This window comes from Mirounga leonina, unplaced genomic scaffold (genome assembly GCF_011800145.1).
Source record: "Mirounga leonina isolate KUSES-001 unplaced genomic scaffold, KU_Mleo_1.0 Mir_91, whole genome shotgun sequence".
NCBI classification, from domain to species: Eukaryota; Metazoa; Chordata; class Mammalia; order Carnivora; family Phocidae; genus Mirounga; species Mirounga leonina.
This window is the reverse complement of record NW_023270839.1, coordinates 43,133,669-43,277,847: the sequence shown is the minus strand read 5'-3', so window position 1 is coordinate 43,277,847 and position 144,179 is coordinate 43,133,669. Positions and strand designations below refer to the sequence as shown.

General features: G+C 39.9%; 1 protein-coding gene and 1 pseudogene across 3 annotated transcripts; one reads left to right on the top strand and one right to left on the bottom strand.

Annotated features, from left to right (window-relative positions):
* Positions 1-29,296: 29,296 nt before the first annotated feature.
* Positions 29,297-142,740, bottom strand: GLCE (glucuronic acid epimerase). Of its 3 annotated transcripts, none has more exons than XM_034994647.1 (4): positions 142,559-142,740; positions 41,844-42,439; positions 38,365-38,610; positions 29,297-33,308 (listed from the first exon to the last, which is right to left on the bottom strand). In XM_034994647.1, exons 2-4 carry the CDS (start codon positions 42,424-42,426, stop codon positions 32,284-32,286), a joined length of 1,854 nt encoding a protein of 617 aa, XP_034850538.1. In that variant the 5' UTR covers positions 42,427-42,439; positions 142,559-142,740; the 3' UTR covers positions 29,297-32,283. The 3 variants fall into 3 exon arrangements, with proteins under 3 accessions (XP_034850538.1, XP_034850537.1, XP_034850536.1); XM_034994646.1 differs by lacking the exon at positions 142,559-142,740 and adding an exon at positions 89,875-91,307; XM_034994645.1 differs by lacking the exon at positions 142,559-142,740 and adding an exon at positions 42,850-42,857.
* On the top strand, positions 98,924-99,450 carry LOC118003580 (annotated as a pseudogene).
* Positions 142,741-144,179: the final 1,439 nt, after the last annotated feature.

Below are 144,179 nucleotides of genomic sequence, written 5' to 3'. Positions count from 1 at the left end.
GTTCAGGGGTATGGAGTGCCCGGCAGGGCCTCAGAAGTCTCCAGGGCGCTGCCGTGGAAAGTCCTACACCCCTTGCTGTGCTTTCCGCACTTGACCGTGGTCTTGAATGAGCCAGACACTGACCACCTCCACCTCTATGGGCTCTCAGACCCCTCTGGTCCCTCCTCCTGAAGCCTCCCCTATATGGTAGAATGTCCTCTCTCCTTACTTACATGGGGATGGGGAAAAGGATTAAAAACTCCCATTTTCCCCCAATTTTAGGAATTTCTCTTCCTGTAGAAATTGTTTTTGCTCAGGAAGTACTTCCTGGGAAACTACCGAATGCTCAGGATAAGGCCAGCTCTCTGAGGGAGGCTAAGATGCGTGTGTGGTCACTTCCCAGACGGAAGGGACAGCCCACGTGAAGAGCTCAGGCTAACACACGTACACCGAAGCTTACAGAGCCCTTTGGACCACTCACTCATAAAGTCATGCAGACTCACTTGTCCCCATGTTACAGATGAGGAAACTGAGGCCCAGAAAAGCAAGTTCTCTGCCCTCAGTCCATGGTTGCCCCCACGAACAGGTAAGGAGAGGGACGAGGCAAAGAAGAGTCAAGCTTCCAATAAGGTTTCCTGGAGCGCTGGGCTGGATTCCAGTGCAAGTGGGACAGGGCCCCCTCCTCCCAGGGCAGGGCCAAGCTGGGCACATAACCCACCTCCCTCTGCTTCTCCTTGGCCTGACAAGAAGTGGATCCGGGGTAAAGGGAAAGCCTACCTGTCTGGAAAAGCACATGGGATTATGGATGTGCTCAGTGATTTATAAAGCATCAAACTGCCCCAATGGGAAAGGATGTCAAGGACCCTCCGTGGCAGTAGGCACCTTTTTGAGTCCCAACTTTTCAGAGGACCCTCTTTCCCTGCCAAGGGCAGAGATCCATGAGCTGGAAAAGGATCTCTGTCATTTCAGATTCATTCGTTCAGTTCTGCTGAGCACCTCCCGCGGGCCGGGTACTACGTCAAGGACAGTAACCCAACAGGTGCCTGCCCTCCTGCAGTCCTGTAGCTGGGCAAGGAGCTGGCTCTCTCCCAGGAGCTGCCTGACCCGATTTTGTTTCTTCTTGGAGGGGCCCTCTCCTGACCTACCCCTTCCAGGGGAAGAACCTCAAGGGAAGAGGGGAGAAGAAATGAACCCCTGCTGAGTCAGGGGCCCAGCAAAACTGGAGAACCAACCGTCTGGCTCTAGGAAACTGCCCTGAAGTTCAGATCCACCACTTTTTTCCCAGCAAATTATTTAACCTCTTTGAGCCTCTTTTTTTTTTTTTTTCATTTGCCAATGGAATAAGACCCACTGCCTCACTGGTTTATTGGTGGGGGGTGAGTGCGGAGGCGAATGAAATCAGAGATGCGTCCACGTTAGTGATGTTAGCTCTTCTCTCATCCGCGGACCTCCCTCGTCTGTTCTCTCCCGTTCGTCCTGCGTGGGCAGGGGCATCTTTCACCCCCAACCCCACACTGAGTGGGTTGCACGACGCCCTTTCTGCTCACATGGGCAAGGCTTTCGGAGCTCTAGATGGGTCCAGGCCCCTGCCGGGCTGCGGGGCCACGCTCTCTCCTGCGCTGCCCTGGGGCTTGGAGGGAGCCAAGGATGCCCAGCCGGGCGGCGGCCTGCCAGAAGACAGGGCAGAAGCCGGCACCTCCCCGAGGCTGGGCACCCACTTCAGCAGGGCCCGGACGGCCGCCCTGGGCAGAGGCCCCCCCTCCCCGCACCCCTCCTGCCGCGGCGCGCTCGCCCTCCGTGTATCTGGCCCGGGGCGGCGGGAAGCGCGAATGTAAACATCCCTCCAGAAATCGCCAACTCCGCAGTCCCCATCGCAGGACGCTGTGAAGGGACTGGGGGGGGGGGAGTGGGCGGAGAGGGACGCAAACGCTCGAAGGGGTGAGGACGGGACGAGCGAGAAAGCCAGCATCCCCCGTGGCGGCGGAGAGCCCGCGCGCGCCCGCCCCGGCCCCCGCGCGCCAGGACCCCCGGGGCGGGGACGTGCGGGGCCGCGGCTGCCCGTCGCTCCGCCCGGGGCGCGGCCGTCCGGGCGCAAACTTTCCGAGCGCGGCCCTCGGGGCGGCCGGCGGGCGCCAGGCAGCGTGGGGGCGGCGGGGCGCGCGTGGAACCCCCCAGGCGCGGAGGGGGCGCGCGGCGCCGGCCAGGAGTCCCGCCCTCGGTTACCTGGCTTCCGAGGGTCGCCGGCGGCCGGCGCGGGGGCGCGGCACGGGCCGGCCGGACACAGGGACGCTCCTCCGGGGCCGCGGCGGCCCCCAGACGCGCGGGCGGTGCACCTGGCCCGGCCGGTCGGCGCGCCTCCCCGCGGGTCCCGCCCCCGGTGCCCTCCCGCGCTGGGCGGGGCGGGGCGCGCCGGGCCCGGGGGAGGAGCCGAGGGCAGGGGGCACCCCTCCCGGCGCGGCCCGCACCTAACCACGTGCCCCCGACGCCCGACTCGGTGGCCTCGGGAGCGGCGCCCGCCGTTCGCGCGCCCGAGATGCCACGGAGGCCGTGCGCCTGGCGGAGGCGTGAGGGGCGCAGAGGCCCCACGCCCACCCCGTGGACCCCTCCGCGCGCTCCACACCCCACCCCCGCTGCCGGGGTGGGGGCCAAGGGCCGGGAGCCTGCCCTTCAGAAGAATGCACGGGGTGGAGCACAGGGAAGGAAAAAAACAACTGGGTACCCGCAGCCCCACCCCACCACGTCCTCTCCCCACCCCGGGCTGTTCTTGGCCTTGGCGTCAGCTCCACCGGCTCTCTCCGGAATGCCCCTGCCCAGGGGAGCTTTGCCACCCTCCGCCTTTCCCCGGGACTCCATTTCCCAGATCTGCAACTTGCTGGGCCTGGACTTCTGCCACTCAGTGGACGCAGTGACAAGAGTGGAAGGGACACAGGGGACAAATAGAAACAGCCCTCCAGCCTGTGTGGCTACTCCCAGGAGCAGGTTGCGGCTACTTCCTGCCTGCCCCCCCACCCCCCTAGGAATTCTGGAAAATGCACCCTTTGGACAAAACTTCTGAAATGGAGGTCGTCCTTCCTTGCCCGCCCAGGCCTTCTGAGATCTTTCTGCTTCCTGCCTTGCCTCGTTAAATATGCAGACACAGTGGAAGGAGCACAGGACCAGAGTCCAGAGGCCTCCATTTAGCTCTGTGACCTTAGACAAGTTTCTAGCCCTTTCTGAACATCAGTTTCCCCAATTGCTGTGAGGTAATTATCTCTGAGGCCCTTTTTATGGTTACTGAATCATGCTATTGGGCGTCTTGCGTGGGTTTTCTTGTAGTTGCGCATCATAAAGAAGTGTGTGCATGTGCATGTGTCTCAGTCCAGATCAGCCTGTCCTTTCAGATGTAAGTTCTCGAAGGGAAGTGACGAGGCCACACAAACAGGCAGCCAGCCTGTGCAAACTAGAGCTGGACCAGAATGGTCAGCACAGGGAGAGTGGATCCCAGGCCCAGCGTTTGCTGAATTCAGAGTGGCCTCGGGCAAGTCCCTCGTTAATAATCCTGACCTTGCCCTCCCAAGGGTTTGGGGGACGAAATGACATGTGAGATGTGAAGCCCTTTGAAGGGGAAGGCAAGGCAAGGAGCTGTGTGCTTTCTGATGTCATCTTTTGATGCCCGTGACAGTGATGGGCTTCGGAGGCAGACTAGGGTGTCAGGTGTTCAAAGCCTAGTGCTGGCCGCACCTCCCCCCCCCGGAAGCTGTGGCGCACAGCATGCGGGCACACGGCCCACCCCCAGCATCCCCCACCAAGGTGAACAAGGGGCCGCCTCTGCCCCACTGACTCCTAACCACTGCAGGCTTCTCTGTGTGCACCTTGGGAACTGAAGAGGGAAGATTAAGAGGCTCCTGAAACCTGAAGGAGGGTGGTGGGTGGATTACCAGTTAACTGATCAGCCTGTCTTGGCCAAAGGCCTGGTGGGCAGGTGCCGCAGCCCCTCACCTCTGCTGCAGGGAGATTAAAGCCTCGCTGAATGGTGAAACAGGACCCCTGTGGAGAAGGATGTGGAGCAAGGAGGGCTGCTGTGGATACACACAGGGAGGGCAGAGCAGGGTAATGGGGGCAGCAGGGAGCACTCTAGACCACACGGAGAAGAATTCATGGAGTACTGGGTTCAACTTCCCCATTTCACATGGGAGGAAATGGAGACCCAGGGAGGAAGAGTGACGTGGCCAAGGTCACAGCCTCAGCAAGGGTTGCGGAGCTAGAACTTGAACCAGGACTTCAGGACTCTGTACAGGGTCTGGGCCCCCCGTGCAGCCCCAAAGCACAGGAAGCATGGGAAGGACTGGGAATGTTCTAGTGACAGAGAGGAGCATACTAGCCCGGGAGGAGCGGAGCCAAGGTACAAAGGTGGGGAGCAGAGGGGAGGGTGCTGGAGTCCCAGGGAAGGTCTACAAGGCGAGGCTGGGAACTGCAGACCTTGGAGGATTTTGAGCCCACATCAACTGGGCAGAGGATGTTCCTGGGGAGACACAGACCCCAAATTACCCAGGGAGGCAGCAGAAGACATGTCAGGAAGGCAGTGAGGTGACACGGAAAGAGCACCAGGAGTCTGGCAGCCTGTGCTGCGATGGCCTTGAGCAGCTGTTTCTCCTCTCTGACCGTCAGTTTCTTATCTGTAGAGCGGGGATCCAAAGCTAGTTCTTTGCAGGGCTGATCACAGTGACCACAGAATGCTTTTGGAAGTGCCCTGTGAACTTCCGAGTGCTGAGTGAATTTAACACTTAGGTTTTGTTGTTCCTTTTCGAGGGCCTCAGTTAACATTTGTGGACGTGCCCCACGCTGGGCTGGGCACTGCATCTCTTCATGGCAAGGAGAGGATGAACTGTGAAAGGGGTGCGTCTTCAAGTGGTCAGAGGGACCGAGGGAGGGCGGTGGGGGGAGAGGAGGGCGTCACTCAGAAATGTCGGTTCTCCTTGGGACACTTTAACAACACAATGCAAATACCCTTTTGGGGAGGACAGTCCCTCCCCTTCTACATGCCTTGGAGTCTCCCATTTCTCCCTCTTGCCCTCCCTGGCACCTGGGTGTGCACGGCGCCAGGTGTCAGAAGTACTTTTCCCAACCAGAGCCTCCTCCCTGGGGGGCCGGTCAGCTCCTCCCAGAGGGGCCCAGACTGTCTGTGCTCTTTGTCCAAATGGCCTTGTCGGACAGCAGGAACCATGTACCTGCACTTCCCAGCGGGATGCGGGTACATCCAACCCTCACTTCGCCCCCAGGTCCTGTCCCTCCTCTTGGGTCCCTGCGATGGAGTCTTCAGGCGGGGCTTACTGCTCTACTTTGCAAATGAGAAGACTGAGGCCGGAAGAGGGGCCAGCACTGCCCGACAGCGCCTCTGACAAAGCTCTCTCCTTGCCTCGCCAAGGGCTGGAAGTATTAGGCTCATTCCGTGGGAGAAGAAGTGGCTGCTCAGGGGGAGTACATGGTTGACGGTTGATGGGAACTTCTCGAAGAGCTTCCCTTTGGGCCACTGCGTTCAGACACTGGTCTCCTAGGGTGCCCGAAACAAATCACCACAGGCGCAGTGGCGTAAAACTGCAGAAACGCCCTCTCCCACTGTCCTGGAGGCTAGAAGTCTCAAATCCAGGTGTCAGCAGGGCCACGCGCCCTTCGAAATTTCCCTAGGACCCTGAGTCCTTGTCTCTTCTCTAACACCTCTCCCTCCTGGGGTACCTATGGGAAAGACACCTCTCTAGGAGGATGTGCTCACCGCCCCCTGTGCCCCAGACCCTCTGCGGATGCTCAGAGCCTGACAGCCCTTTGCCGAGGAGCTGTGAGGCATGATAGAGCTTTTCATTCCCTATAGAGAGCCCAGCCCCCCAGGCGAGCCCTGCCCAGGTGTGGATGTGGTCCTCAGAGCAGGAGGAGGGAGATGGAGCATGAAGGGCTGGCCCCTGGACGGTGTGTGTGGAGGGCAAGATGCTGAGGGGGGAGGGGGGTGACCCCCCTTCCTTGTCTGGGACTCACCTTGGCCAGGCCAGGCCACAGGGCCATGCTTAGGGCCCGGACCCCTGCCTCCCCAGGGAAAAACCACAGGGCTTCTTATCTGGGGTACCTGGAGGAGGTCCCAGTCTGCCCTGTGTCAGCTGGGTTTCTCAGGGCCAGTATCCACCCAGAACCAGAGAATCTGGGGCCTTGAGGGTCATTTGACCTAAGGAGTAAAGATGCTCAGGGAGAAGAAGCAGAGATGCCAAGGGAGGACCCAGCAGACCACTAGTGTCTACAATGAGAGCTTCCTAGGCCAAGGCACCTCGGCACAGCGGCCGAGGGCCCACAGTCCCCCATACAAGGGGCTTGGGCAGCCCCCGGTTTCCAAGGGGAGAGCTGCAGGACCACATCAGCAGAGAAGGGCACTGGTCTCTTTGGGTGGAGGGTTTCTTTGGGTGGCTTGGGGGGAGGGTACACATGGAGATGACAAAGGGGATGTAGCCTCCCCCTCCTCCCCCCCAGCAAACACCATCATAACCCACAGTAACCTCTGTTTTCTTCTCGTGGCCTCACAGAGCCTCTGTCCTTGCATCCAAAAATGGCCTACCAACAAAATGTAATATCTAATCCAGTGGGTCTCCATCCTGGCTAGACGTCAGCATGAGCCACCCATTCAATCCAAATCTCTGGAGGTGGGGGCCTGGGGCTTCTTGAAAGTTCCCCAGGTGGTTCTGAGGAGCAGACAGCGTGGAGACCCCGAGGTAGTCCAATTCCCTACCTCTTGGTGCGTCTAGAGGGCCAAAGCCACGTCTGTGGCCTTATCATCCTGCCCACAGTGCCCGGGGTTGGGCCCAGCACACGGCAAACAGTCATGCAGATATGGGGAGCCCGATCGGCCGGCTCCAGCGCAGAGCAGAGCGATGGTGGTGTACGTGCCCCAGCAGAGGCTACAACTGCACTTCCTGCCTGGATTCGGGGCCATCCGTGCACATGCACGTGGCTCAGCACTTCCCCGGGCTTCTCCTTCTCCTGTGCCCTTGAGCCCCATGCACCAGATGTGGACACAGCACCTGCTGGAGGTGAGTCAAGCCCTTGGGGAGGAGTGCCGCGGGAGGGGGGGGCAGGGGGAGCAGGGCTCCTCTGTGCAGCCCCGGGTTATCTGTTCTCAGCCTGAGGCTGCAGCTTCTCCTCCAGGACTAACTGCCTTTAAGGACTGCACTCCTCCCAACCCCAGCAAACGTTGACTGCCCCACTGAACCCAGAGACCCCCTCCCCGACCCCCAGCTCTCTCTCAGCCCCCAGGTACCAGCTGTCTGCAAGCTCCAGGTAAAACCTGGACTCCGCAAACTCATCACAAATTTTAACACGGCAGTCCCACACCTGAGTGTATCCTAAGGAAATAATCCTCAGACACTGAAAAAGCTCTTTGAACAAAGTTTCGGCATTACGTCTAAAAGCAGCGAACTTGAGCACGCCCATAGTAAAAGCTAATTGTGAGGACGATTGCAACATGGGGAATCGCTAAAGATATAGTGTTGAGTGCAAAATTGCATTGGGCAGGAGTCCCACGGTGGGAAAGTTGTACATTCGCATGAACAAGGGCTGGAGGGGAGCAGGGCGGCGGGGGGGGAGGGGGGGGAAGAAAACCAAAAGGTTTGCAATTGTGGGTGATCCTTTTTCTGATTTCTGAGATTGTTGTAATATTGTTTGTGCAATAAATATTTGAATGAATATATAATAATAGTAATTATTATTATTCCCTTGTTCAGGGAAGGCTGTTGAATAGACCTATTCAAGCTCAGGTGGAAATGAGCACAGGTCCCAATGTGGGCTGCCTCTGTGGAATATTTGCATTTGAAAGAAGCTAAAGTTTCAGACACAGTGGTGTTCAGGCCGGGTAGCAGAGCTATTTTATAGGCAGGGCAAGGCCTTGATTGAAGTCCCCACCTGTAGACCAGCCCCCTCCTCCACATGCTTCTTCCTGTGTCCACTTTGTGGGGTAACAGAGGAAGGGACAGCTTGCAGGTAACCTGGCCTCTGAGCCTCGCCTGCCCTGCACGTTATTTGGTACAATACTAAGGATATCTGTGGGGCCAGATGGGGACACTCTGACCAGGCAGGAAAGGTGCCGCGGGTCCACAGCTAGGAAAAGGCAGGGCTGAGATCTGAACCCAGGTGGGGTTCAGCTAAGGACAAGGACCTTCTCCCCTCTGGCTTTGGATCTTTCCTCTGGGATGGAGAGGTGATAGGTGCTATCCAGAGCCACCTCAGTGGCAGCCTGGATGGACACTTCTAGCAAAAGGACCGGGACAGGGTGCTGACCCCAGGGAGGAGGGGGCTGGCGCTGGGCCTGAGGCTTTCTTAAAATCTAGGTGTGGACCTTTTGAAGTTGTGTTCTCAGGAAAGGCAGCGGGAAGCTTGCTGTGTTCTCTGTCCCCACCCAGCTGTCGGAGCTGGGAGGCGGAAGTGCTCCCCTGCTGACCTGCTGGGGCCTGGCCTTCGGGGCAGGGCAGCTCTGGACGGCCTCTGAGCCCTGGGATGTACACGCAGTCAGCTTGGGTGTGGAAGGACAGAGTTACACAAAACCTTTAGTGGGAAGGAAAGCTTCACTTTGACAGGAGGATTGAAAGTGACATCACAACCAGTGTTTCCCAAGCTCTCACAATCGGCAGGTGCTGTAAGCGCTATAGACAGCAGATCTCACCTAATGCTCCCTGAGCCCCATGTCACAGTCCCTGTTTCAGAGATTGGAAAGTTGAGGCTGTGACTTGAATAAGGTCACATGGCAGGGACTCAACTCAGGACTGGTGCAAAGTTTGTGCTCTCAACGGCTCTGCCATTTTGCCTGCCTTTCCTTCTTTCCTTCTTTCCTTCCTTCCTTCTTTCCTTTTTAAAGATTTTATTTATTTATTTGAGAGAGAGAATGAGAGAGAGCAGGGGCAGGGGAGAGGGAGAAGCAGGCTCTCCACTGAGCAGGGAGCCCGATGCGGGACTCGATCCCAGGACCCCGAGATCATGACCTGAGCCGAAGGCAGACATTTAACCTCCTGAGCCACCCAGGAGGCCCCCCCCCATCTGCCTTTCTTAATAATCAGAAGATACATTTCGATTTCTGAAACTTAAATACCTATACGATTTCTCTTGGAACATGTCTGCTCTGAAGTTCACCACAATATATATCCTACAGCTAACGTTCAAAATCTGACCCTTATTCGCATTAGCCAGCCGATCTCAAGGCTTTCCCAGGATCAAGCCTTTGAGAAACAGTCCACTTATGGGAAATATGGAGTACTTGCTGGCAGTCTCACCCATTACAATACTGGGACCATAGCGATCTATTAGCCATCCTAGGAACAGGAAGATACTAAAAGGGCAAATGGTCTGCCTAAGTGGCTCCGTGACGTGAAGGCTGAATTTGTATTAGATTGCCATCTGCCATGCTGGGATTTCTTCCTCCTCAAAAATTGTTGTGCAACTCTTTTTGCTATGGTTTCTGACCTGTTTTCTAGAAAGTCCCTTTGGCTCCAATCTGTGTCATACCTAGCCTACATGGTTTATTTTGTTTGCGTTTTAAAGATCCAAGTGCAATGTCTTTCTTCCAATACACAGATCTGGCCTCCAACAAAAGCAGCCGGGGCTGGGAATGTGCTGGAACCTGTGGTCACGTCCTCCTCACTATCAGATAACTCTGAACCATCGCTGGGATTTGAGAATGCTCCTGAAATCCCTGCTAAATATTTTAGCATGCGGAGGGAGCTGGTAAAGAGAGGGAGAAGATCATTGAGGGCTGTGTAAATATTTAATTTAGCTCCAAGCCGGTATCCTCCATTACAGCATGCTAACGTCTTTATCGGAATATTCCTGAATCTAACTGAGGACAAACAGCCCTCGCTCAGGCATGCCTCAAATCCCAGGCAGAAGACACCAGGCAGAGCCTCTTCCTGTCACTCCCCGCACCCGTGTTACCCTTCCCCTCCCTGGCACATCCTGACTCCTGACCACCAAGGGCCAAGGAAGAGCGGGGACGGATTGCATCCTCCCTGCTTATGGATAGGGGAAACTGAGGCTTAAAGGGTCAGGGAGGCTGGTAAGTGAGCTCAGATTTCCTTTCCCCAGATCCTGAGCATTTTCTGCTCCACCTTGGGGTCCACAGGGAGGCCCACAGGCCCACCGGGGCCCCATGACTCCTCTCCTCTCTGAGTTCAGTTCTGCTGCAGTGAATGACTAAGGGGTGTCAGCAAATTGCCCGAGAGAAAGGGCCATGGAAGACCTAAAGCCTAATTCAGCCCAGGGTTGTCAGGGCTGGTGGCCGGGGGACCTGTGGGGGGTGGCTAGTCCCCAGGCCACCCACAGTCAGAGTCTGCGCCCGCCCCGCCCCGCCCCTGCCAGCCTGGTCAGCTCTGGCTCTCCGGGGTGCCCCCTTCCCCAGCAGTGCAACCCCGCCCTCATTCACCAGGCCAGGGCAGGGAACTTCTGCCTTCTCTGCAGTTCTCTCGACAACCTGGTGAAGCTGTTGCTATCATCCTGTATTGCACGTGGAGTAACCCGGGAGGCGTGGAGTTCCTATGCAAGTGGTGCCTGGCTGAGTCAGCGCTTGAGCCCAAAGTGCATGTTCTCTTGGTGACCCCAGACACCAAACCCACCAGCGGGCACCCCGTATTCCCCTCACAGCTGGCCTTTGGCTTGCTGGTCTGCCAGCCCCGATGTTTGCTGAGTGCTGCCCCTAGCTCCATCCTAGCTGGTGGAGTCTCACTTTTGAGCCTTACCTGCCCAACGCACATGCACTTGCAGTGAAGGAGCAATGTGTGCAGGGCCATGAATGGGTCTCATCACCCCGGGACCAGGTCAGATGGTTGTAGGAGGGCCAGTGCTCACAGGATGGGGAGGACGGAGGCTTCATCTGGTCCCTGGTTTCTTTCTTCATTCACTCATTCATTCTTTCTACAGACCCTTGCCGAGCACCTGCTCTGGGACGGATGCTGGGTAGGCTGAATAACGGTCCCTCGGAGATGCTCACAGATCCTGTGACTATGGTACTTGATACGGTGATGAAGTTAAGGATCTTGAGATGGGCAGATCGTCCTGGATTTTCAGAGTGGGTCCCTTGTAATCACAAGGGTTCTTAGAAGAGGGAGATAGGAGGGTCAGAGGTCAAAGTGTGATAATGGAAGTAGAGGTCAGAGAGACGCAGCTCTGAGCCGAGGAATGAGGGCAGCCTTTATACACTAGAAAAGGCAAAGAGATGGATTCTCCCCTGGAATGTCCAGAAGGAATACATCCCTACCAACACCTTGATATTACCCCAGTGAAACTGATTTTGGACTTCTGCTCTCCAGAACCATAAGATAATAAATTGGGGTTGTTTTAAGCCCCTGTTTGTGGCAAATTTGTTATAGCTGCAATAGGAAACTAATACAGATACCAAGATAATTGAGATGTGGTCCCTAACCTTGAGGAGCCCTTTATGGGACCATGCAGAATCCCCTAGAGGCCTTGTTAAACACAGGTGCTGGGTCCCACCCACACAGTTTCTGGTAGAGGCCGAGAATTTGCATTCTGACAAGCTCCCAGGAGATGCTGAGGCCGCTGGCTGGGACCATACTTTAAGAACTGCTTGCGTAAAGGAGTGGTTCTCAAGTTTCAATGTGCATTCAACTGTCCCAGGGACCTTGTAACATGCAGGTTCTGAAGGTAATTCCTTTATGCATTTGTTGCCATGTTTATTACCTGAACCCTCTGCTAGAACGTTAGGTCTGGGAAAGCAGCTCCTTTGCTAGAGCAGTGCCTGGCGATAGACATGCAATAAACACCTGCTGAATGGCTGGGTGAATGAGCAAGGGCTTGGAGCTTGCCTGACGGTTTAGGTCAGACACCGTGATGTGGTGTCCCGGGTACCCTTGCTGATGGCACAGAGTGAATGAAATCCCACAGGGACAGAACGAAGATCAGGAAGATCAGGGGTGGAAGGGTCCCCGAGGACCCCATCGTAGGAGAGGGGCAGCAGGAGTGTCCACAAGGGAGGAGGAGGGAGGAAGAGCAACTGGAGGAAAGGGGAGAACTAGGACACAGCCAGGAAGGAGGGGTATTCCCAGAGGGAAGGGAAGTCGGCAGCTTCTAGAGCAGAGAGCAGAAAAGGGCTCCTGGATAAGGCTGGAGGGAGGGAGAATTTGAGCATAAAACTCCCGTTCTTGGGAGCTGGGGTGGCATCTTCTATGGGAAGGCTTAGGGGCTCAGATATGCATCCATTATTTTTTCTCTCTTATTAGACAATTTATAAAAGCAATATGTGTATGCTGGGCAATATTTTGGAGAATTCTGAGAAGTGTAAAGGAAAAACTGAAATCACCTGTAATTGCCACACCCAGAAATGAGACTTATTTATGTGTTTATGTATTTCAGGGTTTTTTTTTAAAGACTTATTTATTTATTTATTTGAGAGAGTGAGAATGAGTGGGGAGGAGGGGTGGAGCGAGAGGGAGAAGCAGGCTCCCCGCTGAGCAGGGATCCCGATGTGAGCCTTGATTCCAGGACCCCGGGATCACGACCTGAGCTGAAGACAGATTCTTAACTGACTGAGCCACCCAGGCGCCCTAATGTATTTCAGTTTTTATTTAATACACAAATGGGGGCCACCTGGGTCGTTCAGTTGGTTAAGCAGCTCTTTTTTTAAATTATTTATTATTTATTTGACAGAGAGAGACACAGCGAGAGAGGGAACACAAGCAGGGGGAGTGGGAGAGGGAGAAGCAGGCTTCCCGCCGAGCGGGGAGCCCAATGCGGGGCTCGAACCCAGGACCCTGGGATCATGACCTGAGCCGAAGGCAGACGCCCAACGACTGAGCCACCCAGGCGCCCCTAAGCAGCTAACTCTTGATTTGAGCTCAAGTCATGATCTCATGGGTCATGAGATTGAGCCCCTCATCAGGCTCCGTGCTCAGCAGAGAGAGTCTGCTTGAGATTCTCTCTCTCCCTCTCCCTCTGCCTGCATGCCTGCTCCCCGTGCACACATATTCTAAAATAAATAAATAAATCTTTAAAAAAATACATATATGTTACACACACAATTTTCCCTCAAATTGGGATAATAGTGTTTGCATCTCTAAATCCTGTTTCTTTTACTTAATACATTGTTCCATAAGTATTTTTTATGCTATTTTGAAGAGCAAAATATAATTTTTGAAGGTGCATAATATGCTTTTGCACAAATGCACCATGATTTAGCTATATCCTTATTTTTGAATATTTAAGTTGTTTCATTCGGTTTTATTTTACATTACCCTAAGACTAATAATGTTCTGCATCTTTTATGTGTTTATTTGCCATCCTTATTCCTTCTTTAGTGAAATAGCTGTTGAGATCGTTTGCCTATTTTTAAATTAGGTCATTTTTCTTATATTTTGAATATAAGTCCTTTGTCAGGGCTATGATTTGTAAGTATTTTCTCCCAGTCTGTGTTTACATTTTCAGTGTCTTTTGCAGAGCAAAAGTTTTTAATAGTGATGAAGGCCACTTTCTTATCAACATTGTTCTTTTACAGATTATGGGTTTTTTTTTAAAGATTTTATTTATTTATTTGAGACAGAGAGAATGAGAGACAGAGAGCATGAGAGGGAGGAGGGTCAGAGGGAGAAGCAGACTCCCTGCTGAGCAGGGAGCCTGATGCGGGACTCGATCCCGGGACTCCAGGATCATGACCTGAGCCGAAGGCAGTCGCTTAACCAACTGAGCCACTCAGGCGCCCCTACAGATTATGTTTTTGATATCTGAACACTCTTTGCTTAACCCAAAGTCACAAATATTTTCTCTTATAGCTTCTAGAAGTTTATAGGTTTGCATTTCACATTTAAGACTATGATCCGTTTTGGAATGAGGTTTTTTTTTTTTTAAATAAGAGGTGGGGTAGGTGAGGTCTTTTTTTTCTTGTTTTTTTTTTTTTTTAAGATTTTATTTATTTATTTGAGAGAGAGAATGAGAGAGAGCACATGAGAGGGGGGAGGGTCAGAGGGAGAAGCAGACTCCCTGCTGAGCAGGGAGCCCGATGCGGGACTCGATCCCGGGACTCCAGGATCATGAGCTGAGCTGAAGGCTGTCGCTTAACCAACTGAGCTACCCAGGCACCCTGAGGTCTTTTTTTTCTTTTTTCTTTTTGGTCTTGCAAATAGATGCCGAGCTATATCTCAGTCATTCATGTGCACCCTGGCTCTGCACATTCCCCCTTACACAGTGAAGAGACACGGGAATTCACCATTGCACATCCTTCTTTTCCACAAGCGGAGATGGTACTTGGCACAAAGCACCCTGGGCTTGCGATCAGATCAGTGTTTCCAGCCTGCCCCCCACTCTGTGGAACAAGTCACACCATCTCCCTAGGTCTCAGTTTGAAAACCGACAGCAGCAATCCTGACCTCACTGGGTTGTTGTGAGGGCTGTGAAGGTGTAATTTGGTAGCAAAATTCTAGGCAAACGTTCACAAACTGAGAAGAGCTTTTCCTAAGGTAAGGAGATGGGTCTGAGTGACAGTTATGGTTGGAGAGACCGGGTTAGCTGGAATGGGGCTGGAACTCCCCATGCATTTCCAGGGATCTGGACCTCTGGACACCCCAGGAAGCAGCTACAAAGATTGGGGTTGCCCTGTGGCCCTGCAGTGATAAAGGCTTCTCATTGCAGTCTGAGGGATCGAGGTTGGACATTGGGAAGAAATTTCCCTCTGCCAAAGGAAGAAGTGAAAATGGGTAACTGAGTGAATGGTTAGGAGAGCCGCGTCTTTCCTGACTCCGCTTATCCAGACTTTTCTTATTTCCCGCGGGATCTGCGGGGGGCCTGGCCAGCTGGACCTTTCTCGCCCCGAGGAGAGCGGGGCTTGCCCGGGCAGGGCCCCCGCTGCCCTGCAGGTGGCGCCCTCGTGCCGGCGCAGGTGGCCGCGAGGGCTTTGGTCCTGCCCTGGGACAGTAGCGGGGCTCAGGTCCCCACCCTCGGCCCCGCGGAGCCTCAGGCCTCGGGCCTGAAGGAGCCAGAGGCATCAGGGTGAAGACGGAGAACACCCACCTGCCCGGTGGCCTTTGCGGGGGTGGTACTCAGCTGTGTGGTGAGTCCTGGTTCCGCTCCTCACTGCCCGAGGACACCAGGACAAGTCCTGGTTTCTCTGTTTGCCCACCCTAAAAAATGAGTAATCCCTCCCACTTCAAAGGGCCGTCGGAACACGTAATAAGCACTTAATCAGTGTTAGCAGTTATTGGTACTCAGCAAACACGATGTTTCCATTTCCAAATAGATGGACTCCGTTGAATGATAGAATCACAGTGGTTTTATTTTTATAAAATATTTAACAAGGTTTAATTAGAATTTCAAAAAAGTTAAGAATTCTAGGTTAGGTAATTTTGATTTCAAGTTTTGATATTTATTACTTACTAGTTGTATTTGGCCTTTAAAGTGTAATAGGTAAATTTTTAAATATTTTAGAAAAAATAAAATTATTTTTCACAAGCATTTTTTAAAGTTAATTTTTACAATTGATGTAATTTATATTCCTATGATGAAAATATATTCAAATTGTATACTCTGGATGCAATTCATTTTGTCTTGAATCCCTCAGATCACCGAGCATGAGTGCAAAGAGAAATCATGATAGTGCAATTACGATAGTAATTGCAGGCAAACAAAAGGAAAAAAGAAAAAGAAAAATCTTGAAAGAGTCTGCTTAAATTTTTAAAACTGCCAACAACAAAGTGAGTGGATTTCACTTGTACCCCTGAGAAAGCACCTCTATGATTACTAGAAATGGAAAAGAGAGACAGACAGTCACCTGTGGACAGTCTTCAACAAAGACAAGTGGACAGCATTAGGGAACATTGGTGGGATGTTCCTAAAAGAATAAAATCATGTGCCCCATGTTCAGCCAAACATAACGTTTTATTTGGGGTGGGGAGGGGCACTAATGTCATGACATATACAGAAAACAAAATAATAAAGCCTAGGTTTAGTAGAAATGACTTCAATTTGTTTTTTCTATTTCACCCATCCCCCCCACCCCACAACCACCAAATTGTTCTCTGTATTTAAGAGTCTGTTATTTTGTCTTTTTTTCTTTGTCGAAATGACTTCAAATTTTAAAGCCCAAGTAGCCAAACATGTAGGATGGATTTTTTAAAAAGTGAAACAAGTAATTACCTAGGATATAGACAATGACTTTATTAATTTGAAGGATAAGAAGTGAGAGAAGAAATTGAACATAAAATTTTTTTTTAAGTAAATATTACTCAGATCAATTAGATTGTATCAGGGACAAAATCCACATTGAATGACTAACGCTTATTGTTCATGTTTTGAACTACAGAAGAAGAAAACAAAGTCAAAGTTAAGGAGCATTTCATTGGTTTCATGCCTTTTATAGAAAGTAAAGGTTTGGATTAATGTGATGAACTGAATAAACAGCTTTCAGTTATGGACACTGGCTGGTCAAGGGTACCCCTATGATGATGCCAGTAACACAATCGTAAAAAAAAAAAGGGGGGGCATGAGCCAGAATTTTGGCCAAAAGGGCAGAAGCATTCTCTGTGCTGGGTACAGCACGTGGTTTCCATCCATGCCAGGAGGTGTGACTTCAGCTGTGCCCATGCAATGGCACTCTGGACAATTCAGTGATTATATATGATATTTTTCTGGGTCTGTCCCAAGACTGAACATCCTGATGAAACACGTATCACGTCAGGCTCCCTGCTCAGCGGGGAGCCTGCTTCTCCCTCTCCTCCCTGTTTGTGCTCTCTCTCTCTCTCTCAAATAAATAAAATCTTAAAAAAAACAAACAAACACATATCAAATCTGACCTTGCGGGGCACATGGGTGGCTCAGTCGGTTAAGCATCTGCCTTTAGCTCAGGTCATGATCCCAGGGTCCTGGGGTCAAGCCCCGCATCGGGCTCCCTGCCTAACGGGGGGTCTGCTTCTCCCTCTCCTCCCCACTTGTGCTCTCTCTCTCTCTCAAATAAATAAAATCTTAAAAAAAAAAAAACACATATCAAATCTGACCTTGCGGGGCACATGGGTGGCTCAGTCGGTTAAGCGTCTGCCTTTAGCTCAGGTCATGATCCCAGAGTGCTGGGATCTCCCTCTCCTCCTCACTTGTGCTCTCTGTCTCTCTCTCTCTCAAATAAATAAATACAATCTTTAAAAAAAAAAAAATCTGACCTTACAACCTGTCATAGACTTGATGGGTATGACAGCAAAATGCTCCTAAAGGAATCAAGATGTAATTTGGACAAGACACAGAGTAACTAGAAGAGTTCAGGTAAACAGCAGATCCTCAAATAAAGAACAAAGCACAGTCTTTGACAGAAAATGAAGGAATGTTCTTTAAATTTGTGCTATCCGTAATTACTTGGTATGAACTATTGCTTGCCATTAACAATGTTAGCAAAAGGTTATTTTCAAAAACAAACAGGGCTAAATTAGCTGTGTCATTTTTTTAAGGGACTGAAAATATTTTTACATGCTTAGAGAAAAATTTTTTTTTAATATATAGAAAGAGCCTTTGTAGAAAATATGCAATAAATGTGATATTCCAGTAAAATATAATTAGAAAACAGAAGTAAAATGCTCAGGGCGCCTGGGTGGCTCAGTTGGTTGAGCGACTGCCTTCGGCTCAGGTCATGGTCCTGGAGTCCCGGGATCGAGTCCCGCATCAGGCTCCCTGCTCGGCAGGGAGTCTGCTTCTCCCTCTGACCCTCCTCCCTCTCATGCTCTCTGTATCTCATTCTCTCTGTTTCAAATAAATAAAATCTTAAAAAAAAAAAAAAGTAAAATGCTCATATGACTATAAAGGAGAAGATTCACATTCTGATAGCCCAGTTTATAGCAACTATGTTCAGGCCACTCTAGATTAAGGCAGAGTCTCAATTAAAGAGATTGGAACAAATGAACCAAATACTGGTACTTGGATTTTCTTGATAATATCCCAGTGTTGAGAAATGTGAAAGAATTGCTAATGGATTCTTTATGCTATGAGAAACTACTAGCTGAATTAACAGTGTGCTGAGGGACACATTCTTCTCCAACCCCCGATCTCATCACAGACCAGCAACAAACATTTTAGGGACTAGATACAGCTGGAAGAGATGTTCGAGTCTGTAAGTGATAGAAACTTACACAGGAAAACTAGAACATTATGTGATGTTTCCTGTGATAATATGTCATTATATATAAACTCATAACACTATTTGAACATGATATGTAAAACTTTGCTTCTGGATCTAACTACTGCTGTAAGGAATATATTGATAATTCCAGTTGCTATTGTCTCAGAAAACTGAAGTTTGTCCATATAGAATTTAAAGGAAAACTGTCTAAGAATTCAAGAAAGATTGTCTCATTTGGCATTTCCACCAATAGGAGAAAATTTTGTTACTAATTATGTAATTATGTTGTTAATTATAATTGTTACATGATCAGTAGTTTTGTTGAAATAGAGACAAATTTCATGAAATAAATCAATGTATAACTTACACGTGTGTTTACTGTTCTTTCAAACATCATTAGCCCTTCAACAGAACAGTGATATCCATAGCAATGATCAAATTCAGTCATCTTTGGTATTTTACTAAATTTGGCCATTTTTTAGTCATTTGAAAAGACACTCTTTTTCAATTTCGTCATTATTAAGGTATATTTGTTAAGGTAGGAGGAGAAAAACATTTTCCTTTTAAGGACTGCGAGCCTGATTAGTAACTTAAATATTTAGACATACCGCAGGCGGGCCTCCCTTTGTGCTCTTTCAGGCCCCAGAAGTGTCAGGAACCTTCGCCAACTGTAAAGTGTACTGCAGACGCCTCACTCCCCCTCTTCTGAGCAGCTCTGAGGTATAATGGGGAAATCACAGAGTATAAAACAAGAGGACGCACCTTTCTTGCTTTATTTCCTCTACCATCCATAAAGCATAGGTGATACCGCCTGCCTCCAGGCACTATTCAGAAATCATGTGAAATAGTACAGCGGGGAGGGAGGGCTTCACGACACAGACAGGATGGTCCAGACAGAAACTGTTCTTGCCCAGTCCCAGGACCCCTGGTGTCATACCTTACCTCCTTCCTAAGGAACACTGGCTTGCCCCAGCCAGGGACTCAGTGGCAGCTCCAGGCTGTTTTATTTCATACCACAGGCTTCCTCTTACCCATAGTTGACCCAAAGGTAGTCAACCTACGACATAAGGCAAGAGTAGACAAAGATGAGCTGGAACAGGGAGGAACCTTTTGAACCTCCCATTGATTTCCCCTCTCTCCCCAGGACATCCTTAGGATTGCTGCTAAACTTCTCTCTTCTCCACTCTGTCTCCCCTCCTTCATCACCCTGCCTCTCTAGCTCTCAAAAGTTGTCACAATTTTCTTGTGGTTTAAGCTTAGAGGTAGTTACAAGTTCTAAAGATTTTATCCAATGCATAGAAAAAACTGAGATAGCTATATTCGATCATTTGTAATCTACTAGAACTCAGGAAAGAATCCAATGTTCTTAACAAAACTCAGAGCAAAATTGGACCCTGGAAAATGGACTTGGTAGAAATAAAGGTCACAGGAGGGAATTTGCCACAACAGATGCTCTCATCGGTGAACTTTGATATTGACAAAAATTTGATCTATGGACCTGGACCAAATTTCTGCTATAAAATTTAAGTAAAAAGGAATTGGTCCCAGTGAAAATAGTTTCAATCAACTCAAAATGAAAAAGTGAAAACATTGGAAATAGTTTAACGGAGCTGTATAGAAAATTGATCAAGGAATTAAACTGACCTAATGGAGTCCATTCCGGAAAACCCTTTCCCAAGGAAAATTCATCAAAGTCAGCGGACTTGCTCGATACATGTTTGTATTCAGAATGTGTCCAGTGCATTCTCTGGAATTTTTGTTAAGAAGCAAGGAGCTGGCCCACTCGGGAGTGGCGGCTGCCAGGTCCCGGTGTAGAGGGACTGGGAAGTGTGATGGGCAGTGCCTCAGTGGCAGGCCCCTCTCTGCATAAAAATATATTAAAAATTATGGGGCGCCTGGGTGCCTCAGTCGTTAAGTGTCTGCCTTCGGCTCAGGTCACGATCCCAGGGTCCTGGGATCGAGCCCTGCATGGGGCTCCCTGCTCGGCGGGAAGCCTGCTTCTCCCTCTCCCACTCCCCCTGCTTGTGTTTCCTCTCTTGCTGTGTCTCTCTCTGTCAAATAAATAAAATCTTTAAAAAAAAAATATATATATATATATTAAAAATTATATGACTGTGTTGGCATAGGGAGGGACATCATCTAGGCTACATTCATTATTTTATATTCCTTTATTAGATATTATTATATTCTTTTTTTCTTCTGATTTTAAAAGAAATTAAAATATTTTCACTAAAAAGTGCCCTAGGCACTGTGGCTAATGGAGCAGTTGGCCTGGGAGGGTCCCCGGTCAAGGGTAAGCAGAAGAGTCTGGATGAACCTGGGTCAGGGGTGGGGCGGGAGGGGGAGAAGTGACAGGGCTTTCTCTGTGTCTTCTGAAAGGACAGTGCCAGAGTGTGGGATCCCAACCTAGCCCTTCCCGGTGTCCCGCTGTTGTGCCAAGGCCCGGGTTTCCACTCATGTCTCCTCACAGTGAATGAATGGTCCACCTCCTACGGAGCCCTGGATGCATTTCTGTCTTGCAACCTAAAGAGCCCAACTAAATAAACAATTCTAATGCCCCCTCCCCAGGCTTTAGTGGAGTGGTCTGCGTGGAGGCGGGCCAGCAGGCGCGAGGTTGCCTCCCAGACTCAGCTATGCACTACTGGGGCCAAGATTGGCTCTTTTTTTTTTTTTAAGATTTTATTTATTTATTTGAGAGAGTACAAGGGGGTTTGGCGTTAGGGTTAGGGGAGGGATAGAGGGAGAGGGAGAAGCAGGCTCCCAACTGAGCAGGAAGCCCTACTCAGGGCTCAATCCCAGGATCCTGGGATCATGACCTGAGCTGAAGGCAGACGCTTAACCGACTGAGCCACCCAGGCGCCCCAGCTCTTTCTCTTATGCCCATCCTCCAGCCATGCACCTCATCAACGCACATGCACTGAGGACCTCCTGCCTGCCAGACCCTGTGTCATAGGCCCTGAGAGCAAAGCATTAACCAAGACACAGCCCTGCCCTCCAGGAGTTCATTCAGGGCCAGCTCAGGACACGGTTTCCCAACCTTGGCACTATTAACAAGTGGCCCAGATAATTTTCATTTGTGGGGGGAGGGCTGTTCTATGCATCATAGGATGTTCAGCAACATCCCTGACCTCTACCCACTAGATGCCAGTGGTACCCCGTCCCCAAATCATGACCATCAATGTTTCCAGACATTGCCAGATGCCCCCTAGGGGGCCAAAATCCGCGCCCCCACCATTGACAACTGAGTCGGAGAGCTCAGGGAGCACAGTGTAGCTCATCATGGGCTCCCCCAGAACACCCATAGGAACTAAAGGCGGGGAGGGATGTAGGCCTGGCTGGCAGGGTCGCTTCATGGCTGAGGTGCTATTTAACTTGGGCCTTGGAGCGAGCAGACCCCTGTAAGAACTGGGAGCAGCACAAGGGGAGAGAAAAGAGAAAATTCTTATCAAGTAAGAGGGAGGGGGAGCTGACATATGCTCTAGGAGGAATGATTGGGGTTGAGTAACAGGTAAATCTCAGTATCAATTGGAGGCTGGGGGCAGGTATAAATCCTACAATACATAAGTAACACATGAGTTAATTCTAGTCTAAAGATGCATCCTGTCTGGCTCATCTAGTAATAATTTAATTTTTGAAATGGATTTTAAAATGCTTCATTTTAGCCAGAGTCCCCACCATTCCTTATCACCCACTGACCCAATTCTTCATTTATAATTATTTTGCTTGCCAAGTTTCTCAAGGCTTGTGAATTTATATTTTTAAATATAAAGTGATTTTTCACTTGGGGTTCATGGACGCTCTCCAGATCTTTGGGTGAAATTCAGGGCATCTGGAAGCTCAACAATTGTGGGCAGAGGGATAATAAGACACTGCAATGCATCTAAAATTCTCTGCTCATTTTTCTGATAAAAGAGTGCCTGGCTTTTGTAGAGTTCTCTGAAGGTTCTCCCCTCTCTCTCCACCAAGAAGCTCAACAAAGTGGGGCAGGGGTCTCTGCCGGTCCCTGGAGAAATATTGTGCCATTGGCAAAGGAGAGACGCAGGGCTAAACTCCACTCACCTTTTCCTGTCGGTCCAGTTTAATGTAGTGAGTAATGAAAACAAACAAAGCCCTGTGGGATGTGCTATAGCTCAGGCAGATGCCTAGGCAGGTACCGGAGGGCTGGGCGCATTGATCTGAGGTGGTGGTGCAAAGTGAGCAACTTTGCGAGCCTGAGAGAAAGCCTCGAATTAGTGATTTCGTCCGCTCATTAAGAGGCTGCTTTGGGGGGCGCCTGGGTGGCTCAGTTGGTTGGACGATTGCCTTCGGCTCAGGTCATGATCCTGGAGTCCCGGGATCGAGTCCCGCATCGGGCTCTCTGCTCGGCAAGGGGTCTGCTTCTCCCTCTGACCCTCTTCCCTCTCGTGCTGTCTCTCATTCTCTCTCTGTCAAATAAATAAATAAAATCTTTAAAAAAAAAAAAAAAAAAGAGGCTGCTTTGGAGGACACAGAGCCAGAGCAGGAGACAAGAACTGTGGCAGGTGGCAGTCTGCCAGGGAGGACACTGGGGGAGGGGGGTGTGGCCCACATGCAGGTCTCTCCCATCAACCTCCACCCCTGGCCCCAGGGCCCACTGGCTTCGCTACCTCCCAGCGAGCCACTCCCGGCAAAGGATCTGGTCAGCCATTTACACCAAGGAGCAGACGTGAGAACAGCTTGCTACTTAGTCTCCATTTTAACTGGAAGCATCACTGGGGGAAGGGGGAGGAGTCCTGTCCTCAGATTCATTCTGGGTGGTTCCAGCATGGGCAAAGACTCATTTCCATTGAAAACACAGCAGCTGAGTGTGATTTTCCTAATTTCTCTCAGTTTTCTGTCCACCCTACCTCCCTCTAGCTTCTGTCCAGAGGATCTGTTGGGCCCATCAGGCCTGAGAGGAGCTTTGGATTTCCCAAGGGGGTGGGCAGGCCAGCAGGGAATGTGCACCTGCACACACAGGCATAGGGCTGGGGCTCACCCTGACCCTGACCCACCTTCCCTGCTGAGCACCTGCCAGGGAACTTCGCGCAGAGTGCTCTGGAGAACTGGTTTGTTTTAGGGGATGGAGAAAGTGAGAAGGCTTACGGAGGTCCTTGTCTGGTGAGAGTTTAGTCCCCATCCTGGGTCATACCCTAGTCTGATGGGGGAGACAGAGCCCTCCCGTCAGAGAGCAACATGAAGCGGAGGAAAACAGGGCCCAGAGCCCCTTAGGAACCCAGAGAAGGGTGCTCGAATATAACCAGTAAGGGCAAACAAGCACCCTGCTGATAGCTGAACCCAAGATGGGAGGCAATCCCATTTCCCCTCCTCCTTCCCACCCTCATCAAGCCTTACCATTCCTTCAGCCTTGCGTTTTACTTGCCAACAGGAAAGATCACTAGATACCAACTAGTTCTCCATCTTGGCTGCACATTATAAATTGGCTGGGCACTAGGCTACACCAAGAACAGATCAGCTCGGAATCTCCGGGGGGGTTGGGGGGGCAGACACCAGTGTTTTGTAGGACTCCCCAGGAGATTCCAATGTGCAGGCAACTCTGAGCCTCAGTGCACTAGGCAGTCCTTCTTACACTTTAATATGCACACCAATTGCCTGGGGATGTTGGTAAAATGCTGACTCTGATTCAGTAGGTTTGGATGGAGCTAAGATTCTTCATTTCCAGCAAGCTCCTGGGTGACGCTATGCTAACGCTGGAGGGTGCAAGAAACTCTGTCAGAATGTTGTAAGGAGAAAACTAGTTCCCAAGCCCCCTCAATTCTTTGAAGCTTCATTCATTCATTTGTTCAACCACCCATGCACCATTCATGGAGTTCATTCTATGGGCCAGGCTTTGTGTTAGGTGCTAGGAATAAGGTAGAGACCAAAAAGAGTCAGGCTCCTCCTATCAAGGAGGCTGCACGCCAGTGGGGGCGGGGGGGGCAGTGCACAGGTGAACCAACACGTGAACAAGCCCATTTCTGCTGGTGAGAAAGGCTACGCACACATATAAAGTGGGGTACTGTGGCAGGGGTGTTTGGGAGGCTGCCTTAGCTGGGTGCTCAGAGAAGGCCTCATCAAGGACCTGAGACTGGAGCTGACGTCTGAATGAGGAGAAGCAGCCAGCCCCTGAAAACCTGGGAAATAGTTCCAGGCAGGAAGAATGGCTATGCAAATGCCCTGAGGCTGGAGCTTGGTGTCCAAGAAGACCTCAGGTGGAGCACAGCCTGGGAAAGGCACTGCTCTTAGGCCCAGGTGGGAACCTGGTCTTTAGGAGACCCCTGTGAGTACATTGAGACCTCCCATCTGAGCCCACCTCAGAGTTGTCCTGCTCCCTCCCCGCCCCTCCCCCTGCACAGCCAGTCGGCTGCACAGCTATCCTCTATCCAACCACATCTCACCACGCCACCTCAGCACCTTAAGATAGAATATTTTTTCCCCTTTAAAATTTAATCTTCTTTAAGTAAAAACCCAGCTTTAAACAAGGCAGCCAGGCAACAGACAGGCAGACCTTTGGGTGGTTTTCTGGGTCACTTTCTTCTGTAATGTAAGAGCTTACATGTGAGGAGATAGATGACTGATGACCAAAGAGAAACAGAAACCGAGAGAGAAGTGCCCCCCTTCCTGCCAAGCCCGGGGCCGAAGGAGACAAGGCAAGGCCCTGCCCGGGGCCACTCCAGGCGGCACAGACGCTGGGGGCCCCCTTCTAAACTCCCCGACAGGCTGTGGTGACAGCACATGACGAAGAGACAGAAGAGACTGGCTTCAGTCCAGCTGCGCCACAGACCATGGACCCCGGAACACCAGCAAACCCCGAGCCCCTGCTCCCGCGTTGAAAGGAGATGCCCACTCGGTTGGCCCCTTAGGACCACTCTGAGGATAAGCTAAAATAAGGAAAGGACTCTAAAAAGTTGAATGTAGGAAAGTTTAGAATCTCATTAATTCAAACTCTGATTTGGAATTTGTCATAAACCTGTTTCGTTTTCATAGCAAATAAAAAATGTGTACCTCCTGAATCTGTTACTCACAGACTTGTAGGGGGAAGGGACTTATTCTTACTCATCATTGCATCTCCAGCAGCCAGCAGTGTCTGGAAGCTTCACTGCGACTCCTTCCAGGTGTCTTCTGTGCATCTGTGTGCAAGCGCACACGCACACACACTCTACTACATCTTACTCTGTAATAGATACAGCTTTTGCAAGTCCATTAGGGAAGACAGTAAACACAGGAGGGTGTGGTAGAGAGGCTACAGAGGGGCTGTAATGCCAGGTCATTCTCAATCGAATGTAAACGGACAGTCCAGGGATGCTGAAGAAATGGGGCACATACCAAGGAGACTTGGTCGAGAAATAACCTCCTGCTTCTGGACTCTTCTAATCATTTAATGGAACAAGTACCAATTTCAGCAGACCTGATAGAGTCTGCGATGAAACGGGCTAATTTGCTCATCTGCTGGGGCTTTCTCATCCCTGGGAGAGCTGCAGCCCTGGATGAGCACACTGCAGGGCCGCTGGGGTGGAGCCACAAGCAAGCGGAGATGGTCATGGCCTCAGGACGGTGGTTCAGAACACCGAACCTGGCTTCTAGACCTTGGTTTGTGAAATAACTGAAGAACCTCTAGCAAGTTGCTTAACTTCTTCAAGTTTGTTTCGTCAGCTCTACGGTTCACTTAATACCTCTTCCCAAGATTGTCAAAGGAATTAGAAAGAAGGCATGCAGAGTCCTTTTGCAAAAGCCTGTGGGCACTTGGCCACTTTAGCTGTTAGTATTGTCATTATTGCTTGGTCTTTGATTTTGGAAAGGGAAGGTTACCCCAAGCCTACCAGAGGAAGAGCATTCCAGGCTGCAATTCAAGGCAAGAATAGGATCTTCTCAACGTTTCTTGTTGGCAGGTAGCACAGGATTGGCAGGAAGGTGTTCAGGAAGTGTTTAGTGAAAAGAACTGCATGACCTTGAGCAAGTTACTCAAAGAACATCCTGTTTTCTCACCACCCCCCACCCCCCGCCAGAGAAAGCTTTCACTCATGGGAAGCTGTGAGAGTCTGGGAGCACCTACAATGGTGCTTGTGCAAAGAGCATCAAGAAAGACCAATCAAAACCGTAGTTTGCTGTACCCAGACACTAAGAACTCAGAAAATTCATTCAAGGGCACAGGCAGTTGCCGGGTTAATATCTTCTGTTGGGTACTTCCAGATGGAGATGGTGCCTCTTGTTGTTGCCTGCAGGAGTTGAGAAGATACACTCTCCTCCTGATTACCTTGTCACACCATTGATGGGATTTGAGAATTACTTTGGGGCCTTCCACTCCAATTGAATTACAGAGATTTAATTTCAGTGGTGTTAAAGAGGAAAGACAAAGTTAACAGGCATTAAATTAAAACCATGCGCTTTTGCCAAGACATCCCTACCCCCACCTGGCCCCGGGGACTTCCTTCCTTCCTCTAGTCCCCAAAGAGATTAACGCTCTTTACCAGATTTTCTAAACTGAAACAGAGCAGCCCTTCTTATCTCAGTGCTTCCACGAGGTGCAGATGAGAACAGAGCAGAACCCCAAGAAAATACCAGCTCTGCTGGGCGGTGGGGGGTGGGGGGTGGGTCGGGTGAGCTCAGTTGCCACAAGCGTGGGGTTGCCCCATAATATCCTACCTCAACTGTGTGTCTGCCATCAGTTCCTGGGCTGCTCGATTTCTGAGCCTTCACACGCTCCTCCTTGGTGTGCTTTGCAGCCCTGTCATTTCCCAAAATCCTACTCCTGGAAAAGGATTAGCAAAATTACACAGTGTTGCTGCTACTTAACATTCAGGAAACGCAGCACACACACAAGTTACCAATCATGCCCACCAGATGGCAAATGTAGCTCTTTTCACCAGAAAGTGAGCAGCGAACATTCAAATTCATCACCAATACAACATTTAAATGCACATCCATTTTCAATTTGATTTCTTTGATGGGTTGGTATAATGAAAAGCAATATTTTATCCCTATGTTGTTAACTCTTTGTAACAGTTACAATAATGCAGACTTGAGATTTTTAAAAAGTTGTCCTTAAACAAATCTCACTATAACTTGCAATTTTGATACACGCTGTACCTATCTGTTTTTAGTACCTCAGAGTTCTGTATTCAGAATGGGCTAATGGGAATGGCACAGGGTAGGAAGACTAAGAATCTAGCAGCTGATGTTGGGGTCTGTGTATTTTTTTTAACACCACTCCTTAAGTTTAGTGGTTACCTTTTATTAGTTTCTAAAAAACTTGAAGATCGATTAGTCTCTCTTATTGGACTGTATTACGAGACAGGAGCTGAGAGCCAGGGAGCCCTGTCTCCTGAGTCTCAAGTATAAATTTCTGCCCATCTAATGTTCCCTAAAGTTCTCAGAGTTTTGGCCTTGGCTGGTTATCAACTAATTAAATGGCATCCCTGGCTCATTCCGTTTCTCTGCACTTAAGAGTGAAGAGTGGTTGTTATGAGCTGATTGTGTACTTCCCCCAAAATCCATGTTGAAGTCCTAACCTCTAGGACCTCAGGTTGTGACTGTGTTTGGAGATAGGACCTTTGAGAAGGTAATTAAGGTAAAATGAGGTCATATGAATGGGCCTGAATTCAATATGACTGGTGTCCGTATAAGAAGAGACTAGGACACAGACAACACACAGGGGGCGACCATGTAAGGACACAGCAAGGCAGCTGTCTACAAGCCAAGAGGCTTCAGAAGAAACCAAACCTGTTGACACCTTGATTTTGGATTTAGGCTCCAAAGATGTTAGAAAATAAATTTCCCTTGCTTAAGCCCCTTAGTCTGTGGTATTTTGTTACGGCAGCCCTAGGAAATACGGTGGTCCAGACTGGAGGAAAATGTATGTAATGTAGAATTTACATTATACATTTCTCTGTAACACAGACACTGTGTTATTAATCAGGGCTTGTTATTCTAAGTAACGGAAATCAAATCCAGCCAACTTAAGCACACATAAGGAATGCATCCTAAGGATACAGTGGTAGCTCGTGACACTGGAGGGACGCAGCTGGCCTCAGAAATGCACTGGATCCAGGGCCTGGAGCGCTGTCAAGATTCTGTTTTCATCTCTGCTTTTCATGGTGTATCTGCTTCAGTTTTCTAATCTATCCCAATTTCGGATTCCTGGGGAAGAGACTCACTGGCCCAGCTTGAGTGAGGGACTCACCCCTCGCCCCGTGGTCCTGCTAAGAGGCGGCAGGGTCACAGGGCACACATCAGCTGTCAGGGCCCTGCGGGGAGGAGGCATTCTCAGGAAAGAAGAGCTCATCAGACTGTGGAATAAGTCCTCCATGCCAGGGAGGGTCTGTCCCCTCTCAAGGGCAATGGGGAGGCAAATATCTGAGGTTTCGTGTGCTACAGCAGAATGGCCAGTGTGTTAACAGTTTGGTTATAAACAGCAAAATCAAAGCAAGAGCAGACTGAGACCTCATCCAGACCCAGAACTGCTTGCAACCTATGGCTGTTTCCCAACTGAGGAGAGACAAAAAAGAGGCACCAAGGATGTTGACAAAATATGTGCACCCATCAGCTAGAAGAAGTTGGTGACCCATTGAAATTCCATTATACAAATGGTGCAGAATGCTTATAACCCCAAAAATAATGTGCAAGGAAACACAACATAAACCCAGACTGGTCTCTGGTTTTATATGCATTTGGGGAGCCTATATCATTACTCTCGGAGAAGAAGAGGGGGAAAAGGATTAAACAATGCTTACTGATCTGGAGAAGACACAAGTATAGAAAATACAGGAAGGACAAACTTCCAAATAAATCAAAATCAGACAAAAATGGTGACCAGTCTGAATGAGCCTGGGAAAGGGCACCCTGACAGCTGCCATGCACCCTGTTTTTGCTCCTGTTACCCCCTCCTCTTCTTCTACCTGGTCCCCAGGCCCGAAGGCCCCACTTAGGCTCTGTCTCCTCCACAATACATTCCCTGACAACCACACGATTTGGCATTTTCTCTTTCTGAAACTGTTCTGTGGACACTGTGTCCCCATGTACCTGACACCTCCTAGGGGTGAGGCCCACATGACAGGCTCTTCCCCACTTTGTCTTACAGGGCCTCATACACCTCTCGTGAACATCTGTTGCCTGATTAGTTGTCACCGGTTGAACAGAAAATGGTCAGAAATCCATTTGCTGGGCACACGCACACACACACACCAAAAAAAACCAGATTAGAGAAGGAACAAATATCCAGGTATATTCCTTTGAAGATAAAAACTTTATTTTACAATTTTATAAAGCAGCTTTACATGAAGCACAAACAATCCATTTACTTTGTATAGAAACAAAATACCTTTCCATCTGCAAAAAATCAAGTTTTGCTGTATAGAAAACTAGCATGTGCACATTGTGCTTAAACCGCAAAGTCTGTACAGCTTTACAAAGGACCACCCTTCAGCAGGGCATCCAGTAAACACTTTATTGCATATTTGACACATGGTCTCTAACCCACATGTGCAACGGAGGAGAAACAAGAACAACAACTGCAACAAGGAAGAAAACAGCAGCTTTCAGCCAGAGTCCGCACCTGGCGGAGGAAAGGACTGCCACATCTGGAGAGCTGTGCTTGTGCCGTTTCTGTATCTGCTCACGTACACTGGATGGTTTTTGGATGAAGCCTTTATGTACAACAATCCCAAAGGGTCAAACTTGACCTTCATCTGGAAACTTTGGGCTGGCATTACAACTGAAGTGGCAACAGATTTAATTTGACATCAAAGCTAACTCAAGTGTGAAAAACGAATACCCATTATCTGGAAACAAAGAAAAATTTAAAGAAACAAAGCAAAATAAAACTTTAAAATGCCTTCCCCATTCTCTCTACACTCAGAATAAGTAAACATTTTGCATGATTTAAAAACCTATAAAGAACGCTGTAGGTGTTTCGGAACAAAAATGCGATTGATGGTCTTGGGCAGTGTTCTTCCACGTCTGCCCCGCAGATCACCTGCACCAGGAAGATCCGAATGCTTGTTAAAAACGCAGACTATCCTGCTTCCCGGGCAGACTTAGTGACTGTCGGCCTCTGTAGCTCAGGAAGCTCCCAGGTGACTCGGAGGCACCCGAAAGCTGGAGAACCACTGGTATACGCTGGCGGAGCTGCCACAGGTTCAACCCACCCTCTTAGAAAAATCTGGGATCACAAGAAAAATCAAGTTGCTGTTGCAACGTGGAAGGCAGTGTGAAACCAACAGCAGTGAAACAGCAATGTCATTTCTAGATCAAAATGTCTTTCCTTTTTCAGTGGACAAGGACAGCCACATTGTTAAGGCACTGATATTTGTCTCGGAAGCAGTACCGTGCTGTTTTCGTGGATTCCCTTAGTCTGAAGGACCAGTATGCAAACACAAGGCAGAAGTCTGGACTGCTCTCAGTAATAACAAGTGAGATGAAGGGCAAAGGGTTTCCCGATCGGAGAAAGTTTATGTTGGGGCACTGAAATAAAAAAAGGAGTCCAGATATTCTTGTGGAGACATCTAATCATGTCTAAGAACGATAAAGGTCAAAAGCCAGGGGGAAGCTTAATAACCCACAACTGTCGTGTTGTGGGAGGAAGAGAGTTGTGGTCACGTCACGTGGGAGTTTAAGCTTCCTTCTCCGTGGCCGGTTTACTACTGTCTTCAGTGTACATCTATATTGTCTTCTCTGCTCCTGCTCCCTTTGCCACTAATATATATATTTTGCATGTTTATTCTATTCATAGATGTGTATATAGTTTCTGGTTTCTAAGTAGTGTCGGGAGGCCGAGTTTGATTTCAGATGCAGTATGTAGGCAAGCGCCCACGTGGCTCTTGATGTGCATTTAATACAGGTCACAGACAAACTGCGATGTGTTTGTCAGACTCAGTCTCCTGAAAGTGTGGGGTCTCATATTTCAATCTGTATAAGTTACAGTATTCATTTAGCGTACTGTCATACATTCAACAAAAACAACAAAATCAACCTCGCTTGATTTTGATAATGCCTAAAGCCCTATAGCAGACACTGCCCAGGGTACAAGGGTTGTGAAACCTATTTATGTGAGGTAGGGTACAGTGGGATAGAAAACCCAAATAAAGGTCTGGTTACACATGCACAGCAAACGTGGTAGCATTAATCACTTCTATCCAAGAGCTGAAATAATTTAAAATTAAAATTGCAAAGGAAAAACACTCATGTGCAGAGTCAATGGTCTGGAAAGTTGATGACCAAGAATGATCCAAAAGTAAGGAAAAAACCTGCCATGATTCTTGTATGTAATATCTGACGTAGTATTTTTCTTTAAAGAGGGGGAAAAAAAATCCTGAAATGGTAGTGGGAATGGATTAGCCCCTTCCTCCAATAAAATTTCCACAATGTCCCAAAAATGTCCCCCTAAATAGACAAAACTCTCAAGTATAGTCTGAAATGAAATACAGAATTCTAGACAGTGACAAAAAGAAACCATCACAGCGGGGGTGGGGAGGGATCGGCTGATTATCAAATCTTTACTGATTGTAGATCAAGTTTCATAAAACATAACGTTTTTGTGATTTCTTGTGCAGTCAACAAGTTTTGTTTTAGTTGTGCTTACGTTATATAACTGTGAAGCCTGAACACTGGTTGTGTTTTTAATTTACACATTTCAAGAAAACCGTACATTCAAAATATTCTCCATATATAACAAATTCAAGAAACACAACACGAAATTCGCCAAGAAATTAATCTGTAGAAAAGAAACATCATTTTAAAAAGTTGCACACAGTCCACTATTCAGGCTGCGAGTACACATTTACTGTATTACAGCACATTATTTTTTTAAAGTTTGTTTCCAACATAAACATAAATCATCACATTTTAAAAGAGACCCATACTAAGTTTTCAGGTAAGTGCCGGACAGTTGGCCAGTAACAGCTACTTACCAGTGTCTTCCCCAGACCCAGAGGGACTGGACTGTCTGTGGAACTGTAGACGTTATGTAGTAAGCAAGGCAAAGTTAAACATCTCTGTTCAGCCATCGACTAAACACTTTTCTGCTCCAAGTGCCACCTATGTTTTGAAACACCCAACCCATAGAATGCAATTATCTCAGAAGACTGGTTTATCACTTCGATGTAATCCACAAAAACCTAGTATACCACCTTTTAAAACGTGCCTAAGCTCTGCTGAGATAGAGCCCATGGTTTTTGTGTACGGCAGAGGCTGGAAGACGATTTTGGTTCTGAGCTCTAGTTGTGCTTTGCCCTGCTGCCTTTAAGGTAGCTTTTCCACCTCTTGACAAATTCTTTGAAGATTGGGGACTCATCGATGGTGCTGAGTAGCTGCAGCTGATTGATGTGGGTGGTGTGGTAGTCCCAGCGGGCCAGGTTGGGGGCAATGCCAAGCATGAAGTGGCGGAGGTCATAGATGGTCCCTGAGCCAGTGTCATACAAGGGGAGCATGGCTTTAAGAGATTCCATGCCTCGCTCGTACAAGGACCTTGCTTCTTTCCCAAGTTTTTCCCCTGCAGTTTCTTTTAAGTCATACAGCCCAATTAAAGAATACATAAAGCCATTTAAAACGAAAGAGCTAGGTGTGGTTGGATATTCTTCATACCAGTCGTGTTTATTCATAAACACAGCCTTAACTCCATGCTGCTCTGACAGAAACTTGTAAGGGGCTGTTGCCCTTAAAGCTGAACTGAGGAATAAATGGTCTTTTGTCAACAGATAGGCCCTGACTAATGTAGAAATGGCTTGCCCTTGGGCCATGGCAGAGTACCACCCTGGCTCTAAAGACTTGAACCCCTCTCCTAACTTACGGGTCACCATAATTGGCCAGCCACCTTTCTCATCCTGGTTCCTTACCAGCCAATCACTGGCAGCAAAGAATGCGGCCATGTGGGCTGTGGTGGAGATGGTAATGTTGTCGAGGAATCCTTTCCCTTTTGCAATCAACCTAACCACCTTTTTGGGCATTATTTTGGTTGGCTTGACAGCTTTTGTGTTGGAAAGACCCACTCCTTTCCTGAGGTCAGTGACCAGGTCCCTTGTAACCGTGCTCCACGAAGTTCTAGGCCCAATGCCATAGTATATGTCTCTTTCTTTAAAAGCAATTAGTTGGGTATTTGAGACATAATGTACAGTGAAGAGCTGATTTTTTTCTGTGGTCTCTAGAACCACGGACACACTTCCATTTGTCAAGAACTTGAGGTCAAATGAAATAATAAAATCTTTTGTGTTCCCCAGTTGCAAGGATACACCTTCACTGGTTTCTGTAGGGGAAAAACATACCAACAAAGGCTAGTTAAAAGAAAAGCTCTTTGTATTAAAAGTTAATTGCAATTCATCTTTGATAACCACTAGCCACACAAAATTAACACTTCAATATTTTGTGTCCTATCGTCATCATCATCATCATTTTACTAAAGTAACCATAAACAAATGATAGAATTGATGAGTCCATGATGGCTTTCAAGCATCAGGCCTAATTTACATTAGAGGGTTAAGAGCAAATGGATAAGGTACTGTTGATCAAACTGCCTTTTCTAGATCAAAAGCTAGCTGATCAATAATCAATGACTGTTCTAATATATCCATTTTATAAAAAGAAAAAAAAAATTGGCTCAGCACATTTTGTGAGAAGCTAGATTACACATGAATTAAATTTTTTTATTTAATTAACATTTAGTAGATATTTACTATGTTCTAATTTATATATTATATTAGCTCACATTAACTCATTTATTCCTCATATTAACTCTATTTTAATCCTCATAACAATTACAAGAGTAGTGCTATTATTACTCTTACCCAATGGCTGACAAACTGAGACACAGGGAATTTAAGATACAAAATGCTGAACCTAGGTTGCCTAGTCTGGCTCCACAATACACACTTTTTTTTTTAAGTTTGTTTACTTTTTTTGTAATCTCTATACCCAAGGTGGGGCTCGAACTCCTGACTCCAAGATCAAGAGTTGCACACTCTCCCAACTGAGCCAGCCAGGCACCCCTCCACAATACACTCTTAATTACTAAATGATGCTGAAAATGATCAGTTTGTTTTCAGATATTTGCTGGAATTGTGAATAAAATTTCTGAAAATTAAGTAATGGGCTCAGGTAGTCAACAAGAAGTGATGGATACTGGGGGAGGATGAGGGAGAAGCACAGGCTTTGGAGTTAAAAAAAAAAAAAAAAAAAAAAAAAAGCCCAAACCCCACAAAACCTTGTTTGAATTGTTTCTCTTCTACTTCCTAGCTTTGAGATGTTCAAGATGAAATAGCTCTTTGAACTTGTTTCTTCACATGTTAAATAGAGATAATATTACTTTGTAAGGTAATTGGGAGGATTAAAAAAAAGACAGTGGCTTAGAACAAAGTGAACATTGATAGCGATTATGATTATTATTATTATTCTGAAGCCATTGGCTTTCAGAGACTGATAAAATAGTAACAGCTGTTTTGCCTGGCAAATTACCAAATAGGAAATCTCTCTTGCATATCTATAGTACAATGATGGTAGGTTCCCAGAAAGCTGACTTTCTGAATACTGCTGGTCTAGATATACCAAGAAAAGAAACAGAGCGTATTACAACCTATCAGCAGCAGCAGCAGCAGCAAGAACAACAACAACAAATAGGTAGTGCATATTTTATATATAACCTTAAAGGTAAATATGCCTTGATCTCTATGAAACTTACATTTTCGAAACACATTCTCATGTGTTATCGCGAATGATCCTTACAATAATCTGAGGCTGGTAGAGCAGGAATTACTACTTCCATTTTAGAGATGAAGATATGGAAGCTTTGCAAGGTTAAAAGGTTTGCCCCAACTAGTGGTAGAGTAGGGACCAGAAACCAGGATTCCTGGACCCAAGTTCAAAGACTGTGTAAAGGAATGATACTGGATATGGCATTCTAATGAGCATAATCGGTGGAAGAGTTATTTCTCTTAAACATAGCCACAGAATCACATCCACTTTGAGGAGTTCTCGAGGAAATCTTCAGTGTGTCACCAGGAGCAAGGACGAAATGTGGACTGATGACAGTGTATACAGTGTGATTAACTTGGAGAGTCTTAGCATGTTGAGTTGGCTGTTCAACTCCCCCAGCACTGGACTCTACCAGTGTGGGATATAATTGATCCAAGGTCCTTAATGATTCCATTTGATGGAACAATCATGGAAGTGGTATAAGGAATGAGAACATCTTGATAGATTTACACATCAAATGATGCTTTGAGTGACTTTTTAAAAAGTGATTTCAGAAGCATACTTCTAATAAAAATCCATTTTATCTGGAAAAATGTCAACATGCAATCTCTTAACTAGCATTTTCCTACATCTATGGTAAAATGGAATCTGACGCTCAATACAACATTTCTGAAACACTGCAGGATTCTGAATTGACTGATGAATCGCTCAAGTTTCAATTATATTCAGTAGAGAAGGCTATCTTGAGTGTTCCTTATTTTTTCATTCTTAGGGTAATGCCTCATTAATAAGGCAATATTACTAACCATGACATCCATTCTCACGAAACTGGGTAACAGTGATCCAGCTTTATTAGTCCAAATGGGAGGAAGCTGAACCTCTTTTCCTCCCAGAATTCCATTCTAATTCACTTTATGAATACAAATCTATGAAATGATATGGTCTCAATTACCTTATGTTTCACTATAACAGATTAGTTCAAAGAACTCAGTAATAAATGTCATGGGATATAACCTTTCAAAAAAACTATTTTCCTAAAACTCCATCACCACCAGAGGGGGTTACTGAGCCACACAGGAGAAGAGACAAAGTCCCAATTCCCGACATGAATCAACCAACAGACAATCGTAGTCTTCACAGCAATCCTGTAAGTCTTTTAATTTCCATTTTCTAGATATACAGAGTAGTTAAAGTAGTCAGCATTGCTCAGAAGGATCCAAATGGTAGCAAATGGGATGTGAGTGTGGTTGTGGCAACCACTTTGGAAATGCAGCGGGCAAGGTCTGAGCTCTACTGAAGGTATTATGCTATCTGGAGACCCCTGCTTTAAATCTATTAGTAGAAAGTTTTGGGTTTTCCATTTTTTGAAATCCATGACTCCTTTTCTCTCTGAGCAGTTAAACCTGGTAGTCACTACAAGTGTTTATTCTTGGCATATGTGGTAGTGTATATGTCCCTTTACGATAAACAAACATTTAAGGACAGTCTTTAAATCAATGTTTTCACCTGTAACACAAACCATTATTATTCATTCGTTTTAATCAACAGGTTTACTGGGTGCAGTGAGAAGTCCTCCTTACTCAGAACCTTGAGGAATACCAAGCAATAAGGGCCAGGCAAAAGAAGAGAAGCTCACAAGAAGTCTGAGAAAGAATGGCTACACAGAGATAGGGGAGAAAGTGAGGTCATGCAAATGAAGTGGAGAGAGTGCTTCCAGAAAGGGAAAGCTAATTTAATTTAATAGAGTACGACAGGTATAAAGTTTCAGTTCATTCAATTTTAAAATTAGGCAGAGGAACAAAACATTATTCAACAAACAAAAGAATAAAAATATGATGCAGACCCATGTTCTGGTTCTTTCTTCTAGACAACTTAATTTCCTTTCAGGGAAAACAATTCAAGACCCAAAAAGAAAAGAAAAAATAAAAGGCCAACAGCATTTGTCCCCTGGTCCTCCAGAGACTCACTTCATTGAGGCCTATGCTTTTATATACAGTTGCAATTTCTTCTCAACAGCGATTCTCTGAATTTCTCTCCCATGAAGTCTACATCCTCTGAAAAGCCTCATCTTCCCATATCTGTCTTCAATACAACAATCTCACCTCTTTGATTCCCTTCTCCTGCTCTGAGCAACAACTCCCATGTAATTCCAACTCACTTGCCCTCAAACACTTGGATCAAATGCACCTCTAGGCATGCCCAAGATATCAAAACAAGCACCCCATTCCCAGTTAGCACACTCCCACCAATAGTAGTTGTAGATGCAGCAGTTTTATCTCCATGGGCTGCAGAATGAAGAGGTAAAGTGAGGGTCCCTCACGTAGTATGAGCAGACTTATCTTTTGTATTACCAGGGCATCCAGAAGTGCACAATGAAATCTATTGCTTTAAATAGGATAGAGTTCAAAGAACTGTTCTAGAAAACTTGCCAGCATTTGAGGAGATCAAGATTAGGACTGCTGTTTTTCTATCCTAATCCAGACAACATTATTGATTAGTGCAAAAATAAGCTCCTTGGGTACAAACAAATGTCCTTTTGCAAAGTCTAATCATGTTCTGCTACAATAATCTCTTAGGTATCACAAGCTACATATTCTTAAACATCTCAACATACTTTCTCACCAGTCAAGCAAAGAGGTTCTATGTACTGGAATATCACAGAATACCATAGGAGAAAAGAAGTTCTAGTCACAGAATAAAAACTAAAGGTCACCCATTATTTGCACTGCATTAAGCACTCATAAATCTATTACTTAAGGCCATCTAGAATGAGTAGATTTGTATTGTGGCTTTCAAGGTCTGTGAATTACACGGTCATCAATAAAGGACAAGGAGAGAATACAGAAGAGGTCTTATAACCTTTTCTCTCATTTTATTTACCCACTGAAAGGTTGGGGGTGGGGCGGAAGGAGTTCTGTTCTTGACAACATTTCCCCATAGAGAATTAAGCCTGAGGTGCTAACTAAAATTATTTCATTGTCTTTTTAAGTAATGGACTCATTAATTCTCATGGATATTGATCAGTGGAGAAAACTATATTACAAGCTAATTAATGAGACTGTCTTACTAAAAGGGGAAATGTTGCATAAAGTTAATTTGATTTTATTAATGAAATGGTTTTATATGAAGTTTGAGACAATCTACTGCATTAACAAAACTCAATATGAGAAGCAGGCCTGGTTGCTAATGCTGTAATATCTTGAAAAAATAAAAAGCTGCTGGTAAAAAAACAGGCAAAGGAAAGGATGGCATGTCTATAAAGAATTTCTACCTTAAGGCAAAATAGTTTAAAAGTTAAAGAATTAAATACTGTACTGAAATACTAAAATGAACTAAGGAGCATCATTCCTATGGGACACAGATCCCCGGAAGGAGATCTAAATATTCAATCTATGGTTTGGCTTTTCACACGGTAAGTATTTTTTTTTATAACCTTGGATTTTTAGCTGTTCTTTTTCTAGGGATTTCACTTGGGTGACACCATTTGTTTCTTTATATAGATATAAAGGGTCTGCTAATGTGCTTTTTAAAACCATAAAAACAATTTTAAGGGAGTATCAGGTGCCATACATCAACATAAAATTAGCAGGCACATATAATAATACCTCACTTACCTGGAGCAATGAACTGTTTAACATTGGTGAATCTAGACTTATCAGCCACACTAGCCATAAAGCACCCCTTTGGCACGGTCCAGTCATTAGGCTTGCTGTTTCTGTCCCTGTCTTCTGCTGTTTCATATACCTCTATGTGAGGGGGTTTCTCAGTTAGATTCTTGCTGTAATGACTTAACCCATACTGTGCAATCTGGATTGGGTAGAAATAGCCTTGAGGTCCCCACTGTGTAGATAAAGGTACACCTATAAAATAGAGAAACAAAATAAATAACCATGTCTGGACACTTACAAGTGTATTCTGAACACCACTCTTTACTGTTTTACCTCTGGGGCATGTTATAGGCTTATCTGCAACTTTTAAGCTTCTGTATTATACCGTTTTCATAATTACTTAAAAAAAAACTAGTACTAAATTAATCAGATATGAAAAACAAAATGAAGATTTTTTTCACTCTCATTCAGTATCTGTTAACAGCAATGCAATGTTGTAGATTATCTTTTAAGGACTGACTTTTTACTTGTAACTTTTGCTCATAACTATAGATGTCCTGTTTCATAACCCTGTTTCATACATTCAAATTTTGTACAATTTAAATACACGTAGATAATGTTACCACAGGTTCATCCTAAAATATTAATTGTGAAATTTTCTTAAATGTTTGTATTAACATTCAAGTTAATTACATACTCCTCTCTCCAAAGTCAAGATGTGGTCTAATACATATACCATGTGATGGCTACAGTATTTGCTTAAGGAGCCAGTTATAACTAGGCAACTTAAAGTATAAACACAGCTTGCAATTCTTTTTCATATCCTTCATGTCAAAATATAATTCTTGAGAACAAGGTGTGTTTTTTTAATGAATTAAAATTGCACATTTAACCATAGATTTTTGACAGAATTCATTAATGGATTACCCCTTTAAGGTTCTAAGCAAAACTTTTAAATGTTTGGTATTAGTGTTTTAGTAATTTTCTATATGGGAAATACAATAATATTACATTGCACAGAATATTGTATTGTTGCATCATGGTCTGTGGGCTGAGAGATAAGCTCCTCTCTGTAGTTCTAAAATAAATCTACAAGCATCAGATAGGCACAGCAGAAGCTAAAACCTACAAAACCGTGTGTGTGGTGTAGTTTCAAAACAGTTTAAGGATTTAGGAACCATAAGGGCTAAGAAACCTAGGCTACAGATAAGCTCTTGACTTGTATTTTTTTCTCCAAGGGCAGGCTCCCCCCCCCCACTCCATTCAAATAGAATTATTTTCACTTAATAAAAGGAAGGTTTATACAGGATCTCATTAAAGATGGGTGATAACTGTAACAATGTGCGACTGACCAGCATAAGAATCGACAGACTGATCAATGAACAAGAATAGTAGGCCAGAAACTTATTCTGCTATTCAAAATGGCTTAACGTAACGATAAAGACTGCATCATGAATCATTGGGGAAAAAAGATCATTCAATACATGTGAAAGGAAAAATCTGAAATTATACCCTGACCTTGTACCCTTTACCAAAATATAAATCAATCTGGCTAGCCTAAAGACTTGAATGTAAAAAAAACACAACCCTAATAAAACTACTAGAGAAAATACAGATGAATAGCCAATCATCATGTGGCAATGACTTTCTAAGCATAAAAGAAGTAAAAAAAAAAAAATTTAAAAAGTCTGTAAGTTCAGTAAATAAAACTAAAAACTACTAAAACTAACAAATCATAAGTAAAATGAAAGACAACCAAACTGAAGAAAATCTTTAACAAATGCAGCAAAGTATCATTATCCTTACTATAAATAGAAAAGTTCACATGAATATTTAAAGAACCCACTAATCACATTAGAAAAAGGGGAAATAAGATCAAGATTTTATGATGATTAGAAGCATATGAAAAGTGTATGTGGCCTCACTGATGGTTATAGAAAGCGAATGAGATCCCTTTGTAAACAACAGATTAAAAAAACAATGTTCCATGACAGCAAGAGTGGGGTGACAAGAGCACCCTTCCTGGAGGCACAAGTAGGTTCAACTTTTTTGGAAAGCAGTTTAGCAAAATAGATCAATTTATATTATTTGACACGGCAGTTTATAGATCAATTTATATTATTTGACACGGCAGTTTATTTCCTAGGAAACTACTCCTAGACTATAATTAAAATAGCAAATGATGAACTATGAATATCTATACCATTACATGTAAAAGCAAAAAACTGGAAATGACCTAAGTAGCCAACTAAAGAGAAAGGCTGCAAGTATTACACATACCATGGCATATTCTTACTATGAATACTAGTCATTAAAATAGTCAATAAATATTCAATAACAAGGGGAAATAATCAAGATAGTTTAGATGAAAAAAGAATATAAATTGACCATACAGTATGATCCCAACTTGTTTAAAAAATGTGTCTCTACAACAACAAAAAGATTGGAAAAACATATCAAAATATTATTTAACAAAGGTTATGGGTACTTTTTACTTTTTCTTTAGCATCTAAACATCTTATGCATTTTATACAACATATAAACATTTTATACATTTTATAAAATTTATGTGAAAAGGTTTGGTGATGGCTAGTATAGTATATAAGTATTACAATGTTGTATAAGTATCATTTCAACTATGTTAAGACATAGGCCTACATACAAAGACGTGCAGAGAATATACAAAAATGGTAATAATTATCTTGAAGTGGTATGAATATAAGTGAATTTGGCCCTTCCTTCTTGTGACCATTTGGTAGAGATATTATAAAAAACTTAAAATATTAAGATATTGAAATCACTTTTTATAGAATGAGGAAAATAAAATAAAATTTAAACTAAGCAATCTTAAAATACACTAAGCTCTTTCCTTTGGTTAAATGATATATTTTAAAGTCAAATTCAATTTGGCTTTCTGATCAATCTTAGGTTTGAAATACAAATTCTAAAATGTACTTATTATACCCGTAAGATTTGAATGACAATATATAATAGACTATAGGAGTGTAGTATAAAAGGTCAGAGAAAATGGTGCCTATGTGTTATCTTGTTCTGAGGACTTTAAACCTCCATCCAGAAATGATACTTGGCTAATGTGGTAACAAGATTGCATTGGTACACAATCCAATTGGTCCACTGGTCTCTCCCGTTCCCATCTCCTCTCATAGGACAATAACTATATTTTAATGCAAAATTTTTGGAGATGCTGTGCCTTTAACCTTACCGATGAGAATTTCAGATGCTGAGGCAGGTTAATGAAATAATCCTATTTGATCAGGCATGATCTTCTTGCAGCCCTTAAATCACATCATCCAGAAAACTGCCCCAGGTTCAGACTTCACCTGTTCCTTCTTGCTAAGTCAGAGTGACAAATGGTCTCTTGATAGTAAGCTATGTATGTACTTGCTAGATAATTAACACCTACAACTTGTTACTCCTCAACACAATCAGGATAGAAAAATGCAGTGGAGCAGGCAGATACCAACCTTCAACCCCACTTATGCACTTGACTCTGTCCCGGACTTCCACATTGTAGCCTTCAAAGGACATAAACACACCATCAGGGTGATACGGGGCTCTCTGTGCATAGACTTTGGAATAGCTATGAGAGAATTCAAACCGATCATAGCCATCATATTGAACCACCTTTCCATATACATCAAAATATTTCTCTACCCAAGTGAATGGAAGAAAGACTTCATTTCCCTCTCGTCTCCCTTTAATTGTGTGTTCATCATTTATGAGACAGTCAATTTCTTCATATTTGAGCCCTAACACCTTGCTTCCCCCATTGCTGTTGAAGCTCCCAACAACAGGGGGTGCTTTCTGCTGTTCCTGAGGGAATGCCTCCTCAGACTGTTTGGCCATGTGGTTCACATAGTTGTTACTCTCAGATGCTGCTGCTCTTTTTTCTAATCCATCCACTCTGAAGCCACTACTCAAGTGCCGTGGAAACTGGATCGCTTTATCGCTGGAACATTTATTCCACAAAAGTACTGTGACCAAAGTGAAGAGTGTGCAGATGATAATCAGAGTCTTATAGTTGACCCGAGCTGCCAAGCAACGCATATTCAGACCATACCTATGGAGGCAAGAAGAAAAATTCATGCAAAGATGTATTGCAGACATTTCATAGGATAAGGTTTTATTTTTTTTATATTGAACCACACTAAGGCAATTTTATTCACTGTAGCAATCTGATCAGATTTAAAATTACTAACTCAAACTTTTCGGCAGAGACAAAGAAAAGGCAAGAGGAGCTTCCCCCTCTTAAAATACTTAGTGTGACCCTTTAAAACAGATATTCTCAAACTTTCTGTTTGTGACTCTCTTGGTATCTTAGTAATTGTTTCAAAGTCTCTGGGCCAAAAGAAATACCTAGTAGTTTCATTTATTAAGTAGTTGGGTCCAAACAACTTAATGCATTATTTTTGTTCCAACAAGTTAGCTGTTTGAAAAAACATAATGGGTATTGTTACGGTAAACACTGACATCCGTGTTGCCAAATCCAACTGTGAATTTTTAGTGCTCATTCTACTTGACTTCTCAGCAGCATAAATAGTCAATGACTCTTTCCTACTGGAAACACTTTCTTCTCATGGCTTCCAGGGTACCATCTTCTTGTGGTTCTCCTTATACGTCACTGGCTACTCCTCCTCAGTCATCTCTGATCATTCTTTCTCAACCCCCTGACCCTGAAGTGTTAGCGTGACTTAGAGTCTCGGTCCTCACACCTCTTTATCTCTATTCACTCCTAGGTGATCTCACCCACTCTCATGGCTTTAAATACACTTTATATGCTGACTACTTCCAAAATTCCATCTCTAAGCCAGACCTTTCTTCGGAACTGCAGACACATATATTTAAGTGCCAATACAAGTAGCTGCCATCTTTACTTGGAGGTCAAACAGACTTCTGAAACATCCAAAACAACTCCGTCTTTCCCCCCATCCTGTTTCTCTTTTCCTACTGCTCAGACCAGAAACCTCTACTCCTTTTTTGCTCACCCCATATCCGATCAGTCAGGAAATGTTGTTGACTCTACCTTCAAATTATACCCAGAATCTGACCTCTTTCCCCCAACTCCACTATTACCACCACATCCAAGCCACTGTCATCTTTTACTTGGAATACTGCAGTGATGTCCAAACTGGTCTCCTTATTTCTACCCTTGCTCTACTGTTCTACCCCCAAGTCTATTTTCAACAATAGCCAGTAGAATGATGCTTTTAAATATAAGCCAGATCATGTCACTCCAATCAAGATGAGAGAAGAATCTGATGCTGTTGCCCCTGCTGGCCATATGGTGTATCAGCCAGTTGTGACTGCAATTAAAAAGTAGTCCTGAACTGCCTGTTGTTGAGGTCACTGGGCTATGGAAAATTATGGAATTAGTCTCCTTACTGTTTGCTACGGTAGCTCTATAATTTATTTTATGGTATAAATCCACAACTACTTACTTTACCGTTTATAATTCTTTATCCCCTTTTTTTCTCTCAATAAACCCTTTTGGCAGCAATGAGATTTTTTAAAAAATCAAAGCCCAAAATGAAAATGTTTCGTGAAATATTACACAATAATTTTCTATTTTTTAAGAAAGCTGATGATGAAAGTGTAATTCCTTAGATCGATCGATCTATCTATCTATCTATCTATCTATCTATCTATCTATCTATCTATCTATAAGTAAGCTTTACACCCAATGTGGGGCTTGAACTCATGACCCCAAGATCAAGAGTTGCATGCTCTACAGACTGAGCCAGCCAGGTGCCGCTCACTCATTTAATTCCAAAAGAAGGTACCTTTGAATTCTCGTATGTCTAAAAAAGACCTCAGTCTGCTCTTACCTTTGATTAACAGTTTGGTAAGATACAGAATCCCTGGTTATACATTATTTTCTTTTGAAAAGTTGTAGGTAATGTTTTATTGTCTTAAAGCATTAAGAGAATTACTGATGACAGATTTGAATTTCAGTGTGATACTTGTCACTTTGTACATGGCTTTCCTCTGGATCTTTTGTTTGTCCTTGGAATTCAGCTTCCCAAGAAAGTAGTACATTATGATATTTGATTCACTATTTCAGCACTTGCTGTGCCCTTTTGACCTGAAAACCTGTGTTCTCTTATTCTTGTTTAATGGGTATAGTATCTTCCTGCAGCCCTGAGTACATCAGAGTTCGTTCCTTGATGAGTTCTCTCTGATTAGTTCCATTTTCTCCAGTAGCAGTTTTTCTGATTATCTTAGTCTCTCTTTCATACCATCCATTTTCCTCACATTCCTGGTGATCTTGGTTGCTCATTAGTATTTACATCTGAATGACTCATTAGCCAACACAGATTTCCTCTACCATTGTGGAGATGGTCTGATTTTTGGCTAGACTGCTCTCCTGAGGAGGACTCTGTGTGGGGTAGGTACAGGCTGACTGGCAGTATTCCTTTAGGGTGCATGGGTAGGGAGCCAGCAGGCCCTCTAAATGCCAGAATGATGGGAGTTTTTCTTTTGTTCTGGAGAGATAACTTGTACTCTAGAAGCCTTAGCTTTTCCCAGTTTCTCTAAAGGAAGTCTGTTTGACGTTTTGCTTCGGGTTCATGCCTGCTATCAATAGTCCAAGTGCAGGGATAAGAGCAGTATAGGGAGATGAGAGGGTAGAGCTGTGCCTTCTAGTACTTGAACAGAGATCCAGAGATCTGTTCAGTTATCACTCTTTCGTAGTCTTCCTACTTATTGTTATTGGTTTCTTCATTTCTTATTTCTATACATTTTATTTCAGTAGGGCATCAGGAGGGAAAAAGGCAAAGACAGGGTTTGGTCCATCTTGGAAATCTTACACAGATTTAAGAACCAGAATCCAGTAACACTTTCATCATTTGCATTATGACTATGAGAAAATGTTTTGAATACTAGAAAAACCGAAGCATGGTAGAAGGAAACCTTCAGAAGTCATACATTTATAAAGGATTTCCTTATACTGTAGTACAGGCAAACCGATAACACTAAATGGTGTTTATTAAAAAAGCAATCCTTTTAAGCAGTCCTTAAAAACATTTATGTGCTAACATTTGAATCATTTGTCAGCTATAACTTTTAGAGCAATTAAAATGGAAATATAAAGATTTTGTCTCATCTTTGAGAAGTGCCCTTCCTCCATGACTCAAATGAGAGTAAACCTGCTTATGGAACTAGACTACCATTATGATGAGACACATGATGGGAAAGTAAAGAAAAATGAAAATAAAAAACTTTCATTAACCTTTATGCCCAGATTTTGTTATCTGATACCACTCCTTACTAAAAGCAATGACGGCTTCTTAGAGAAATGGATTTCAAGTCTAGGGCCTTGTTATGCCAGAAAATAAAGAAAATTTTCAAATATTGATGAGATCATCATCCAGTGGATCAAAAAAGCAATAGGATATAGAGAAAATGAGGTTGGACACACTGGTTATTGCTGAAGCTGAAAGGTATGTTGAAGGTTCACTATATTATTTTCTATACTTTTGTTTGTTTGAACATTTCCATAATTAAAAACATAGTTATCATAGCAAAAAGACACAAGAATCAGCCTGAAAGGTCCTTTTCCCCATAAGTCAAAGTTGCAAGAATTATGCCTGATGTTGACTGAAACACACTGAAACCATAAAAATCCATGAGTCTACAATGATACTCAAAAAAGAGAAAGCCAGAAAAGCAAATAAAAACAAAACAAAACAAAAACCAACCTTATGTCATCTTCTGACTGAGCTGGTTAAAACTGGTAACTAAGTGAAATTATCTATCTGGCCTTTGCAAGAGAACAAACCAATAGCCCCAGATGATAAAGAATTCTGTTACAGAAAAAGGGTGGCTAATGATGTAGAAGAAAAATTCTAAATATATCAGAAAATTAGCAAAAATTAGCATTAGTATTATATTCAGGTATATGTTTGATATGGACCTTGAGATTCATACTGTGCAAAGTAATACCAAATACATTATTTTCTAGTAGCAAGATAAATAAGCTGAAACTCTACAATGAAGGGATCAGATTCATTACCCTAATCCAGTGCTCAAATACAGTCTCAATGGTGACTCATCCAGATACTTTTTTTTTTTTGATGAGTTAAAATAAAAAGTAAATAACCTATCATATATCCCAGCCAAAAATGTTTAATATGGATCCCTGAGGCATTACAATTTGACTTTTAATTAATAGGAAATACAAGAGATAGAGGAACAAGTTAAATGCAGATGCAACCAGACACATCTTTTTCTTTTTATTTATTTGAGAGAAGGAGTGAGCAAGCATGCACGTGAGTGGGGGGAGGGGCAGAAGGAAAGGGAGAGAGAATCCTTAAGCAGACTCCCGCTGAGCACGGAGCTGGATGTGGAGCTCCATCCCAGGACCCTGAGATCATGACCTGAGCCAAAACCAAGAGCTGGCTGCTTAACTGACTGAGCCACCTAGGTATCCCTCAACCAGACACATCTAGAAGGCAAGACATCCTGCAGGAGAGCTGGCCCTGTCCCCTCAATAAGTCAGTGGTATGAAAAAAAGAAGGGTACTAGGTCAGATTTTTTTCCCAAAAAGACTTATTAGGGCATATGACAACCAGATGTGAGACTTGGTCCTCCACTGGGAAATCTGACTGTGGATTTGAAGACAGAAAGACATAGAGAGACTGTTAATTGAAAAAAGGAGGCACAAAACACACATGGAATCATCTCACTTTAGTAAAACAACGCACACAGAGGTCTTTATTTTCTCATTTCCCTTATCTACTGGGTTTTTAAAAATCATTAAAAGAGAAAATTAGGTCAAAGTCACTTTTGTTAAAATATTAAAGGAAAGGTAAATTTTAAGTTTAAAAATGTCTATAGGTATTTAGTTTTCAAAATATGGGAGAAAGGAGGATGGAAAATAAAAAAGAAAACTCTGAGTATTGACATGTACTATTAACTACCAAATAGGTTTATCTAAAGGTAAACATGATAATTTTATTATAATGTTGCTCAAATTATAGAAAACTAACCAGAAACTTTAAAATTTCAGAAAGTAGACTGTACTGACATTTTGCTAGTACAATAACAACAGGACCTTTAACAGACCAAACCAGGGTTTTCTGCTGAGTGGTGATAAGCTTCCTACTTATTTTAAAACTTTTGCCACATCTATACACCAGATTAACCTTTCTAGTTAAAAAAAAAAAAAAGTTTTAAAAAATCAATAAATTCAAAAACCTTGAAAACTCATCTACTGTAGACCCTAAAGATTTATTTCATTAGAAACATAATCCAATAAAAATTGATTTTAGTACCTTTAGAGATCTAAAACAGAAAATAACAGTAAGTATCATAAAGAAACTGTGGAATAATTTCTTTGCAGAAATGGTTAAAAATGAGGGAAAACAAAATATAACTTAGTTATCCTTTGGGAAAGCAAACTATTCTTTTCTAAAATGATTTGCAATTCAAAAAACTCTTGTGGTGTAGATACTTTACTTTTTTTTTTTTTAAAGATTTTATTTATTTGAGAGAGAGAGAGAGAGAGAAACAGCATGAGAGGGGAGAGGGTCAGAGGGAGAAGCAGGCTCCCCGCCGAGCTGGGAGCCCGATGTGGGACTCAATCCCAGGACTCCGGGATCATGACCCGAGCCAAAGGCAGTCGCTTAACCAACTGAGCCACCCAGGCACCCGATACTTTACTTTTCAAATGTGCTTTTCTAACTGAATTTTTTTTTTTTTTAAGATTTTTATTTATTTATTTGACAAAGAGAGACACAGTGAGAGAGGGAACACAAGCAGGGGGAGTGGGAGAGGGAGAAGCAGGAGAGGGAGAAGCAGGCTTCCCACAGAGCAGGGAGCCCAACGCGGGGCTCGATCCCAGGACCCTGGGATCATGACCTGAGCCGAAGGCAGACGCTTAATGACTGAGCCACCCAGGCGCCCCTCTAACTGAATATTTCAAGTACCAAGTCATTCAAAACATTAAATCATGGATATCACCATGAGTTTTTAAACTATGAAGGTCTATTTCAGTTAAGAACATTTTAAAAAATTCATAAAAGATTTCATTGAAAGAAATTTCTTTCCTCTGAATTATGTAGACCAAGGCTTGCTTGATCATTATTTTCTCTTATTTACTTACATATCTAACAATTTATATTTCTTATAATACTTTGGTACCAAGTACACACAAAAGTAGTTGTGCAATAGATAATCACACTGACTGACTGACTGACTGGTTCAATCAGCATCTATTCAGCACCTATGTGGCTGTTAAGGCACTATTCCTGTCCCCAAAGGCCAGGTTATTGGGAAATATACATATAAAAACAATAATGCTGAGATAAGAACTATTAAAAAGTTACATACAATATGCTATGACACACAGAGAAGGAGGCCTATAACTCTCCCTTAATTTTTTAAGGTGTTAAGGAAAGCTTCAAGGTGGAATGAATAGAACAGACAACTAAGCATGCTCCCAAATCAGGTATCTGCACTTGCCATGCCCTCTGCCTGGCATTGTTTCCCCAGATATCCATTTGGCTTGCTCCCTTACTTCTTCAGGTCACTGCTTAAGTGTTAATTTATCAGAGAGGCCTTCTTTCCCTGACCACCTTATCTAAAACAGTACGTCTCATCCCAACATTCTCCAGGTCTTTACTCAGCTTTATTCTTCTTCATAGCATTTACCACACTTGGTGTTATATATATTTAGCTTATTAACTGTCTCCAATCCACTAGAATCTAAGCTCCATGAAGACTGGGATTTTGCTTCTCCTGGTCACTGCTGGATCCCCAGTGCCTAGAAATGTGTCTGGTTCACAAGGGCATTCAATAAAGATTTGTTGAATGAACAAATATTGTTAAGTATGCAATTTTTTTTTAAGATTTTATTTATTCATTTTGGGGGGGGGGGCATGACCAGAGTGAGCGACAAGCAGACTCCCTGCTGAGTGTGGAGCCCAACATGGGGCTTGATCCCACGACCCTGAGATCATGACCTGAGCCGAAATCAAAGAGTCGGACACTTAACCGACTGAGCCACCCAGGCACCCCAAGTATGCAATTTTAAAAAATAATAGACAACTTTGTTTTCCTTCCCATATTTGGGTATTCTGAAATCATAATCCAAATAAAAATGAACATGACTGAGACAACAGAATATGGACTGTGCTATATATTGGCCAACTCTTTAAAATAGATTTACAGTTAATTACTGCTATTAGAAATGTTCCATCTGTTTACTGCTTGATAGACCAAGACTTAAATTATACAGTCAAATGGTTAAGTACTCTGTGATAGCTCTAACACAAAAGAGAAATGCCTAAGGTGGTCAGGACTCTTCCAGTAATGTAAAACAAGTAGTATTCTCACTACAAAGAAGGTAACTTTGCCATCCATTTTTTTCAAATAACAAAGTTGAAATAATCTATGATACAATTGGCTCACAATGCTTCAAATAAGAGTATAATCCCAGGCAAACATCCCAAAGAAATTGAGTAGGCGGTACAGAGTACATAGGCATACCTTGGAGATATTGCAGGTTAGGTTCCAGAACACTGCAATAAAGCAAATATCACAACAAGTAAAATAATTTTTTACTTTCCCAGTGCATGTAAGTTTCAGTACACTGTTTAATAGACTAATATGCTTAGTAGATTACAATGTAGTCTATTAAGTATGCAACAGCATTATGTCTAAAAAACAATGTACATACCTTAATTAAAAAACACTTTATTGCTAAAAAACGCAAACCATCATAAAAGCTTTCAATGAGTCATAATCTTTGCTGGTGGAGGGTCTTGCCTTGATGTTGATGGCTGCTGACTGGTCAGGGTGGTGGGTGCTGAAGGTTGGGGTGGCTGTGACAATTTCTTAAAATAAGACAACAGTGAAGTTCACCACATCGATTGACGCTCCCTTTCATAAAATGATTTCTCTGCAGCATGTGATGGGTTTGATAGCATTTACCCACAGAACTCCTTTCAAAACTGGAGTCAATCCTCTCAAACTCTGCTGCTGCTCTATCAACTAACTTTATGTCATATTCTAAATCCTTTCTTGTCATTTCAACAATCTTCACCAGAGTAGATTCCATCTCCAAGAAACCACCTTTTATGCTCATCCATAAGAAGCAACTCCTCATCCATTAGTTTTATCATGAGATAGCAGCAATTCAGCCCCATCTTCAGACTCCATTTCTAATTCCAGTTCTCTTGCTATTTCCACCACATCTGCAGTTACTTCTTCCACTGAAGTCTTGAACCTCTCAAAGTCTTCCATGAGGGATGGAAAACACTTCTTCCAAACTCCTGTTAATGTTGGTATTTTGACCATCCCCATGAATCATGAATGCTCTTAATGCCATTTAGAATGCTAAATTCTTTCCAGAAGGTTTTCAATTTACTTTGCCCGGATCCATCAGAGGAATAGCTACCTATGGCAGCCACAGCTTTATGAAATATATTTCTTAGCTTTTTTTTTTTTTTTTAAAAAGAGAGAGCGTGTGCGCATGAGGCAGAGGCAGAGAGAGGGAATCGTAAGCAGGCTCCATGCCCAGCACGGAGCCCAACTCAGGGCTCAATCTCCAGACTCTTGAGATAATGACCTAAGCCGAAATCAAGAGTAGGACACTTAACTAACTGAGCCACCCAGGCGCCCCTAAAATGTATTTCTTAAAATAATAAGACTGGGAAGTTGAAATTCCTCTTGATCCATGGGCTGCTGAACAGTTGTGTTTGCAGGCATGAAAAACAACATTAATCTCTGCCATCAGAGCTCTTGGGTGACCAGGTGCATTGTCAATGAATAGTAATATTTCGAAAGGAATCTTTTTTCCCAAAGAGTAGGTCTCAACAGTGGGGTTAAAAATAAAATTCAGTAAATTGTGTTGTAAACAGATGTGCTGTCATCTAGGCTTTGTTGTTCCATTTATAGAGCACAAGCAGAGTGCATTTAGCTAATTCTTAAGGCCCCTAAGATTTTCATAATGGTAAATGACTATTGGTTTTAACTTCAAGTCACCAGCTGCATTAGCTCCTAACGAGTGAGCCAGCCTGTCCTTTGAAGCTTTGAGGCCTGGCATTGACTTCTCTCTAGCTATTAAAGTCTGAGACGACAACTTCTTCCAATGTAAGGCTGTTTCATCGACAATGAAACCTGTTGTTTAGTATAACCACCTTCATTAATTATCTTAGCTAGATCTTCTGGGTAACTTGCTGCAGCTTCTGTATCAAGACTTGCTGCTTCACCTTACACTTTTATGTTATGGATCCAGCTTCTTTCCTTACATATCATGAACCACGCTCTGCTAGCTTCAGACTTTTCTTTTGCAGCATCATCCTCTCTCAGCCCATGCAGAACTGAAGAGAGTTAGGCCTTGCTCTGGATTAGGCTGTGGCTTAAGGAAATGTTGTAACTGGTTTGATCTTTAGTCCAAACCACTGAAACTTTCTCCATATCAGCAATAAGGCTATTTTGCTTTCTTATCACTTGTATGTTCACTGGAGTAGCACTTTTAATTTCCTTCAAGAACTTTTCCTTTGCATTCACAACTTGGCTGTTTGGCACAAGAGGTCTAGCTTTTGGCCTGTCTCTGCCTTCAACATGTATTCCTTCTGAGCTTAATCATTCTTAGCTTTTAAAATGAGAGACATGTGACTTACTTTCACTTGAAAACTCAGAGGCCATGAGGGTTGCTGGAGTGGGGGGTGGGGTGGGAGGGATGGGGTGACTGGGTGATAGACACTGGGGAGGGTATGTGCTATGGTAAGCGCTGTGAATTGTGCAAGACTGTTGAATCTCAGATCTGTACCTCTGAAACAAATAATGCAATATATGTTAAGAAAAAAAAAAAAAGAAGAGGATAGCAGGAGGGGAAGAATGAAGGGGGGGAAATCAGAGGGGGAGACAAACCATGAGAGACAATGGACTCTGAAAAACAAACAGGGTTCTAGAGGGGAGGGGGGTGGGAGGATGGGTTAGCCTGGTGGTGGGTATTGAGGAGGGCACGTTCTGCATGGAGCACTGGGTGTTATGCACAAACAATGAATCATGGAACAGTACATCAAAAACTAATGATGTAATGTATGGTGATTAACATAACAATAATAATAATTTTAAAAAAACCTCAGAGGCCATTGCAGGGTTTTAATTGACCTAATTTTGATACTGTTGTGTCTTAGGGAATAGGGAGACCCAAGGAGAGGAAGAAAGAATGGCCTGTCTGTGGAGCAGTCAGAACATACACATTTACCAATTAAGTTTGCTGTCTTACATGGGCATGGTTCATGGAGCCCCAAAACAATTATAATAATAACATCAAAGATCACCGATCACAGATCACCATAATAAATTGAAAAAGTTTAAGATATTGTGAGAGTTACCAAAATGTGACACAGAGACAAGAAGTGAGCAAATGCTGTTGGGAAAATGGCACCCAAAGACTTGCTTGACACAGGGTTGCCACAAACCTTCATTTTATTCAAAAACAAAAAAAAACAAAAACAAAAAGCAAAACCACAAACCGCAATATTTGTGAAGCACAATAAAATGAAATGCAATAAAATGAGGTATCCCTGTATTACATGATTCACATTTTACAGATGAAGGGACTAGGATATAACAGCCCACAAGAGATTCACTAAAGAGGACAGGGACAAAGCCAAGATGGGTGAGAACTTAAACGTGGTTAAAAACTGTGTTTCTTTGTATTTTACGGATGATGAAACAAACAGGCTTTGTAATGTTAAGTAATTTACCCGAAGTTACATGATGTTCACTTGAAATTTTAACTCATTTGTTTGTCTGACTCCAAACCCTGTGCTCTGATGTGCCATAAAGTATCTTTGAGCAGTTATTTCAGAAGCTGAATACTATCCTTCCCCAGAAGATATTCTAATTTATAACACGTTACCAGATTGTGAATTGGACTCACCATGAAGGGTCTTATTCTAGACAGGGTTGAATTCTGACCATGAATCAATAGTGGGCATAGGTAAAATACAATTTTAGGAAAGTTACCTAGTTATTCTAAAAATGTATTAGTATTTCTGAATGCAGCTACTGGAATTTTTAAATTTTCTTCAAATATAACAGTATAACTATATAACATATTAATATTAGAAAAGAATAGAAATGAGTCATAATTATGAATATACATGCATATGTATCATCCAATAAAGCTACCTGCTCTCCACATGTATTAGAATAATTAAGTCCTTGAAAACAGGATTTCCAGTGGCCCCACAAATCCAGCAACAGCTTACAAATGCATTACAATACCTCATTTCTGCTAACAATTATTGTGATGTACTGGGATAACTTGTCCAAGCAAAACCTTTCTCTAAAGATAGAAATGGAACTTAATAACAGTTTCATTAGTCCATGTTAATTTGAGGCTTTGAGAAAAATGTACTGGTGTCCTAAAAACCCCAACGTCGCAGTATATAAGGAAAATAACTAGCATTAATATAAGAAATTGGAGTATAAAAAAAGTAGAAATCTTAAGTAAAAAAATTTCTTATTCCACGACTTTTTATTAGCAATTTTTATTAGCAATAACAGCCACCACCAAACCAAAAAAAAAAAAAAAAAGGAAGAAAAGACAAAATTTCTGTTACATAAATGCTTTGACTTTTTTTTTTCCCTACTTAGTTTTGGATACAGATTGTCTATAATTACCTTCAGAATGAAAATTACCTATGACATCAAAGTTCAAATTTATCTGCTCACCCAACACAAATATGCTTTGAAGCAAGTTAAACCAGTACTTCTGCTTTCTCTGCTATTCTCTTATAAACATATCCATTATCAGAAAAGGAAAAAACCAACAATAAAAATAAAAAACTTTAACCACAGAGATGGAGAACCATCTAATGAAGAATGTGTTAATTGTATAAATAAAAACTCAAAATAGAACTCGGGAGTTGGGAGAAGATAAACTTGTGGTACTGTGCTCTATTTGCAAGGAGACCTGAGACTACCTGGTGTTTTCTATTAGCCCAGAGTGTAGAAGCTCACATTCTTTTTCCAATTTTTTAAATTGTGCTAAAATACATGTAAAAACTTTACCATCTTAACCATTTTTCAGTGTACAGTTAAGTGGTATTAAATATATTCATAATGTTGTGCTACCACTGCTAGCATTCATTTCCATAACTCTTCATCTTGTAAAACTGAAACTCCTATGCCCATTAAACAATAACTCTCTATCCCTCTCTCCCCACCAGGCCCGGGCAACCACCATTCTACTTTCTGGGTCTATGATTTTGGCTACTGTAAGTATCTTACAGAAGTGGAATCATACAGTATATGTCTTTTTTTGTGAGTGGTCTATTTCACTTAGCATAATGACCTCAAGTTTCATCCATGGTGTAGTCTATGTCAGAATTTCCTTTCTTTTCAAGACTAAAAAATATTTTATTGTACGCACACACCATGTTTTGCTTATGCATTTATCAGTTTATGGACACTTGGATTACTTGTACTTCTTGGATACTGTGAATAATGCTGCTATGGACATGGGTGTGCAAACATTTTTTCAAGACTCTGTTTTCAGTTATTTTGGATATATATCTAGAAGTAGAATTACTGGATCATATGGTAATCCCAATTCCATTGAGGAACCACCATACTGTTTTCTGTAGTTGGTGTAACATTATATTCCCACTAACAGCACACGCAGTTCCAGTTTCTTCACATCCTGGCCAACTTGTTATTTTCTGTTTGTTTTTAAATAGTACCCATCCTGAAGTGTATGAGGTAGTATATCTCATTGTAGTTTTGAAATGCATTTCCTTAATTATTAGTGATGTTGAACATCTTTTCAAGTGCTTATTGGCCAAATATAAATCTTCTTTGGAGAAACGTCTTTTCAAGTCCTTTGCTCATTTATGAATTGGGTTTTGGTTGTTGTTGTTGAGTTTTAGGAGTTCTCTGTATATTCTGATATTAATCCCTTATCAAACACGTGATTTGCAAAAACTTCCTCCCCATCTGTGGGCTGCCTTTTTTACTCTCTTGATACTGTCTTGTGGTACACAGAATTTAATTTTCATGAGATCCACTCTATTTTTTTTGTTGCCTGTGCCTTCAGTGTCCTAGTCAAGAAGTCACTACCAAATCCAATGTCATGAAGCTTCTGTCCTGTTTTCTTCCGAGAATTTCATAGTTTAGGTCTTACACGTAGCTCTTCGATCCATCTTAGAGTTAACTTTTACATATGGTGTTAGGTAAGGGCCAGAACTTCATTCTTTTGCACATGGATATCCAGTTTTGTCAGCACTTTTTGTTTAAAAAGACTATCCTTTCCCCATTGAATGGTTTTGTCACTCTTGTCAAAATCATCTAACCATATACGCAAGGGTTTATTTCTGGGCTGTCTACTCCACTGGTCTGTCTTTATGCAAATAATGCACTATTTTGATTACCGAAGTAAGCTTTGAAATTAGGAAGTGTGAATTTTCCAGTTTTGTTCCTTTTTTTTTAAAGACTGTCTTGGCTATGTGGGGTCCCTGGAGATTCCATATGAATTTTAGAATGAGTTTTTCTGTTTCTGCAGAAAACACATTGAAATTTTGATAGGGATTGCACTGAATCTGTAGATTACTTTAGGTAGTACTGATATTTTAACAGTACTAACTCTTCCAATCCACAAACATGGGATGTGTTTCCATTTACTTATGTCTTTTTTAATCTGGAAGTTCATATTCTAAGCCAACTGGGCCTTCCACCTGACATACTGCTTTTGTAGGAAAAGTTTAGTGTGCCAATAGGACACCAAAACAATGCATTTTCTAAAATGCAACAACCACAAACTAGAACATTTCTTTAAATAATTTTAAGAAGTGAAGTACAGATGTTGACTGGTACCAGATCAACCACCTTTCCGTACTACTGGAAAGAAAGAAACTGTTTGCATAAAAATACTAAATTAATGAAGTAAAAAAGGAAAACCCTTAATAACCTACCAGTTATGACAATGAGCTTGTGAACAGATAAGTATTTTACTTGATATTACTATGTATATAATTTAGCCTAAGATCTGACACTGAGGAAAATATAAAATGTTTACATATGATTCCTTCCCTCAAATGACTTACAACCTCAGAGACAAGATCTGAATGTATGGGAAACTACCGAAGAAAAAAATTTATATTGAAAAGGTGTTAAAATAAATGCAATCGTTGAATTTGCAAGTCAAAAAGTAATGTGGCAGGTTGTTAGGTAAGGGAAAGGTGCTTGAAAGAGATACATGGAGGAACATATACTAAAGCAGAACAAATATGATACACTTGCAGCTATGGATTTCCATATCTATTGTGCAAAGTACTTTTATTTTCGTTTTCTTCACTTAATTCCTCCAACAATCCAATGAAACGGGCAGCAAAATGAGTGCTATTTTACAAAAGAGAAAACTGAGGCTCAGCAATATTAAGTAGGTTGTCAAAATTGATAAGGTGAAGCCAAGCACAGAATCTAGGTCTTTTGATTCCAGCTCTATTTTACCAGTGATTTCCAAACCCAGCATATCAGTCTCTGGGCTGGGAATAGATGTTTCAAGATCTTCACAGGTGATTCTGAGGATTAATTAGGTTTGGGCACCAGTACACTATACCAGCAATTTGTAAGTTTTATTGGGCATCAGAATTACCTAGAAGGCTTGTTCAAACACAGATTGCTAGGTCCCACTTCCATGGTTTCTGATTCACTGAATCTGGGTGAGCCCAATAATCTGCGTGTCTAACCAGTTTCAGGTGAGAAATCTATGCTGCCGGACCACACTCTCAGAATCACTGTAATATACCAAATGCATTAAGTTTATTTACCTAGTAGATACTTTTTGCAAATGATAAAAGAGGTGTGCTGCCCAAACTCAGAACCATTTTAGGCAACTGTGAAGATTAAGATCTTTAGCGCACTGATTTTCACAGAATAATTAATCCATACTCCCGTGAAAATGACTTCAGTTAATGTCCTTCCTTTCTAAAACTGACAAAGCAGGGATTCAAGAGCTCGCTAAACCTGAAGCAAAAAGTCATACTTGGAAAAATGTTTCAACTTCTGGCTTTTGCTTGTATACTGAAGAATTTATCAGTCAGCTCGAATATGTTTTGAAGTTAATTCTTCCAGAAGGGTAGCTGTTGTCTATACTTTGAAGCTTTGAGAACTGAAAAGGTGTGTTGGTTCTTGGCTGCTAACTGGGCTGGATAAAGAACCTGGGACCTAAACTGTCACAGAACTCTCGATTGTCTCCTGATCTTTAATTATAAGAACAATCCAAGGCTAGGAGTCTGCCATACATCCTTTGTGAATGAATAACTTCTGTATATCTGTTTTCCTCTTTGCCTGGATGCCTGATCATTATTGTTATTATTTTTAACAAGGGAAAGTACAAAGTTTCACTAGGACAGGTTTAGTTGTTAGTTTCTTTTTATTAACTTCTCTTGGTACTTGGCAACAGGCTTGTCTGAATTACAGACTCAAGGTCATCCTTTAGCTCAGGAAAAATGTTTTTTCTATAGTGTGTTTAATAACTGCTCCTGTTCAATTTGTTTTGGTCTCTTGCAGAATATCAATTAGGTCTCTTACTCTATCCTTTATGTCTATCACCTGTTCTTCATGTTTTCTTTGTCCATCTCGTTTCCCCTTTTCCTCTGCATTCTGGGCGAGCTTCTCAACCTTGTTTTCCATTATCACCGAGTCAATTTTCTCAAGTTTCTACTCTATTTTTTCCAGCACACAATTTAATTTGGATACTGCATATTTAGTTACTATTCTATGGCTTCTTATTTAGATACTGCATTTTAGTTTCTAACCTGTTGTTTCTTATTTTATCCAATACCCTTTTAATTTATGCCTCCCCATTAGCCAACCCCCCTTTTAGCTCAGTCTACTGTCTTGTGACTCATTTTCCATGTCTTACTTCAAAGACTCCAGGTTTTCTTTTTTTTTTAGTCTGCAAACATAAAAAATAACAAATGTCTTTGTTATTGAAGTAATCTTTAATATCAGGGTATGCTTTTGCCCTGTATTGAGTGCTATGTTCTTCTTTTTGAGTGGTTGTAGGGTCTTATTTCAGATTACATTCCCAGGTATTTCCTGTAAACCAGCAGTGAGACCGACAGCTTGCTAAAAGTAGGGATTGATTTTTCAGCAAGAATACTTCATGGTAGAGGTGTGAACCTTCATCAGGAAGCATATAATGTATGACAGTCTTTCTTTTTGTTATGTTAGGATTAATCTGTATGTTCATGTGTTGTCACCTTGATCCAGCATTATAACATTCCCTGTTAGCAGCCATCTAATAGTTTTAGCAATGACGACTGTTTCATTAGGGGTTGCAAAATGGTGATATTCTACCAGCCCTTAATATATTAGCTGACATACTTTTGTAAAGAAAATCTTGCCCTTCTCTATCAATGCTTTGGTAATCCTGAGGTACTGTCTGTACAGGTATATAGTCTGTACAGTCAGAATTAACACCTGGATCTTTCCTCTTACCAATTCAAAACAATGAATTGGCTCCCTAATAACCTCCAAAAATAAATGAGTTTTTTAAAGTAATATATGAATGAACTCATGAATATTAAATATATTTAATGTGCTTCAATACATTACAGTTACAACTTTTTAAAAATATTTTATTTATTTGAGAAAGAGAAAGTGAAAGAGCACGAGCAGAGGGGGAAAGGCAGAGGGAGAGGGAGAAGCAGACTCCCTACTGAGCACGGAGCTGACTCCACTGGGGTGGGGGTGGGGGGCCTTGATCCCAGGACCCTGAGATCATGACCCAAGACGAAGGCAGATGCTTAACCGACTGAATCACCCAGGCGCCCTGAAGTTACAACTTTTTGATGCTCAGATTATCCCATCTTTATTTAGTCAGTGCAAATCTTTTCAAGTTGGCTCCTAAATCCTTGTGACACAACCCAAGTAGCTTCTGATAGCTTTCTTGCTTTCTTGTATTATAAGATATGCCAGGTTCATCATGTATACTTCTTGCCAAAGACACCCCTTCTTCAAAGACTTCTAGTTCTATAGTGGGAATACCTATATTATTTCTGATAGAAATTTCTGGACATTTCTGTATTTCAGGATATGAACACCTCCGCTTTTCCATGTTTTAGTGTTGGTGTACTATTTTATTAAGATATATTTAGTCACTGGGCGCCTGGGTGGCTCAGTCGTTAAGCGTCTGCCTTCGGCCCAGGTCATGATCCCAGAGTCCTGGGATCGAACCCCGCTTCAGGGGCTCCCTGCTCCGCGGGGAGCCTGCTTCTCCCTCTCCCACTGCCCCCGCTTGTGTTCCCGCTCTCGCTGTGTCTCTCTCTGTCAAAATAAATAAATAAAATCTTAAAAAAAAAAAAAAGATATAGTTAGTCATTTCAAAAGTAAGTAGATGTGGAGTTAGAGGGAGTCAGATGCCTGCACCCAGACTATCTGACTGTTAGGATTAGGTTCTGCTGCTAGTAACAGACACCAGAAATAAATCCTTGTATGCTCCAGCCATTGTTATTTTTCACTCATGTAAAAGAAACTCAGGAGTAGGTGATCTGGAACTAATATGCAGCTACATCATCAAGGACCTAGGCACTTTCTATCTTTCCACACCACACTATTATGGCCCAAGACAGTGACTTAAATCTCAGCCATCATGGCTGTGTTCTAGCCTAGAAAGAAGAGGAAAGGCAGAAGGGCAAAAAGAGTGTATCTCTTGTCGAATGTCTTACCCACTTATAGGAAATACTCCATAAATACTAAATTGGAAAGTGCCTTATTCAGTCACAGTGTTTCTGGTTGCATACACTTTCAGTCTCATCTATTGGCTTGTGAAACCTACATGGCAACCGAGTCCTCCCACAGTCTACAGCTTGTGCTAAAGATTATCAGCAATCACTGATGGATAGGTCAACCCTGACACCTCATCTATCCTCAAACCTTCCTGAGACATACTTAGCCTTAAAAAACAAACCAACAAACACCAAATTACATGAATGATAAAGGAAGCTGTTTGTTTTTGAAAGGGTAGGGGGCAAGCTTACAGGGAAAGGAAACATTTAAAGAGTAGTTTTACTATATGCCAGGTGCTATATATATTTCAGTTACTGAAATCAAACCCTGAGAAGGAGTTCTTGTTATCACCAGCTTGTAGTTGAAGACACTGAGTAGTTTTTAACTCTGCTGAAGGAAAAATTATTAGCAAGCACACAGTGGGATTTAAACCTAGATTTACCTGGTTTCAAAGTGTTAAGTTCTTCATATCACACCACAATAGCATATCACTGGCTCCAAATCACTATTTACTCTCTTACCAATTAGATTAAGAGCAGAATGATTTGCCCTCAATTTGTGCAGACATCTTGAACTACTGGCACTGTGCAGCAGCTTCTGAAACTAAAATTCATTTCTGAAAAGAGGTTCTAAATGTGTTCAGCTTAATTCTCCCTAACACTGAAAGCAATAATATAAAGAACTAGGACAGGAATGTTTTTTAAGGAGCAAAGAGCAGCTTTTGTATACAGAAAAGCTGAACAGTTAAGAGTGTAGCTAAAATGTTCTTTGAAGTATTGTATAATATTTAACTAAAAAAACTCTGCTTCTTCTGAGCAATGTGTCAAACTAAGCATATGTTATGTAAATAAATCAGTTCAGAAAGGAGTCCCAGGCTTCTCCAGCTGCGTAGCAGCATTTCTCCCCTCATTAGGAAAGCAAGAGAAAGAAAACCTAATGATGTGTTTACTCCGCATGGTTCAGGCATAGGGAGATTTTACAGCACAGATTGGTAGAACTACCCTAAGAAGTGCTACAGAATAGCTACTGATAATAACTTTTTATTAAGTTTGGGACAATCCTGCAAAAACAGGAATGACAGAAGGGGAAAAGTTCATCAAGTTGCTTGCTTATAGCAATTTTTTTTTTACATTTATTTTATTTTATTATGTTATGCTAATCACCATACATTACATCATTAGTTTTTGATGTAGTGTTCCATGATTCATTGTTTGCATATAACACCCAGTGCTCCATTCAGTACGTGCCCTCTTTAATACCCATCACCAGGCTAACCCATCCCCCACCCCCCTCTTATAGCAATTTTTAAACAATCATAGAGTATAGAGTCTTGGCCATGTAGAAACTATGTGGAAGAAACCGTATGTGGGTATTGGCCCCAAATGGTTTTTAGACTTTTTTTTTTTTTTTTTAAGATTTTATTTATTTATTTGACAGAGAGAGACACAGTGAGAGAGGGAACACAAGCACGGGGAGTGGGAGAGGGAGAAGCAGGCTTCCTGCAGAGCAGAGAGCCCGATGCGGGGCTCGATCCCAGGGCCCTGGGATCATGACCCGAGCCGAAGGCAGGCGCTTAACGACTGAGCCACTCAGGTGCCCCCCCAAATGGTTTTTAAATATAACTAATTATTGGGGTAACTGTTAACAGAGATGTAGTAAAATGCAGTTTTGAGCTACTTTACAAGCAACGCAGAATGTATCACATTGGAAAAAATGAGGGAATGTGCTAACAGGAATCGTGTGAGAACAATCTGCTAGGTTACTGGACTAGACTGAATTCTATTTGCTAGCTGAGTTAGTGTTTTTCTAATATTTATAATAAAAAGAAACATCTAATATACTAGCCTTCTGACATTATATGATCTTTTGCAATTAAAAAGACATTGCGGGTGGGGCAGTGCCTGGGTGGCACAGTCGGTTAGGCATCTGACTCTTGGGTTTCAGCTCAGGTCATGATCTCAGGGTTGTGAGACAGAACCTCACAATGGGCTCCACACTCAGTGGGGAGTCTGCTTAAGATTCTCTCTCCCTCTCCTTCTGCCTCCCCCTACCCTCTCTCTCAAAAAGAAAAAAGATGTAAGATTAGCACCCACATTTTAGATTTCTCTAAATAAATAGTTAACAGAATTGTGGGGCAGGAGACAGGGAAAGAGGGACCTTTATAAGAAGGGAAGGAGAGTAAGAGACTAGCGGTTCTGAGTCCTTATTAATATAATCACTTTTAATTCTCACAACTACAAAACTGGGTATTATCTTAATTTTCCAGATAAGGAAACTGGTATGGAGTCAATTGTTGAAGCACCCACATACTTACTGGCTTTGCTACCACTACCAGCTACTTTTGTGAATCGCAGTTTCCTCCTCAGTGCCAATAGGACTAGTACTAATCTACCACATAGGTACCTCTTAGGGTGTCTTGAGGACTGAATGAGCTCAAGTTTATATCTAAAAAACGTGTAAACCTTAGCTCCATCTTACTTCTTGCAAAGTGGTTATTAATTTGTTCAAAGTCACAATTTATCCAAAGCCTAATAAGACATACAGCTGGAAACTACAACCAGATTAAAGGACTAGAAATCAATTTTCTCTTAGTTCAGTGTTTGCCATTTTACTACATTTTCACTGTACTTCACCTCATATCATTTATCTTTACACTACTATGGCATGCTAAATTAAAAAAATATATGTCCCAAATATCAGAGTACCCTTCCAAATTTTGAAAACAGTCAACAACTTTCTTTATTCCCTAATCTCTAATAGAGGGCTCAGAGCCCCCCAGTGAAGTATCCCATATTTTACATTATCTAAAACTAAGTAATCTATGAACTAGTCATCCAAGAGAATGTCATATGTCACTCAAGATAATCTCGTACTAACCCAGAAATTTTAAAACTAAATAGGTTATGAACATGAATGTTTATAGCATTTATTCATAATAATCTAAAACTAGAAACAACCCAAATGTCCATCAACTGGTGATTGAATGAACAGTGGTTCACCCATATAATGGAATACAACTCAGCAATAAACCAATACTTGGTATCTGCAACAACATGGATGAGTCTTAAAAGCATTTTGCTAAGTGAAAGAGGCCAGACACAAAAGGTTACTTAATATATGATTCCATTTACGTGACATTCTGGAAAAAAGCAAAATTATGGGGATAAAAATTAGATCAGTAGTGGCAAGAAGGGACTGATGGGCATGAGGGACTTTGGCAGGTAATGGAAATGTTCTAGATTTTGATTGTTGTGGTGCAGGTTACATGGCTACACACCTCTGTCAAAACTCATCTAACTGTACACTTTAAAAGGGGTACATTTTGTGGCACCTGGATGGCTCAGTCGGTTGAGTGTCTGACTCTTGATTTCAGCTCAGGTCATGATCTCAGGGTTGTCAGATCGAGCCCCACAGTGGGCTCTGCACTAAGCGCAGAGTCTGCTTGAGATTCTTCTTCTCCTTCTCCCTTTGCCCCTCCCCCTGCTCTCTCTCTCTAAAATAAATAAACAGGGGCACCTGGGTGGCTCAGTCAGTTAAGCATCTGCCTTCAGCTCAGGTCATGATCTTGGGGTCCTGGGATCGAGGCCCACATCAGGGTCCCTACTCAGCGGGGAGTCTGCTTTTCCCTCTATCTCTCCCTCTGCTTGTGCACTTTCTCTCTCTCTGTCAAATAAATAAAATCTTTAATTAAAAGAATAAACTAAATTAAAAAAATAAGTGGTGCATTTTATTGCATGTAAATTATACCTCAATAAATCTGATTTTTAAAACTTATAAAATTAGGCAAGAATAAATGCATTTCTTTTTTTTTTTTAAAGATTTTATTTATTTATTCATGAGAGACAGAGAGAGAGAGAGGCAGAGGCAGAAGCAGGCTCCCAAGGAGCAGGGAGCCCGATGTGGGACTCGATCCCAGGACCCTGGGATCATGACCTGAGCCAAAGGCAGACGCTTAACCATCTGAGCCACCCAGGTGCCCCAAGAATAAATGCATTTCTATAGTTTTTTTGAGTAATAAATGCTATGAATATAGAGAAGTAACTTATAAAATAGGCCATTAAAAGAAGGAGAAAAATGGGGAAAAAATGAGCTTTTGAGTCTGATATACCTAAATTTCAATAGTGGTAATCTGGACAATCTTGGACAAGTTAGGTAATCTCAATTTTCTCATATGTAAAAAGCTGAGATAATACCTTCTACTTTATAAAGTAGTTGTAAGAGTAAATGAACACTTAATTTGGTTCCCACCACATAGCAAGCAAAGGAAAATGTCTATGGATGAAGTGATACCTCTTTTTAAAGTCAATAAAGAAAGAGTAAGCTTCACTTAGCTTTATCAGTTCATTTAATCAACATATATTTGTTAAACATCTATTATAAGGTAAGTTACCATTTTCCCAAATAAGCAATCTGAAAAAAGAGATAAGTACAATTCTCTCCCCCTGAAAAGAACACCTTCCTCTAAGCTTCTGTCACTTTTATTATCTCATAAAAGTTGATAAGAACAGCAATCAAGAAACAAATACAATCTGCCTTTCACAGAATGATATATTATTAGTAAAGAAAATACATTTTATCAGCAATAAACGTGATTTAGGCTAAGATTTCCCAAATGTACAATTTTCTAAGCAAATATGGTTACCAAATTGAATTAACTTTAACACTGTAGGAACTTTCATTTAACTCCTACTTAAGACCTCACTGCATGCTGAGCAAAGGGTATGGAGATTTTCTGTTGGTTTTTAAATTTGAGATGAATGTAAATTACCACATAGAAATCCATTTACCTAAATAAATAAGGCAGCGGAAGTAGAAATGAAATTTATCCAAAATAGTATTTCTTAATGTACAAAAACACATTTCTATACATTTTCTAAGGGCTGAAACTAACTTTTCACTGACATTTATATAAAGTCTCAGATCTTGGCACTGGGACTATTATTAATAGTCCTCTGTCTATTCAGGTGAAACCTGAATTACAAATATTTGACAAAGAAAGTGGTACCTTCTGGAATTTTTTCCCCAAATCCTTTTCTCCATATATGTGTGTTTATCGTGTATATTTCATATATATGTACATACATATATTTTTTCTTCTGGCAACAAAGTTTATTCTATATCGCACACATTGCTTCATGTTTTTAAAAAATTACTCCTTCAGAACAGACTTTATAGTATTATCCCAGGGGCGCCTGGGTGGCTCAGTTGGTTAATTAAGAGTCTGCCTTCAGCTCAGGTCATGATCCCAGGGTCCTGGGATCAAGTCCCGCATCAGGCTCCCTGCTCAGCCAGAAGTCTGCTTCTCCCTCTGCCCCTCCCCCTACTCGTGCTCGCTCACTCTCTCTCTCTCTCCCTCTCTCGTAAAAATAAGTAAGATCTTTTTTTAAAAAATAAATAAAATATTATCCCACATCTCATGAGCTTTAGGTTTCTAAGTGTGGCAAATACTGATTCAAGAATAAGAAATGAAGATGATCCACAAATCTTCCCTTTGCTCTTAAGCCAACAAAGCAGATATGGCCTCCAAACAATCCAATATGAATCTGGATTATAAACCAAACTTCTCCTATCATGTCCTATGATGCACCTTTGTAATAAGGATAGAGATCGTTCTTTTTTGTTAGTGCTAAACTCCACCTCTAGGAAGCAGAGTGAATTTAAAAAGCTTAATATTATACACTGAATTTGAAGACATGACACCAAGGATTTTCACCCCCTTACTATTCACTGCTGGAGGAGGGAATGGGAAAGGTGTTCAAGTAGGTTATTGATGTCTATTTCTTGACTGAAAATTAAATTCTTCTAGCAGTTTCTTGGTATCAATTCACAGTCTGAATGCAGGAATGAAACAAGGGGACTTTATTTAATCAGCTAAAACCAAAGTCAACGAACCTTTTATTCTTATTTTCCACTTTAGTCACAGGAAGTGGCTGCGGAGGTTACAGGACTTTGGTGGCTTCAGGACTTTCGGGAGCGTCTATGGAGTCTTTTACGCGTCTTTCATATCCTCTTAGAAGTGACAGAGCTCCTTTAAGTTAAATACGGCCAACCTGAACATACTTTTCTGTAAGGAACTCCTACAGAGGATTCCTAAAATTCTAAGCCAGCCTACCTTCCCGCAGTCTTTCCAGGAAAATGAGAAATCACCCTAAAATGCCCAAAAATGGATATTCTACAATCTTTTTTTTTAAAGATTTATTTAGTTATGGGAGAGAGAGCACGGGAGCAGGAGGAGGGGCAGAGGGAGAGAAGCAGACTCTCCACTAAGTGCAGAGCTGAGCACAGGGCTTGATCCCAGGACTCTGAGAAATGGGAAAAACTCACAGGACCTAAGCCGAAACCAAGTCAGACATTCAACTGACTGAGCCACCCAGGCGCACCGACAATCTTTAATAATGTCAAATAAGTTATTTCTTTACATTAGAGAATTATTTCTCACTTGGATATTCTGTCTCATTCCTCACTGTCTGCTGCTCCTCTCCAAACAGCATATCCTCCACTAAAACAGAAACACTCTCAACTAGTTTATGATTTTAAACTAAAGCTTCTAATTCTCCAAGGATGAAAATTTTTTTAAGATTTTATTTATTTATTTGAGAAAGAGCAAGTGAGAAAGAAAGCACAAATGGGGGGAGGGGCAGAGGGCGAGGAAGCAAACTCCCTGCTGAGCAGGGAGCCTGATGCGGGGCTCGATCCCAGGACCCCGGGATCATGACCTGAGCCAAAGGCAGACACTTAACCGACTGAGCCACCCAGGCACCCCTCCAAGGATGAATTTCTTATACATCCTTGCTGAGGCATTTATATAAAAAAATAAAGTCCTTGAAGGGAGAAACCATGTGTGAATGGATTTTTCTCCCGCCTAAAATGCCTAAGACAATACTGGGTTTGTTTTCTTTCCATATGATAGTCTAATTATTCCTTAAATACATTTGAATAAATTCCTATGAATATAATTCCCACCTCAAATTCTACTTTGTTATACTAAACACTTTTTGTTCCCTGGAAGGAGTAGCCAGTTTGGCATGTATAAAGGATCCCCAAGCTCTGCAAGAATGAACCACATTTAAAAGGCAACCCATTAATTAAAAAAAAAAGTATTTGAATTCTTTAAGACAACTGGCATAATAAGATAAAAGTACAACTCAGCAATTTCTACTTTCACAGCAAATAAATCTAAGAGGAAGGAAGGAAAATGGGCACAAGTTTTTACACACACACACACACACACACACACGCTTCGTGGAGTCACACCAATCCCACTGTACCAAGTGACAAATCAAAATCTTTACCTGGAAAAACATTTTGTAATATAACACAATATTCTGTATCTCATCAAAGGTGCTACGGCCTAGAAATATCACTGATTATTTAGAACATAATATTACACCTGGATCAGTGACTATTAGAAAAGCATTAATGGGGGCGCCTGGGTGGCTCAGTCGTTAAGCGTCTGCCTTCGGCTCAGGTCATGATCTCAGGGTCCTGGGATCGAGCCCCGCGTCGGGCTCCCTGCTCCGCGGGAAGCCTGCTTCTCCCTCTCCCACTCCCCCTGCTTGTGTTCCCTCTCTCGCTGTGTCTCTCTCTCTGTCAAATAAATAAATAAAATCTTAAAAAAAAAAAGAAAAGAAAAGCATTAATGACTGTTCAACCATACTCTACTCTCCTACCAGATTGATACTACTGGTTTGACATACCAACATTGTAGAAACATACAGAAGTTGCTCTCTAGCTTAAATAATTAGAATTATGTTTTTTATGCAAATAAAAGGAACTATGATCACTCAGAAAACAGCCTATTTTATTCCATCCAAAGGTTTATATGAAAAGCGGAAACACATATATATCCTAAATGGGAAAAACTCACAGGAATATATAAAGATATCGAAAAGGTCTTTCAAGAGCTAAAGAATAATAAATAATAACAAAAATGAAAAGGGGCATTTGCTACATGTTTCAAGGGCACAATGAATATTCCACCAAGTCACCTAAAACATGATTTTTTAGGAATGATTGGAAAAGAAATGCTAGGTAGCAAAAACAAAATCCCGGTCTGCTTGGAAAAATTTGGTAAAATTTAGTTATTCTGTCCTCAAAAATCTAAAGTATAATAAAATCTGTCTCACCATCCACTTATCCACACCCAAATAGAGCACCAGGAGAAAAACTGATTTTTGTCAGAACTGCAAGTGGATTTAAATTCTTGACCATTTGTTTTCTTTTTCAAAAATTTACTTTCACTGTCTCTGAATTATCTATATCAAGTACTCCATCTGAAATACAGGCCTTTTTACTTTAGAAGGGAGCCATGAGCCACAAAATGCAGACAGCCTCTAAAAACTAGAAATGCGAGTAATGCAAGTAATAGATACTTCCTAGAGCCTCAAGAGGAACACAGTTCTGCTAATACCTTGATTTTAGCCCAGTGAAATCCACTTTGGACTTCTGACTTCCAGAACTGTAAGATAATAAATTTGTGTTTTTTAAGCCACTACATGGTAGTTTGTTATAACAGCAAAGAAAACTAATACATCTAGTAATCAGTAAGTCCCAGTAAATAATTGTTTTTACTGATACTTGGTTGGGGATACTTACATAGAATCTACACCTTAATAGTACTTTGATAATCAGGTTTGGTAGGCATAATCTTTTGGCTAATGAGAAAGCAAATGTCAAATAAAAGAAAACATTAAAACTAAGAAACGGTGATAAATCATGCCTCTCATAGCAGACTATAGCTCAAATATATATTAGTCAATGTTGAAATTTGCAACTTAATTGTGCATTTGTCTACTTCTTTTAGTTGTACTGCTTTTCCTTCATCTATTTTTAAGTTCTATTACTGGATGCCTACAGATCTAGGGCTGTTACAGCCAGCCTCTTGATGAACTGACCCCTTTTACATTATGAAATAACTTTCTTATTTCCTCATTCTGAAATCTATATTATTCAATATTAATAAAGGAACTCCAGCTTTCTTGTGATTACTGTCCACGCAGTCTATCTTTTCTCATCTGCTTACTTTTAATCTGCATCTTTGTATTCAAAGTGGGTTCCTTGTAGACGGTATGTAATTGAGCCTTACTTTAAAAACATCTAATCAGACAATCTCTTTTAACTGGAGCATACAGACCATTTACATTCAATGTGATCACTGATATGGTTGGATTTAAATTAAATCTCTGTCATGCTATTTCTCTATTTGTCTTATCTTTCTTTTGTTCTCTTTTTCTTTTTTTCCTGCCATCTTCTGGTGAGTATTTTTTAAGATTCCATTTTAGCTCTATGACTTTTAGCTATACTTCTTTGTTTTTTTTTAACTTATAAACACAATATATTGTTATTCTTGTTTTAAACAATTATCTTGTTTTTCTAGACTTTTCTATCCATACACATATTTACCATTTCCTATATTCTAAATTTCTTTTTGTGGATGCAAATTTCCATCTGATACCATTTTCTTTCTGCCTGAAGAACTACTCTTAACATTTCTTATAGTGTAAGCCTGCTGGTAACAAATTCTCTCAGCTTTGTTTATCTTTTATTTTGCCTTCATTTTTGGAACATCCTTTTTGCCAGGTACAGAGTTCCAGGTTGAGTTTTTGATTGTTTTTCTTCTTCTAGTACTTTAAGGATGTCATTTCTGGCATGCATAGTTTCTGACAAATCTGTAGTGATTTTTATATATTTGTTCATCTGCATATTTTCCTCTGGCTGCTTTTAAGATTTCTTTCAAGACTTTTGAGATTGGTTTCAACAATTTAATTACTGTACCTTGTTCTTCTGCTTGGAAATTTGTAAACTATAATCTGTGGATTTACAGTTTTCATCAAACTTGGTAAATATTTGCCTACTATTTCCTGAAATATTTTTTTTCTGTCTCCCTGTCTCCTTCTGAAACTTGTTATACTTGTGTTAAATTGCTTGATGTGTCTTTTTCCAACTATTTTTTTCTGTTGGTATTTCATTTTAGATAGTTGCTATTGCTATGTCTTCAGTTTTTTTTTTTTTAAGATTTTTATTTATTTATTTATTCGAGAGAGAGAGAGAGAGACAGTGAGAGAGGGAACACAAGCAGGGGGAGTGGGAGAGGGAGAAGCAGGCTTCCCACCGAGCAGGGAGCCCGATGTGGGGATCGATCCCAGGACCCTGGGATCACGACCTGAGCAGAAGGCAGACGCTTAACGACGGAGCCACCCAGGCGCCCTTATGTCTTCAGGTTTTAACTAATCTTTTTCTCCTGCAATGTCTAATCTGTTAATCTCATCTGCTGTATTTTCCATTTCAGAAATTTTATTTTTCGTCTCTGGAAGTTCTATTTGGGTCACCCTTTTTAAAAATAACTCCTACATCTCGCATTGGCATGTTTGTTTTCCTCTACTCTACTGAACATGAGTACAGTTATAATCGGTGCTTTAATGTCTTTGTCAGCTAATTTGATCATATGGGTTATCTCTCTTCTTATTGGTTGATTTTTATCATGGTTATGGGTCATATTTTCTGCTTCTTTGCATGTCTGGTAGTTTTTTATAGGATGCAAGACATTAAGAATTTTACATTGTTGGGTATTGAATTTTTTCAAATTTGTTATGGATATATTTATCTTTCAGGCTTAATCTTCACTATATGGATTTTAAGGCAGAAATGGTATTTATAGCAAACCTGAATTGACAAAGGAATTTGTGCAATTTATTTTATCCACAATTTTTTAAGTGTACAGTACAATGTAAGCACAATGTTGTACAGCAGATTTCTAGAACTTTTCAATTTGCATAACTGAAACTTTATACCCATTAAACAGCAACTCCCCATTTCCCCCTAGCTCCAGCCCCTGGCAACCACGATTCTACTTTCTGCTTCTATGAGTTTGACTACTTTAGATACCTCATATAAGGGGCGCCTGGGTGGCTCAGTTGCTAAGCGTCTGCCTTCTGCTCAGGTCATGATCCCAGGGTCCTGGGATCGAGCCCCACATCGGGCTCCCTGCTCAGCGGGAAATCTGTTTCTCCCTCTCCCACTCCCCCTGCTTGTGTTCCCTCTCTCGCTGTCTCTCTGTCAAATAAATAAATAAAATCTTAAAAAAAAAAAAAAGATACCTCATATAAGTAGAACCATGCAATATTTGTCTTTCTGGGACTGGATTATTTCACTTAGCATAATATCCTTAAGGTTCATCTATGTTGCTGCACGACAGAATTCCTCCTTTTAAAGACCAAATAATATTCTATTGTATATACATACCACCATTTTCCTTATCACCCATTGATGGACACTTGGGTTGCTTCCACCTCTTGGGCTTCAGTGAACACATAAATGCAAATCTCTCTTCAAGATTCTGATTTCAATTACTTTGGATAAATACCCAGGAGTGAGATTGCTGGAATATATGGTATGGATTTTTTGAATTCCTTTAAGTGTTTTTGAGCTTCGTTCTGGGAGTAGTTCAATGACTAGGAAAGTCTGATAATTTCAAGGCTTACTTTTTAAACTTTGTTATGTGGGACCAGAGTACAACAGTCCTCCCTCATCTGTGGGAGATACTTTCCAAGACCCACAGTGGAAGCCTGAAATTACAGAAAGTACCGAGACCTCTATGTTTTTTCCTATATATACATACCTCTGATAAAGTTTAATCTATAAATTAGGCAGATTAAGAAATTAACATAAACTAATAATAAAATAGGACAAGTTATGTGAATGTGGTCTCTCTCAAAATATTTTATACTATACTCTCACTTCTTGTGATGATGTAAGATGATAAAAATGTCTATGTGATGAGGTGAATGACACAGGCATTGTGATGTAGCATTAGGCTACTACTGACCTTCTGATGATATATAAGAAAGAAAACCATCTGCTTTTGGACCACAGTTGACAATGGGTAACTGAAACCACAGAAAGTAAAACCACAGAAAAGGAAGGGCTACTATAGCTTTTAGTCTACAGCGATGTCCTTCTTAAGACTATCCAATGCCTTTCTATTAGGAGGTCTTTCCACTCTGGCTAGTGTGGCTACCTTACTCTCTGTGATCTCTGAGGACTTTTCCTAATCCTTCCAGTGGCTCTTTCCCTAGTGTTGAGTAGTTGTTTCACATGTATGCACAGAATCATAGCCAAAGACTTGAAAGGGCACTTTCCAAGTCCCTGGGGCTCTCCATTTCTACAGTCCTTTCCTTTCCAATATTTTGCCCTCAAAATTTTAGCTTGTCATCTCTGAACCCCAAACTCAATCCTGTGAGACTCCTGGGCTGTTTAGGTTCCCTCTATCAGCACTGTGGCTTGGAAAACTATGGGCTTACCCCATTAGTTTCTCTTCTGTCAGAGATCATTATCCTGGAATGATTTTTACCCAGTGTGTGAAAAACCACAAATAGGAAAGAAGAAGTAAAGTTGAGAAGCCAATTCTTACAATTAATAAGTTCCATTTAATTATTATGCCATTGTTTTTGCTGCAACCTAAAAAGCCTCACTGTATTTGTAGCTGACTTCACAGGGGCATGGGTTAATTACTGAACTATCGCATAAAATGTTATTATTCTACAAAGTACATTCTAAATCAAGCATGACTGAGAAGGATAATCTTCCATAGAAATGTAAATTTTTCTTTATCTCTTCGTGTCTTACAAACTGAACAGGTACATTTTTGGCTAACTCTCCAAATATCATTTTCATTTTTTTAATTAAAAATTTTAAATAAACTTTATTACAGTATAATAAACTAGTGTACAGAAATTTTCATAAAGTTAATGCACCTCTGTAACCAATACCCAGATCAAGAAATACAGTACAAGAGCACAAGGCTGGTTTAACATTCAGAATTCAAATTAAAAGAAAAAGAGGAAAACCACATCATGTCAACAGCTTTCATCAAATAAAAGCATTTGATAAAATTTACCCAGTCATGATTTTATTAAATGCTTATAACAATCAGTATAATAGAACTTCCTTAACCAGCTACACAGAAGATCCCATTATTTCCCTATCTTTCCCCAAGAGTAACAACTCTCCTGACTTCTAACACAATAAAGCAGTTTTGCCTGTTTTTAAACTTTATATAACCGGAATCACAATGTGTACTCCTTTGTGACTGGCTTTTTCTACTGAACATTATGTTCCTGAGGTTTGTCCATGTGGCTGTGCGCTACAATAGTTCATTTATTCTCACTGCTGTATGGTATTCCATTGTACAAATATACCACTATTTAGTTATCCAGTTTGCTCTTTTTAAACATTTGGACTGTTTCCATTTTTGCCTGTATGAATACTGCTCTATGAACACTCTTACACATTTGTTTGGAGAACACTTGTTAGCATTTTTGTTGGATATATGCCTAAGAGTGGAATTGTAAGGTCATGTGTGGTACCAGGACGAGTAAGGAAAAAAAGAGGGAAAAAAAAAAACACTTTAGTGAGAAAAAAAAAAAGTATTAATCAGAGTGGTTAAAGCAATTTATATTCCTACCAATTGTGGAAAATGAGTTAAAAATGCAACACATCCTCACCAACACTTGATATCATCAATCTTTTAATTCAAGTCATTCTGCAGGGCAGAGTGGTATCACATAGTAGGTTTAATCTGTATACTGCAGATGACTAATGAGATGGAGGATCTTTTCATATGTGTGTATGCTTTTTGAAGATCTTCTTCTGTGAATTGACCATTTAAGTGTTTTGTCCATTTTTTCTATTGGGTTATCTGTCCTCCAATTGCTGTTTAAGACTTTTTAATATATTCTGGCCGAGTTCTTTGTCAGATATACATAATGAAAATTGCAACTTTTTTTTCCAATTGCAAATATCTTTTACCCACTCTGTGGCCTGACATTCATTCTTAACTGTGTATTTTAGTGAACAGAATTTCTTAATTTTAATGTAGTCCAATTTATCACTTTCTCCTTTTATTGTTAATGCTTTATGTATTCTGTTTAAGAATCTTTACCAACTCCAGGGTCATGAAGATAATGTTTTCCTAGAGCCATACTAGAAGAAAATTATGAAAGAAAAAATTTCAATGGTAAAAGCAAACATTTAGGGGCGCCTGGGTGGCTCAGTCGTTAAGCGTCTGCCTCGGCTCAGGTCATGATCCCAGGGTCCGAGGATCGAGCCCTGCATTGGGCTCCCTGCTCCGCAGGAAGCCTGCTTCTCCCTCTCTCACTTCCCCTGCTTGTGTTCCCTCTCTCACTGTGTCTCCCTCTGTCAAATAAATAAATAAAATCTTTAAAAAAAAAAAAGCAAACATTTAATAAAAGTAGTAGATCAATCACTTATAAAGCAAGTATGAAGGCCAAAAGACAAAAATAGTAAAATCAACTACATCTATAATGAGTCCAAGGATACACAAAATAAAAGGATGAAAATATGACTTTTAATACATAAAATGCTGGGAGGGGGTAAAAATGTAGTGCTTTTGGAATGTGTCTGAACTTAAGCAACCACCAATTTAAAATAGACTGCTGTAGGGGTGCCTGGGTGGCTTAGTTGGTTGAGCATCCAACTCTTGGTTTCAGCTCAGGGTCGTGGGACTGAGCCCAGGGTCAGGCTCTGCGCTCAGTGGGGAGTCTGCTTGAGAGCTTCTCTCTTTCCTTCTCCTTCAGCCCCTTACCCTTTCTCTCTCAAAAAAATAAACAAATCTTAAAAAAAAAAAAAAAAAAAAGACTGCTATATATATAAGGTGTTATATATGAACTTCATGGTAGCCACAAACCCAAAATCTATAATAGATACAAATAAAGGGAAAGGAATCCAAGCATAACATTAAAGAAAGTCATTTCACAAGAGAAGAGAGCAACAGAAGAAGAAAGGAAAAGAACTACAAAAACTACCAGAAAACAACAAAATGGTGTTAACTACATGCCTATCAATAATTAAGTATAAAAGGACTAAGTGCTCCAACCAAAACACAAAGGGTGACTGAATAAATAAAAAATAAAATCCGTCTATATGCTGCCTACAAGAGACTCATTTCAGACCTAAAAACACATACGCCTGAAAGTGAAGGGATGGAAAGATACTCCATGCAAATGAAAAAGAAAAAAAAATAGCTGGGGGAGTAATACTTACATGAGACAAAACAGACTTTAAAACAAACATTGTAACAACAGCCAAATAAAGGCATTACTTAATGATAAACATGCAACCTCCCCAGACGGAATCAGGAAGAAACAGAAAATCTGAACAGATCACTAGTTATAAAATTGAAACAAACAAAAGTCCAGGACCAGATGGCTTCACAGGTGAATTCTACCAAACATTTAAAGAGTAAGTATCTATCCTTTTCAAACTATTTCCAAAAAAAGTGGAAGAGAAAGAAATGCTACCAAATTCATTCTATGGGGCCAGCATTACCCTGGCACCAAAACCAAAGACACTACGAAAAAAGAAAATTATAGGTCAATATTCCTGATGAACATAGATGCAAAAATCCTCCACAAAATATTACCAAACCAAATTCAACAATACATTAAAAGGATCATTCGCCACCATCAAATGGGATTTATTCCAGAGATGCAACATGGTTCAGTATCTACAAATCAATGTGATACACTACATTAACAAAACAAAGGATAAAAATCATACAGGCATCTCAAGTAGATGCAAAAAAAGCATCTGACAAAATTCAGCACCCCTTCATGATAAAAACTCTCAACACAACAGGTATAGAGGAAACATATCTCAACATAATAAAGGCTATATATGACAAGCCTACAGCTAACATCATACTCAATGGTGAAAAGCTGGAAGATTTTCCTTTAAGGTCAAAAACAAGACAAGAATGCCCACTCTCACCACTTTTATTCAACATAATACTGGAAGTCCTAGCCACAGCAAGAAAAAGAAATAAAAGGCATCCAAATTGGTAAGGAAGAAGTAAAACTGTCACTACCTGCAGATGACATGATATTATATATAGAAAACCCCAAAGATTCCACCAAAAAAACATTAGAACTAATATATAAATTCAGAAAATTTGCAGGATACAAAATTAATATACAGAAATTTGTTGTGTTTCTAGACATTAATAACAAAGTGGCAGAACAATTTTATTTACACTTGCATCAAAAAGAATAAAATACCTAGCAATAAATTTAACCAAGGCAGAGAAAGACCTGTACTCTGAAAACTATGACACTGATGAAAGAAATCGAAAATGACACAAGTGGAAATATATACCATGTCCATGGGTTGCAAGAATATTGTTAAAATGTCCACTACCCAAAGTAATCTACAGATTCAATGCAATCCCTATCGAAATTCCAACAGCATTTTTCACAGAACTAGAACAAATAATCCTAAAAATTGACTAATGATGTAATGTATGGTGATTAACATAATAATAAAAAAAATTGTTAGGGGAACCAAAAAAGACCCAAGCAGTCACAGCAATCTTGAGAAAGAACAAGGCTGGAGGTATCACACACCCACATTTCAAACTATAATACTAAGCTACAGTTATCAAAAGAGTACAGTACTGGCACAAAAAGAGACACATAGATCAGTGGGACAGAACAGAGAGCCCAGAAACAAACCCATGCTTATATGGTCAATTAATCTTCAATAAAGGCGGCAAGAATATACAATGGGGAAAAGACAGTCTTTTCAATAAACGGTGTTGAGAAAATTGGACAGGTACAAGCAAAAGAATGAAACTGGACCACTTTCTTACACCATACACAAAAACAAACTCAAAATGGATTAAAGACCTAAATGTAAGCCTGAAACCATAATACTCCTAAAAAAAAAAACAGACAATAAGCTCTTAAACATTAGTCTTATTAATATTTTTTTTGGACCTGTTCTTCAGGCTAGGGCGACAAAAGCAAAAATAAACAATTGCAACCACACCAAACTAAAAAGCTTTTTCACAGTGATGGAAAGTATCAACAAAATGTAAAGACAACCTACTGAATGGAAGAAGATATTTGCAAATGATATTCTAATAAGGGTTAATATCCAAAACATATAAAGAATTCATATGAATTATCAATACCAAAAAAACCCCGCAATCTGATTAAAAACTGAGCAGTGGACCTGAATAGACGTGTTTCCAAAGACATACAGATAGCCAGCAGACATATGAAAAGATGCTCAACACCACTAATCATCAGGGAAATGCAAATCGAAACCATACTGAGATACCACCTCACAGCTGTCAGAATAGCTAGTATATATAAAAAAAAACAACACAAAAACAAGAAATAACAAATGTTAGTGAGGATGTAGAGAAAAGAGAACCCTCAAGCACTGTAAATTGGTGCAGTCAGCATGGAAAACAGTATGGAGGTTTTTCAAAAAATTAAAAGTAGAAACACTATATGATACTACTTCTGGGTAATTCCCCCCTCAAAATGAAAAAACTAATTCAAAAAGATACATGTGCTCCTATGTTCACTGCAGCATTATTTACAATAGCCAAGATAGGGAAGGAACCTAATCGTCCACTGATATATGAATAAAAAAGATATGGTATATATATACAATGAAATATTACTCAGCCATAAATAAAGAATGAAATCTTGCCATTGCAATAACATGGATGTACCCAGAAGGTATCATATAAAGTGAAATTTGTCAAGGAAAGAAATACTGTATGATTTCATTCATATGATATCATATGATTTCATATGAATGAACATAAAATAAAAAATAAATGAACAAACAAAACAAAAACAGATTCATAGATACAGAGAACAAATGGGTGGTTGCCAGAGGGGAGAAAGGTGCAGGGTGGGCAAAATAGTGAAGGGGATTAAGAGGTACCAAGTTCCAGTTATAAAATAAGTCAGCTGACAAGACTGTAAAGTACAACAAGGGGAATATAGTCAATAATATTGTAATAATTTTGTATGGTGACAGATGGTAACTACACTTATCATGGTGAACATTTTTTTCTTAAGATTAAAAAAAAAAATCTCCACTGAACGTGGAGTCTGACATGGGGCTCGATCTCACAATCCTGAGATCATGACATGAGCCAAAATCAAGTCAAACACTTAACCAACTGAGCCACCCAGATGCCCCAACATGAGAATTTTTAAAATAATTTTATGCCAATGGATTTGAAAATTTAGGTGAAATGGACAAATCCTTAGGAAAATAGATATTAAAACTTACAAAAGGGTGCCTGGCTGGCTCAGTCGCTTAAGCATCCAACTCTGATTTCAGCTCGTCATGGTCTCAGGGTTGTGCAATCAAGCCCCACACATCAGACTCTGTGCTCAATAGGGAGTCTGCTTCTTCCTCTCCTTCTGCTCCTCTTCCTGTTCTATCTCTAAAATAAATAAATAAAATCTTTACGAAAAATCCTCTTATCTTTTTTAATGTGTGTAGGATCTGCTAAAAAGTCCCTTTTTTCTTTCCCGAAATCAGAAATTTATGCCTTTACTTTTTTTTTCTTCATCAGTACTCCAAGGGGTTTATCACTTTTATTAAAAGTACTGATCGTGTTGATTCTCCCTTTTGTACTTTTGTTTTTTACTTTATTACTTTTGGCTCTAACTTTTATTTTCTGCCTTCTACATTCTCCACAGAAGAATGCTTCTTACAAGACTTATGCTTGGCCCAAAGCCTTTGCTAAAAAAAAAAAGTACCATTTTTTTTTTAAAGATTTTATTTATTTATTTGAGAGAGAGAGAATGAGAGACAGAGAGCACAAGAGGGAAGAGGATCAGAGGGAGAAGCAGACCCCCTGCCGAGCAGGGAGCCCGATGTGGGACTCGATCCCGGGACTCCAGGATCATGACCTGAGCTGAAGGCAGTCGCTTAACCAACTGAGCCACCCAGGCTGTTTTCATTAGTTTCCTCTGACAAACCTACTCTAGTATCAGTTCTATAATGAGCAGTTAATATTTAAGACTAGTGACTTGTGTTGTTACAAGGTTTCACTAACACTTCACTCATACGCCACTAATACTGATCTTTTCTTCCCAAAGTATCCTTTTATATAAATAGGGGGTCCCTAATGATAAATTGGATACTCTTATTATAGCACATACAAATTAGTCTAGTCAGGATAATCAAGGTCTGGGGAAGTAACAAATATTCCCAACCCTTTTAAATGACTTAGCAAAACAAATTTATTTCTTGCTCACACATGATGTACTAACTCAAATTACACTTCAACAATTAATCACCATTGATTTAAGTAAGCAATAATTTTATATGTGGGATGTGTGTGTATGTGTGTAATTGTTCTACTGACATGCATTCAAGAATATACTAATTAGCTAGTAGGCTTATTCTGACTGAAGACAGGAAATCTATATTTAAAGTCCTTATTTACAGATTAGGAATATGTATGAAGTCCACATAAAGTTTCCATGCAGCCATGTTCTGATTTTCACCAAGGTGTTAGAATTCCTTGTAATATAAACTTTCCTGCTTGGCAATTTAGCCTTACTCTGAAGACCCCATGATTCCTATTACCATTTTTGCAATAAACACTGTGACAATGAAAAAATGCCACATTTAAAAAGTGACTGATTGGCTATATTACTGGCTCAGATTTTCCTATTTTCTGCACTGTACATTTGTGAGACAGACAGGGCTTATACAGACCGGGGGATTTATGAGATCTTTATAAAAATATTCTATTTTCAATGTCTACTTATCATAGTATTCAAAATTCCATCTAGTTTGACGGTTCCAACAATAGCAGTGTTTGGAACTTTGCCAAAATCAAGTTTATTACTCATGAAATAGTTCTAAAATGTTAACAGTTTGGAATAAAAGTAGTATTTGTGTCAAAGACCTAATTTTTATCCAACTCACCTAAAGATAAGCAGTTTAGCAACATAAAGTATCATGATCACAAGATAGTCTAATCAGTATGACTAATAACAAAGAATTGAAATGGGTATGGGTGTGTGTGTGTGTGTGTGTGTGTGTGTGTGGCTTGATGAATTTTAAAGCCTTAATTCCAACAAAAATCCAAAACTTCACATAAAACACTGGGAAGCTGTATAGCATAGTAATTAAGGATATAGGCTTCTAATTATTCCTTCTGGGTTTGAATCGGGCCTGTCACTTATTAATTCTGTCTTTAAGAATGTTATTGAACTTGGGGCGCCTGGGTGGCTCAGTTGGTTAAGCGACTGCCTTCGGCTCAGGTCATGATCCTGGAGTCCCGGGATCGAGTCCCGCATCGGGCTCCCTGCTCGGCGGGGAGTCTGCTTCTCCCTCTGACCCTCCTCCCTCTCATGCTCTCTGTCTCTCATTCTCTCTCTCGGAAATAAATAAAATCTTAAAAAAAAAAAAGAATGTTATTGAACTTGTTTACATCTCAGTTTCCTCATATACCATATGGGTTTATCTTTAAACCTACTTCATACAGTAGAATTAAATGAGTTAATGTATGTAAAGGGTTTAGATCAATGCCAGGCACATTGAAAGTACTGTTAGTAAATCCACCATAATTCACCACTTTAAAAAGAAAAAGTGAAAGAAAGAATTTTTAATAAAAAAGTAAAAGTTCAAAATTTTAAATGTCACAGAAAGTTGTTCATATACTCTCAACCTAATGTCTACCAAAATTTCAAAACCTTTACTATTCCACAAAACAATATTATTCCTTATATGTGATGATCCAATCAACAAGTATTTATTGAACACCTACTAGGCACTTGGACATAAAGACAAGAGGCATTACAACTGCTGTTTAAAACCTTATAATCATTATTAACGAATTATTTAGAATATAAGACCATATATAAACTAGATGCTGAACTCTGTGGTAAAGAACACACATCTTTTTTTTTTTTTTTTAATTTACTTATTTGACAGAAAGAGAAAGCACCCACAAGCAGGTTCCCGCTGAGCAGGGAGCCCGATGCGGGGCTCAATCCCAGGCCCCCCTTAACCGACTGAGCCACCCAGGCACCCCAAGAACACACATCTTGACTAAGACAACAGGGAATTCCATAAGCACTGATGCAAAGATGCCTGGTGTACTGCAGGTATTCCCAGTACTAACGGCTTACTCCACATTATGCCAAGCATAGATTGGTCCAAATAATCTAACCCTTCCCTACCTCCTTCCTGCAAAAAAGAAAAAAGAAAAGCTTAAAAAATATTTGGCTATTATAGTCTTTTATTCCTAAAGGCAAAGTCATACTTTTTTATGTACATTGTGTTACTATATGTATATATAGTACCATAAGCACTTAAATTCACCAGCATAGTTGTGCTGCGCTGCTCATTCTGAAAACAAAAAACAAAACAAAAATCCCTATTTATTGGTTAAGAACCAGAAACGAAAAGTAGACAAACTATACCTTTTACATTAAGTTTAGTACTGACATAATTTCTGGCCTAAGATTTACAGACCTGGGAATACTCTTAGAAACCACGGCCCAATTACTTTATTTACAGACAAAAAGGAGTTTAGATCTAGAGAAGTTTAATGATTTGTCCAAAGTTACACAACTAGTATTGGCTGTACCAACACTAGAACTCAATGATGCTAATTTCTAAGAGTCCGCTTTCCATTTCAACCTACTGCCTGTACTGATCTCTGCAAAACCAAAATGAATAAATAAGTAAATAAATAAACAAATAGACTCAGGTAATGCTTTTATATCATCTACTTAATATTATAATATACTTTGCCCTAAAATGTAACAAAAGTGGGACACCTGGGTGGCTCAGCTGGTTAAGCATCTTCCTTCGGCTCAGGTCATGATCCCAAAGTCCTGAGGTCAAGTCCCGCATTGGGCTCCTTGCTGAGCAGGGGGCCTGCTTCTCCCTCTGCCTCTGCCTGCTGCTCCCCCTGCGTGTGCTCTCTCTCTCTGACAAATAAATAAAATCTTTAAAAAAAATAAAATAAAACAAAAGAAATAATGAATTCTGGAGTTTTTCCTGACCAAATATCAACTAAAATTTAGCACTTTAAAAAAAAAAAAGTCTATAATTGAACTGCTTATATATACTAAAACAATTTCCCATACAATTTTATCATACTTGAAATGTTTTCTATATTTATGGATTTGAGAATTTTAATATGCTAGAAATAAATACTGAATAACTAATGACTTGCTTATAGATGGATTTACAAATATACAATAAGACCACTAGTACAATGAACATGTTAAGAAAAACTCTTACAACTGACAACAATTCTACATATAGTCGTTAATTTTGACAGTATAACATTCCTACAGGGTAAAATACCATTAAGATAAAGACAGCTTAATCACTGCACAAATGGAATTTATTGATCCACCATAAAATGAGTTTATTGATCAAACAGTTTAAAGCATTATTTGCAAGCTATACAACAGTTTGTTTTGCAAATGTTATACTAAATATCACTTCTAAGAGTTTAATTAGACTAAAAGGTTACTAGTACTGCAAGTGTGAATTTTTGAGATGAATATTTTTACTAAGAGCAATTTATACATGTACTATTTCTGATTTATAGATGATTTTATCTTCAAGAAAGTTATTAATATCGCTAATATCATTAGAGAGTCCTCTTTGAGACATATATTGGAGACTCAATCATTTAATTAGCATTAATGAGTATCCTGCTGGTGGTTCCCTCATATAACATGTATAAAATAAGTCTCCCAAAAGTGAAGCCCCTTAAGACTGAAGAAAACACTACAAAGGTTGAGATAATGTAAGTCTTATCTAATATTAGTTTCTCTCCAAGAGGCTTAAAACTTCAGAGATTTTCTAATAGTTTTCATTATTTTTCTAATTTTAGGAGAGGCAGTATAGTATAATGGATAAGCACTGACTTTTAGCTCAAAAAAACAAAGGTTCAAATTCTGACTCTGCCACTACCAGCTGTGTTACCTTGGGTAAATTTTCTTTATTTGTAAAATGTGGGTAATCATACATACCATGTGGGCTAATTGTGAGGACCAAGTTAAATAACATGGAAATAAAAGCACCTGGTTTGGAGTCAACCAAAGAACAGCTGCTCAAAAGAAGTTACACTCCATACTTCCTCAATTCCCCAAATTCAGAAATGGTGATTGGGATGGCTGGTGGTTCAGGCAGTTCGCACCCAACTCTTGGTTTCAGCTGGGGTGGTGAGACTGAGCCCCACATTGGGCTCCGCGCTCAGTGGGGAGTCTGCTTGGGATTCTCTCTCTCCCTCTCCCTCTGCCCCTCCCCCCACTCGTACACATGCTCTCTCAAATAAATCTTAAAAATAAATAAAATCTTGGTATGCCTGGGTGGCTCAGCCATTAAGCGTCTGCCTTCAGCTCAGGTCATGATCCCAGGGTCCTGGGATCGGGCCCTGCATTGGGCTCCCTGCTCGGTGGGAAGCCTGCTTCTCCCTCTCACACTCCCCCTGCTTGTGTTCCTGCTCTATCTCTCTGTGTGTCAAATAAATAAATAATAAAATCTTCAAAAAAAAGAAACGATGATTTCAATACTGGAAGATAAAACTGATATTGTCAACTGTCATACACGCACAACAGCTTGTGGCTGCCCCTTCTTGGGCTCTAAAGCATACTCAACTAAAGTCACAAAGTTCACCTTCCTAGTCTTCTATAAATAAGGAAGAAGCTACCATCAACACATTAGAAAACACCCCTCTTCCTCTTTTTCCCCTGCTGTTCAGGAAAATGGAAGAAGGAAATAAAATATATTTATAGCATAAATATATATAGTACCTTTTTTCCCTTTCACAAGGCTACTTTGTGTTACCCATAACTTATTTACAAAGAGAGCCTGAAAAGGTAGGTCAATATAAGTTATATACAGTGACCAGAGCAGCCACTACAGAAAGGTCTATATTTTCCAATTTAAAATTTGCTGGGTGTTTTTTTTTTTAATTCCTTCTGACAGGGACACATGGGTGGCTCAGTTGGTTAAGTGTCTGCCTTCAGCTCAGGTCATGATCCCAGGGCCCTGGGATCGAGCACCATGTCAGGCTCCCTGCTCAGTGGTGAGTCTGCTTCTCCCTCTCCCTTTGCCGCTCTTCTTGCTTTGCTCACTCACTGTTAAATAAATAAAATCTTTAAATAAATAAAAATAAATAAATAAAATTTGCTGGTTTGAATTGAGGCCGCCATGATCATAATAGTAACAACCACCCTGGTTTCAGCCAATAGAATCAGTAACGTAATCACACTATGAAACAGGATATTTAAAGAGATGGACTCATTTTAAAGCAGATAAGAAAGTCATCTTCCCATTTGTAATGACTTCTATAATATTATCTTCATAATCTGAATATGTAAATAAAATATTCCTTAAGCTGGTGTTCTCCTGCTGAAATTGGGAATAACTCACTTTGTTAACTAGAATCCATATCAACAGAATCAAATCCTAATTACCCAAGTGATGTGATGTGACAGGAATGTTATCCTTTAAGGTTTATATGTATTTTACGCATACATTTTATGTAATATATTAACTTCTCAAAAGGACTTTATATAGCAAACAAACAGAAAAATCTATTTAAATAGCTTGGCATCGCTGCACATAGCCTAATAGATTAAACACAGGCCTTTACAAAACAGAAACAGTAAATATAAAGCTCCCATAGGATAAAAATCACTCACTAAAACTTTATATCTTCATTTCATTCTGATAGAAGCTAAATTTAAACTAAAAACTCAGCTACTGAATTACAGGGCTTTTTGGCAGTAGTCTTCGAAATGCAAGAAAGTAGAAGATGAGTATTCCACACATTTTCATTAATCCAGTTCCATGAAGCAACATCGTATTTTCAAGCTGTCAATTTAAATGTTTATGTAAATTGGGGCAAATTTAAAAACATTCATTTCTAATCTCTTTCACCTAATATTAACTGATTAGTTATAAGAATATAACAAAGGCTGAATACGTTGACAGATATCCCAAGAGAGTATCAGGTTTGCTTGTTCATTTGATAGTCAAAGGGGAAAAAGATCTCACTAAAGACCCTAAGATTTCTTTTTCTACAGTGACATTTGTCAATCCAAAGCAACCTCTAGCACTAACAGAATTTCTTACATTTTCCCTTGCCTTACAAGTGTATTGAGTCACAGATGTAATCTATGAATAGATTCTTATAAAGCAATCTAGCTTTAGACAATAATGAAATTATCATTCAAATACTCAGCTATATAAAAACTTATATTCATTCCACCATAGTAAGTAGAGAAAGCCAAAACTCATATATGGAAATGTGTATTTATTATGAAATATAGCTAAACAGAGATGATAGCAACTAATTCAATCAAAACTATATTGGAGAAGACTCTACCCACCTGGTTGATCATAAAAGGAGAAAATCAAGAGAAATAAAAGGGACCAGCTACCCATTCACAAACATGGATTGCATATTAACATTATTAGTCATTTAAGAAATGCAAATTAAAACCACTACACATATATTAGAACAGAAAAGACAAAAACAAACTGATAATACCAATGTGTTGAAGAGGATACAGAGCAATAGGAACTCTCATACTCTGGTGGTAAGAATGCAAAATTGTACAGCCACTTGGAAAAAAGTTAGGCAGTTTCTTAGAAAATTGAATATATACTTAAAGTCCATAATCCCACTCTTAAGTATTTACCCAAGTGAAAACAAAACCACAATCAAAACCAAAACCCACACACAAAAAATACAAAAACAAAAACAAAACAAAACAAAAAAACAACCCTTCATGTAAATGTAATAGCTTTATTCGTAATTGCCCAAAGCTGGAAACAACCCAGATGTCTCTCAGCAGGTAAGTGGATAAACAAACTCTGGTATGCTACAATGGAATGCTACATGGCAATAAAAAGGAACAAACTAGTGATTTATACAATAGATAAATGAATATTAAATGCGTTCCATTAAGTGAAAGAAACAGGTCCTAAGAGGCTACACATTATGAGAGTCCATTTATATGAAATTCTGGAAAAAGCTAACTAAAGGCATAAGTACTTGCTAGGCTTTGGGAGATACCAATGCTAGTACTGATCCTAATCCAGAGAATAAAATAAAAATCAGTGAGTGTGTATGGATATAAATAAATGATTAAATAAAATAAATGAATGTGGGGAAGGACTTTTTCTTACAGAATTATAATTAATAAATGTATAAGGAGTGGAATAGATAAATAAATAGATAAATAAATCACCATCAAAATATCAGACTAATCACTGCTTCAGGCAAGATCCACCAATCAATGCTAAAATTAGTGGCCAAATTTTTAAAAAGAAACAGGCTATTTGTGTAACTTCAAAGTATTTTCACCAAAATATTTATTAAGGGAAAAACAGTAACTTTACAGTGGAGAAATCTAGCAGACACCTCCGTAACCAGATGATAAAGGTTAATAAAATCACCAGGAATGAGACAGGCTGACATCACATAACCCCTGATTATCATATGCTGAGAAGGACACATCACCTCTCTGGCATTCTTTTCCAAAATCTCTAAGTTCATTTTAACCATGAGAAAACATCAGAGAAAACCACATTGAATGACATTCTACAAAGGTCTACCTGACCAGTGGTCTTCCAAAGTGTGAATGAAAGATAAGGAAAGACTGAGGAACTGTCAATGATTGGAGGAAACGAAGGAAATATAACAAATAAATGTAATGTGGAATTCTGGAAAAAGAACATTAGTGGAAACATTGGTGAAATTCTAATAAAGTCCACAGTTTAGTAGTCTATGTTGATTAGTTTTGATCACTATACCAAGGCTACATAATATGTTAACATTAGGGAAAGCTGAGTGAATAATATAGAAAAACTATATACTATCTTTAGAACGTATTTCTACATCTAAAATTATTCCAAAGTAACAAGTTGTTTTAAAAAGGGGGAATCTTAAAAAAAAAATAGTCTCTATTCCTCTTTCAAAAGTATGTATACCTTCCTTGATAGCAAATTTTGTAAATAAAATTTAAGAGTTTATTTGGTAGAAAATAAAATATGTATAAAGAAGGGACTTAAAAAAATACATATTATATATATAAATATATAAAAATATAATATAATATATTACATATTATTATATATAAAATATATATAAAATATAATATATATATTAAGAAATATATTTCTTAAAGTTTAAGAAAATCCCATAGTGATCAATTAAAGTAACATGTTTTTGCATTATCTCCTGTGAGGATAAACCTTAAAGGCTCATTTCCATATTAGTTTCTTTACTGTCCTAAAGACTATACAGTGACATTTGATCAGGGCCTATGAAATTAAAAATTTGACTGAATGTTTGTGTCCCCCAGAAATTCATATTGAAATCCTAACCACCAATGTGATGGTACTTCGAGGTGGGGCCTTTGGGAGGTGATCAGGTCATGAGAGGAGAGCCCTCATGAATGAGATTAGTGCCCTTATAAAGAAGGCCCCAGAGAGCTCCCTCACCCCTTCCACTATGTGAGACACAGCAAAAAAACATGTCTATGAACCAGAAAGCAAGTCCTTACTAGACACTAAATCTGCTGGCACTGATCTTGAACTTCCCAGCCTCCAGAACTGTGAGAAATAAATTTCTATAGTTTATAAGCTATCCAGCTTTTGTTATTGTTTTAACAGCCCAAATGGACTAAGACATTGACATTCAAAAAAAATTCCTAACTAATCCACCCAAGCCCTTTCTTATCCAGACATATATAACTCCAAAAAGCAAGAAGCATATTCAATTTAAAGAAGAAAATCTGTCTTTGTCTTCAACACACATATCTAACTGCAGTAATAATGTCAAATTAGCAATGACTCAGTAGCTGATTTTTTTTTTTAAGATTTTATTTATTTATCTGACAGAGAGACAGAGAGAGAGGGAACACAAGCACGGGAAGTGGGGGAGGGAGAAGCAGGCTTCCCGCCAAGCAGGGAGCCCAATGTGGGGCTCGATCCCAGGACCCTGAGATCATGACCTGAGCCAAAGGCAGACGCTCAACAACTGAGCCACCCAGGCGCCCCCAGTAGCTGATTTTTAAAATGAAGTATTTTATGTTGACTCAGAAAAAACTAATCTAAGTTTGTATGGTAGGACCACAACAAAACATAAATCAGGGAAGTTAAAAAAGAAAAGACATCTTCAGATAAGATTTTGATAGAAGCAAAAAGCTTTAGCAGTACCTTCTTATATCATCCATCATTTAAAAGGGAATTCTTATTCATAAGTCTCAGTCTATGAATCAGGTACTTTCCAAACCAATTCAGTTTAGAACACAGCTAAACATGCTAATATTAAGGTGGCCTCATTCACATGTTCAAGCTACGAAGAGTCCCATCAATTCTTCTGTAGCCTTATTTTATCCACCTTTCATAATTCAAATATATAAGTACTCTAATGAAGAGAGGCTTTAAATCTATATTGACTTACATGTAAAATGACAATATAATACAAAATATATTTTTCAGATAAATTTCTAGATTTCTTCCTTTAAAATGTAAGTTTTTAAAAGTTTTAAATTCACTTTATAAAAACACAAGATACCTCACCCAAGTCTATTAGAAAGCTAAATGTATCGCAGCTTCATGCATGATATGAGACTGTTTTTCAAATCAAATAGTTCTTATGATGTAAAGACTTTAGAAACTTACTTTATTTTGTTAATATTACCTAGAAATTAGCAAAAAATTTATTTTTCAGATTTTGTTTTCAAAAAAAAAGAGAGAAATTCCTTTATTTGATATTGCTTGAAAATCCTAATTTATATGTCCATGTGTAAAAAAATAGGTTTTTCTTTAGTCAAGAGAATCCTGAGCAGCCTAGCAAACATTTTATAAACTGTCTAGGCTCAAATTTTGATCTCTCCTTCTATCTTATGTTTTTTAAATACTCATAATTTTAGGAATCACAAACAGGTATAAGTGATTCAATATAAATTTTAGAAACATAATTCCAACTTTAGCAACTAAAACAGTTTTATATGAGAATCAATTTTATTTCAATTAAAACTTTATATAATCTAAAATACTTGTGTTACTAGGACAGATATTAAAACACATAATGATTACTTCCAAAATGTTACTAGTTCTATTTAAATTTCCTAGGAAAGAAAATAATATTAAATACATTTGTGTGAATTTTTTTAGACAGGAAGAAACTTGACTTTTATCATATAAACTTTTACTTTTTTAAATCTAAGCAAAATGAAGACTTCTACTGGAAATAATTACTTGGCATTTAATTGCTCATAGCTTTGTCTTATTTTTAAAGTCAATTACTTCAGAAAATTAACACCTCTTTCTAAAAAATAATCACTAATTAGTTTTCATACCTGACGACACTTACTGAAACCTAAAATCAGTTAGCTATCAATTAACATATAATGACACGGCATAGCAAGATACTCTGATTCAGTCAGCAAACTTTTCTTAAAGAGCTAGATTTTAGACTTGCAGGCCACAGAGACACTGTTGCAACTAATGAACTCTGCCACTGTGGTGTTAAGGCAGCCACAGACAATATATAATGAATGGGTTTGACTATGTTCCAATAAAATTCTATTTACCAAAACAGGTGCTGGCCTTTGGGCCATAATTTGCTGACTCCTGCACCAGGCAAACAGATCTGATTATCAATATACAACACCCTCAGTAAACAAATAATCACATGTTCCCTCATTTCTGGAAGTTATTATATCCTCTTGTATCTGGAAGTTGTTACATGAAACATTAGTTATTTAAATGGTAAAGGAACCATGAAAATACTTTGAGGTCAGAATCTCAGGTAGACTGAAAAGTAAAATGTGTTAGTAAAGCACACATTAAAATATAAGTTTAAAAATATATAGTGGGGGTATGATTAATTTTACTAAGCAAACTTACCTTAATCAAATGAAAGAATCTAAACTTTGTTACATGTCTGGTTTCATACTCAAAATATATTTGATCAAAAATGCAGTTTCTTGTCAAATTCCTAGAGAAATAAAATTTAAAACTTTTAAGTCAGGTTCTAGTTCCAGATAAAATGGGGTAATCATACTCCAACCCCATCTCTCCAAGTCAAGGTAGCTACAAGACCTGGATAGAACACATGGAAAAGCTACTTCAGAACTTTGAAAAGTTAAAATAGGAAGCGCACAGATTGGGTAGGAAGACCAGAATTTGAAGTACCACTGAAACATCATTTTCCAGTATGCAACCTCCAGTTCAGTTATCCTACAGCCCCAAACCTGGAAGTGGACATTAGTACAGAGAAAACTTCAGTAAAAGCTGTCTAGTGCTGGCTCTAGGAGAGGGAAAGGGATCTTCTACTCAAAGAAAGTGTGGAAATCCCTCCCTCATTCTCTCAAGCTCAGCCTCCTGTAGCAGCTGTGGCAAAAGAGGCCCATCAGAATCCTAAAACTCTGAGGAAGGGGAAACCTTCCTCTCTGATTAGAGGAGCTGTGGTCCAAAGAGGATGTGGTGAATCCCTGTTTGCTTTTTCTCTGTTGTTCTGCCACTTGGCCCTGGATATGGGCACATGTAGGGAATGCACATTAGAGATGAATAAAGCTTTCTGATCAGAGGATAGAAAAGGGAGCCCCAGGGAATCAGAAATTACTGGGAGATCCCAGAGAAGGAAGAGCTTAGGAAAGCAATGCTTCAAGTTGTTTAATGAATTCCCAGGCTCACCCTCAAGCAGCCCATGGGTGGATCTGACCTGAACAAGCACACGTACACTTTGAGACTTGAACTATGATACAGACCACTACCCAAATTCCAGACTGACCCATGTGTGGTGCACATGTAGGACAGATCCAAAGAGCACGGCCAAGGCTTTGAAAATGGAACTAATGTTGTAAACACAACCCACAGGAACTTGCAGTCTTAGCCTAATGGGGTTATTTGCCTACTAAAATATATCAACATTCTGCATAGGATTTGAACATACCATAACATACCAAGCTGCCCAAAATTACTGGGCAAATGAAGAACCAGGAAAATCTCAACTTACATGAGAAAAGATGCCTACACCAAGAAACCACAGACACTGGAACTATCTGAGGAAGATATTAAAGATATGAGAGCAACGATTATAGAATGCTTCACCAAGTAAGAGCAAACATTCTTGAAACAACTGGAAAAATATAAAGTCTCAAAAAAAGAAACACAAGATATAAAAAAAGAACCAAATACAAATCTCAAAAGTGAAAAAATATCAATAACCAAAATTAAAAGCTCACTAGATGAGCTCAATAGAATAGAGATGACAGGGCACCTGGGTGTCTAAGTAGGTTAAGCATCTGCCTTCAGCTCAGGTCATGATCCCTGCCTCCTGGGATAGAGCCCCAAGTCAGCCACAAGTCTGCTCCATGCTCAGGGAGCTCTATCCCAGGAGTCTGCTTCTGCCTCTCCCTCTGCCCCTCCCTGCCACTCATACTCTGTTCTCTCACTTGCTTTCTCTCCCTCTCTCTCAAATAAATAAATAGAATCTTAAAAAAAAAAAAAAAGAATAGAGATGACAAAAGATGATGAAGTCAATGTACTTAATATAGATGAACTGAAATTACCCAATGTGAACAACAGAGAAAAAGATTAGAAAAAATTAAAAAAGAGGAGTGCCTCAATCCCACATTTGTGACAAGAGAATCCCAACAAGAGGGGAGTTTGGTATTTGTTGAATTTGTTGAAAGACAAACTTACAGTTTTAAGAAGCTCAGCAAACTCCCCAAACAGAATAAATACAAAGAAATCCATGACCAGCCACATACTAATAAAATTTCAGAAAACTTTAGACAAAAAGTCTTGAAAGCAGCCAGAAAAATTGAGTATTACTTAGAGGGGAAAAGTGTTCAAATGACTGTGAATCTATTTTCAGAACACATGCAGGCCAGAAGTAAGTAGAACATTTTTAAAGTGCTGAAAGAAAAGAACTGTCAACCCAGAATTCCATATCCAGCAAAAGTATCCTTCAGAGATGAAAGTGAAATAAAGACATTCTTAGATGAAGGAAAACTTAAAGAATGTTTTGACAGCAGGAGTGCTTTAAAAGAATTGCTAAAGGAAATTATTCCAACAGATGATAAATAATACCATAAGGGAACTTTGAAACATCAGTAAGGAAGAGCAATGTAATTGTCAAATATCTAATTAAATATAATAGACCATTTTTATCCTCTTGAGTTCTTTAAATATGTTTGATAGTTGAAAGCACAAAGTATAACATTGTGTGATGGAGCTTTCAATGAATGTCATACAACATAATACATAACACAACAACAGCATAAAGTGGGTGGGGTGGTAAAGGGGCTGTATGGTGATAGTTTTTATGTGCCACATGAAGTAGTAAAATTTTGATTCTAAGTAAACTGAAAAGTACATTGTAATCTCTAGAGCAACCACTAAAAAACAAACTGTAAAAACACAATCAACAAATTATAATGGAATACCTAACCAATACACACACACACACATAGAGGCACACAAATCAAATACTCCCAAAGAAGGCAGGAAAGGGAAAATAGAGAAATAAAAACGGGGTAACAAATGGAAAAAAAGAGTAAGAAAATGGTAGAGGTAAATTCAAATATATCAATAATTACATTAAATATAAAAGATCTAGGGGCGCCTGGGTGGCTCAGTCGTTAAGCGTCTGCCTTTGGCTCGGGTCATGGTCCCGGGGTCCTGGGATCGAGCCCCACATCGGGCTCCCTGCTCGGCAGGAAGCCTGCTTCTCCCTCTCCCACTCCCCCTGCTTGTGTTCCCTCTCTCAAATAAATAAATAAAATCTTAAAAAATATATATATAAAAGATCTAAACACACCAATTAAAGTAAAAAAAAATAGTAGAAAGAAACATTCTTTAACTATAATAGCATAACTAGTAAGCCACTGCTGTAAGGGGCCAGGAGTCAAGGAAAGTGAGCATCTTTAGAAGGTGGCAAGAACAAGGAAATAAATTATCCCATTGAACTTCCAGAAAGAAGTAACAGTCTTGCTGATACCCAGTGAAACAGGCTTCAAACTTCTGAGCTCCAGAACTTAAGACAATAAATTTGTGCTGTTTAAACCACTGTTTGTGGTAATTTGCTAAATTAGCAATAGAAAAACAATACACCGGATCATAAAAGAAACCTTTACAAAAAATTTTAAATCATACAAAAGGCTGTTATCTGTAACAAAATTAGACTAGATGCCAATAACAGAAAGATAACAAGACACTCTCCAAAGAGAAGGAAATTTCAAAACACACTTGTAAGTAATCTATGGGTCAGAGGGGAAACAAAAAATATTTTGAACTGAACAAAAATAAAACAACATATCAAAATTTGTGGGATACAACTAGAGCATTACTTAGAGGATGTTATAGCATTAAATACTTACATTAGAAAAAAGAGTCTAAAATTAATAATCTAAGCTTTCATCTTAAGAGACTAGAAAAAGAAGAGCAAACTAAAAAGTAGAAGGAAGGAAATAATAAAGAACAGGAATCAATGAAATTGAAAAGAACAAATAAATACAGAAAATCAATTAAAACCTAACCTGGCTCTTGGAAAAGTTTAATACAGCAAGACTGACAAAGACAAAAAGGGAGAAGACATAAATTCTCAATATCAATACAAATAGGGAGATTTCACAATAGATCATACAAATATTTAAATAACAAGGAAGTACTGTGAGCAACTCTATGCCCATACGCTCAAGAACTCCCTGAAATGACAAACTACAAACATTCACATACAATAATATGGATAAGCTGCACAGAAGTATCAGATAAATTTAATTTGTAGTTAAAAACTTTCAAAAAAAAAAAAAAAAGGAATTCTTCAGGCCCAAATGTCTTCACTAATGAAAACTACCAAACATTTAAAAAAGAGATAACTCCAGACTGATAAGACTGGCAAGTAAGAAATAAAACTGTCCTTATTTGCAAATGACATTACTGTCTACACAGAAAATTCCAAGGAATACAAACAAACAAACCCCTCCTGGAACTAATAAATGAAATTATCAAGGTCAAAAAATACAAGGCCAACATCAATTATATTTCTATATACTAAACAATGAACACTTTGGACCCCCCCCAATTTTTAAATAATGCCATTTATAATAGCTCCATAGAAACAAATTACTTAGATATAAATCTGATAAAACATTTACAGGATCTGCATGCTAAAAACTACAAAATGCTGATAAAGTAAGTCAAAGAAGACATAAGTGAATAGAAGGATATACTGAGTTCACAAACTGGAAAACTCAAAATAGTAAAAATGTCAATTCTCTCCCAAACTGGTCTACAGATTTAACACAATTCCAATCAAAATCCCAGATTTTTTGCTGTTATAGCAAGCTTATTTTCAAACTAATATGGAAAGGCAAAAAATCTAAAATAGCCAAAACTATTAAAAACAAATATAAAAAAAGAAAATTGGAGGAACCATATAATCCAATGGAACAGAACAGTGTCCACAAATAGCTCCATACAAACATGACCAACTGATTTTTAACAAAGGTTCAAAGAAAACACAATGAGAAAAGGAGAGCCTTTTTGACAAATTGTGTTGGAACAATTGAGCATCCAAATATAAAGGAAAAAATGAATTTTTACCTAAACCTCTCATTTCATATAAAAATTAGCTCAAGTGAATATGTAAAATATAAAACTATAAAGCTTTTTACCCCCCCCCAAGGACAAAATTTTTGTGACCTAGGGCTAGGTAAAGAGTTCTTAGATATCACATCAAAATACAACCCAATAAGTAAAAAGGGACAAATTGGACTTTATCTAAATTAAAAACTTCTGCTCTAGAAAGTTATCTAACATAATATAAAGACAAGCTACAGAGAGGGAGATAATTTTTGTAAATTACATATTCAACAAAGAATTTGTATCCAGAATATATAAAGAACTCTCAAAACTCAACAGGAAGAAAAAATCCAATTTAAATACGAACAAAAAGCACATTGATTAGAATGGCTAAAATTAAAAAAACAAACAAAAACATAGCAATAGAAAATGCTGCCAAAGATGCAGAGCAACAGGAACTCTCATTCACTGCTGGTGGGAATGAAGAATGGCACAACCACTTTGAAAAACAATTTGGCGGTTTCTTATAACATTAAATTTACACTGATAACAACCCAGCAATCAAACTCCTAGATTACTTAAGTGAATTGAAAGCATATTCACACAAAAATCTGTACATGACTGTTTAATAAAAGCTTTACTCATATCACCAAAACCTGAAGGAACCAAGATGTCCTTCAACAGGTTGTTAAAAACAAAAAATGACTAAAGGTAATAATTTAGGTGGTACAAATTTTATTTAACACTTTATGAGGTGGATAGTCTCCATTCCAAGACATGAAAATGGGGCAGAAAACAAGAAGCTTTTATAGGATAAAGAATAAAGAACAAGGAAGAGAAAAATGGAAAATATCTGACTGGCTAGGACCCCACAGTCAACCTCATTTGGGGTGAGAAGGCCCAGAGTTGGCCTGGTGTTTGGGGATTGTCTGACTAGAGATCTTGCGTTTTTGGTGAAGTGGAGCTTTTACAGAGACAGTTTCGGTTTGCTGATGTGGCACCTGGAGAAGGAACAGCTCTATCTTGGGCCTAGAAAGTTATTTCAATAAGATGAATGGATAAAACAACTGGGGTAAATCCATACAATAGAATACTCTGCAGGAATAAAAAGGAGTCAACTATTTGATTCGTAAGACAACATGGAGAAATCTTAAATGCACTTCGCTAAGTGAGAAGTCAGATCCAAAAAGTCACATATATGACTGCATGCATATGACACACTGGAAAAGGCAAAACAGTATGAAAAGAAAAGACATTAGTGGTTGTCAGGGATTGGGGGATGTGGGAATGGCTAACTACAAAGCAGGTGTGTGAACTGAGGTGTGGGATGGGCAGTCCTATGGGACTGAGTCCTTAACAGGTGGAATCTGATACTATCTCCAGGTAGATGGTGTCAGAACTTAGTGCAATTTTGTGATTTATAGCAAATACATACATTTGGTCATTCAGATGACCAAAACATATTTCTCATATACATTTGGATTTCATCCAGTTCCTGGCTCACAGTTCCCAAAACCCTCTGTTATACTTGGTCTCTTGGCCTCAGTTCCTATAATCACTTCAGAGCCATAAAGGTGAAATGGGTGTCTTCTTACTTGTAACAAGCGCCTTTCCACCACAACTGGGTTTATGATAATGAGGTGACTTATAGAAAGTAACTAAGTAAGGATGGAGGTTGGTTTCCAGAAGAACCAACCATGTGATTAGGGGATTGGAAATTTAGTTCCACCCCGTGAACTTCCAGGGAGGGGAGAGGGACTACAGTCTGAATCAAGTGCCAATGGCCAATGATTTAATCTATCATGTTTATGTAATGAAACCTCCATAAAAACACAACAGGAAGGGTTTCAGAGAACTTCTAGGTGGTGAATATGTGGGCATTTGGAGAGTAGTGAGCTCTTAGAGGGCATTGAAGCTTTGCACCCTTTTCCCATACCTTGCCCTAGGCATATCTTCCATCTGGCTGTTCCTAAGTTATATACTTTTTTAATAAGCCAATAATCTAGTAAGTTAAATGTTTCTTTGAGTTCTGTAAATTGCCTAGCAAATTAATCAAACCCAAGGAGGGCGGTCATTGGAATTTGTGATTGATAGCTGGTGGGTCAGAATCACTGGTGACAATCTGAGCTTGCAACTGGTATATGAACTGAGGTACGGAGTGCGCAGTCATATGGGACTGAGCCCTTAACTGATTCTATCTCTGGGTAGATGGTGTCAGAATTTAGTTGAATTGTAGGACATCCAGCTGGTGTACAAGAGAATTGCTTGTTGGTGTGGGAACTCCTCTGTCCTCTACATGCACACATACACAGGTTGTAACTGGGTCCAGAACCTTTTAACAGGAGAATATTCAGTGTGATGAAAACTGTCTGTATGGTACTGGCATAGTGGATAATGACCCTGTGCATTTGTCAAAACCCATAGAACTGTACATTGCAAAAAGTTAACATTAATGTCTGCAAATTTTTAAAAATCAACTAAGATGGTAGGGAAATTTTAAGATAGAATGCAGTCTGTGACAAATGAATGTGACTGTATTGCAAATGAATGGCAAAACCCCACTGAAGACATTAGAAGGAAAATGAGCTGATCTAACTTGGAAAACAATGTTTTAAATGGAAACTTTAAGGCTAAATACAAAAGGACCCATACATAAACACTGTACTCTAGTTGGTAAATTTATTTCTCAGGGGAGTAACAGTTATTCTAAATTTACTTTTTTTTTTTTTTTTTGAAGAGAGAGACACAGCGAGAGAGGGAACACAAGCAGGGGGAGTGGCAGAGGGAGAAGCAGGCTTCCCGCGGAGCAGGGAGCCCGATGCGGGGCTCGATCCCAGGACCCTGGGATCACGACCTGAGCCGAAGGCAGACGCTTAACGACTGAGCCACCCAGGCGCCCCTCTAAATTTACTTTTTACATGTACATGGGGTGGAACAATTAAGTAAATATGCCAGGTTTCTCATTCTCAGAGAAGTCAGAAGTTAAGCAAAAAGGAGAAGGCTAGAATGAACCTTATGGTACTGGAGCAGTCACAGACGTTGGTATAAACTTAACATATATACTGTTAAATACGTAATACACATGGATAAATACAGAAACAATTATAATGTGTACAGACACACGGATTAGCATACAGATGTATAATTCCCACCTCTATCCTCTGAAAAGGCCTAGAAACAGTGACACCCCAATAGTAAGGAGTACACATCCAGCACCCAGACACTGGTCTCTAAACACAATTCTCCAATACAAGAAACCAGAGCTCAGAGAAATGATTGATTCTAGGAATAGGGTGGAGAAAATACAAGGTAAGTTTGGAGTATCTTGTAGTGCCAGAAATCAAGGCAATACTCAAAAAATGTCAAAGGGATACAGGGTTCAACAATGAAATAATTTTAGCAACAAAATAAATAACACAGCATTCGTTGGATTATAAGCCAATGTATAAAAGAAGTATACATAATGACCTAAATGAATGAACGAATTAATGAATGAATGAAAGGTAAGGGACAAACTTCCTTATGGAAGAATTCCTAATAATATATGTAGACAGACCCTCAACCATAAAATGAAACCATCACCCCACCTCCTTGAATGCAGGCTAGAATTAGTGATTCATTTCCAAAGAACAAATGACAGAAAGACAGAAATAGTAACTTTACAGTGTAGAAACCTAGCAAACACTACCTTAACCAAGTGATATTATCATACACGCCCTGATATGAGGTGGCACAAGAAGGGTACTTCACGATCATACCTTTGATATTCTTCCCTAAAACCCTTAACCTCAGTCTAATCAGAAAAAACCTTAGATAAACACAAATTGAGGGACATTCTCCAAAATACCTGACTAGTACTAATACTCAAAATTAGTAAGGTCATGAAAAACAAAAGACTAAGAAACTGCCACAAACCATAGGAGACTAAGGAGACTTAATAAATGCAATGTGGAATCCTTGGAACATAAAAAGGAGACCAGTGGAAAATCTGACAAAATCCGAGTTTAGAATTTGGAATTTGGTTAACATTAAGGTACCTATGTTGGTTTCTTCATTTTGATAAATGTACTTGGTTTTGGTTTTATAAGAAGTTGTCATTAAGCTGGGTGAGGGCCATACAGGGATCCTCTGTATTATCTATGCAACTTTTCTACAAATCTAAATTATTCCAAAATAAAGTTTCTATTATTTTAAAAAATGGACAAAAGACTTGGACAGACCCAAAAAGAATGTATGTATAGCAAAAAAGCACATGACGAAGTGTTTGATATCATTAACTATTAGGAAAATGCAATTTAAAATCATTATCAGATATCATTCCAAATCTATTAGAACGGCTATAATTAAAAAGAACAACCACTTGCAGATGCCGCTGCCCCAGAGCTGCCTGTGCCCACCCAGCCATGGTCACCCCATTGTGTTCTTTGATATCACTGTGGACAGCAAGCGCTCTGGCCACATCTCCTTCAAGCTGTTTGCAGAGCTCCAAAGACAACAGAAAACTTTTGTGCTCTGAGCACTGGGGAGAGAGGATTTGGTTATAAAGGTGCCTGCTTTCATAGGCTTATTCCAGGATTTACATGCCAGGGTGGTGACTTCACATGCCATAATGGCACTGGCAGCAAGTCCATCTATGCGGAGAAATTTGATGATGAGAATTTCATCCTGAAGCACACAGGTCCTGGCATCTTATCCATGGCAAATGCTAGACCCCACAAAAATGGTTCCCAGTTTTTCATCTGCACTGCCAAGACTGAGTGGTTGGATGGCAAGTACGTGTTCTTTGGCAAGGTGAAGGAGGGCATGAATATTGTAAAAGCCATGGAGTGCTCTGGGGCCAGGAATGACAAGACCAGCAAGATGATCACCATTGCTGACTATGGACAAATCTAATAAATTTCACTTGTGTTTTATCTTAACTACCAGACCATTTCTTCTGTAGCTCAGGAGAGCACCCCTTCACTCCCACCTGTTTAAAATATCCTATAATCTTTATGTTCTCACTGCAATTCTACAGGTTTCATGTTTTCCTTACTCCCCTCCAAGTCTAGATGGATTACAGTTAAGTTTATGATTATGAAATAAAAATTAAACAAACAAAAGAATGACCATACCAAGTGCTGGAAAATAGGCAGAACAACTAGAACTATCACACATTGCTGATGGGCATATAAAGTGTTACAACCAATTTAGAAAACAGTTTGGCAATTTCTTTTTAAGTAAAATTATACAATTACTAACAGTCTCACTACTATGTATTTACCCAAGAGAAATGAAAACTCGCATTCACAAAAGCCAACAAACAAATGTTTATAATATCTCTATTCAAAATAGCTACAAACTTGAAATAACTCAAAGTCCTTCAATGAATTAAGGGACAAACTATGGTACATCCATACAATCAAATACTACTCAGCAATAAAAATGAATGAAATAATGATATACAAAACAAGTTAGGTGAAATAAGGCACTATGCTGAGTAAATGCATGTGTAACTATCTCAAATAGCTATATACTTTATGATCCCATTTAGTGGCCATTTTTGAAAAGACAAAATTAAATGACAAAGTGGTTGCCCGGGGTATTGGGTGAGAGAGTACAACTACAAAGGGACAGCGTAAGGGAGTTTTATGAACTAATGGAACTATCTGGATATCTGGATACTGACTGTGATGACAGTTACATGAAAATCTACACATGTTAAAGTTCATCAACTGTACACACAAAAAGTCAATTTTACTGCATGTTCATTAAAAAATTAATTTCTGATACTTAAACAAATAACCTTTAAGTCATCAAGATTTTTCCAGGATATTTAGTTTGGATTTTACAGTCTATAAAAATCCTCTCATTTATTCTGGCTACTTTTAAGATAGAACAAATGACAAATTTCTCAGCTCAGCCCTAAAATATAGAATCACTGGGGGATCAGTTCCTCTAGTCAGTGCGTCACCTGCAAAGGAGTCTAATCTAACAATCACAATCCCACCTAATTGAAGAGTAGACCCTGACATGTACTTGACGGCATCATAAAAGAACTTTCATTAATTTTTTTAAAAAGATTGATTTATAGTCAGAAAATTCCAGGGAGGGGGAAAAAAGGTGATTAATTCTACTTCAAATGCATTAAGAACATTCTAAAAATTGGAGAATAAAATAATCATTTGTTTCCACCTTTATTATCAGGGGAAAATTGTCTCACTTGAATACGAAAAAGGTGAAGCAAGGATGTACATCAGGTAACATAATATTTCAGAATTCTACTCTTTTGCAAGAGTTTTACCTCAACTAATATAGTACTACTATAAGCTTCCATTATACTATACATACACATAGCACAAAACATTCAAATCCATACACTACAATTGGTTTAAATTTAAAAATCTACATAGAAAGGCACTACCTCTCCTGAAAACACCTTTATTATTATTTAATCTATCTGATTCCTAGGTTTATCTTAGGTGTTATTTTTTAAAATCATACTCAGGCAAATATTTTATTTAAATAAAACTCACTACTTTTTTTTTTAAAGGATACAATTGTTCTCAGTTGTGTTAGTAAATTTAGCAACAATTTTACATTGCTATACTTTGTTTAAAAAGAATCAGAGATTTTTTTAAAAAGCCAATCTCCAACTGCACTAATTTCAAATGGAAAACAAAAACCTCTGTAAGGAACAGTTCTTGCCTTAAGGCTTTTTGTTTTCCTAATATTACATTCAATTAGAAGTGAAATGGCCTGCTTCAGAATTTAGGTTTATTTTCCCCAGAAACACATTTGGAAAAATATATGACTTACATCTGAAACCATATCCTTTCAAACTGAAGCCATTTTTATGTAGCCATGGTAATAGTTCACTAAGGCCAGTTTAGTTTTAACACCCACTAAAACAGCGCCTACTGCAAATCAGTATGCTTATTCCTCCATGTAATCTTCTCAGTAAATGTTCAATTTACTAAACAAAGGCTGCTTTAGTAATTCAAATCTGACGTCTAAAGATGCAAATATACCTGTCAAAAGCTTTAGGTAAATCGGTAAATTCCATTTCTCTGTGGCATTGCATGTATTTAAGTCACTGCTACATTTTAATGTCCAAAAGCACAGAGGAATTTTTTCCCTTCTCTTTTTACAAAAATCAAAAGAACCTTAGTTATTTTCATTATTATGTTGTTATACTTCCAGCCTCCTTCAAAAGTTTCCCTTTAATAAGATTTCTGCCTATGAACGAAATCTGACAGGATGCTACACTTGCCTAGACATTGAAGCATTAAAAAAAAAAAAAAGCCCACAGAAATCAACATTATCTGTTAATGCTTTCATTTACAGTGCATTAAACCACCTCTATAAAATAAAAGTAGCTATCACCTTCCTTGACCCACATTAATATCACCCAAACTTAATAGGACAATACCCATCTTAACATAAGCAAATGAAATGAATTTTTCAACCACTGTTCTAAAATTTCTTTTATCAGAAATAAAATTTTGTGTAAATATACTTAGGCTACTTGTTTGGAGACATGAAGAGTCATATGGATAAGATATCCATAAATACTGTTAAACTGCCAAAGAATCATGAAGGAATTTTGGTTGGAGCTCTGTATGTTCCAAAATTAAGAAGGTGCTCTAAGACCCCATGTGACATTTATGCTTTGGAGCTCAAACCTGTGTAACAAATATATTTAACCACTTGCCAATTGTTCTGATAAAAAGTTCTGTGATGATCAAGTTTGAAATTGATGCTGGTATATTATCTATAAACCTCACATACCCATACTTATTCCAACCCATCATTACTAAAGTTCCTCATTGCTGCTCTGGGACATTGCATAGCACAGAATAACCTTGACCATCACTGAAAAAATTAAGAACTGTCTTTAAAAGTCTTTGAACAGGGACGCCTGGGTGGCTCAGTCAGTTAAGCATCTGCCTTTGGCTTGGGTAATGATCCCAGGGTCCTGGGATGGAGTCCTGCATTGGGCTCCTTGCTTGGCGGGGAGCCTGCTCCTCCCTCTGCCTGCTCTACCTGCCGCTCCCCCTGCTTGTGCTCTCTCTCTGACAAATATATAAATAAAATCTTAAAAAAAAAAAAAGTCTGGGGCGCCTGGGTGGCTCAGTTGGTTAGGCGACTGCCTTCGGCTCAGGTCATGATCCCGGGGTCCTGGGATCGAGTCCCACATCGGGCTCCCGGCTCAGCGGGGAGCCTGCTTCTCCCTCTGACCCTCTCCTCTCTCATGCTGTTTCTCTCTCGCTCGCTCTCTAATAAATAAATAAATAAATAAATAAATAAATAAATAAATAAATAAAATCTTAAAAAAAAAAAAGTCTGAACAATTGGTAAGAATCTTGTGGTCTTTCACAAAAAACAGACTGACACTCAGCACACAGTGGGAGCACAACAAGGAGTTGTACATGAAGAAGTAACTCTAGGCATAGTAAACAGATAGTCAATCTCTTTCATTATCTTATTTTTATTCATTCATTTTTTCCCCTATTATTTTAAGAGGCTATCCATCCATGGAAAAGCCATATTGAGAAGTTTATTTTAATGTTCTTCAGGGTTGGCAATTCTTCACTATCTATTGATGAATACAGGGATTAAAACAACTGCTGATTTTTTTTTTTTAATTGGGTAGGTACTTCCTGGCTGTCGAACCCAGGGAAAAAAAGCAAAAGTGCCAATTTATATGATGACAGCATTTGTAAAGCTGCCTTTAGCACTTTGGAGTTTTAACTCAGAAAAGGAAGATGGAGTACATGGTAATTCTTAAGGCCTTTTACAAAATTCTTCAGCAGGTATCTGATTAAATCTTAACCTGTCATCTGAGTCTGGATTAAACTCAAAATTCCTCACTGCTTTTAGAGTAGAAAATATCAGAAAAGAGAGAGAAGTCAGATTCCTAACAATGCAAAGGAAAACCAAAGTAAGCCTTTGTGAACAGTATCTGTTAAGCATCTAAGATGTAAAACACTGGTCTAGTGGTGGGATGAGGAAAGGGCCACGACAAGGAACACTAGTACCTTCTTTCAAAGAACTTAATGTAAATACGAAGTACATGAAGAATCCTTTATAAAGCACTGCTCTGTTTCGCATGTTTTTATAAGTATGCTGCTATTTACATACAGGCAGGGCAGGGAATGTGTCTTGTCTTGTTTATCACAATAGCCCCAGTGCCTATAGCAATGCCTGGGACAATGCAAGTAATCAAAAATTATTTGTTGGACAAATGAAGACTTTCAACAGCTATGTCAACACTGACATTTGCTTTCCTTGACTCCAATGACCTAGCCCCTTTTGACAGACAGAACAGCCCTCCAAAGATGTCCTTGCTCCTTTCCCTCCTACCCCCAGCCTAGCTATCCTTACATGGCAAAAAAGACTTCCAGTTATAATTAAGATTAAGGATGCTAAAATGGGGAGGTTGGCCTAAATTATCCAAGTGGGTCCAATTTAATCCTTTATAAAGTGGAAGGGGGGCACCTGGGTAGCTCAGTCATTAAGCGTCTGCCTTTGGCTCGATCCCAGGGTCCTGGGATCGAGCCCCGCATCGGGCTCCCTGCTAAGCGGGAAGCCTGCTTGTCCCTATCCCACTCCCCCTGCTTGTGTTCCCTCTCCTGCTGTCTCTGTCAAATAAATAAATAAAATCTTTAAAAAAAATAAATAAAGTGGAAGAGGAAGACAAAAGGTGGATCAGAGAGATGAATGAGACAGAAGGAGGAGGAAATACCTTAAGCGTGAAAGGGCCTTGACCTGTTGTTGCTGGCTTTTAAAATAGAGGAAAGAATGCCACAAGCCAAGGAATGAGGGTGGTGTTTAGGGTCTGAGAAGCGTCCTCATCTGACAGCCAGCAAGGCAACTGGGATGTCAGCCCTACAACTGCAAGGAAAAGAATGCTACCCTGCGGAAATCTTGATTTTAGCCCAGCTGGACCCTCTCGTTGTCCTACTGACCTACAGAATGTAAGATAATAGATTTCAGTTGTTTAAGCCACAAAGTCTATAGTGATTTGCCACTGCAGCAATAGAAAACAAACCAAAAAAAACCCTCTAACCTCTACTCTAGCAACCTGAATGTATAGTCTCTTGCCATCACCTTGACGCTACTTCAAAGATCTCAAATCCTTAAATGCTTCAATCTGACCACAATCTCCTATTAACTCTTCTACTTCATGCTGCTGGTACCTGTCATTATGAAGGAAATACCTTGTTTAAAGGAAGGGATATCTTGAAACAAAATGTGTTGTTTACCAATCCCAAATTCTATTTTCTAGTTACAATGTTGTCAGCATCCTACCAAAGAGTGCATGACTGCCTCCACAGAATGGTTATGATAAAACTGCAAATTTCACATTCCTTGCAACATGCAGTACCATGGACATACACAGAAATGTGTTATTAAAAAACCCAGTGTGTCAAGTCCAGATTAACTTACTTTCAAAAGAAAAGCCTTTTGTTTTTAAATCTGGAACCATTTCTTTGCCTCTTTATATTTATACACTTGCTCTAAAATATTAAAAAAACCTCATAAACAATCTGTTCAACAGTAATTAGAATTTTATCTAGTTAAAACAACAGCAGAGCATGCCACAACACAGATGGCAGAAGATTTTCTCCTTGCCTGATCAGTGTCAAAGAACTGTTCTCCTATTTCATGATTAAGAAAAATTCTGTTGCAGGCTATCTCATTGACAAAACACACGCTAGTGGAAGGACAGCTTTATTAAGAAAACCTTTGTTCTGCAGAACTCTTGGCTATTTCTCAATGTAAAGATTTTTCTTACTGCCCAGATAAAACCTAGCCAAATATACGATTAAGGAATCAGAATGGATGGAAATCTGTACTATTGATCTCTCATTCTGGTTCCAAGTCCTTAAGCACACTCATTCCTTGTGGAACAGGTTTCCAAACTTGGAGCTTTTAAAAATCCCAATGTTCAACTTATACCCCATACCAATGAACTCAGAATATCTGGGGAATGGGACAGGCATAAGTATTTTTAAAGATCCCAAAGTGGTTCCAGTATGATTTATGACTAGCAGTGTGGCATGGTACAGTGCACTTTATGGAATTGGCAGCCTGGATTCTGGCACTGGCCCTGCCACCAGCAAGTTTGGGTACATCACTGACTGGGTAGCCATTTCCTCATCTGTAAAAAGGTAAGGCTGGGTAAGTTATTGCTAATATTGAACATGTTATAAGTCTAGGATGAGATTCCTTAGTTCTCTTCTAAAGATTAAACTGCCTCAATTTTAAATGCCCGCCCCCACCAAAATCCAAATCCGTGACCTGATACTTTTTCCAACCTATTAAGAGCTTATTTTTGTAAAGAAAGATTATTTTATAGTAGGGATCAAATTTATCTATGTTTCAACTGCTCAGATTTTGATACATCATTATGTCTATCCAGGTCATAAGGTAGTATATAGACTGGGAATGATGGGAACCTTGAATGATCTCAAAATACAGCTTGCTATTAGACTATTTCTTGAATTCCCATTAAGTTACATGTATTCTGATTTTCCTAAGTAGCATTGCTGGTTTTATTTAGGTCACAGAGGCATCATATGATTTTTAACTTTTCACTAATGTTAACTTATTTCATAAAAGCAAAGCATTAAGGACATGGGAAAACAGGGATTGGGAGAACCCCTGAGTAGCAGCTGTGTTTGACAGTGTTACGCTGAGTCCTCACCCTTGCCCGCCCTCTCACAGATACATGCTACCAGAGATGAGCGTGCTTGGAAAAAAGGCTAATCCATTCAACATGTTAAGCACTTCATAGTACCAGGGCTTGGGGACTGGGTGGCACACTTCTAAAATGGACCTCCAATGATCCCTGCATTCATGGTACTCACATGCTTGTGTAATTCCCTGTTCTGCTGAGTGTGGGCTGGGCCTAGTGACTTCCTTCTAAAGAACAGAATAGGGCAAAAGTGAAGGGATGTCACATCTGTGATTAGGTTAAAAAGATTCTGATGTCCTACTTGCTAGCACTCTCTTCTGCTGGTACTCTTTCTTGCCCTCTTGCTTACTTGCTCTGAGGGAGATACTCTGGAAAGGTCCACGTGGCAAGGGACCAAGGGAGGCCTCTGACCAATAGCCCAACCAGGAAATGAATCCTGCTAACAACCATGTGAATGAGCTAGGAAGTGGATCCTTCCATAGTAAACTTTCAGATGAGACTGCAGGCCTGGTCAACACACTGACTGTGGCCTTGTAAAAGACCCACCTAAGCCATTCCTATATTCCTGCCCTACAGTGAGATAATGTGGTTTTGAGCTGCTAAGTTTTGAAGGCAATTTATTAGGCAGCAATAGATAATACAGGCACATAACAATGAACAAAAACACTGTATTGAAGGAACCAAGAGTTGAGTAATGAGTAGGATCAAGGTACCAACAATCTGGTAATGGGTGAGAGACATGTACATAAATGTAATAAAGTGTTTTAAGCACTCTGACAGAAGTATATATATGCAGGGTATGGTGGGGACATAAGAAAGGGTTTGTTTTTGGAAGGGCACAGGCAATGAAGTTCCTTGAAAGGGAGGAATGTGAGTTATAAGCATGAAATATAATGGTCAGTTTGGAAAACTATAGGTAATCTGGTAAGTCTGGAACATAGAGGGCAGAGATGATTACTAATCCTTCAACTTCAAAAATGTGCAAACATTTATAGGTAGCATAAGAGTCGAAGAGCTCTCTGGTATTGTACATAGTATAACTTTAGTTATATTAGTAAACTCTCAACCTCCACTAGATTACAGAACATCATTTTATTATGGAATAATATCACTAATTATGAATAAATGATCCATGCTCCAAGAAGGACTTGGTGAGGGCCAATCTTTCCACCTGTATCCTAGATCCCAATTCCCCTCCACCTATGCAAGGAAAATGCTTCAGCAATGACCTCTTCTCTTTACTGCACTGTCAAATATTCCCTCTCTACTTGGTCATTCCCACCCCATATTTAAAAACAAAAATAAAAGGCGTCTGGGTGGCTCAGTTGTTAAGCATCTGCCTTTGGCTCAGGTCATGGTCTCAGGGTCCTGGGATCGAGCCCCGCATCGGGCTCCCTGCTTGGCGGGAAGCCTGCTTCTCCCTCTCCCACTCTCCCTGCTTGTGTTCCCTCTCTTGCTGTGTCTCTCTCTGTCAAATAAATAAAATCTTTTTTTTTTTTTTAAAGATTTTATTTATTTATTTGACAGAGAGAGACACAGTGAGAGCAGGATCACAAGCAGGGGGAGAGGGAGAGGGAGAAACAGGCCTCCTGCTGAGCAGGGAGCCCGATGCGGGGCTCGATCCCAGGACCCTGGGATCATGACCTGAGCCGAAGGCAGACGCTTAACGACTGAGCCACCCAGGCGCCCCAAATAAATAAAATCTTTAAAAACAAAAACAAAAACAAACATAAAATTCCCTCCCTTAACTCTATATGCCATGTGTGTATAGCTCCCCCTTTATAATAAAATTAAAAAGTGTTGTCAATACTTACCATCTCATCTCTTGAATCCCTGTCAACCAGGTTTTATTCTCCATCTATTCGTCAAACTTGCCCTTAATAAAGTCAATAATGACTTCCACATTGCTAAATACAATGATCAATTCTCAGTCTTCCTCTTACTTTACCTATGACCAGCAGCTAATACAAACAGTAACTCCTCCTGTAAAATGCATGGCTCCCAGAACAGCCAAATCTCCTGGTTTTCATCTTTCTTATTCTCTTTTGCTGGCTCATTTCTCTTCCCCCTAGTTATAGAATGTTCTAGACTTCAGTCCTTGGACCTCTTCTTTCTTGTATGATACTGTAATTTATAAAAAGAAATATATATTCAGTCTTCACTGTTTCTGGCACGAAGCTCCTAAAACTCCTGGAATTTTGGAATTTCCTAAGAGATGAGAACAATAAAGGTGTCTTTTGTTATGTTAATGAGGTGACTTAGAAAACACCAAGGAAAGGAGCTGGTTACAGGAAGACCAGTTGAAACTTTCAGTCCCACCCACTTGACCTATGGAAAAGGAGAGGGTCAAGTGGCTGGAGGTTGAATCAATCACCAATGGCCAATGATTTAATCAATCGTGTCTATGTAATGAAGCTTCCATAAAACACACAACAGGAGGAGTTTAAAAGAGCTTCCAGGTTAGTGAACATATGGACACTTGGAAAGAGTAGTGTGCTCCCTGAGGGCACAGAAGCTCTGCACCCTTTCTTCATATCTTGCCCTATGCATCTCCTTCCACCTGGCTGTTCCTGAGTTATATCCTTTTATAAGAAACCAGTAATCTGTAAGTAAAGTGTTTTGAATTCTTTTAGTCACTCTAGCATAAATTAACCAAACTCAAGAATGGAGGGTCTCTGGGAATATCTGATCTATAGCTGGTGGGTCAGAAGCACAGGTTAATAACCTGGACTTGCATCTGGCATCTGAAAGGGGAATTAGTTTGTAGGACTGAGCCCTTAACCCATGGAATCTGATGCTATCTCTAGATAGATAGTTAGAATTGAGTTGAATTATAGGACATCCAGCTGGTATCTCAAGAACTGCTTGGTGTGGGGGGGAAAACGCAGTCTGGAATTGGGTACAGAACAGTACTTCCATCTACATTCACTCTCTAGGTGGTCTCCTCCAATATGAGGGCTTTAAATACAATCTCCAAACTGACAACTCCCCAAATTATTTACTGGTAGATAAACAGCCTTGTTGTCTCTCCATAATTGTCTTCTAATACATCCAAACTGCCTACTCAACATTTTTTACTTGGAATTTAATAAGCATTTTTTAGCAGATTCAAAACCAAACTTCTGGAGTGCCTGGGTGGCTCATTCAGTTATGTGTCTGCCTTCAGCTCAGGTCATGATCTCAGGGTCCTGGGATGAAGCCCTGCTCCCTCTCTTGCCCCTCCCCCCACTCATTCTCTTGCTCTCTCTCTCTCTCATAAATAAAATCTTAAAAAAAAAACAAAAAACAAACTCCTAATTAACCTCACCACCACCCAACCCACAAACTTGCTCCTCCTTCCACAGTCTTCCATCTTAGTAAATGGTAACTATAAGCTTCTAATAGCTTAGGCCAAAACACCTACTGTTAGCCCTGCTTTCCCTGTCCCTCTTATTACCTATCAGCAAAACCTGTTGACTTCACTTTTAAAATAGAATCCAACCATTTTCATCATCTCCACTGCTACAGTCTCCTAAATGATCTATTTCTGCCTCAAACCCCCCACTCGCCCACCACTGGTGATAATTAAAAAAAAAAAAAGGGCCATGTGATCACTCTGCTCAAAACTAATGGCCTCCTTTTTTCAGATTAAAAGGGAAAGTCCCCCTAAGTTCAATTAACTAGCTTGCCATTACTTCTCTGACCTCATCTAATATTCTCTCCTAGGCTCACTCTACTCAGTCACATTGGCCTCCTCCCTGTTCCTCAAACACACGAGGCACACTTTCCTTAGGGCCACTGAACTTGCTTTTACCTTGGAACAGGAATACTCTTCCCTGAGATAGCTTTTTGTATAGAATGCTCCTTCACATATGTCTTTGTTCAATCGTTCCCTTCTTTCTCTGGCCTGCCCTCCTCCAATCCCCATGCCTCCCAATATTCCCCATCCCCTTTCCATCTCTTATCTTTCTCTACAGTACCTATTGTTATCTGGCATACTATGTATCTCATCTGTTATTTTCTGTCTCCCTTCACTAGAATGTAAGCTCCACAAGAACAGGAATTTTTGTCTATTTTCTTTACTGTTGAACACTGCTCTAGAACAGTGCCTGACAATAGTGGGCACTATATTAATATTTTTGTTCAATGAATGAATGAACCAACCAAGAGGATTCTCCCACTGATCCATTCTAATATCGTTAGGGGAATAATCTGAATAATTTCAAAGGTACCAAAATATTACATCCATATTTCAATCATTATGATTTAAGTTCTGGCAGATTTAAGTCCCTAATTATATTCATATTGGGCTCACATTCGCTTGCATTCCCTTGGATGCATAATAATTATATGGGGAATAGTGCAGAATCATCTTAAACAAGGAGAACCCAGATTGATTTTTTTTTTTTAAAGATTTACTGATTTGAGAGAGAGAGAGAGAAAGAGAGAGAGGGAGGGAGGGCAGAGGGAAACGGGAATCTCAAGCAGACTCTGCACCAACCGTGGAGACTGAGTCTGGGCTCCATCTCACGACCCCAAGATCACGACCTGAGCCAAAAGCAAGAGTTGGACGCTCAATGGAATGCGCTCCCCAGATTGATTTTTAAAAATAATTTTCCATAGGGGCACCTATGGAGGCTCAGTATGTTAAGCGTCTGCCTTTGGCTCAGGTCATAATCCCGGGACCATGGGATCAAGCCCCTGCTCAGTAGGGAGCCTGCTTCTCCCTCTCCCTCTTCCCTCCACTGGTACTCTCCCTCTCTCTCTCTCAAATAAATAAAAATCTTTAAAAAAATTTCTTTCTATAGATAATCCAAAGTGGAAAATCCACACACAATATTTCACAGAATATAACTGTTAAGAATTTACAAAGTCTAGGAGTAGAGGAGAAGTAAACATTTCAATCAAATTTTACTAGTACAAAAAAAACTTTAAGATTTTATAAATTTTTTCATTGGTAATTTATAACCTTTGCATAATACAATATCATGTATTTTCCATCTATACTCCAACCTACATTTTCCTTTTTCTAAACTATCAGTGATAAAAGAAATGAACTATTTAGATGAAATTAACAGATTCTCAATGAACAGGACTTGACTGAGCTGAGATAAAATTTTATAACTATATTTTTATATTTGTATTTGTATAATGTTTTACATTTTCTAAAATGCTTTCACATCTTTATGATCTTTATACTGATACGTACAATAAGCAAGCAGCTATTATCACACCCTCACCCACCTCCCACATACTTAACACACACTTTATAGATGGAAAAAAATTGAGTCTTAAAGAGATTAACTGACTTGCTCAGGGGCACAAAGCTATATAAGTGGTTCAACCTGGACTGTAACCAAGTTCTTTCCAATCCAAGTCTACTGTTTTCTATCACACCTCACCCAGTGATTAAAGAAAGGTACCACTGCCTAAGTCTACAAAACTTGACTGCAAAAGTGTCTTCCTTCAGGATTGGATATTTTCACATTCCAACCTATTATAAAATGCTTTTTGCAGATGGTACAAATGTGATAACATTCTCACAAAAGAAATGAGAAAAAGCCCAAGAAGTCAATAAAATCGAGTAAAGAAAATTCAGTATCCAAAGCAGTAGTAAAATGAGATTAATGGTTATTCTCCGCACACAAGATCGGTTAAGCATCTGCCTTCGGCTCAGGTCATGATCCCAGGGTCCTGGGATCGGCCCTGCATCGGGCTCTCTGCTCAGTGGGGGTCTGCTTCTCCCTCTCTGCTCTCTCTCTCAAGTAAATAAAATACTTAAAAAAAAATAAAAATAAAAAAATAAGTTAGTCTTGCCGTAAAGGCAATTCTGGGTTTGCCCTGAAACTGCTTAAAAACAAGCCATGAAAGGACCAAACTTACCTGCAAGTAATTTAGCAGTTTACCATAAAAATTCTGACATTCTTTAATGTAATACAACAAAATCCAGCAAACATAAAACAATGATAAGCATACAATAATCAAAAATTATAAAATACAGCATAAAAATAGGTTTATGAATAAGCAATAAAATGTGACCCATGAACTAGAAAACCATAGCAATATTAACAGAACCAGAAATGAAAGAGATGAGCAAATCAGGAGATGAAGACATCAGAGCAGCTAAAATAAATATATTTGCTCAACAACATGATAGAATATCTGAATATAATGAGACAAGGAAACCTATAAAAACAAGTCAAATGGAACTTCTTGAAAATGAAATATAATGAAATGAAAAATATAATATCTGAAATAAAAATATAACTGGAAGGGATTTATAGTAAACCTGGAGACTGAAGAATAAAACTACTCAAAAAAGGAGAGAGAGGGGGAACAAAGATGTTCCCCTTCCCCAAATGAACAGACTCAGTGACCTGTGGGACAGTACCAGCAGTCTAACATATGTTTAACTGAAGCATGAAAACAAAAGAGGTGGAGCAGTGTTGGAAAAAATAATGGCTGAGAACATTTCAATTTGTTGAATACCTCAAATTTACAGGTCCAAGAAGTCCAAGGAATCCCACACAGGATAAACACAAATACACATTCACACGTACACATAAAGTACATCATAAACCAATTACTGAAAACAGTGATGAAAAATCTTAAAAGCAGCTGGAGGAAAAAAGGTACACTACATACAATGGAACAAAGACAAGAATCGCCACAAATTTCTCCTCAGAAGGTATCCAAGCCAGAAGACAACAAAATAAAATCTTTAAAGTGCAAAAAGGTAAAAGCAAGGTGACCTACTATGCAGAAGAGAGTTAACATAGCAAGCTCAAGACTGCTATCCTTAGAAAACATTCCCTAACTAATACAGGTGGTTTACTGTACCTACAGTGTTTGTGTAAACAGTATGATTGATGCTAAACACCTGCTTTCCTTCTGGGAGACTGGTATTTTGGTGCATGCTAGGCAGAGGATGCTCATGTGACCAACTCTCAATAAAAACTTCGGACACTGAGTCTCTAATGGGCTTCCCTGTTAGACAACATTTTTATGTGCTGTCACAATTCATTGTTAAGAGAATTAAACATGTCCTGTGTGACTCCACTGAGAAAAGACTCTTGGAAGTTTGTGCTTTGTTTTCTCCAGGCTTTACTCATGCACCTTTTCCCTTTGCTAATTTGGCTTTGCATCCTTTCACTGTAATAAATCATGAGTACAACTATATATCCAGTCCTGAGAATTCTCCTAGTGAACCACCAAACCTGAAGGCAGTCCTGGAGACTCTTAACAGACTAAAAGTCAGTACTGGAAAAAATATCTTTCTGAAATGTTGATAAAATACTTTTTAGACAAATAAAAGCTGAGAGAATTTGTTACCAGGAGACTTGTACATTAAAAAACTCTGAGAAAGAATGTCTGCAGAAGAAAAATGATGATAAACAAAAACATAAATCTATACAAAGGAATGAAGAGCACTAAAATGAGTAAATATGTGAATAAACATAAAATAGATTTTCCTTCTTATTTTAAAAGAATAATAATCTAGTATGGGGTTTATAAAATATATAGAAGTAAAACATACGACATTTGAAAAAGTGATGGAATAAGGGAAAAAATACACTGTGTTTAACTCATACATTATACATGAAGTGGTAGATTATTATTTGTAGGAAGACTGTGATAAGTTAAAGGTGCTTATTATAACCATGTCAACCACCGAAAAAGAAAAAAAAGAAAAAAAGTTGCAGTTCATAAGGCAATAGTGGAGATAAAATCAAATACTAAAATGTACTCAATTTAAAAGAAGGTAAGAGTGAAAAAAGCAAAGAGACGGGACAAAGGAAACAAATAGTAAGATGGCAGACACAAGCACAATCACATTATATAACACCTGACTGAAAGGAAGAGATTATCAAATTGTGTAAGATGTTGTCTAAAAAGAAATCCACTTCAAATATAAAAAAACAAAAAGGTTAAAATTAAAGGATTATAAAAATATACCAGGTTACCACTAATCAATAAAGAGCTAGATAGCTATCTTAGTATCAGGTAAAGTATATTTCATAGCTAAAACTATTACCAAAGATAAATAGGGTCATTTCATAATGTAAAGGAATCGATTTAATAATGAAGATGTAAGAATTCTAAACTATAGAGCTTCAAAATACATAAAGCAAAAACTGATAGAATTGCAAGGAAGAATAGACAAACCCACAATTATTGTCCATGATTTCAACACTACTGTCTCAATATGTGATAGAACAAGTACACAGAAAATGAGTAAGGATATAGCAGACTTGAACAATACTATCAACCAACTTGATCTAACTGAATTTAAAGAACATTCCATCAACAGCGGAATATACATTACTTTCAAGTACACAGAGAACCATTACCCAAGAGTCTACATTCTGAGCCATAAAACCATTCTCAATAAATTTTAGGAGTTTTAAGTCATAAAAAATATATTCTATTATTACAATGGAATTAAATTAGAAATTAAAATCTGAACATCTTTAAAATCCCCAAACATCTAGAAACTAAATGACACTCTATCTTAAAAAAGAAAGCATGAAATCAATGACCTAAGCTTCCACCTTAAGAAATTAGTAAGAGAAGAGCAAAATAAACCTAAACAGTAAATTAAGTGTTCTCTCCTTTTCTGTAAAAGAAAAAAAAAAAAGCAAGCAGAAGATGGGGGGGCAGGTAAGGAGAATAAAAGGTTAGGACAACAAAACAAGAAAACAGGTGGAAAAAAAAGTCAATAAGACCAAAAGCTAATTTTTTGAGATTAGTAAAATGCAAAATGGTAAGGACACTTTGGAAGACAGTCTGGCAGTGTCTTATAAAACGAAACATATTCTTATACAATCCAGCATTCATACTCCTTGGTATTGACCCAAATGATTTGAAAACGTATCTCTACACAAAAACCTAGACATTAATATTTATATAAGCCTTATTTATAATTGTCAAAACTTGAGGGGTGCCTGGGTGGTTCAGTCAGTTAAGCATCTGCCTTCAGCTCAGGTCATGATCTCAGGGTCCTGAGATGGAGCCCCACATCGGGCTCCCTGCTCAGTGGGGAGTCTGCCTCTCCCTCCCCCACCAGCTCGTATGCACTCTCTAATAAGCTAATAAAAATTTTTTTTGTAATAAGTGAATAAAATCTTTAAACAAAATAAACAAAACTTGCAAGCAACCAAGATGTCCTTCAGTAGCTGAATGGATAAACTATGGAACATTCACAGAATGGAATATTATTCAGGGTTTTAAAAAGAGCTATCAAGCCATGAAAAGACATGGAGGAAACTTAAATGCATATTACTAAGTGAAGGAAACCAATGTGAAAAAGCTATATACCATATGACATTCTGGAAAAGGCAAAACTATGCCAGGAGTTGGGGGAGGGAGAAATGAACAGGCGGAGCACACAATTTTTAGGGCAAACTACTCTGTATGATGCTAGAATGGTGAATACATAAGTATTCACATGTGTCCAAACCCACACAACACCAAAAGTGAATCCTAAGGTAAACTATGGACTTTGGGTGATAATGATGCGTCTATGTAGATTCGAGTGTTAGTGGTGGGAGAGGCTGTGCATGTGTGAGAGCAGGGGTATATAGAAAAATCTGCACTTTCTACTCAACTTTGCTGGGAACCTAAAACTGCTCTAAAAAACAAAGTCTGTTTTAAAAGAAATTTTTAAGTCCATGAAACCAAAAGTGGTTCTTTGATATAAGTAAAACTGAAAAACTTCTAGCCAGACTAATCAGGAGGAAAAAAGGAAAAGAGGCAAAACACCAATATCAGAAATAGGAGAGAGAAATTATAGACATCAAAAAAATAAGGGAGGGCACCTGGGTGGCTCAGTTGGTTGAGGGACTGCCTTCGGCTTGGGTCATGATCCCAGGGTCCTGGGATTGAGTCCCACATCAGGCTCCCCCTGCTCTGTGGAGAGCCTGCTTCTCCCTCTCCCTGCTGCTCCCCCCTGCTTGTGCTTTCTCTCTCAAATAATGAATAAAATCTTTAAAAAATAAATAAATGGGGGCACCTGGGTGGCTCAGTCGTTAAGTGTCTGCCTTCAGCTCAGGTCATGATCCCAGGATCCTGGGATCGAGCCCTGCATTGGGCTCCCTGCTCTCCGGGAAGTCTGCTTCTCCCTCTCCCACTCCCCCTGCTTGTGTTCCCTCTCTCACTGTGTGTGTGTCTCTCTCACTGTGTGTGTCTCTCTCTCTGTGAATGAATGAATGAATGAATGAATGAATGAATGAAAGAAAGAAAGAAAGAAAGAAAGAAAGAAAGAAAGAAAGAAAGAAGAAAGAAAGAAAGAGAAATAGGGAGGGAGAGAAAGAAAGAAAAAGGAAATGTTACGAACAATTCTATGTCAATAAATTTTACAACTCAGATGAAATAGATAAATTCCTTGAAAGACAAACTACCAAAGCTCACTTAAGAAATAAATAGAATAATCCTATTATCAGTTAAAGAAAATGAAATTGTAGTTTAAAATCTTTCCATAGACAGAACTCCAGGCCCAACTGGCTTCATTTGTGAATTCCACCTAAAATATAAGGAAGAAATAATACCAAACCTAAAAACATCCAGAAAATTGAAGAGGAAGGAGGGAATACTTCTCAACTCGTTCTACAAGGCCAGCACTGTCCTGATACCAAAACCAAAGGCATTCTAAGAAAACTACAGACCAAATCTCTCATGAATATAGACACAAAAATTTTATTTATTTATTTATTTATTTATTTATTTATTTATTTATTTATTTATTTATTCATTTGAGAGAGAGAGAGAGACAGACAGAGCACAAGCAGGGGGAGAGGTGGAGGGAGAAGGAGAAGCAGACTCCCCGCCGAGGTGGGAGCCCAATGCGGGACTCGATCCCTGGACCTGGAGATCATGACCTGAGCCGAAGGCAGACGCTCAGCCATCTGAGCCACCCAGCGCCCTAGACACAAAAATTCTTAACATTTCTGTAAACAAAAGGCAACAATACACAAAAAGTATAATGCATCATGACCAAGTGGTATTTTTATGAAAAAAACAAAATTGGTTTACCAGTTGAAAATGAATTGTTAAAAAAAACCTTTATATAAGATTCTATCTTTTAATGTAGAATATATGTTCTCATTTTCTTATTCTTTATACACTCATGTTAACACTTTTCTTCATTTGCAAGAAGAATAAAATCTTCCTCAAAGAAAAAATGTAATAATTACATGAAAGCAGTATGAGAAATGTAATGAAGGGAGGAGTGATACAGGGAGGGAGAGTGTGATTGATTCCTCGGTGGCAGTAATTTTGAGGTTACTTAGTCTTTAAATTTCAATGTTTTCTTTTATAAAATGGGGACACTAATACTCTCCCATCAGGTTGAAGGAAGAATAAAGTGCATAAATGTTAGGTACTTGGTATGCTTGTACCTAGTAACAAAGTCAACATACGTTAGTTCCCTTTTCCTTTCAAAATCTATAAAAAGTATTTCTCATATAAAAGAAAAAGGCAAATTGCAGAACTGGTCTTCTCATTTAGAAAAGAGATTGCCCCAAATCCAACATGACAGCAGCAACTAGGTCAAAACAAAAAGATAAATGATGTCAATTCAAGAAGCATCTATGTTTTGGGGCACCTGGGTGGCTCAGTCATTAAGCATCTGCCTTCAGCTCAGGTCATGATCCCAGGGTCTTGGGATCAAGCCCTGCATCAGGCTCCCTGCTCAGTGGGAAGCCTGCTTCTCCTCTCCCACTCCCCCTGCTTGTGCTCCCTCTCTCGCTGTGTCTCTCTCTCTGTGAAATAAATAGATAAAATCTTTAAAAAATAAAACAAATAATGATAATTCATTTAAAAAAAGCATCTATGTTTTGTTTCACATTTTACTGTAATAAAATACAGAGAGAAACTATATTTAACATAGCTTATTAAAACATATTCACGGGGCGCCTGGGTGGCTCAGTCGTTAAGCGTCTGCCTTCGGCTCAGGTCATGATCCCAGAGTCCTGGGATCGAGCCCCACATCAGGCTCCCTGCTCTGTGGCAAGCCTGCTTCTCCCTCTCCCACTCCCCCTGCTTATGTTCCCTCTCTGGCTGTCTTTCTCTCTGTCAAATAAATAAAACCATTAAAAAAAAAAAAAAACTTAAAAAAAAAAACAAACATATTCAGATTCCACTTGTACATTATTAACCTAAGACATGAGGAATATATTAAATAGTATTTTAAAAATCAAATTCCTCACCATCATCTTAATTTCATTCAATTCCAAATAGGAACTTTTGCTTTTCAGAGTTCTGAGCAATGAAATGCAAATCTCCTTTGGCAATAACAATCAAACTCCTCCCATATTTCTGTGGGAGACCTTAGGGTTCTTCAAAAGAATAATGTCCCAAGGAAGGAAAAATGCATTTGAGAAAACAGTCAATAACTGGAATAAATAAATAAATGCATCCATCATATCCTGCAAGCCACATAAAGCACTACAGCTTACATTTATTCTACGGCTGCTATCTTCAAAAACAGCTTTAACCAAGGCAAAAATTTGAAGTAAAAAAATTGTAGGGAATACCTGAAAAGTTGCTACTAGGATACACTTACTAGAATCAAGCATTCAAACAGCTTTTACTCATTACAAAACATCTTTTACTCATTGAGCATCTAATTTCAAAAAAGCTGCACACACCCTTATCTTCTAATGATAGATCTTGAATACTCAAAATCTAAGATCAATTATTTATTTTTTAGGACCAGAATCTCCTGTTATTTACATTTTCTCCCTTTAAATGCCCACTCTTTAATTAGTGTAAAAATTAAGACAATTTAAAATTGTGTTACTCTACACTTCTCACATTTCTTTCACATCATTTTGACTCCCGTAAGAACAACTTGGCAAGAAGATATTTCATCTTATAAAGAAGACAGTTGAAGGTCTGAGAGATGAAGTGATTTGCCCATGATCACACATAACTGGAAAGCAGTGAAGCTAGAATTAGAACCCTAATCATAACCCAACTCACTTTCTACTTTATCACAATGCTCCAGGCAATTTTTGAAGAGAGAAAGGAGACACAAATCAAATCACTAAAGTCTCTATGTAAATAGCAGCTAAATCAATTATCTAGAGGTGAAAGAGGTTAAAAATTATTGGTTACAAGAGATACAGATTCAAATTTGCCAACTATCTCCACAATCTTTTCACTATTTCAACATTCTCTTTTTTTTTTAAAAGATTTTATTTATTTATTTGAGACAGAATGAGAGAGAGAGAGAGAGCGAGCACATGAGAGGGGGGAGGGTCAGAGGAAGAAGGAAGCTCGCTGCCGAGCAGGGAGCCCAATGCGGGATTCGATCCCGGGACTCCAGGATCATGACCTGAGCCGAAGGCAGTCGCCTAACCAACTGAGCCACCCAGGCGCCCTCAACATTCTCTTTTTAAAGAAAGGAATGCTTAATAATTGCTGTATTGCTTTCTATGATAGAAAGCTCTGAACATGGGCAATTAAATCAATAAAATATGACTAAGCATATTTCGACTCATTATAAAAGTCTAACAGAAACCTCAGAGCACTAGGACACAACCAAAGCAGACACTGTGACTGCTCCAATATCCATTCCACAACTCTAAGTGGCAGCAACAAGGAAAACTGACTTCAGCTCAAGGGTGGGCTTGTCCCCATCCTCGCTGCCAGAAATTCAGAAATGGGGAGGAATCATGCCAATGAGACATGAAGACAAGTTCTCTGGTAGCTTCTGGTTAAGTTTGTCCTTCCTGTCCAGAGGAAGCTGTGGGGTGTCCCACTGGATGGGGGGGGGCACCAAACACAGGGCGCTGGAATTGGGTGGAGGCCAGTGGCTTGGGTGATAAAGAATTCACCCAAGGCAGAATAAAGGAGATGAAAGTTTACTGAATTCAAGGGAGCAGCAGGCAGGGCAGCAACAGAGAGCTTGTCTGTGAGGAGGCAGTGGTAAGGGGCCACAGTTATAGGGCAGAGTGAGGGAGTGTGGGGACATATGGAATTTTCCCTTTGTTTTGTAAACTTGGGAACTGTGCCTGGCTGTACTGGTCAGTTAGGGCCTGTGGTTATTTTGAGGTGGGTCGCTTAATGAGCCTGTTTGCAATGCCTGTTAGCATTTAGCTCAGTGGTCACTGTGGGCCCTTTGCTTAAACTTGTTGCTTAAAAGCAGCCTCTACAGATGCCAGACTTTTCTTCCTTGTAGAACATATGGTTCCTTCCTGGCAACCATCATACAACTACAGAGAAAGTCTTGCCTTGGCATAAAGCCAGTATTATGGAGCCTAAAGAATCTGAATTCTCCGTGTCTTCAGTAAGGTAGTGATGAACTAATCCTGAAGACTACTGTCCTTTAAGACTTCCAGTTATGCTAAGCCAAAAAACTTCCTTGTTGTGTAAGGTGTCTGAAATGGGCCTTTGATACTCACAGCCGAAACAAGCCTAACTGAAACTGAAATAATAAGGACTAAGTCTTACATGAATAAATAAATAAAATCTTTAAAAAAAAAAAGAAAACCACAGGCCCAAAATGGCATCACTTGGGCAAGGCAAGTAACCAAACCAGGGTTTTAACACCTAACCTAACTGCAGTTTCAACCCCCCAAAGCAATTAAGTCTTAACCTGTCCATCAGGAATTTTTTTTTTAGAAAGATTTTTTATTTATTTATTTGACAGAGAGAGACACAGCGAGAGAGGCAACACAAGCAGGGAGAGTGTGAGACGAGAAGCAGGCTTCCTGCGGAGCAGGGAGCCCGATGCGGGGCTCGATCCCAGGACCCTGGGATCATGACCTGAGCTGAAGGCAGATGCTTAACAATTGAGCCACCCAGGCGCCCCCATCAGGAATTTTTTGATAAGCACCAGCAGGTAATCTGTCACATGAGCCCTCTCCATCCCCTAAAGAAAGATGAGGAAATCCACCTAATAATACCCCTTGCCCTTCTACCTGAGGGAAGATGAACTTGCCTGGAACGATCCTTTCTTTTCTTTCACTAATAACCTTCTTGCCCCACCCTCCTTCCTATAAAAAACTTACAGTTTGTACAGACCCTCGGAGCTCCCCTCTACTTGCTAGATGAGATGTTGCCCAATTCATAAATCACTTAATGAAGCCAATTAGATCTTCAAATTTACTCAGCCGGATTTTGTTCTTTGACAATATTAAACAGGGATACGCTTAAATTCTAAACTACATGGCAATTTCTGCTATTCTACAACACCAGGTACCTTCTATGTCTCTATTTATGATATTCTCTCTCTCCTTGGGATGTTCTTCACCCCTTCAACTGGCTAAAATGATTCTTGCTCTAACCACCACTTGGCTCTCCCTTATCATGGCTTCCCAATGAAAGGGAATCAAAATAGTACACTAGAAAAAATAAACACAGAGGAAGGCAGTAATGGAGGAACTGGAGAACAAAAGGGATATATATTTTTATTAAAAAGTCCTTACCTATAAGTAGTTACTTTAAATATAAACAGTTTAGTTCTTCAATTAAAAAGCAGAGATTGGGGATGGCAGGGTGGCACAGTCATTTAAGTGTCTGCCTCAGGCTCAGGTCATGATCCCAAGGTCCTGGGACTGAGTCCCGACATCGGGTTCCCTGCTCAACGGAGAGTCTGCTTCTCCCTCTCCCTCTGCTGCTCACCCTGCTTGTGTATGCACTCCCCCCACCCCGGTCAAATAAATAAATGAATAAAATCTTAAAAGAAAACAACAACAGAGATAGGTAGAAAGGATTTTAAAAGATGACTGAACTATGCTGTCTATAAGAGACTCATTCTGGATTCAAAGAGGCTAAAAGCAAAAAAATGAACAAAGACATTCCTTACAAACGGTAACCAAGCGAGAGCTAAAGTGGTTATATTTAATCAGACAAAATAAGATTTAATTTTTTTAAATTTATTTGAGAGAAAGAATGCAAGCAAGAGAGCACTAGTAGGGGGAGGGGCAGTGGAGAGGGGGAGAGGGAGAGAGAGAATCCCAAGCAGACTCCAGGCTGAGCACAGAGCCCCACTCAGAGCTCCATCTCCCGACCCGGAGATCATGACCTGAGCTGAAACCAAGAGTTGGATACTTAACTGACTGAGTCACCAAGGCACCCCAGACAAAATACTCTTTAAGTCAAAAATAGTTATAAGAGACAAAGGAGGACATTATACATCGATAAAAGGTAAATCCAGCATGAAAATATATCACATATAAACATATGCACCTAACAAGAGGTCCTCAAAATATATAAAGCAAAAACTGACAGAACTGATGGGAGAAGCATTCTATAGTAATAGCTGGATACTTCAATATCCCACTTTCAGTAGAAAAACCAGGCAGGTAATCAGCAAGGAAACAGAAGACTTAAGCAACAGTATAAGCTAACTAGACCTAGCAGATATATACAGAACACTCCACTCAACAGCAAAACAGGGCATTCTCAAGTCCACATGAACATTTTTATTTTTTTTAAGATTTTATTTATTTGACACAGAGAGAGAGCACAAGCAGGGGAGCGTCAGGCAGAGAGAGAGGGAGAAGCAGTCTCCCTGCTGAGCAGAGTGCTGGACGAGGGGCTCAATCCCAGGACTCTGGGATCATGACCTGAGCCGAAAGCAAATGCTTAACCGACTGAGTCACCCAGGCGCCCCACATATGAACACTTTCAAGATAAACCATAGGTAAGGCTACATACAAAAGTAAGTCTCAATAAATTTAAAAGACTGAAATCATACAAAGTATATTCTCTGAACACAACAGAATAAAATTAGAACTTAATAACAGAAGGAAAACTGGAGAACTATAGATATGTGGAAATTAAACAACAAACTCTTAAACAGACTCGGGCAACTAATTTATATTTATTGCAAATATCTATAGTAAAAAAAAAAAAGTTTTCAAGTCATTAATCTAACTTTACACCTTAAGGAACTAGAAAAAGAAGAGCAAACTAGTGAAAGAAAGGAAATAATAAAGATTAGAGTCCAGGTAAATTAAACAGAGAATAGAAAGACAACAAAGAGAATCAATGAAACCAAAAGTTGGTAGTTGAAAAGATAAAAATGACAAACTTTTAGCTAGACTAAGAAAATAACAGAGAAGACTCAAACTACTAAAATTAGAAATGAACGTGGGACACTACTGACCTCAAAGAAATAAAAAGGATCATAAAAGAATACTATGAACAACTGAATGCCAAAAGATTAGATAACCTAGATGAAATGGAAAAAATCCTAAAAGACATGATCTGCTGATCTGTAACGAGACTGAATGAGTAATCAAAAACCTCCCAATAAAGAATTAACACCAATCCTTTTCAAACTCTAGCAAAAAAAACCTGAAGGAACACTTCCTAACTCATTTTCAGACACAAACATTGCCTTGATACCAAAGCCAGACAGATACCACAAGAAAACTATCGATGAATATCCCTTTTAAACAGAGATGCAAAAATCTTCAACAAAATACTAGTAAACTTAATCCAGCAGCACATTAAAAAGACTATATGCTTTGAGCAAGTAGTATTTATTCCAAGATTGCAAAGGTAGTTCAACATATGAAAATAAATCAATGTAATACACCCTATTAATATAATGAAGCGGGGGAAACATGATCACCTCAATTAATGGAAAAAAGGCATGACAAAATCCAACACCATTTCACAATTAAAAAAAAAAAATGCTCAGCAAACTAGGGTGAAAAAAAAAAAAGAGCTTTCTCCGTAAGATCAAGAACAAGATAAGGATGCTCACTTTCACCATTATTCAAACACTGTACCAGAAATTCCAGCCAGAGCAATGAGGCAGGGCAAAATATATAAAAGGCAACCAAACTGGAAAGAAAGAAGTAAAACTACATACACTGAAAATCCTAAAGACTCTGCAAGAAAAATTATTAGAGCTAATAAAATTCAGTAAAGTTGTAGAGTATAAGATCAACACATAAAAATCAGTTGTATTTCTACACATTAGCAAAGAACAATCTGAAAAGGAATTAAGAAAACAATGTCACTTGCAATAGCATCAAAAAGAATAAAACACTTAGGAAGAAATTTAACCAAGGAAGTACAAGACATGTACAACGCAAGGGACAAAAGACTGCTGAAAGAAATTAAAGAAGACCTAAATCAATGGAAAGACATCCATCACATGTTCATAGGCTGGAAGACTTAAAACTGTGGTGATAAAATGTTCCAGAAATAGATAGTGGCAATGGCTGTACTTAAAAATCTCAAATTTTGGGCGCCTGGGTGGCTCAGTTGGTTGGGCGGCTGCCTTCGGCTCAGGTCATGATCCTGGAGTCCCGGGATCGAGTCCCGCATCGGGCTCCCTGCTCGGCGGGGAGCCTGCTTCTCCCTCTGACCCTCCTCCCTCTCATGCTCTCTGTCTCTCATTCTCTCTCTCTCAAATAAATAAATAAAATCTTAAAAAAAAAAAAAATAAATAAATAAATAAATAAATAAAAATCTTAAATTTTATGTTATGCAAATTTTACCACAAGACTCAGAAATGACACAAATATTAGAATTAGCATATGAGGATATGAAAATAGTCATTATAACTGCATTCGACATGGAAGATTTTTTTTAAATGGAAATGTTAGACAGGAAAAGTAGAAGGACTTCATCACAAGCAGAGCTACATTTTTTAAATGTTAAAGGAAATTCTTTAGCCAGAAGGAAAATCCACATAAAAATACAGATCTACATAAAGGAAGAACACCAGAAATGATCATTTCAAGGGTAAATATTTAAGATTTTGTTTTATTATTTAAATCTCTCTAAAAGAAAAAAATAACAATGTAATGAGGTTTTATAACATGTAAAAGTAAATGGATCACAACAATGGCATAAAGGCTAAGGAAAGAGAATGAAAGTATACTTTTGCATGGTTCATAATACTATACACAAAATGACATTATCTTTGAAAGCAGTGAAATGAAAGATGTATACTATAAAGGTTTATATACTATAAACCTAAGCAACCACTAAAATAACCAAACATGCAGTTACAGCGAATAAGGCAACTGATGTGATAAAACAGAATCACAGAAAATACTCAACTAAGCCAAAAGAAGACAGAAAAAAGAAGGAACAAAGAATAGGACAAATGCAAAACAAATAACAAGATGACAGACTCAAACACAACTACATTAATAACCACATCAAGCATACAGGCATACATCTTATTGTGCTTCACTTTATTGCACTTCACAGATAACTGTTTTTTACAAAGTGAAGGTTTGTGGCAACACTGTGTTGAGCAAGTCCATCAGTGCCATTTTCCCAACAGCATTAGCTCACTTCATGTGTCAGTGTCACATTTTGGTAATTCTCACAATATTTCAAACTTTTTAATTATTATTCTATTTGTTATGGTGATCTGTGAAGAGTGATTACAACACTGAAAGCTCAGATGATGGTTACCAAGTTCAGCAATCAAGTATTTTTAAATTAAGGTATGTTTATTGTTCTTTTAGACATAATGCTATTGCACACTTAACAGTATACAGTATAGTGTAAACATAACTTTTATACACACTGGGAAACCAAAAAATTCATGTGACACACTTTATTGCAATACTCACTTTATTGCAGTGGTCTGGTACTGAACCTACACTATCTCCAAAGTATGCCTGTATATGGTCTATAGACTCTATTTATTTAAAAGATAGATACTATCAGGCTGGATAAAAAAGCATGATCCAACTAGAAGCTGCCTGTAAGAAACACTTTAAATATGAAGACACAGGGGCGCCTGGGTGGCTCAGTCGGTTAAGCATCCGACTCTTGATTTCAGCTCAGGTCATGATCTCGGGGTCCTGGGACTGAGACCCACATTGGGGTCCCTGCTCAGCAGGGAATCTGCTTGTCTCCCTCTCCCTCTGTCCTCCCCCTGCTTGTGTGCTCTCTCTCTTACATAAATAAATAAATCTTTAAAAAAATAATACAAATTTAAAAATTGGGTCTTTTCAGGCACCTGGGTGGCTCAGTTGAGCATCTGTCTTCGGCTCAGGTCATGATCCCAAAGTCCTGAGATCGAGCCCAGTGTCAGGTTCCCTGCTCAGCAGAGGAGTCTGCTTCTCCCTCTCCCTCTGTCCCTGCTCATGTGTGCTCTCTCTCTCTCTTTCTCTCACTCACTCTCTCAAATAAGTAAAGTCTTAAAAAATAATAACAAAAATTAAAAAATGAGACAACATGAGACATTTCACCAAAGAGAATACAGATGGCAAAAATAGTATGTTCAACGTCATTAGCCATCAAGGAAATGCAAATTAAAACCATAAAGAGGGGGTGCGTGGGTGGCACAGTCAGGTTAAGCGTCTGCCTTCAGCTCAGGTCATGATCCCAGGGTCCTGGGATCAAGTCCTGCATCGGGCTCCCTGCTCCTTAGGAGGCCTGCTTCTCGCTCTCCCTCTGCCTGCTACTTCTCCTGCTGTGCTCTCTGTGTCAAATAAATAAATAAAATCTTTAAAAATAAAAAAATAAAATAAAATAAAACCGTAAAGAGAGGGGCACCTGGGTGGCTCAGTCGTTAAGCGGCTGCCTTCGGCTTCAGTCACGACCCCAGAGTCCCAGGATCAAGCCCCGCATCAGGCTCCCTGCTCAGAAGGGAATCTGTTTCTCCCTCTGCCCCTCACCCTGCTTGTGCTCGCTCTCTCTCTCTCAAATAAATAAAAAATCTTTAAAAAAAATAAAATAAAAATAAATAAAACCATAAAGAGATACCTCTACACACCTATTAGAACACCTAAAGTAAAAAATAGTGACAATATCAAATGCCAAGGAAGAGAGAGAAACTAGGCCTCTCAAATAATGCTGATGGGAATCTAAAATGGTATATGCCACTCTGGAAAATGGGTTGGCAGCCTCTTAAAATATACTTTACACTTTCTTAAATACATTTACCATAATACCCAGCAATTCATACTCCTAGACATTTATCCCAGAGAAATGAAGTCTCATGTCTTGCACACAAATGTTGATAAGAGCTGTTATCTGTAATAGCCAAAACTGGAAACTGCCCAAATGTCCAACAATGGGTGAAGATTTAAAAAACTCTGGTACACACAGACCTGTACCTCTGAAACCAATAATACATTATATGTTAATAAAAAACAAAACAAGGGCGCCTGGGTGGCTCACTTGGTTAAGCGACTGCCTTCGGCTCAGGTCATGATCCTGGAGACCCGGGATCGAGTCCCGCATCAGGCTCCCTGCTCAGCAGGGAGTCTGCTTCTCCCTCTGACCCTACCCCCTCTCATGTGCTCTCTTTCTCTCTCTCAAATAAATAAATAAAATCTTTAAAAAACAAAACAAAACAAAACTCTGGTACATCCATACCATGGGATACTGTCCAGCAATAAAAAGGAATTACTGATACATGCGACAACTTGGATGAATTCCAAGGGAATTCAAAAAAAAAAAAAAAAGGCAGTCTCAAAGGTTACATATGTTTTTATTCCATTTATTTATCATCTGGAAATGACAAAGTTCAAAAATGGCGTACAGATTAGTGTTTGCCAGAGGTTAGAGGGATGGATGGGACTATAGGATGGATGGATGGGGATAGCACAAGGTTCTTTTTGGTAATAGAACAGTTCTGTATCTCAGTTGTGATGTTGATTATACTAATCTACACATCTCATAAAACTTGAAAGAATTGGGGTGCCTGGGTGGCTCAGTCATTGGGCGTCTGCCTTCGGCTCAGGTCATGATGCAGGCATTGGACTCTTGCTCGGCGGGAAGCCTGCTTCTCCCTCTCCCATTCCCCCTGCTTGTGTTCCCTCTCTCACTGTGTCTCTCTCTGTCCTCTGCCTGCTACTTCTCGCTCTAGTATATTTCACCTAAAACTGGTGAAACCTGAACAAGATCTGTGGGTTGTACCAATGCCAATTTCTTGGTTTTGATATTGTACTATAGTTACCTAAGATGTTACCATTGGGGGAAATTGGATGAAGGGTATGTGGGACCTCTCCATACTAACTTTGGAACCTCCTATGAATCTGTAATGACTTCAAAATAAAAAAATTTTTTACAATACAATCTTGACCTACACACACACACGTGGCATAAAAGTATACTCAGGCAAACCAAAGTCTTAATGAGATCTCAGACTTCCAATCTCCTAACCCCTCTCCCTAAGCAACTACTTCTTTTCTTGTGTATCCTTCCAGAGAAGTTTATGAACATAGAAGCATAAATGTGTTTATTAATGTGTGCATATGTATTTGCATATACACCCACAAATACACAATTGACTTTTTTCACAACTTACTTTTTTACAGTAATGTCAGCATATCATACTGTCCTGCAACTTATTTTTTTCACCCAATAATATGTGTTAGAGATGAACTCATGAAAAAGTACTCCTTTTTTCTTTCTTTTTATGGCTGTGTGACATTCCACTGTATGGTTGTACAATCGTTTATTTAACCCATATTAAGAATTACTTAGGGCTTCTGGCACTATAATAAACAAAGATAAATCTTTAAAATTACTGAGTCAGAAAGTATGAACACTTATAATTTTAATAAGTCCTCCAAAGAAACTGCACAAATTTACATTCCTGCCTAGAGTGTATGAGTGATTCTATATATCCTTGCTATTGTTGTGTATCAAACTTTTTAACCTTTATCAATCTAACAGTGAAAAATGCTCTGCTGTTGTTTAAATTTGTTATTACTAACATAATATGTTATTACTAAAATTTAGTACTATATAAGACCATAAGGTGCTGAGAATAAGTGATGTACCCAAGAAAATTTTGCTATGGGGAATTATAACCAATGAAGAAATAAAAAAAGATTGGGGGCACCCGGCTGGTTCAGTCAGTGGAGTGTGTTACTCTTGATCTCGCGGTTGTAGGTTCAAGCCCCACGTTGAGTGTAAAGATTACTTAAAAATAAAATCTTAAGGGGTGCCTGGGTAGCTCAGTCGTTAAGTGTCTGCCTTTGGCTCAGGTCATGATCCCAGGGTCCCGGTATTGAGCCTGCATCAGGCTCCCTGCTTGGCGGGAAGCCTGCTTCTCTCTCTCCCACTCCCCAACTTGTGTTCCTGCTCTCGCTCGCTCTGTCAAATAAATAAATAAAATCTTTAAAAAAAAATCTTAAAAAAAAAAAGATAGGAGTTGGAAAAGTCCTTAGAGAGTAAGAATAGCTTGTTGAAATGCTATTCAATACATACTTTAACACCATAATGAGAAACTGTCCACTCTATTTTCATTTCAATTGTTAAAAACATCTTCATTATGTACCGATATTTCCCTTCCTCTAACTTTCATTCATTGTTCCTAGTTCTGTCCTCTGGGGATATAAAAGATGTTTAATCCTTTTCCAGGTCCCAACCTTTATGCTTTTCACAGAATCACAGACTTAAGTCAGGAAGAATATTAAAGATCACTCAATTACCCAATTTGAAAAAGCATTACCATATATCCCACTAAAGTCTTTTTTTTTCCAGGCTGAATAACTCAAATATTTCAATTATTTTGCAAATATCTGTTTCAAGACACTGCTTCATTCTGATTACTCTCCTCTGAATACACTGTCTATCAAAAAGCAGCAAACAGAATGGAGAATAGTCAGCTAAATGCAGAGTAGAAAAAGATAATCAACTGTGTTATAAACAACCTGCTTCAAAATATTTAAGTATTAAATATTTTGAGTATGAGCCTTTGGGCAGTTATAATAAACTTTTGACTCATCAACTTCAGACAAATAAGGAGACCCAGCCAGGCACACACCTACTTAAAAACAACAACAACAAACCACCTGTTAGCCTTCCAAGTCTCCAACCCTGTAATTGTGCAGATTAAAAAAAAAATCAATTACAAGGCTTTGTTTGTCCCTAGCAAATACATACATGTCAAATATAAAATTATTATAATAAATATTTTCTTAGACACAGTCTATCTTTCCAATTATTAAAAATAAAGGGAGAGGACAGAGGGAGGATCCTGATTCTGTCACATAACATACTAGCACTCTCTCACAGTTTGTAATGGATAAATATTTTAAATAGGACATGGGGGAAGACAGCACCTTGAGGGACACCACTAAGAATGAACTGCAGTTTAATTTTAACATCAGCCCATTAATCAATCACAAATCCACCTATCTATGCAATTATTCAGACTACATTTCTCTAACTTGTCTATAAAGATATCATAAGAGGCTGTCAAATGCTATCTGTATAACCTTGGGGGTCCCTTCCCTCATTTGTAAAACACCACTAAATGAGACAATCTATGTAAAGCATTTAACCCAGTACCCAGAACAAAATTAAAAATCCAATAAATGTAGCTGTAATTCTAGATATACTATGGCCAGAGTATCTTCTGTTGTACCTACCAGGTTACTTACCCTATAAGAAAAGAAATGAGGCCAGAATGACATGACTTGCTCTCTGGGAACCCATGCTGGCTCTTAGTGATCAGCACCTTCTTTTTTAAGTACCAACAACACACATGTTAAAAAATCTGAGCATTTGGTTCAGGAATGACACCTATCTCATCAGTTTATTACTATTATCTGCAACGTTTACTTATTTTCCAACACTGTATATACTTCAGGAGCTAAAACGCTCTTTTACATACAATAGGTGGCTCAAAAAAATTTTTTTTGTTGAGTTTTCTTTTTAAAATCAGGATGTATTCCTTAGTTTTGATAAAATTATCATGGTTATATAAGATGTCAGTTAGGGAAAGCTGAGTGAACGGTATATGGGAATTCTCTGTACTATCTTTACAATTCTCCTAAAAATACATAAGTTTTTCAAAATTAAACATTTTTAAAAAATTAAGATGATCTTTCTCACCTCTGATAAATTCATTCTTAAAATACCTCAAATATTACCAACCACTATTAGGTACAAATTCTTTAGCAGCCTTTACAGCCTGATTAATCTGGAATAGAAGGTGTGAATTCCAGCAAACAGGAACGTTCGTAATACCCCTTATCCTGGGCCACACAGAGTTAGTATTCAGTAAACAACAGTCATCCCCAAATTTTATTTTTGGAAACAAGAGCCTTAAAAAAATCTATCCCAAAGTATCCTTATGCCTAAAGCATTAAAGCTCTGTAGAATCCAATTAAAACCTCTGACTCTTACTGCTCAAATCACTTAATTAGGAGTAACATTCAAGTCAAGCTCAAAATCTTTGATGTATGAGACCAATTACTATATAGTACCATTAGCATGGAAATCATTTTAAAAATATGTTTATATCATGGATGATTGGTTTCTGAATTAGGTAAATAAGAATTTAGGAAAATGATAAATTTTATTTGTAATTATTTAAGCTCAAACTTTCAATGTTAAGCAACAAAGTCATGAAAATTCTGCTAAAACTTTAACTGTCAAGCAGGGAAATCCTAAAATACCTAAGAATAAAGTGTCTTTCCTCTAAATACCTCCAAATAGATTTTATACTTTAAAGAGTTTCTTTCAGGTATCAACCATCTAATTTTCAGAAACTTGGCTTTCCTTTTTGGGACAGTACTACAGAATTGGTACTATAAACAGAAGTGCTACTGTCAAAGAATCGATCCAATAATAAAAAGAGCTAAGGCCACTTGTCTTATAGAAAATTACTGCCAAATACTGCCAGACCCTGCTTTTCCTTCCTTCTGGGCTAGTAGCCAGATACTAATCATTTTTAGACCCTTTCTAATTTTGAGTACACAATTTAGTGCACAATACCACATCTGAACTAGACACTATTTTAATGAATGTTCTCCATAATTTGTCTAACGTTTTGGCATATAAATACACACATACATGCATACATGATCTACCATACCTCTGGAAGTATTTCTATAAGAAAGTGATTAACAGTGGTTGCCACGCAGGCAACTGTTTGGGTCCTGGAGTTTTATATGTTTTTGTAAAAAATATTCAAAAAAATTAATTTATCCATTAAAAGAAAACATTAATTCCAGTTAAAATATTTTACCTTACAAGATAATGTATAAGGGAATCTTTTAAAGATATTTTTAAAATATTTTAGTATGTAATTGTTTTAAAAACAATTTACAATGTTCAACTTCACTTATAATAAAAAAACCACAAATTAAAGAAAGATTATTTTTGCTTACCAAATTAGAAAAGCTGAATATTGGCATATAAATTGGCAGGACCCTTCTAGAAAGCAAAATGGCAATATCTAACTTTTTTTAAGGTCTTGCCTTTGGCTGAACATTTTTACTCCTATCCTAAGAAAGTAAGTATGGAGAATGAACTTATGCAAAGATTTTCTTCAATGTTATCAGCAGAGGAAAAAAAATGTTTAATAATTGGGAATGGTTAAATCACTATACACCCATTCAGCAGAACTGTGCTACTTTAATAAAGTTAGATTTTGAAACAATTTTAATGAAGTAGAAAAGTCTTCATGATATAATGCTTGGTGGGGTAACAAACAGTATACATATGAATAAATATATTCATGTATTCATTGGAGGAGGAAGAATGTATACCAAAATGATAGTAATGCTTTATTTGGGCTGAGCTTATTTTGCCTTTCTCCAAGTTTTTAAAAGAGTACCTAGAACTCTTTATATAAAGAGTTATATATAGGGACAGTTATATATATAACTCTATTTATATACAATATAAATATATAAAACATGAACACACACCTTTATTCTTAAGTTTATAATATTGCAAAACTGATGTAGTATTTAAACAGTTGAAATACTAAATCAAAACCTTCTAATTAATAACATTTAGGGAAACCAATGAAGAGTAACCCAAGTTACTTTTACTATGTATCATTAAGATCATTCCTACCATACAATAAGCACTACCATACAATACAATAAGCACTACCAGCTAGCTCATTTTTAAATCAAAACAATAAAAAAAGAAAACCTCAGACTACTATATCAGTACACAAATGGAAAAAAAATTATCCCATCAGACAGGGTTAATAATGTAATCATAAGATAAAATTATAAGAATACTTATTAGGATAAATAATATCCCTGGAAGAAAGAACTGCTTAAACTAACATATAACATCTAAATTAATAAATATAACCAAGCTTATCCTTTAAATGCACTGAGTCTGCTACTGGGAAAAACAATAGTTATTGATGAATAAGTAAATTATCATTTCTCAGACATTAATCTGTATGTTTCAAATGTAGCTGGAGCATACCCCTAAAGATTATTTCCACCACTAGTGCCCACTTAAATCACAAGTTCACTATTACTCTTGGCACCCGTCAGTGGGTTACCAATGCCTTAAGCCCAAATTCCTTCCGTTGGTTATAAGACTCAACTGTGTTTTCATATTGCTGTTATTAAAGAATAATGCCCTGGTGGGCGCCTGGGTGGCTCAGTAGTTAAGTGTCTGCCTTTGGCTCAGGTCATGGTCCCAGGGTCCTGGGATCGAGCCCCACATCTGGCTCCCCGCTCAGCCGGAAGCCTGCTTCTCCCTCTCCCACTCCCCCTGCTTGTGTTCCCTTTCTCTCTGTGTCTCTCTCTGTCAGATAAATAAAATCTTAAAAATAATAATAATAATAATAATAAAGAATAATGCCCTGGCAAAAAAAAAAAAAGACTCATGGATGGTCCTTGCTTTTACTCGCTACTCCTTCTCACTTGCTTTCTACACCTGAACCCAGTAGTTTGCAAGAAAGTGTGATCCTTGAACCAGCAACATTTCCATCATCTGTAAGCATGTTAGAACTCCAAATTCATGAGCCCCACTCCTACCAGGAGATTCATATGCACATTATAGCTTGAAAACCACTGCTCCAGCCTTCCTGAATTGCCTGCAGATCCCCAAATCTGCCCTGCTCTCTCTCTGCAAATGTAGTTGCCTACCTACAGTGTTCTTTTACCTCATTCCCTCTGAGGTGTCCTATCCACCTTGTTTCCTACTCATCTTTCAAGTCTTAGCTTAGAAATCACTTCAAAAGAAAACTGTAAACTTCCCCAGAATTAGAAAAATATTACTCAAGATTTCTTCTATTATTGTAGCTCTCATTTGCATTCTTCACCAACTAAAGCCATTTCTAGAATTACTTAAGGCCATCAAAGAAAGCCTTTGCTTGACATACCCCAAAACATCACTAACACATGACAAAAATAAAAAACAGATTCACAGCTTCTCCACCTGTGTTATGAATGTATTGGTATAACTGATTTCAAAGTGTATAGAATATTAGAAAAAATATAATGTACAGTAGAACCAAATGTCAGAAAAAAATGACTTTTATTGTTGAAAAATTAAAGAAAAATAGCCAACCAGTTCTGAAATTCACATCTTGAAATTAATTTGAATTTTCTCTTTCCTGCGCATATTTCTCCCATTTTCTAGAGGAGGGAGAGCAAATAATGAGGAATATGGCTTTAAAAAAAAAAAAAAGGCAATCCCAGATGAAAGAGAAATGTGTAAAGCCTGGATAAAGCCATACTTTATGTCAGATAAAAGAAAAAAGTATGGACTAGAAACGGTTCTCCAGGGACACCTGGGTGGCTCACTCAGTTGAGAGGCTGCCTTCGGCTCAGGTTGTTGTCCCAGGGTCCTGGGATCAACAGGGAGTCTGCTTCTCCCACTGCCCCTCCCCTGCTTATGCTCACTCTCACCCTATCTCAAATAAATAAATAAAATCTTAAAAAAAAGGAAACAGTTCTCCAACATTTTTAATAAGTTTGAGATAATCTCACAGTACATGATTAATTACTAATTTATCTTCAATCATTTAATGATCATCTAGCATGTGCTAAAAACCATGTGGTATTAAGAATTGTGTCTCTCAGGCGCCTGGGTGGCTCAGTTGGTTAAGCGACTGCCTTCGGCTCAGGTCATGATCCTGGAGTCCCTGGATCGAGTCCCACATCAGGCTCCCTGCTCGGCGAGGAGCCTGCTTCTCCCTCTGACCCTTCCCCCTCTCATGTGCTCTCTGTCTCTCTCATTCTCTCTGTCTCAGATAAACAAATAAAATCTTTAAAAAAAAAAAAAAAAGAATTGTGTCTCTCTCTCTATATATATATGTGGAGATGAAGTTAACTCCTAGTTATTTAACCAAGAAATTAATCTTGTTTAAGATCTTATTTATTTTTGAGAGAGAGAAAAAAACAAACAAGTGGGGGGAGGGGCATAGGGAGAAGCAGACTCCCCTCTGGGCAAGCCTGATGCAGAACTCAATCCCAGAACCCTGGGATCATGATCTGAGCCAAAATCAAGGGTTGGATGCTCAACTGATTGAGCCACCAGGTACCCCAAGAAAGTAATCTTTATGTGCACCAAAAGACAGGTACAAAGTTGTTCACAGCAGCTTTGTTCCTAAGAGTTAAAACTGGAAATGGCCCAATGTATCAACAGAACAGAAAAACATATGTACTCAAACAATGGAATACTACACTACAATGAAAAAGAATGAATTACTGTTACCTTAAAAAAATATGGATGAATCTTACAGACACAATGCTGAGCAAAGGAACCCAGGTTGATTCCATTTGTCAGAAGTTTAAGAAAATAAAACCAATCTGTTGCAACAGAAGTCTGAAGAGTGGTTACTTTGGGGAAATACTGACTCCGGGGAAATACTGACTAGGAGAGAACATGAGGAAGGTTTCTAAGATCCTAGAAGTGTTCTAGATCTTGATCTGGTTGGTGACTACATGTTTACACATGTAGAAATACATTGAGCAGTTTATAATTTCTGCACTTTACGATATAGGATATTTTTGAAGTCCCATAAATTTTTTAGAAAATGAAAGAGAAAGTTCCTATTCCTCTAAGCCAGCCAGGAAAAAAGGAAGAAAGGAAAAAAGGAAGGAGGAAACGTTAAATCAAATAATTTCCAAATTCCTGCTTTAAAGTTCAATTGTTTTATTCAACAAAAATTTGAGCACCTACTCTGTAATAGGTACTGTTCTGGGTGCAGGTATATAGGACTGAATAAAATGGGTAAAAATCCCTGCCCTCATGGATCTTATATTATACTAGGAGTGGAAAGACAATATAGAGTATGTTGGATAGCTGAAAGAACAAAATAAAGAAACAAAGCAGGGAAGAGAAATAGGAAGAGTATGGGTGGAAGGGCTGCTATGATTCTAAACAACAGGGCCAGTAAAGGCCTCATAGAAGGGGTAATATTTTAATTAAGACTTGAAGGAAGTAAGGGAGGGAGACATGTATGTGTGGAAGAACATGCTCCAGGTCTTCTGAAGCAGAGAGAAGGCTACTGTGACTATAGGGAAGTGAGCAAAACAAAATAAAATAGCCAGAGTTTCAATGAGTTTAATTAAGAGTTTTACTCCAACTCCTTATTTAAAGATTAACTTAGGGGCACCTGGGTGGCTCAGTCAGTTAAACATGTGACTCCTGATTTCTGCTCAGGTCAAGATCTCAGTCATGCGATTGAGTCCTGTGTCATGCTCCATGTCCAGCATGAAGCCTGCTTAAAATGCTCTCTCTCCCTCTGCCCCTCTCCCCCACCCCTCGTGCTTTCTCTAAAAAAAAAAAAAAAATTTTTTTTTTTTTAACTTAAATTGGGATGCCTGGCTGGCTCAGTCAGTACAGCTCTTGACTCTTGATCTTGGGGTTGTAAGTTCAAGCCTCACCTTGGGTATAGAGATTACTTAAAAATAAAAATCGTAAAAAAAAAAAAAAAGATTAACTTAAGTCAAATCTTTTCTACACAGAAACTTCTGTAACCACTAGCTCAGTCCACCCTTATCTAATCTTCTGAGCTCCTACAGCTGTACCACTCATGGCATCTTTACATATTACCTTGCAATTAAATAAACACTGACTCCCACTCCCAAATAAACCAAGCCTCTTCAGGACAGTGACTAGATTTTATGCCTTTTTGTATCTCTATTAGTTGGCTTATGGATAGCACTTAAGTGGTTACGGGTAAGGCTGATGCTAATAACAACTTCCTCAGGCATAAGATTAGGTAACTGTGGATAGATTTTTAAAAAGAAAAAAAGGAAGGAAAGAAACCAAGACGAGGGAACTATGTGAGTAAAGGCACTGAGGCGTCTCCATGTGTCATGATCCAAAGTCTGGATTTTCTCTGAGCCATGTCCTTAAGACTCTGAGATCCTCAACATCACTTTTCTAAAAGCCACTCCAGGCTTTTCTTTTTTTTTTTTTCCCCATTGAGGGGCGGGCAGGACCAGGTACCTGGTATTCCTTTCAAATAATGGTTTTATAATACCAATGTGCATAACTAGCTTAACAAAGAAAATCTTAACCAATTAGCCACATGATCTTGAGCAAGTCATTCAATGACTCTTGCATGTGTCAGCTCCCTCACATGCTAAAATAGAGTTGGATTAAATGATCTCCGTCCAAACAATCTCAAATTCTCAACTTTTTTGAAAAAACTGAATGAATAAACATTACAACCTAACTTCTTCAATTTGTAAAATGAATAAAATATCTATTAACAATTTTAATACACTGAATAAGCAGTCATATTCAGAAAACAGTATAGTATTTGGAAAAGCACAGAACCAAGAGTACAACAGACCTGAATCTAGTTATAGCCTGTTGCTTAGTAGATAATGACCCTGAGCAAGTTATTAAATCGTCAGCCAATAAACAGACAATATAAAGACATACACAGGTTGGCAACAATCATGTCCCATACAAAAAGCAGCCAAGGTAAAAATATCTACCAATCACTGATATCCAAGATCTCAAATACCCAAATTACTTTATAACTCTACTAGCAATTTTGGTTATAGGAACTAGTTGTTGTCTCAAAATCTGCAAGTTTAACAGAGTAACCCTTAACTCCTATAGTGCTGGGGAGTCTTACTTCTTAAATAATGAGGATAAGAACTATAGACCTGGGTGGCTCAGATGGTTAAGCGTCTGCCTTCAGCTCAGGTCATGATCCCACGGTCCTGGGATCAAGCCCGGCATCGGGCTCCCTGCTCAGCGGGGAGCCTGCTTCTCCCCTCTCCTTCTCCTGCTCCCCCTGCTCTCTTGCTCTGTCAAATAAATAAATAAATAAAATCTTAAAAAAAAACCCAGAACTATAGATCTAATATCAGTTTGTGGTCACAGGTGTAAGGTTAAAGTATCATATTCTATTAATAAGAGAAAGCCCAAAATTTTAGAAAAATAGGACAAGACTGAGATTTGGGCTTAACTCGGACATTATGAAGATATCAATCTTGGCATTGAGGGTTCAAACCTGTAATAAGACCCAACTGTGTAAAATAAGCATCGAGGTTCAAAAAGTAGTAAGACAAATATAAACCTAGTTTTGAGTCAAGGAGGAGTCAGTGACAGACATAAATAATTACAGCATACTAGCAAACATAAGAGAATGAATGAACAAGACAGAGAGAGTGAATAACCCAGTGGGATAAGGAAGAGGGAGGACCAGAGGATACAGAAGACTTAAAAAGCAGACGGTGCTTTTTTTTGTATCTTGAAAACTCAGTAGACTTTGTCAGCAAGACAGGAGAAAGAAAGGCATTCTAAGCAGTGGGGAGAATATATGAGAAGGCTCTGTCTGAGTCAGGAAACAGTATGACTCTTTCAGTGAATTAACTGGATTAGTACAGTTGGAGCTTCAGATTTACGGTGGGGGAAATGCAGGAGATGAGCCAGATGATGAAGGGCCTTGTAATGATAAAGAGTTAGAACTAAATATGTACTGTAGGTAAAGGAGAAGTATGGATTTTAAGAAAGAAGCTTTGAATAGATTTGCATTTTAGAAAAGTCACCTTGGCAGGAGTGTAAAGGATGGATTAAAGGGAGTCAACCACTAGTAACCTCATTCTACAACCCAAAGTTAAATAAGGACATTACATCATCACATACTCAACCAGAAATCAGAAATGAAAATAATAATGCTTAAAACAAATAAAGTTAAATCATCAAAAGAAAATCATTTATCTTCATGAATGTATATTGTGGAATTAAATATTTCCTATATATCTTAAAAAGGAAGAGGTTTCTAAAATTAGGTATCATAAATGAAAATTACATGGAACTAGTTGTATCCTGAGAACCAGCTACTCTTCAGATAACTATCCCTTTTTGTAGACATAATACTGCTGACATGCAACATCAAAATGCAATAGAATCCTTGGAATCGGAGCTTACACTGATTACTGACAGGGACTTCTCTTTAATTTTATATATATGGAAACTGAGGCCCTAAGAGTCTAAGAAATTACCCAAGGCCGTATGTTAGTAGGACAGTGAAGACTGGAATCCATGTCTTATGATTTCCTTTCTAGAAATTGCTGTAGTACATCATGTGTATAATTCTAGAATTTTGAATGATAATCCAAAACACACTCTGGTAGCACCATTTTCGTTATAGTAATAATGAAATATAAACAGTAAAACTATAGTAATAACGAACCATAAAATTATTTTTATGTTTCATATGCCTCAGAAGAAAAACAAATCTAGTAGATGTATCCATACATCTGACAAAAAGAAATCTCTTCCTGAAATCTGTGTATCAATAAGAACACCTCCACCCCCAACACAGAGACAAAAGGTATTCTTGTCTAAGGAGTTGAAAAACTTCCCTTCTCAAACTTGGAAATAATTAAATTTGAAAAAGGAAAGGCCTTAGATTAATTTATCTTTATATAATTAAACATCCAACATCTTTAACATGTTTAAACATTTTACTTAGGTCTCAGTATTCTTATTCTGTTGTGCTCCCCACCCCCTATAATATTAGATTCTTGAAATACATTTTTTCCTTCATTAGTACACACAGTGGAAGTGGCAACACTGACAAAATGCCTTATAAATACTGTACATTTCACAAATTTGCATAGTGACCAAAATGTTTTAATTTTTAGACTTCTCTAATTTGCACTTACATCCACTCACGGAAATAGATTCAAATAATATAAAAGCATAAAATTAATAGCGCTCTTCCATGCCTCTACAACCCTCTCTTAAAGAATCCCCCAAATACTCGGAAGTTTGATGTGTATCCTTATAGACTTTTTAATGCTTATATAACAAAAGGTGCTAATCCTCAGAGTCAATATATATTTAACACCCAAACTGTACTGATCATAATTCAATCTTTAATAATTCAGAAGGTAGAGCATTACCTGATTTGGTTTCCAGTTATCACAACAGACATCAATTATATTATTATTCAGGGGTTATAAAAAAAAAAAAAGTGAGCTGAACCCCAAGTACCCTGTTTCTTCATTATCAGCATCTCAATTATTTTATGTATTTATTTTATTTGCTTTCTCTCGATATAGGTTACATGTGAGCTGGAATCACTGTACCTCCAGTGCTGTGACACCTACCAGATAATAAAATATTTGCTGACTGATCAATATGTTTACTTAGAAATCATGAAAGCTGCTTTTTTAAAAAGTTACTGAAATTTGCTTAATTTATCATTTGTCTTTCAAAAATAGTGAGGAAAACAAAGGTCTGTTTAGGGTTTTTTGGCTGTAGTTCTAACCAAATATCTGCTCAATTGATCAATTTTGAAATTTTGATCAATTTGAAAGTCAATCAGACAAAAACGAAAAAAAAAAATAAAAAACTTAAGCTCCTCAATGGGTTAAATATTGCTATGCAGGATCCCCTTGCATTTTTTTTTAATGATTGCAATACTCAAGGATTAAGTACATTAACCCTAATCTTTCTGGTTCTAAGATAAAAAGACATCTCAATCTTAAAAAACTGTTACTAAGAAAATGACTAAGGCAGGCAAAATTCTTTGCTTTGGCATAGTCAAATGTGTGTTTACCCAAAATGACAGAATTACTGTTAATATGGGCTCCACTGCCTGCCACATCAGACTTCATTTACAGGCCTCTCTGATGAAGTAGCTATCTAACCCGAAGACTTGTCAAGCAAATGCAGACTTCCCAAGCCATACATCTTTTTAAAAACCATATATACGGGTCATTTTATTTAAATTTCACCAAAGTCTGGGCTAGTTACCAAGAACTCTGCATTAGAGTCAAGACTAACTCAACCTTTACCAAAAAAAACTGTTTAGCAGGATTCTCTAAAAGAGCTGCTAGTCACCCTTACGGGTCTCAAATGACGCTTCTGCAGAGCTCTAGCTTTGGGACTTCAAATTCCGATACATTATTTGGAGACTGAACTTCACGTTATCCCTCTCCACGAACGTTTTTCAAAGGACAGAGAAGCCCGAACACACCTCCCATCACTACTTGACTCTGCCCAACACTCAGGCAAGACTTCAGGACAGATCTAATAATGCAGGATCAGCAAAGCAGACTACCTAGGAAAGCGAAGCCAAAACCACACAGCCTTCCCTACCTTCAGCGGCTGGCACGCTTAACTTTAGGACACTCGCCTCCCAAAGAACCTAGAGTCTATATACCCACCTAAGGTGCTGCCACTCTCTCGCTCCCAGAGCAGCGAGACCAGCAAGCCCCCACAGGGATCCCGGAGCAGGGAAAGGAAAACTGCAGAACAACCCCAAGATTTCTCCAACTAAGAAACAACGCGGATCAATGCTCTCACTGAGCACCGAATAAATCTCACGTAGAAAGAGACCTGTTCCAGGATGCTGACCAGCCACAGGCTGTCTACTGGGCTGGCTCCGGATGCCCCTAGAGCCCCCTCCTGCCCCGAGCCGACCCAGTAGTGCCTGCTGAGCCGCGCCCTCCATTCGAGATCTGCCGGAGACCCGCCAACTCGCCCTGTCGCCCCCTTAAAGACTGGAGACCATGCCAAGTTACCGCCCCCCTCTGGGCAAAGCAGAAACCCCAGTAAAGACGCCGGTCTCCGCCGAACACCCTTCCGCCCCCAGCAGCCCACCAAGGCGGCCCGGCCCCTGCAGGGCGCAGACACATCGCCCTCTCGCCCGGAGACCCGGATAAACAGAGCCCCCTTCCCCGAACCCTAATACGCTGCTTTGTCACCCAGGGATGCGAAACACTCCCGCTCAAAGGACCCCCAACACCCCAATGATCTGCCCCTTCAGAGATTCAGGACCTGCTAAACTGAATTCTCTGCCCCCAAAGAGCCTGCGGCCACGGTAAGAGGACCCCTTGTTCCGGAACCCCGCTACGTCTCCTCGAGGAACCCCAGGACCCTGACAAATCTCCCTTGACCCTGAAGTGGGACCCTGTGCGCCCCCACCCGCCCCCACGCCAAGCTGGAAGAGCCCCAGTAAACCGCCCCCTCGCCTCAGGAGCCCCGGCACCCGCCACACCGCCCCTGGGCGCCCGCACTCGGGTCCCACCCCGCCGCCTCCTGCCCCCCGCACTCCCGAGCCCCACCAAGCCTCGCGCCCACCAGGCAGCGCCGCGCAGCCCGCGGAGCCGCCCCCGTCGGCAGCCAGCCCGCCCCGGCTGCTCCGAGTCCCGGCTCCCCGACCGGTCCGCAGCCGGGACGCGCTCTAGGCTTACTTACCTGGGAGCGCCGGAGGGCGAGCGGACCGAGGAGCCCTGAGGAAAAGAAGGCGGCGGCAGGGAAGGGGCGGCCCAGGCCTGCGACTGCGGCAGCTCCAACCTCTCCGCGAGGAAGCGCTTGTGTGAAGAGAGCCCTCCCGCTTCGCGCGCAGCCGGGAGACCGAGCTACAGCCGTGCCCGCCGCTCTTCCCGCGAGATCCCAGCCACGGCAAGGGGCGGCCGCGGAGGCTCGAGTGACAGCGCGGAGAGCCTGTCGGCGGCTGCGCAGGAGGCGGGACTCGGAGCCCATTGAGACCAGTTGTAAAATAGAAAAGGTGATTCGTCCCGCCCACCGCTTCTCCCCTCCCCGGCCCCTCACAATTAACTAGGGGCAGAAGTAGCAGTGACCTTAAATAGTCAGAGGCGGTGGCGGATCGCGGCAAGGTGTCTCGGGTGGGGAGGCTGGGCTTGTGTCTGTCGGGTTCTGGTCAGCCTCCGTAGACACACCCGGCTCAGGGAAGAAGCGGGTCTTCACACTGGTGTGGGCTGAGGCGCCGTTACCCTCGGTTACAGCGCGGCCCGAAGTGCACAGAAGGTTCGCACCTTCCTGGTTGAAGGCGCACCCTCCTGGGGTTACCCGGGTGTAAACCTTCCCCCCATCTCGCCTCTCATCCCTCTCAGCCTCAAACAGGGCGCCATTGTTGAGATGCCCGTGTTTTCCAAACCCCAAGTCAGGACAGCTGGCCTGACAAGGGACTCTCTTCTGATTCGTGCATTTATTTCTACTAAAGCCTTCTAGAAGAGTAAAAAGTAAATCTCACTTGAGTCCCAGTATAACAAATTCCAAAATTGCATGAAAAGTCGCATCACTGTAAATAGACCCCAGTGTCTGGTACACGCAGGGCACTGAATAAATGTGAAAGGAATGAATGAAGATTGTGATATTTGAATATTTGAAATCTGGACCCGCCCCCAGAAAATTCGGGCTTTCTTAGCCTTTTCTCTACAATGACAGCCAATCTCTTCACCAGTAAGCCCAGTCACTCCATTATTATGCCTATCCTGTAGCCTTCATTCATCTTCCCGCCCTCCCTCCCTTACCCACAGCAAGAAGCGCCCTTTCTCCTCATCAAGGTTAACCCCTGCACCTGTGCACTGGATCTCAGCCATTCCCGGATTTTGTTGAATCCCCATTATCTTTCCCCATTATCAATTTTCCCTCTAATCTGGCTCTTTTCTCCTACAAACACACTCAGTCTCCTCCAACCTTTGAACAGAACAAAACCACCCTACCTCTTCCACCCTCTAAAGCTACTCTATCTCTTCTCAGAACCACATTTTCTTGAGAGACATTAAAGTATGTTTGCTGTCTCCACTTTCTCATCTCATTTTTCCCACTACAATGTTGCTTTCACTCACACAGTCTGCTCTTCTCTCAATGGTCACAAAGACCTCTTTCCTAATGGGCAAATATTCTATTTTTGGACATCTTTCCCAGTGACCTCTCTACAGCTTTTGACAATGCTGGCCATCTCCTCCTTTGGTGACTGCCTAACTACATTCTTCTCATTCCTTAGCTACTCCTCTGATTTGGGGGGGGGTCCCCTTTCCTGGTCCAAAAATGATTATGTATTGGTGTTTCC

Excerpts from the sequence above, each read along its gene's own strand:
- GLCE (XM_034994645.1), bottom strand. Across the intron at positions 38,611-41,843 it reads GTGCATAAGTGGGGTTGAAG|GTGTACCTTTATCTACACAG; the intron begins GTTGGTATCTGC and ends TCTATTTTATAG. Across the intron at positions 33,309-38,364 it reads TAAACAGTTCATTGCTCCAG|AAACCAGTGAAGGTGTATCC; the intron begins GTAAGTGAGGTA and ends TTTCCCCTACAG.